Below are 144179 nucleotides of genomic sequence, written 5' to 3'. Positions count from 1 at the left end.
AAATTATAACTGCAATATATATACATATATGTTGACCCAATTATATTAATAGTTAAAACATTTTTTGATGTTCCCCACGTTCCTCTTATCCTATTCAATATCGATTATAAAACTTTTCATTTATCTAACTTTTATTCATTAATTATAAACCATAGTCTATTAAAATAACTATTATATACATTAATAAACCTGTAAACTACAATTAAACTTACAGGAATCTAGTTAATCATAAAATTAAATCAATTGTCACTTTAATTGAACACCCCTAGTGCATTTGATAAATAATTAAAAAAAAATATATGTCAATCAACACAAACATTTATAAAAGTAAAATTATAATGATCATAATCTAACTTCAAAAACAAACCATTTAAACGACAATATCACAAAAACCTTTTTAAATTTCGAATCATTCATCAATACCAGCACTCGAGTTCCCAATCATTAAATAAACCAACGATACTTCAGTAACAAACTCAAAAAAAAATAAAGCACCCACTCACCTCCACTTAGTTAAGTACTCGAATAAACGAGGGCCACGCGCCTGCCATTACCGCCTTAATTAAATACAATATGCCTGTGAGAACCGTGCCGAATCAGCTTTATGATAAAGAGGCGCGTGTGTGGAAACCTTTATATTTTACGGTTTGATTTTTTTTTAATAAAATATTTTTTCTATTGTTAAAATATTGTTTCATGAGTTTTGTTTGAAATTCTTAATTATAACATTATTTTTCTTAATTTATTTTAATTCACAAAATAGTTAATGTTATAAATAAAATTTGATGATATTACGTACCTTTACCAGATGGCATTATATTTGTAAATTCTTACAATTTTTAATCTATATTTTTATAACAAATATTTTTAGTAATGTCTAGTAAAGCGTCTTAATTTTAAAAAAAATACAATAAAATGTGTTCTATTTCGTAAAAAACATCTGATTGACATGATGATTTGCGCCAATTTATAGCCACGTGGTGTATCAATATTGCACTTAAAACTGTTTTTTTTATTATAGTTCTAATTACATTACAAATAAGGTTTACATTGTAAACAAAAATTATTTATTTAAGCTTGTTTATCAGTCGTTCTTATTTCAAAAATTATAAGGAACAAAATACAATTATTATTTTTATAAGTACAAGTATGATGGTTCTTATGGCTAAGAAATAAGGGTCATAATTGAATATTACGTAAGACTTTTGTGTTAAGTATTTATAAGAATGTAGCTATTGTGTGGATAGTTAAATGATGAACGCAGATTTGTTGTTTTTTTTTTCATACTGTGTATACAATATGACTGACTATTTCTCTTGGTGCAAGCCAAAGATTTATAGTTTTGTACTAAATTATAAATACATATTAAAAAATAAATAAATTTGTTGTGTTGTATTATGTATGTTATCTAGATTAAGTTACTGGCGTTTCATATAAGATGGATAAACAGAAAAAGAAAAAATAATAATAGGCATGATGACAGTACTAAAGAATTAAAAAATAAATGATTTTAGAGAAGAAACTATTTTAAAAGGATTCTAAAAATGATCCCACTTTAATATACACATTAAGATTAAGATTTTTAATAAAAAAAGCATAAAATTCTGCAATCGGCCATTTTATTTGAAACACCAATTAGAGCGAATGACGTCACGCCTCTGTATCTGTAACCGTTTCTCTTGAACAGTTGTTGTGTTTACGCGTTTCAAAATTATTTTACATCATTTAATTAGTTGAGTCGTTGATTATTAGCGTTTTTATGAAGAAAATAAAACATCCAAGATCTATCAATGATTGAACAAGGTTTTGTTAAGGCAAATTCCTCTAATTTGCCCAGGATGTTTTGATTTTAGGGGAGTTTCTTGCTTCAAATAAAGACTGCTCATCTGAATTTCGAAATTTGATAACTTCCTTGTAAGTACATTTTTATTTATCTTTACTGTTATCATAGGTTTTTTTTCTGTTAGCTATATAGTATTACTCGCATATGAAGACCCCTAATATTTTTACCAGTAAGAACTTTTAAGACAATATTTTATTTAGCTCCACTAGTACTGAATTTATGAATTTACATTTTTTTTATATAGAATAGGAAGGCGGACGAGCATATGGGCCACCTGATGGTAAGTGGTCACCAAACGCCCTTAGACATTGGTATTGTAAGAAATGTTAACCATCGCTTACATCACCAATGCGCCACCAACCTTGGGAACTAAGATTTTATGTCCCTTGTGCCTGTAATTACACTGGCTCACTCACCCTTTAAACCAGAACACAACAATACCAAGTACTGCTGTTTTGCGGTAGAATATCTGATGAGTGGGTGGTACCTACCCAGACGAGCTTGCACAAAGCTCTACCACCAGTAAAACATACATACATATTAACGAATACTTCTATAAAACTAAATATATCATAAATATATAATAAATCTTTATGAATCTCTGCCTCAATTTGCAATTTCTTCAAAATGTTCTGTAACCATACTTTCTTTTAATTGCTTTACACATTCTCTGGTCGTTCTGCTTCTGTAGATTGTTCTTTGATCTGGTTGGCATTCGAATGTATTTTTATACAGAGGGACCGCACACCACTTGTAAACTATGGAATTCATTTTTAACCTTAAGAAATACGCAATACTTTCTGCCTTTCTTCGTTGAGTATAGACATAATACAACATTTACTGTTGTTTATTGAGGTGTGACGTCACGTGCAGGCGCCATGACACCTGCGGGTGTTTTCGAGCGAAATTCAAAATAGGTAAATGAAAATGCAATTATTTGCGTAAACAGTTAGTTTATTACAGAAATAAAATTATTTTCAGTAATAGTAGACGTGTACCTACATTACAGAAGGTTATTTCAAAATCAGTCATCATATTGGAGCTAAACTGGTCAAGTAATTATCAATCGTCGTAAAAAAAATATTAGTGCAAATTAGTTAGTTGCAACTTTAATATTATACTTTTGTCAGTGTATGTTTAATTAAAAATATATATATACAAAAATTCTCTCAGGCGAGGTACATTCCATAAATAACACCAATAAACATTTTTTTCAGGAGCATCCGAAATAAAACTCAAAAGGCCATAGATGTTTTCAGCAAAAAAATTTGAATATCGTAAAACAGAAGGCACATCCAACGCCCATTCATTTCCAATTTCAAAACGTGGCGAATTTGAAATTTGAATTGAGAATCGTAAAAGGACCGCGCTAGAGACCGTTTACAAAAAATGAAAGCGATTTTATTAATGAAAACGTAACGCTAACGTATTACAATTTATTTAATTTTTTTAGATACATTATTTTTGATAAAGGGGTGGAATCAAAACAAAATATATATTTTTGAAGTTATACCTTGGGAACTATAAAAATCTTATTTTTACAGAAACGTCAGTGCTCATCATGACAAAATTTAATAATATGATACATAATCGTATAGGTATTATTATATATATCATTGTATAAGATATTATAATTTTAATAAGACGCATTAAACCAAGTCCAAAAAATACTAATTCCTTACTCACTGATTGTATGATTGTAATTTTATAAATGAAGGTAGAAAGTTAGTGTTTGTAGTATAAAGCATGCTTAAGAAACATGATAGAACCAATTTTCATAATATCTTCTTCATGTTTTCATATGTATTTTTTGTCTTTATGTAAAATTGTATATTAATAACACTGTGATATTTACTAAAAAGAGCTGAACTATCAGCCAGTTAAAGAACCGATTCGGTTTAATGTAAACATGCTTTTAAATTCCGATCTTTATGGACCTCCAATTTGGCTGATTGACGCTCAGGTTCGATTTTCAAACGGCTCAAAGACTGTTTCGACTGTACGAGGACGTTGCAAATGGGGCGGAAAAGCTGTGACGGAATTGCATTCTATACCTTTTAAGCTTGTGTACATACTGTCTATGGTGACGGATTAACCCTTGTGTACACTGTTCTGGTTATGTAACATTTTGTTTATAAATCTACAGTTCTGAAACAATATTATATATCATGTTCATTCTAAATTTAAATTAAGTGTTTTACAATTATTGCTTTAATTTTTTTTTTAATAGTGGCTTTCGACCAAATTGATATGAGTGAGCCACTATATATAATATATATAGTAGTAGTATATATAGTATAAATTAAAGGTATATAACATATATTATATACAATTCTTAGTGTGTAGTGCGAATGTTGTAATGATGTGTATTAAAATAGATATCGTTCAAAAACTCAGGCCAAATTTAGTTCACCTTAACTATGTAAAGATGTCACCAAAGACAAACATACCACAGATGACAGAGCATAGATTTAATCTGTAACAGCCGAACCCTTTGTCGTGGTGACGTTTGCAGAGACATGCACATTGTTTAGTCAAACTTTGTGTTGTTTCTATATTATGTTTCCTTGCTGTACTCGTGTTGTACCATCGTTAATCTGTTAGCTTATGAGGCTGCAGATAACAAGGTCCTGGGGTCAAACCCCGGGTCGGGCCGATAAAAAATATTAAAAGGTTATATTGAAAATTTCTTTAGGCTGGAGGGTAGAATCGTTTATACTACCGTGTCCAGGAAAGCACGTAAAGCCGTTGGTCCTGCGCCTGAACTCTTTCCGGTCGTGTCTGATGTGTCCATTAGATTATGAAATTGACAGAGTAGAGATTGCACCTGTGTTTGCACACACTTGTGCATTATTATATGTCTCGCACAGTTGATTAGTTTCTTGAGACTAGCCGCTTTTAGAAGCCCATTATCTTTATCTATTCAAGATTTAGCACAAAATTGTTTATTTGTTTTCTTTACTCCTCCTATGATTGATAAGTATAAATTTATCAAAAACTAGTGCCGTTCTGTAAGAACTCACTTCATTACTCATCCATGAAATGTTGACAACCAGCTTATGGTGATATACTATTCTTGTATTTCTGTTATGTTATATTATTATGGTCAATGTCGCATATCACTTTGACATTTCACGACCGTTTTCTGCGATGAGTTTTGAGTTTGTTCTTACAGAATAGCCCCACTGTCTGGAGTGCATAACACAGCCGACCTATTAGCGAATCTCTTGGAATATGGTGTAATTTGAATATGAATATAACACATACACGTATTTGTATATAAATTATCTTTCATTTACAAGAAATAGGAGCAAGTTTTACGTCCAGTTTCTTAAGATTAAGATAACTTTGTAGTTTACATCCGGTCCCCTTCAATCTTTCAATTTAGAATGATTTCAGGAATGTGAACATTAAGTATATCGCCCTAAGTTTTTTATATGTTTGATGGATGCGGTATTTAGGAACAAACGTTTTTTTTTTGCTGTCATGGTTGACTGTCATTTACTATGTGAGCTTAATATTTCTAAAAGTACCAATGTCTCATTTAAAAAAACGGATTGTTAAAAATACATTTATTACCTTGAATTGAAAGCTATGAAAACCGAATTTTAAATTTACCGACAAACAATACAATAGGCTGAAATAATTGTTCTTCGTCAAATATAAAAGAAACAAAAAAACAAAATCGCTGTCTATTTTCTATATTAGTCTACTAAATTTGAAAATTCAAATTGTGAACAAGCGATAGCATCTCACGGGGCCGGACGAACCGTTAATCGTAATTAAGAAACTCCGTTGATTAGCGCTCCTTATAATTACTTAAATTTTACTTGTGACTTTCTTGCTGTTCCCGGAGGCTTGAGGAGTTGGTTGAAATAATATGGATAAGACGTTGGAACATAATATGTCGACAGTTTTATAATCTATCCACGGGTTATAAGCATGATAATTCACGATTATGACACAAAAAGTTTTTCCCTGCAATGCAGAGACCTTCTGGATCTGCTGTTTTTATATAAAATTAGGTACAATATAATAGACTGTCCAGAATTGCTTAGTAAAATCCAACTTAGATTTCCTGCTAGATATCCTCGATCGCCAATAACACTCCTCTGCCCATCCTTGCGAAGAACTGTTCTTGATGCAATGTCACCAATTCCAAGACTGTAAACTCCTAAAGCAGGTGTGTTCTTTTGTCGACATTCAATTAAAAAATTTAGGAAGTATGTAGACAGGTACTTGAAAGATAGATAGTTATGAGTATCACTTGTTGGATATATATATATTTTTTTATATTCTGTTTCTTCCTTTTTATTTAAGCTTCTTTTTTGTATTTATGATCTGGTTTCCATTTTTCATTCGCATGTTGTGTTTACTTTTAATTGATCTCTATACTTAGATAATAAGTTTGGATTTATTGTTTCTTTAAATGTAAAACATTTATAAGTGATTGTAAGTAAACCTAATAAATAAAATAAAAATAAAAATAAAATTCTGCAAGGATTAACTCGAAACCCACCGCACTAATCGGTCGTGAAATGTCAGAGACCATAACAATCAAAACATTTCAAGAAAACACACAAAAATAGTATATCACAATAAGTCGGTTGTCAACATTTCACGAGTGAGTAATGAAGTGAGTTCTTTCTGATGCACTACAGTTTCCTGCGGTGAGTTTCGGGTTGTGCTACTGTTTATTGTTGTTATCGTTAATTTAATAATTAAATAAATATATTCTTTGATGTTGACAGGAACCTTTTATCATTTTGTCTGTATTTGCATAAATTGTACAGATTGTACTGGCGTATTCACACACGGCGATCGGATCCAAAATAAAGTAGAGCTTTTAAAATGGAAACCAGACGATTGATATACCACATATACTACTTTTATTTTGTAAATACGTACTTATATAGATACCAGTGGTTAGAACGCCTGAATCTTATCCGATGATCGTGGGTTCAAACCCGGGCAAGCACCACTGTATTTTCATGTGCTTAATTTGTGATTATAATTCATCTCGTGCTTAACGGTGAAGGAAAACATCGTGAGGAAACCTGCATGTGTCTCATTTCATTGAAATTCTGCCACATGTGTATTCTACCAACCCGCATTGGAGCAGCGTGGTGGAATAAGCTCCACAACCTTCTCCTCAAAAGGGAGAGGAGGCCTTAGCCCAGCAGTGGGACATTAACAGGCTGTTACTATAGATAATTACACCCAGATTAAGGACAAACAGACATGTTCATGCACACAAATGTCTGTCCTGGGTGGGAATCGAACCCACAACCTTCGGCGTGAAAGGCCAATATTTACCAACCACGCCAACCGGCTCGTCGTTATTATTAGGGTGCTGTAGGCTTTGTGCCCTTAGGTACAACCCCCTCATCACATATACTACTACAAAACAGCAATATTTAATATATTTGTTTTCCGGTTTGAAAACTGATCGAGGTAGTAAGACACTAGACATAACATCTTAGTTCCCAAAGTTGGTGGCGCATTGACGAAGTAAGGGTTGTGTAATTTTACTGGTGGTAGAGCTTTGTGCAAGCTCGTCTGGGTAGATACCACCCACTCATCAGATATTCTACCGCAAAACAGCAGTACTTGGTATTGTTGTGTTCCAGTTTGAAGGGTGAGTGAGCCAATGTAATTACAGGCACAAGGGACATAACATCTTAGTTCCCAAGGTTGGTGGCGCATTGGTGATGTAAGCGATGGTTAACTTTTCTTATAATACCAATGTCTATGGGCGTTGGTGACCACTTACCATCAGGTGGCCCATATGCTCTTCCGCCTTCCTATTCTATAAAAAAAATTCTTACACAGCTGCAATGAGCAGCGATGATTTAGCAGGTATCCTATCGCCAGCCTGCCTAATTCTATATATTTTATAGATGGTCCATATCCACACGATTCCATCGTCGTCGGTGTATGATACAACATTTAGTGTTAAGCAGCGCCGGCCAAATTTGCGGGAGACAAGCATCTTAGCTAAAACACGCTCGGGAAGAAAAGTGTTATATTAACATACAATATTTAAAAAAAAAACTATTTAAGAACAGGTAATTTCATTGTATCTAAAAAAAAATAATGAAAAAAAAAATGGTTAGAGTGCCAAGGTGCTCAGAATAACAAATCTTACGCTGACGTCTTCTAACGCTCGAAATGTTACGCCTGATTTTTCATTTAGTCCCGTACCGTATACCGAGCGCTAAAATTTTAATTATATAATCGATTAATAAATGTAAGGTATCCGTAGCTCAAAAAAAATATAATACCATGACCCTGGCGTTATATCTGATAATTGTGTATGTAGTATATAAACGAAATTTAAATATAATCTTCAATCAAAATCGCAATGGTTTAGAGGTAAATGCGATGCAAATGTCGCAGGTTCGATCGAGGTTCTGACCCCTTGAGCTATTGTCATCCCCACCTTTAACACAAGGGGACAAATTCTTCTAACCTATAACGACTACTAAACGTTCCCGATTCAATTCCAATCCAACTTTGATTGTTCTATACTTATTCGGATTAGAACCGAACCGATATGACGTCACATACACCGTTGTGTGGATATCAAACTTAATTGTTTACTTTTATAATAACAGTCGATAATTTAAATAAATAATCATCGAAATGCTTTTTCATATATAATATTATTAACTATTTTAACCTTCTAGCTTGTTATTTATTTATTTTTTTATTAAGGACCATCAGCACTCACCACACTTTTTACATGTAATAAAAAAAACAAACACATTCAACTTACATAAAATGTGTGACTTTTAAAGACGGCCACAACATGCATATTAAGGTACAGTATAAACAGATTATAACAAGCAATATTTTTTATAATACTAAATTACTAAAAATTGTTACCACATTTCTATAAAAGAAAAAAATAATAAAAATAAATAAATAATAATAATTAATAACATTGAAAATAAAGCTGTAAATATTATAATTAACGAGTGCACTAATTCATTTATCACATTAAAAATATATAATAAAATAATTTAAATAAGAATTATGTATAAATATATAAGTGAAATATATTATATTTAGGATTTATGCGCGCAAATGTATCTCATATTGTAACTTAGCTCTACACCTTTGAGATATTCTTCTAAAGAGCATGAATAAACTCTTATACCGCGACCGACTCCGCTTGATATTTGATCATTTAATTTTATTATATTATCTATTTTTAAATTAAATGTATAAAACAGATCAAAATTTATAATCATTTTGGATAGCTATGCGAGCACACTTTACACTAATTGTAATAATATGCGAAACTCTTATTAAAGATTGAAATTGACGTCATAATATTTTTTTTTAATAATAATAATGATGATGTTCTCCAGACCGATTTCGGCTACAGCAGCCAATCGCAAGAGAGAATAGCCTGTACAGGACTTATTATAGTGCACAAGTGTGTGCGCAAACACAAATGCAATCTCATAATCCGATGGGACGGCAATCCGACACGACCGGAAAGAGTTCAGGCGCAGGACCAACAGCTTTACGTGATTTCCTAGGCACGGGAGTGTACACTTCCTATTTCCAGACTGTTACTGAGAATCTTCGACAAAAGAAAGCCTGGGGCTTGAAACTCGCACCTCATATGCGGCCTTATTTCTAGTTAGACCAACGAGGCAGTCTATATATATAATTACAGTTCGATGATATTTGATACTAGGCTATTTATATTTGCATCAATAATTGCATGAGTTTTTTATTCAAACATGATGGAGCTTATAAACGAATTAACTCTGTACACATGTATATATATATAAATTTAAATGATTTGCTTAAAAAGCGTTCCATTTTACAGAAAATCCCACTAAATTTTATTCCATGTATCAAGACGATTCCATCCACACAAACCCCAAACCTCTTAAATGAAGGCGAGTCGTCGAAATAAATAAAGTTGTGTTTGCGAGGGACTCGCTAATTACCTATACGAGATGAGAACAGGCGTCGCCGTGGAAGAGAGATATTCTTATTTAAGATATGCAGAAGCACTGGGCCCATCCCACCGCTGGGCATTGTTAAGTTATGTAAGATTGGTGTTTAAGTGAAAAAGGAGGACGCGGAGTGAGAATCCTCCTAGGAATGCTTAACGGTAGTAAGTGCAAGCGAACTCGTGAAAGGAAATGACTTGGTATTTTGGTGGGTATTCCAACCCGATGCCGGTGAGGCCCTCACATATTTTATGTACAGGAAAAGCGGATGTGCGTTTATCGAAATAAATAAAAAAAAGGTCCGGAGCGTGTATTCCATAAGTCTACTAGTACAACTTTATGTATGATCATGTAGCAGAAATTCATCCAATCTACAGTTTTCTACTCAATGTCTTATTTCATATTTTTTTGACTGCCAACAAAATATTCTCAAAATACTGACATGGGTTTTGAATCTAGAACCAGTGTAGCCAGTAGACCAACGACACAGACAGCCCAATTTCGCTGTAAATATGTCAATAAAAAAGTGAAGAAATGAATATCGGCATTTATCAATAGCATTTCGTCTAAGCCAGCTGTTCCGTGCTCACTCGTATTCCATCTCTTTCGTATCTTTATGAAGACGTTCCCTCACAAAGTTTAATATAGAAGGGTAAAAGATAAAAGATTGCTATCATTTCGTCTTTTAAACTGTATATAAGATTATTCCTTTTTGAGGAATCATCTTAGATTTTCAGGAGTCTTATTTGGAGTTACATCCTCGCTGATATTTGAAATTTAAAAAGGAGTTTTTATATTTATTTGTTTTGGAATTTTGCCTTCAACATTTGCAACATAAAAAAAATTATCAGAAATAATATAAAATACAAAGTATACTACATACATGCTGTTCATAATATTGTCCTGTTGCATTGTACGCTGGCACTGTCCACCAGTTCTTCGGTCATTCATATAAATGAATAATATATATTTGTATCATAACCAAACAATTACTTCAAAGAGTTTCATTATATAAAAACTTTTTCGTGGCCCATTGACAATTTATTATTTTCAATATACATTCGAAAATTGAACATTTCAAATTTGAATATAAATTCCACGCTTTGGAAGCGTTGATCGGGCGCGGGAAGGAAAGGGCGGGAAATAATTAGCCGTCCCACGTTCCGCCCGAGGCTGAGGAAACTCGCTATACAAAGTCAGTGTAGTACTCGCTCGAATTATATCTTATTCAATTTATGTAAATCTAATAATTTTAAGTTAAAATGTTTTATTAATTTTAACATATTTTTTTAGATTAACGGCTTTTGTAAATGTTATTTACGGGGTTAGTCGAATAATTATCTGTCTTCTTCTTTTGAATGTCAAATCAATGATGATAGAAAGAGAAAAATTAGTTTTTAACTAAGTACAGCCTAAGAGAGGCTTAAAAATACTCATCTTTATATTCAATTCATTTTGTATAATGTTTCTTTTTAACTAGAATTTGATTGTCAAGTATGTTTTATATTAATGTAATGAAGTGAGTATAAAAACCGAACGGGCTTACTAATAAACCTTGTTGAGCGACTGTTTGGTTAATCACAGATTTCTCTCTTTCTGTCATCATTGATTTGACATTCGATAGAAGAAGACGGCATTATTTAACTAATTACCCGCAACATTTATAGGTAATTTCGGATGTAATTATTGTTATCTTTTCAGTCATTCAGTATTTAGAACGTGTATGATAGTAGCAGTAATAGCCCTTCAATATCCCATTGTTGGGCAGAATCCTCCTTTCCTCTAATGCGGTTTAGATATACTTTATACATATATATCCCATCCGCCACATGTAGGTTTCCTCACGATATTGAATTATAAATGAAAATACAGTTCCTGGGTTTGTTGTCAAAAAAAGCCGAGATGGCCTAGTGGAAAGAACGCGTGAATCTTAAACGACGATCGTGGGTTCAAACCCGGGCCAGCACCACTAAATTTTCATGTGCTTAAAATTTGTGATTATAATTCATCTCGTGCTTGACTCGTCTGGTTAGGTACTTTTCACACATCAGATATTCGACCAGCTAATAATAAAACTCAGTATTGTTGTGTTCTGGTTGGTAGGGTGAGTGAGCCAGTGTTACAGGCACAAGGGAAATAACATCTTAGTTCCCAAGGTTGATGGCGCATTGGCGATGTAAGCGATGGTTAACATTTCTTACAATGCCAATGTCTATCGGTTTTCTCGACAGTAAAAGACATGATCTCGGGATATGTAACGGTTTAAGCTATCCAATAGACGAACGAGATTTAGTTTAATAGATTTTTATACTTATATTTTTAATACTATTCTTGTAGAACTTCATCGAAATCGAATGTTCTATTCTTCTAGAACTTCATCGAATGTTTTAAGCTACATTATGGGTCCTCAAATTTTCAATCTAGCTGTGTAGTAAGCACCAGGGTTCAAGATATTAATAAATATTTTGAGACATTTTTATTCCTTAATTGAAAAAGTTAAGTTAAATATAGAAATTTAGTTTTTTTATGAAATTAGTTTTTGGACCTTATCATAAATTACTTTATGTTAAACTCAGATTATATTTTTTATTACATTATTTATATATTAATTGCAATCTATATATTACTATGTGAAAATAAATTTCCAGACTATTACAGCTATCCCTTTATGATCCCCAAACGAATTGGTCACGTAACCACTCCATACACATTTACGTCACTTTCAATTTCTCATGTGGCAACACAGAATAACGAAGAAGGGAGTAGCAAAATGGCGTTATTATCTGAGCTAATAAAAATTCAGCGCGCGAAAATTCCCGCGCCGTGATTCGCCGACGCTCCCTTGAGCCCCCTCTCCATTGGTCGGTTGCTGTTTATTCCATTTTCAAATTAACTTTCGCTGTCGCTCGGTTAGCCCTGAATTTATTTATTTCATCCACATTTTATTAGACGCTAGGAAAGTGTTGATTGTATAACAAGCTCCATATTATACGTGGGAGGAATTTAAATATTTCTGTTTGTTAGAAATTTCATTATATTAATGTTTGTTTTGTTTTTAAAACTATATCATAAACAGATACCTCCCTAGAAAACAATTGATAATATAGATTTTTTATCTTGATTTATTGTTATATACAGAGGTACACATATATACAAGCATATATAAATATTTTTCTTAAGGCATGTAAATAGTCGTAACTATAACCGATGGCATGACCTTGTTAGCGGTCATTAATGTATCCTGTTGATGAGCTGCCTGATGGTAAGTGGTCACCTTACGCAGTGGCGCATAGACATTAGCAATTAACAGTATTAGCTGTGTTTGCGCCTTGAGTAGGTGCACTGGCTCACTCACCCTTCAAACCGGTACATACCAATACTAAGTATTGCTGTTTGGTGGTAAAATATCTGATGAGTAGAAGGTACCTCCCCAGACGAGCTTGCACAAAGCTCTATCACCGAGTCAAAATATATATATATTTTGGCTCAGTTACGAGTGTAACTTGGCCTTGGCAATTCATTATGTAAGTTTGGCGTTTTATTGTGAAAGTAAGATAAATAAATCGCTAATAAACTTCTAAACGCTATTATCCAAAACAGATAACAATACAATACAAATATATCTACCCAAAAAAAATATATTTGTCTGTATGTACTTCGGCGTTAAAATAAAACCTCAGATTCACCTTAAAGCCGGTACATTACAGACTAAATTGGAACTCCCCGTGATTCCAGCCTCCATAGGGGGAACTATGTCGAGGTAATTTGGCGAGCGAAGCTGGCAACACCGTTAAACTCGTTTTTTATTACCTAAAGTAAATCTATCTTTTTAACGTGTTTTTTTATTATCAAAATAGAACGTTTGCTAAATTGGAGTTTGTTGTTGATTTAATTGATTTAAAATGTTATATTAATGTTTTTTTCAAATCGATTTAAAAAATCTGTTAATTTGCTTTTTTTATTATTTTTAGTAAAGAACACCTAATTATGTAATTACGCGTCGTATGAGCCCAGTTCCATATCAATATCATTTTTGATACGCGAGATAATCGAGTCAAAAGATATTTCTACACACATACGTACGTGCATACACTCACATAGACACCTCTATAAAAAGGTTGGATTTGGATTCTGGTGACCTTGAAAAATCTGATTTTTGGAATAATTCAAAATTTAAGAAAGAAATTGAATATTTTATAATTCATCTCGTGCACGTGAGGCGAAGGAAAAAATCGTGAGGAAATCTGTAAACACTTATTTACAACAATGAATTTTATTATTTTCGTATCGAAATAGTACTATTTTCATAACAATAGGATAAACAGTGTCCAAGACTATTTATCTGAAATCTGTTTCAATATCAAAATTGTAGTGTATTTAGGGTAATGCGTAGATTGGAACGTTACTTCTGATCCATGATTTAATTTTGACGTATGACGTCCTTTTTTTCTTCTGTGGGCCCCGGCGAAGTGTATATAGTGAGCGCCGTGTTTTGAAAGTCAGCTAGTGTAACGAACGATTATCCCACATATACGATATTCTTCTATCCCACAATACTATCACCCATCTCTTAGCTGGTGTTCTTCAAATGTCTGTAAAAGCCAAGAAGTATCTTTATGAGTATGAGCCTGGATTTCAATCCTTGCTATAATAATAATAATAATAATATTCTGGGACATTATTCACACATGGCCATGTGATCCCAAACTAAGCAAAGTTTGCACTATGGAAACAACAGACAACTGACATACTACATATACTACTTTTCTTTTGTAAATGCATACTTATATAGATAATTACACCCAGACTCAGGACAAATAGACATGTTCATGCACACAAATGTAAACTCTTTTTTTGTCGCTGGAAAAACGTATTACGCGTTTCCCCCACGGGAACAGTGGGGGGTGTATGGGGCTCACCGATGTACGAGGCGCCGAGTGGACGCCTAACGGAATACCCACTAAAAAACCAGCGGTACCCTTTCCGTCATAACAAGGAGCGCCACGGGATCGCTTGCGCATGCTACCACGACGCTCTGACGGGGATGCTCAGCGTGCCTATGCAGGCCTCCCGAGGCCTCTACTGAGAACCCCCCTAGTCCCGGCGACGCCTATTGATGCACACAAATGTCTGTCCTGAGTGGGAATCGAACCTAAAACCTTCGGCGTGAAAGGCAAGTGTCTACCAACCACGCCAACGTCCAAAATTCTATTAATCTTAACACAGTTCACTTATCCTCTAGTCTAAGCTATTGCGAGTACCTACATTTATACTTATATACTAGTGTTTGTTCCGTGGTCGAAATTCGAACACAATCGTCGTTTGAAAATTTTAGGAAAACATTTATATTAATTCGATGCCTCGAACATTTTCATTTCCACTTCCATTTTCAAAAGCTCTATAGCTACCGAACAATGAAAGAAAATCGGTTAAAATATTGAAGAAAATTGTGTTGAGCTGTTTGTCTTTGTCTATTTTCATATATAGGGTACCTGGGTGACCTGGCTTTGCTCAGTTTTAATAATCCTTGCTAATATTATAAATTCGCAAGTTTGCTTACTTTTTTATTTTATTGTTTATAGGCCAGCGTCTGACCGTTGACTTGCCTGATGTTAAGCATCGATACAGCTTAGCATGTAGCACGCTTACCTAGAAGAAACCTAAACAGGTTTCTTACAGGCTTCTTTGGATTTGAAGACACCAGAAGGCGTATCGGTAATAACAGACTAAGGCAAAGTATTCGACAGTTTTGCAGAGCGAACGATAAATGTGGTTTCGAAGTGTTTTGTACCTATGGTGGATGAGTGGGTACCACTAGGTACCTATGGTGTTTTACACTTGTTTATTTGTTACACTTTAATGTCTTAACTACTCAATCGATCATTATGAAATTTTGCATACACGTTTTTAGGGCTTCAGATAAGGACATAGGGTAGCTAACACCTCTCCTCGAGCGGACAAAGCCGAGGGCGGAAACTATTTAGTTATAATTTAGGAAAATTTGCGTGTATTAGCGTAGATATAAATATATTTATAAGCCTTATCTAAATACAAAGTTTGAGTCATTGATAGATCCGTTTCTTAGATACACGAGATGAATATGTATATAAAAAACTTTTTTTTTATGTTAAGTCGAACGGGCAAATGGGCCACCTGATGTTAAGTAGTCACCACCGCCCATAGGCATTGGCGATGTAAGTAGTATTAACCATTCCTTACATCGCCAATCATCTTGGGAACGAAGATGTTATGTCTCTTGTGCCTCTAGTACATTTAATTTAATTATTATAAAGATAAGATATATGTGAGTAGTCAACTGGCATTTCTATATATTTAATTGTTATTAATAAACAAATTCGTTCAATTGACGTGTAAATTATCTAGATTAATTTTGATTTTATTGAAGGGTTTCTGAATTCTTTTGAGGGTGCTAAAAGCATATTGTTATTTGATTTATTTTATTTTAATACGTCCTGTTAAAAATCGGAAAGAGGGGAGCTTAGATAGATTTGCACTTACATAAATCAGACCGAGATAAACTGAGATGCCCAGTGGACAGAACACGTAGAGTTTGATCGAAAGTCACAGGTACAAATCCAAGCGATCCCACAGTTTTTTGGGGTTAAGTTTTTTAATTTCATTACTTATTTTTCCATTAATTATATAACAATGTTGAATATCTTACATAATATTCGAAAAATAACTTTAAGAAAATAATTCTTATTTTTTTAAAGTGAATAATAGTTATTCTAATTGTGAATATATTCTATTAATAGGAAATATATTTAAGTTGTATCTCCTGTTTATTATTATATAAAAATAACATTATGTTCTTTAATATAGTATATTCTCATTAATTTAAAAAAAAAAACCGACATGGCCCAGTGGTAAGAACGCGTGAATCTTAACCGATGATCGTGGGTTCAAGCCCGGGCAAGCACCACTGAATTTTCATGTGCTTAATTTGTGATTATAATTCATCTCGTGCTTTACGGTGAAGGAAAACATCGTGAGGAAACCTGCATGTGTCTAATTTCACTGAAATTCTGCCACATGTGAAATCTACCAACCCGCATTGGAGCAGCGTGGTGGAATAAGCTCCAAACCTTCTCTTCAAAAAGAGGAGAGGAGGCCTTTAGCCCAGCAGTGGGACATTCACAGGCTGTTACGGTTACGGTTACGGTTACAGTAATTAATTTCTACTAAACTGTACTAACTTCAGCAATTATGCTACAGTCTAGACTAATTTCTACTATAAATATTATCGTAGATGAATACTCAAAAACTATAGGGCGATATTTTATTCAAACTTAACCAAAAGATTAACAAAATGCCCATTGATTCCTAGTAAAGAATTCATGACACACTTCTGACAGTATATTCAAACAGTAATTCATCTCTTTCAAAGCTTGGAATTAATCACTGGATAAATCGTACTCGAATCAAGAAACCATTAAACAACCAATCCGTATTTTATACAGCAAAACAATTTGCCGCCTAAACTCAAATGACATTTCAATTTATACTCTACGTCACATGCCACAGAGTACACTCGAAATATTAGGGAATGTATTTTGACAGAACGCCATATTTAATCACCTACAAAGGACCTCGTTGAGTTCAGAGCTACATACACGCATTGAAAACTAACAAAAGAAAAAAAGCAATCTTCTCAGATTGGCATTTGGGGGCCACTGTACAAAAGGGGCCCTTTTGGGGGAATATTGTTAGTACTGATTGAAAAGCATTTTGTCGTCAACATGTTATTCGGTAATTTAGTGTTGCCCGATCGAAATAACTGGGGTTGTAATTGGAAGAGGTTTTAATGCATGTGTCTGATTGATTGCTTTTTGCATGTTTTGAATAACATTACAGATGATTTTTTCTTAGATAGTTACGGTACGGACAGCTCCGTGGTATACACAAGTGAACGACTAATTGTATCTTACAAAATTACTTTTAAAATATATTAAAATTACTAATATTGCAAATCGTAAGTAACAAAATAGTTAATTTTAGTTCATAGCGTTTTAACTTGGACATCTACGGTTCAGAGCGGTATTTATCGTGTGAAATGTTATATGATTAACTCACATATATGAGTATATAGTCCAATATATAAACGGAACATGTCACGAAACAAAAATATGATATTAACTAATTGACAGTTCTATGTTTTTGAGTTATATATTCGTGTACATAATCCATTACGCTTATATCTCTTAAAGTTTTAAAACGTGAGTGCTTTAATGTTCATTGATGTTACAAATTCAAAAAAGTTTAAATATGTGACATAACACATTCTAATTAAGTCTTTAATTATAGATGTAGTGAATAAGAGCAAATCTTAATCCAATAAGTGTCCTTTTCCGAATCAGTAATATTTCTATAAAAACAATAATTACTTTGAAAAGCCGACGGTGTTCAATCTATATGCAAGTGTGTGTGCAATCTATATAAATACATCTAATAACACTTTTTTAATTCTCCACTTATCAATGTCCTAACGATTCCCTGTAATACGGATTGTACTTACTTCAATCGTCAAATTTATTTTACTTTTATTTACTGTAAGCCCTAAAACCTGTCTCGCGTCGAAATGCACGTAAAGCCATCAATCCGGAACTTCGACTCTATCCAGTTATGACAGATTGCCGACAAATCAGTTCATCTGTGTTTGTGGACGAAGCAACATAATAGATAACATGAAAAACAAAATATCACGGAAATAAGATGTAGCTTCTAAGTCCTGAAAAAAAAATCTAAGGCTTAAAATATTTTGTTTCCATCTGGCCAGGATTTACATAGCTATCCGAGGGATTTTCGCCTCCCTCCCCATTATGGGGGACTTAGTTTTATGCACAACGTCACACAACCGAATAAACGAAGTCGTGTGTAGTACGTGGGAATCAGATATTTCAGAACTCTTAGAACGTTATCGGTAGTTATCTACTTCTATTTATTTATTAAGGTTAGTCTTCGCCCGAGGCTTCAGCTGCTTGTAAGAGGAGGAGACGCAGGAGTTAGGTAAAAAAAATAGCGTATGTCCTTCCATGGGTTCAAATGGGTTCAGTTAATGTTAAAAATGATTTACTTATTACCGCAAATCATTTTTTTATTTCGTCGTATTACTGATAAAGGTCATGTTTTGGTAAGTTGAGTCATCAAAACGTCGTCGAGAGATGTGAACAAATAAAACAAAGGCTTATAAAGGATTATAAATGCGAAATTAACGCTCTATGTTTGTTTTCCGTTATTATTAAGCCGCTGCAACAATTGGAATGAAATTTGATATTGAGATAGACAAGGACATATTTTCTTAACATAGGTTTATGAAAATAATAGTAAAAAACATTTCTTAATAAATCTTTTTATATTTACAAAATATCGTGTTGGCAACAAAATGCTCTTGTTCTTGGAGACAATCCTGGGGGAAGAATCACGTCATACTTACCTACCTATACCTGCTTTTTATAAGAAGACATTGTCATCGGAACTGAAGCAACATGTAAAATATCAACTCCATATGTGGTTCTAATTCTTCTTGCAAGATTTCATCTTAACAAACTGACAAACATATTAAATAAAAACATGTTGTTAAAGGAATTGTGAGAAAATATTTGACGCGGCCGAGAAACAAGTAACTGCTTGTAAGAAATATTTCTTTTGGTCTTTATGTAAACTGTTATGTTTTAAAAATTTATAAATACTCTTACTACTCTTAATTATATTAATACAATAATAATAATATATAAGACTGTCTCGTTGGTCTAGTGATTTGATGTAAGGCCGCAAACCCGGAGGTCCTGGGTTCAATTCCCAGATCGGGCCATTAAAAAGTTATTGGGTTTTTCTGTCAGAAAATTCTCAGTAGTAGCCCGGAGTCTGGAAGTTGGAAGTGTGTACACTCCCGTACCTCGGAAAGCACGTAAATCCGTTGGCCCAGCGCCTGAAATTTTTCCGATCGTGTAGGATTGCCGTCCGTCATTATGAGAGTTAGGGAATAGAGAGTGCACCTGTGTTTGCGCACACACTTGTGCACTATAATATCTCCTGCGTAGTTGGCTAACCTCTCTTGAGATTAGCCGTCGTGGCCGAAAACGATATGGAGGACATTATTATTAATAATATATATGTTCATATATTTTTAAAATAAAGTCTCACAGTTTTCACAGTTCATTTTAATAGATAATGTAATCTATAAGCTAGGGGACAATAGATTTGATTAAAAAAAAATCTTTTTTTCCTACAACTTCATTCCTTCAATATTTCACTCGGGAATGCCACGTCGCATTGGACAAGTTTTAATATGAAAAATGGTATTATCATATACCACAATAAACATTCGTATATAAGGAACAAAGCTCATTTGAAACTGAACCCTATTTAATCGAAATACAGATCATTATTAGTTATATTGGATTAACTTTGATGCAAAAGTATTTTGTATTCGGACATTGTTATGTCAATTTATTTGCGTTTGTGTAAACAATTTGAAGGCCTTATGTTAAGGTGGTTAGGTGCTATTTTCGCTTGTGTTTGTTTTCGAATGGTGTTACAGAATAATCTTTCACCTGACTTGCTATGTAACAGAGGAATTGTTTAACATTCGACACGAACACTTTTTTCAATAAATATTAATGAGTTTCAGATCCTATTGGATTATTCGAGTTTGTTTTCCCTTACTTTGATTAATAAAGTTTCGTGACTTTGTTTTTTTTTCAAACGAATATTTTAATATTGAGTTTGATTTTAATGAATAATTAGATGAGTACATATAAAATGTGCTGTTTTAAATATTTTATTAATATAAATAATTAAGATTGACTTTGTTTTATGTTAAAGTAATTTTTTTAAGAAAGCTTATTAACTTTATGACAAAAATGTTATTTTGAAAGTCGACGTACATCATAATGTATCTGTTATGTAAAATAGTTTTTTTTTCAATGATACGTTGACGTATTTATATATTATATTGTTTTAGAAACAATTCAAATTGACATACACACTATTATCTCTTTATTTTTTTAAAAAAAAACATACAATATTGATTTAGCAATACCTAACAAATCAAAATAATAATTTTCCCTCACTGAACCCAAAAGACTTGTATCCAAAGCTTCAATCAAAAATGGCGCGAACGAAAAAAACATTTTTTTTTTCACTCCACTGCGACAAAGGCACAGCCGTCAAATGCCATTGCTCAAATGAGAACGCAGTCATTCGCGAGTGTGGTGAAACGGAAAAATCATCGGATGAAAAAAAATGCCATCACGAAAATAGTCGGATTGAGACGTGTGACTTCATAACTACCAAAAAATTGTATTATAATAATAATTAAAAAAAATCTATTTTACTGTAAACCTTAACACTGGTCTTGCCTTGAAAGCACGTAACGCTATCAATCCGAGGCTTGGTATTTGTATTGTAATAATTTCATATGCAATAATACAGAGTAATGTAAATTTTAACAATAGTTTTTTTTATTTTGTTACGTCTTATTTGTAAAAATACTTACTACACTAAACTTAAGTGACCACTATAATAATATGTATACAAATGTATACAAATATAAAACTAATAAACTATTTTTATAAAAAGGGCAGGCGAAACTTGATGGGAAGTGGTTACCACCGCCTAAGTACTTCGCCACAGTAAGAAATATTAACCATAGATTTTATTGCCAATGCGTCACCAACTTTGGGAAATAATATGTTATGTCCCTTGTACCAGTAATTACAATGTCTCACTCACACAAAAGAATACTAAATTTTGAATATCTGATGAACGAGTGGGTCCTACCCAGATGGGCACAAAGCCTTACCACCAAGTAAATACTACATAAGAAAAAAAATGTACCATTAAAAACAGTCATATACCACGTTTTAGAATATACAAAGATTTATAATAGCATGTGATAGTATTCAATACGATTTATTTCAATCGAGATTTCGTAAATAAAATAATATTTTGTATTTAGAACATCGTATCATAGAGAGAGACAAAGAGAGGGAGAGAGAGACAGAGAGATTCAGATTCAGCTTGAAATAATGTTTATTGATGATTTAAAACAACGATTTTCTTTATTCGTCATTACGCCTAGTTTTTCGTAGATCAAAAGCTTCAGTGATTTTGTAATTGGTGTCTGCGTTGGTGCCGGTTCGAACACAACGTATATAATATATAGAATAGGAAAGCGGACGAGCATATGGACCACCTGATGGTAAGTGGTCACCAACGCCTAAAGACATTGGTATTGTAAGAAATGTCAACCATCGCTTATATAGGCAATGCGCCACCAACCTTGGGAACTAAGATTTTATGTCCCTTGCGCCTGTAATTACACTGGCTCACTCACCCTTCAAACCGGAACACAACATTATCAAGTACTGCTGTTTTGCGGTAGAATATCTGATGAGTGGGTGGTACCTACCCAGACGAGCTTGCACAATGCCCTACGACCAGTACATAGTAGATAATGTATACCTCAAGGTACATTAATTTTTGTAATAAAATACTAATAGGAACAGTCGTAAAACAATTCAGTTATATCACAAAGGAATTCTTCAATATATTTAATTGAAGGACGTATTTGAAGGAAGGAAGAAGGAATTATTATATACAACCAGAACTCAATCTTATTTTTAGTGATACTTATACATGCCACCTGTCCAGGCTGCACGCATGTAGAATAATTTACTTCCTTATGTATTATACTGCAGAACACCTCACCAAAGTTTCATCACAATTGGATTAATAATACAGAACGCGTAGATAACATACAGTTTTATTTATTAAGAACATCATTACGTGTACATAAAAACTAATATTTATTCATTAGCAAAATGATGTTCAAACTAAACCAATATATAAAACAATTCCTTTATCGAAGGTACTTAATAGAAAAGAATTAATAAGAAGTATAAGTCGAACATATACGACCTTTTTTGAAGTTGGCTTAAAATCATTACACTGTCAATGATCTGCCATGAGATCTAAGACGTCGTAGCCGCTGTACTTGTAATTACCCTGGCTTACTTACCCTTTGAACTGCAAACAGTGGCACTTATGCGTTATATCACACGTATGCGTTATTTGCGAATGAATAAATGACACCCACAGAGAAACCAACACTAGGTGTTACTCCCATGAATGCGCGACAAATGAATTAATTGAAATCGAATACCTTTTTCCATTTTTGAAATATAAATAGTTTTTATTTTGGCTTATCTATAGATTTACATGCACACATACACAAACACCTACACACACGCACGCATCCATCCGAGTATAACAGGAACATTTTCTTTTATTTTTTTTTTGTTTTATGTCTATTCTTGTTACTAAAATATATTATTATGTGTTGTCGCAGACTTTCCTCTGGACATCTTGGAGATTTGCTAATCTTACATACAAAGATTGTCGAGCTATTGTTTTATAACAAATAACACACATACATAGACAACAACTTTCAACCAGATATTGGGCTTCATAGAGTATTTTTTATGATGCGAGTACTCGGGTCTTGTGAAATTATATCATATGTCAACGATATCGTATGGGACAAGGTATTTGTCATATAAAAATAGGCAAGCGAACGCTTTGGCCTTCTAATGGTAAGTCGTTACCACCGCCCATAGACATTAGCGCTGTAAGAATAACGAATATATTGTGTCCATTGTGCCTGTATATATATTGCTGTTTTCTAGTGGTTACCTGTATATATACGGTCCATTAATGTGTGCGCAAATTTAAGTGCACTCTCTATTTCCTCACTATCATAATACCATAGCACCGTAATCCAACACAGAGTGGTAATGCCGTATACCCTCAGACTTTTTGAGGGATAGGAGCGTAAACGCTGTTTGGTTTCAAACTCTGAGCTGCTATTAAGGGGGAGGGTTGGAGTTGATTATATTCTATGAGTAATATGCTGACTTATGTGGTATCACGATATAATTATTTATAGCTAGCTACCAATCCCAGCTTCGTCGGGGTAGGAATGGTCTATATATGTAAAAGTTATATATCGTAATACATATAACTATGGGTTTATGTGGCGCACGTCAGAATTGCTTTTTTCCGACATATTATTTTCAATAATCATCTAATTTAAGCAAATTTAAAATTTTAATCAAAATTATACACCCAAACATTCCTCACGAATCACTCCAGTGGTAAAAACCGAATGAAAAATCATTCGGTAGTTTTTAAATTCATCGCTTTCAGACAGACAAACAGACGCTGGGATATGTGATGTGATGAGCGATACATACAATTAATAATAATAAATAATAATAATAATAATCATCATCATATTCAAATCAAAATCAAATTAAATAAAATAAAATAAAATTTGAATCAAATCAAATCAATTCAAATTCATAAATTCCGACTTTGCGTTAGACATTGAAATTATCTTATAACTGTGTATCTGCTATCTCTGGACTTAGTAAAGATGTAACAAGCAGACGAACTGATTGTTGTTCCAAATTCAAAAGTGACATACGTTTGTTTCTTAATTCGGAATATAGGGCGCGGAATCGTTCGGAGAGACACCTTTGAGGTGGTTGTTGATTACCGAGAGCTGGATTAGGGGTCATGGTTGTCACTAAGCTTACCGCTACAATTTTGATTAATTATTTTTCAATATTTTTTTCAACTACGTTATTTAATACAGTAACAGCCTGTTAATGTTCCACTGCTGGGCTAAGGCCTCCTCTCCCTTTTGAGGAGAAGGTTGTGGAGATTATTCCACCACGCTGCTCCAATGCGGATAGGTAGAATACACATGTGGCAGAATTTCAATGAAATTAGACACATGCAGGTTTCCTCACGATGTTTTCCTTCACCGTTAAGTACGAGATGAATTATAACATGATGAATTATACAATTTAAGCACATGAAAATACAGTGGTGCTTGCCCGGGTTTGAACCCACGATCATTGGATAAGATTCACGCGTTCTAACCACTGGGCCATCTCGGCTTACAATTAGAGAATTTATGGATGACAGCACACCTTGGGAATTAAACGATCGCTTCCAGGCTATTTTTACCTGATAACAAAAAAAAGTCCGCTGTGTTTCTTTCGCCGGTTCTTCTCAGGACAGAGTATTTCTTTTCCGAACCGATGGTACTTTCTTATTTGACAATTTATCAATAAGTATAATGCTTCTACGTTGAATAAAGTATTTCGATTTGATTTAATGATACCAAAACTAACTTGGAAGATTTAACTCGTCGTCACATTATATTGTGTTAACGTTACAAATGATTCATTATATCTAACAAATATATTAAATATATAATACTTTAAATAGTTTTTATTTTGTAATAAAATTAATAAATAATAAAGCTAATGAGAAACTATAACAATTGCCTACTGCTTAGGTGCTTTAAAATTAAACAACTTTTAAATACTCGTATGTATTTAACTTTATATATATTAATAATTAATATGACGTAAAAACAAACATTTAATCAAACCTTTAAAACTTAACAAAATAAAAAACGTTTAAAAAAGGTATTCGTATAAAACCTCTTTTTTATGTTGAGATTAAAATATTTAAAAAAAAGTAGAGTCAGCCCTATTACGGAGCGTTGTGATTGGCGCGTCGCGTGCCTCTGGGAAATCAGGCGCGGTTACTCTGTAGCTTGACAAGCAAGCATAGACTATAAACCACAGATTATGATAAAGAGAACATGAAAATTCAATATGTACAGTCTAAAATATAAGCGAAATTATGTAGGTACTATTACAAATATTTTTTAAATTACAATATTATGTGTTTAAGTATATTATGAACCAATACATCAATTACCCTATAATTATGATTTCATATTTAATAATAAATGAACGATAAACGAATGCAATTCCAAATTTAAATTCAGTCTCACTTCGCTGTAAGATTGTATTGCCTGAAGCGAGTTGACGTCATTAAAATTAGTAATGTCGCGATCTTCATTAACATTTCATTAAATTGTTTATTTAAATATTTAAATTTATTTTAGAAGATCACAAAGTAAACTAATATAAAATAATTTATTTAAAAAATTATTATTATAGTTATTTAGTTTTAATTCTAAGATTTTATTTCCGATATTTTGTTATTAATTTATATGTAAACCAAACTAAATATTGACATATTCTGAATAAGTATTATTTTTATTACAAATGGCAGATTAGCTGAATTAAATATCATAAAAGAACCTACCAAAATAAATATGGTCTACATCACAAGAGAACACAATTACATTACAAATAGAATCAAGCTTAGCTTCCATTTACCCTCCAAATCACTATCGAATAGACATCTTAATACACATGTTGAAGATACACAGAATTCTGAACCTTATTATTATTGAAATAAATGTGATAAAGGTCTGATACTTATATCACACAATCACAGAAATGTATGGAATCCAAATGAAAAAGGTGTCAAAGATCGAATTTACGATTCATTATACTTAATCCGAATAAAATCGAGGGAGACCTTTGAATTAACCACGTGAAATTGTACCTTATTATCAAAACGAATAAAGTCGTTTTTAAATTAAATAAGAAAATGACATTCGATTTTCAAAAAAGCATTCCAAGTGCGCATGTAAGTGCCCATTGTGGCGGCAGATGGGCCGTTCGAATTCCGAATCGGAAGGTCGCATGTGATCACAGAGATTATACGCTGTAATACAAATGTATAAAACCTCTTTTCGCGCTGTTTTACAATGGATCCCTTTGACGGTGGCTATTTTTTTAAAAGCATGAAGATCGTCGAGTATTTAAAAAAGTAATTCGTTGTTAAAACCCGCTACAGCGAGGGTGGCGCGTGTAATTAAGTCTATATGAATCAGTTTCCGTGTCAATTAGTGTTTATGAATAAAATTACTACTGGCCGTAATGTTTGGGGTGTGTCTGTTTTTTTTTAAAGTAATGACATTAAGCCCATTACAAGTTAGCGGTAAATAAATGACGTAACGTTGAAATTAATGTCGCAATTAAATGGATGTGTTTTTTATTCTCGTAACGTATTAAATTCATTTATTATCTCATTTGTTACTTTCAGTGATAAATTATACTGTTGTTTTAATTTCGAATATTTAAATAAAGAACTTATAAAAGTAGTGACAAATATGTTTCTGATAATAACTTTTTGACAATCTTATCTTATTATATTTTGGTAACGTCGCCGTTACCAAAAAAAAATGCCTTAAAAAGATAATAAAGTCACTTCACACACACACATGAAAATGTTACTTATCTATAATATAAAACCTCAAACCATAGACAATATAACACAGATAAGATAATCGTAAAGAATTGATCCGTTATAATAAAGCCGGAGCTAGACGACCGCTAATAGGTCGGAATGAATTGAAAATATGTGTTGGGGCCATTAGTGGGGCGCCATTACGCGTCCCGCGGGCGCTCCGGCCTAATGCGGCAAAGACTAAACGATAGAAATACCAAAAACATAACATTTTTAACCACTTCATTAATATCACTAAAATTATTACAATAAAAAGTAAAGGTTCTATAATAATATAAATAATAATGCAAATCGGTCCGTGCGCTCGTAAGCTACTATGTCAAAGACACCAAAAATGGGGGTAAGACCCAAAAATCAAAAAAGGCATAAGTGATGTATATAAAAAACATAAAACCTAAAGATTTAATTTAAATAGAATACAGACTATGACCTAAAATAATTGCTTCATAATCTATGGCGCGCCCGCCCCAATGTTTTGGGTTCGGCCGGGGGTCGGATTTCGCGCCATTTGGCCAACCGGTCGTGTAATAGTCCCGTTAAGAATAACTAACACTGAAATACTTCTTAGATTAAAATACGCTCAACGTGTAGAAGATTTGCAAAATGTTGTATATAAATGTCGTTAATAATAAACTCATTGGTTAGTTATGATCGTACTTTTTTTTAATTAAATGAAGTTATTTAATTAAGCCTAAGAACAAAGTCTTTTTGAAGCGTCACTATTTAAATCAACCGCCGTTTTCGAAAGCAGTCTTTAGCGAGAAAAGTGGTAAGAAACTCGCGTAGTTCTATTTTTGACTAATTGTGACTTAATAAAGATTTGAAATTTGATTTTAAGTTTATTGTATTTTCCGGTATTTTATTTTTTATAAATCATGTATACCCAAAGGGTATTTTGCAGGGGGCCAGCTTCTGATAATGGACAAACGCTGCTTGCCTCGATGATTGCCGTTGAAAATTAAATGTTAGCGAGTAAATGTGTGGTTACAAATACAACAATAAAAAAAATCAAAGAATCTTTAAGAAAAAAATATTGTGATAAATGTTAATAATATTATTAATTATTTAAATTATTCATAAAAATATAATCGAACTTTAGTGTGCGTTGTCGTTTGAAAACTCTAATGTGCCTCTTTAGCCAGCATTGTCTATTTGAATTTAGAATAAGCCCGCTCGAAATTTGAATTGAGATATTTGTTTACGATTCAATGGTTACGGTTTAATTCGACTCGTCGAATTGTAATAAGTTTTGATTTCGAATTTGAGGCTTGGAATCTGATTGATTGGAAATGTATTAAAACGATCAATGAACATTTAATTTGAAAGTAATCTTAAATGAGCTAATTTATAATACAGATGAAAGTATTATATTATTAATAATATAGAAATTTAAAAATTAATACAAATTTGCAACAAAATATAACTTAACACTAAGTTTTTCCTTTTATATAATTACTTAATCAAATGATAAACCATTAATAATAACAAAAATTAACGATATAACTTCATACATCCGGCTAGAAGGACCGAAAACATCAAAGCGGCACATCAAAGGGTATATGTGATATTAAGTCGCGAAGTAATTACTCTTCGGCCAATAGCATAAGAGAGTTTTTGCGAGGGAGGATAATTGGGCGACTAGTGGCGCCCCAGGCGGGGGCTGGCTGGTATGTCTTAGATGTTCTAGAAACAAATGCATTATTAAAAAAAAACCAGAATGATTGTTATATTGTTATTGTTTTATAATGCAATATCACATACATTTAAAAACAGCAAAAAGTTGTTTTCTTATGTATTTAATTAGGTATGTATTTCAACTGCCGGTAAAAAGTAAATACCAGTTCCTCTAAGTAAATAAAAGAAATTGTTAATACACTAGGATACGTCATAAATATACTCAAATGAGTGTATTGTAACCTTTTTCTTATTTTTACACACAGCAAAAACACATAACATTCCGTTTTTTTTTGTAAAAATGTTATTTTATTACACAACTTTAATCGTAACAATTTTATAGTTAGAAAAAAATAAGTCATAAAAAAACAAATCTATTCCCCATCCCATGGTAGACATAAAGAACCACAAGTAAAACCCATATAGGTATTGCTTAAACAACTGCCAAAACATGGCAATTTTATGGACATATCAGATGCGTGGTCTCGCGGGATTGCGATGTGCCTCGCGGGATTCATCCGGGATCGCTCGGGATTGCTAGGGGACAAATCCGGGTACTTAATGACTATAAACACTAGTTAAATGATTGAATACATTTAGGGTGTTGGAAGTACCATTGTTCGTGCCACTTAAATGGAAGTGAGATAGAGATTCATACTACTTTGTTGGAAATTACTTTTTAGTGATGTCTCCTTATGACATGCTTTAATTTTTATATATTTGATGAAGGTAGCCGATGGCGTAATACTTACTCGTAAGCCTTAAGAGATCAAACCCTGGCTAGCCCCACTGAATTTTTGGTTATAGTTGATAATGTGCTTGGCGGTGAAGAAAAACATCCGACACATGCAAGTTTCCTGAAAATAAATGATTAAATACTTATATTATTTTTTAAAAATAATTATTTTATTGAAAAAATAATATAAGTCAATTTAAATAAAAAAATAAAATATATATGTATATTTTTTTCAGCCTTATGCTGTCCACTGCTGGAAAAAAGCCTCCCCCATAGAACGTCAACCGTCCCGATCTTGGGCAGTCCGCATCCATCCCGAACCTGCCACCTTTTTTAAATCATCGGCCCATCTTGTCACAGGGCGTCCTACACTACGTTTACCTAAGCGTGGTCTCCACTCTAACACCTGTCGGCTCCATCGGCCATCAATGCGCCTGGAGACATGACCAGCCCACTTCCACTTCAGCGAGCTAATTCTATGCGCGATGTCGGTGACTTTAGTTCTCTGGCGAATGTCCTCATTTCGGATTCTATCTGCCAGAGAAACCCCAAGCATCGCGCGTTCCATTGCTCGCTGAGCGACCCTAAATTTGTGGACCAGTCCTACGGTAAGTGTCCACGTTTCGGCACCGTAAGTCATTACAGGTAGGACGCACTGATTGAAGACCCTGGTCTTAAGCGACTGTGGGATCGACGATTCAAAAATATGACTTAACCTCCCAAATGCCGCCCAGCCCAAACGTATTCTCCTTTTAGCCTCCTTCTCAAAGCTGTGCCGGCCAAGTTGTATAGTTTGGCCCAGATAGATATATTCCTACACAACTTCAAGTGGAGAGCCATTTACGACCACTGCTCTCGGGGATATATGTCGGTTTGCCATAATTTTGGTCTTTTCAATGTTCATTCCGAGACCTACTTGTCTTGAAGAATCGCTCAGACTGTTTAGCATCTCTTCCAAATCCTGCAGTCTCCGCCATGATGACAATGTCGTCGGCAAATCGCAGATGTGTAATGTATTGGCCATTTATATTAATGCCGCGTCCGTTCCAATCGAGCGTCTTGAAGACGTCCTCCAATGCATTGATAAAGAGTTTCGGTGAGATTACATCTCCCTGTCTTACCCCACGATGCAATTGGATAGGTCTTGTGCTCTGATCTTGTACTTGGACGGTCATGGTTGCGGCTTCGTACAAACACTTCATCACCTGGACATACCGACAGTCAATTAAGCATCTCTGCATGGATTCCAGAACAGCCCAGGTCTCGATGGTATCAAAGGCATTTTCGTAGTCCACAAACGCTAGGCATAGAGGCTGATTATATTCCTCGGTCTTCTGTATTATTTTCCTTAGTGTGTGTATGTGGTCTACGGTATAATTATATAGGTCCTTATTTATAAACGTTGCTTAGCGACTGTTCAGTTTTTCACTGAACAGTCGCTAAGCAACACTGATTTCACTCTTTCTGTCATTACTGTTTTGACATTTAAAGGAAGAAGACAAAACATATTTTAACTAAGTGCTCGCTAAACTACTTTTATAAATAAGGCCGTAAGTGTTCTCGTCTAACATCAAATTGCAATATTAAAACGAAACAAAGTAATGGCGCTTATTAACTATAATCTCATAACCCATTATCCGCACTCGAACACCACACCCTCATGGGGTTACTTGATTTTCCAATTACTCGCCCCATAGACAACAAACCAAATAATGTCTCATAATCTGTTATATTTAGGGCCTGTGCTTAGAAATAATAACAATACTTAAAAATATTATTAGACATCTTTGAATGTAAATTTTTGAGAGTAACGTTTCCTGAAGTATTACCTACATTAGCATAATTTTCTTTCTATTACCAATATAGCCGAGATATAAATGAGACGAGATGGCCTAGTGGTTAGAACGCGTGAATCTTAACCGATGATCGTGGGTTCAAACCCGGGCAAGCACCACTGAATTTTCATGTCCTTAATTTATGATTATAATTCGTCTCGTGCTTGACGGTGAAGGAAAACATCGTGAGGAAACCTGCATGTGTCTAATTTCACTGAAATTCTGCCACATGTGTATTCCACCAACCCGCATTGGAGCAGCGTGGTGGAATAAGCTCCAAACCTTATTCTCAAAAGGGAGAGGAGGCCTTAGCCCAGCAGTGGGACATTAACAGGCTGTTACTGTTACTATATTACTAATATAGAACATTAAATTCAAATTAATTCAAAGAAAACGGTCACCATTGCTTATAATTTGTTATCATATCTAATTTTCCGCTACTTTTGAAATCATAATATGTACTTTGTAATAATAAAATATTATTTGGATTAACACTTTTTAAGAATTTTAAGGCAGAATTATTTATAAATTACTGAAGTATCAATCGCCATAAAAGAAAAAAATATGGAAATAAACTTTAAATTAAAATATAATAATAATAATAATGTCCTCCAGACCGATTTCGGCCACGGTGGCCAATCTCAAGAGAGATTAGCCAACTACGCAGGAGATATTATAGTGCACAGGTGTGTGCACCACTTACAACTTTCAGACTCCAGGCTTCAGGTATCAGTACTACTGAGAGTATTGAGAAAAACTCAATAGCTTTTTATTGGCCCGGCCTGAAATTTGAACCCAGGATCTCCACGGTTGCATCTTACATAAAGCCACTAGACCATCGAGGCAGTCAAATTAAAATATATATACATAGACACAAACGCATGCACAGAATACTCTAACTGTCGAAACAATTATAACACTTCATTAAACTACAATGAAATTGTCAACAAATTGGCAAATACCAAATTACCGGCATCTGCTACCATTTGACATTTCCCAAAGGGTTTGGCGCGGTTTTACATCTGTCAAGCGGCCATCTTTGTGAATAGATAAAATTTGCGATTTTCTAAGCCATTGAATGCAGTTCGGTGAAATTAAGCGCACATGATCCGTTTATTTTAAAAATATTGCCGGCCAGTGTTTTTTTTTAGAATAGAATCCGTTATATTTTTTTCAATAACTTTTATAAGTACTCCGTGCTTCCATTTCATAAGGAATTTCTTTTATGAATGTTTTACTTTAAATATTTACAAGCTTATATTGCTTCCAAGATTTTACTATAAATAATCACGATTATCAAACATAACGACCGAACTTAAGTTTTACAAATAAAAATATTTACGCATTTTTTACTAACAAAATAACCACAAAAAAACAAACGAAAATAAATCTATACAAGTTAAAAATCATAATAATTATTCTTTACACTTAAAAATTATAACAAATATCTGACAATGTTAACAAATAGCACTTAAAACGAACGTCGGTCAGATCTGATCCGTGCACTCCCACACGAGACCAGCGATGCGTGAAATATAGAACATCGACAAAGGAGCTAATAACTCGTATGAAACACCCTTAGCGCACCCTCTCCTGAGCTCCACGAGGTAAGCTAACAGCGGGTATGACGTCAGTAACATTACAGTGATTAAAATTTCTATTAGTACTTACTAGAACATGATAAATTATCTATTAAGGTGGTTTCCCACGGTGCGTGTCGGTCTGTGTATTGTCTTGAGATTCGAAGCCATTTCGTCATTCTAAAATATTGTAGAATATAATACTATTGTAGTTATTGTCGTATACATTGTTTATGGTATGTATAAACTATTTAAAAAAAAATGTAAAGTGAACATTTCGAAGCTATTGACGCTGCGGACGTGTCTGTGATTCCACAGACGATACTGTGATCCCATGATGCGTCGGTGCGGCCTGATCTGCGACCGTCCGTAATATAACCCAGTGAACCTTTAGGTTTTAATAAACGTAAACCTTTAGGTTTTAATCTCATAAATATAATGGACCGATTTTGGTCGCGGTAGCCATTCTGAACAGAAAGTTATCCAGCTGCGTAGTTACTGAGTTTCCGAGGTACCGGAGAATAAATTCTACCAACCTCCAAGCTCAAAAGCCCGAAGTAAGATTAAAATCATTTTTTTATTATCATCCCAAGCTTGCTGTCATATTGATTGAAGTAATTATATTCATTTAATATGTTGTGATAAATATAATTCTCTGGTCTGATGTTATAAGGGCTAATGTCAATACCTATTTCATAATATTTATTTTTTGTAATTACTGTAATTAATGAACTGATCTTGGTTGTGTTATATAATATAAGCCTTTTTGTGTATCATAGTTGGTTAAATGAATGCCGTTTTAAGACAAATAAATGTATTATGTTTTAAATGATTTGGAAAATGGCAAAATGTGGTTTACATTTTACTAAAAAGTGTACTTAAAGCTTTTACTACCAACACTTAATAACCTTCCATTAAAGTAAATCATTAGTAATAATTATTATAAAACTTTTTTTTTATTTAAAATAAATTTATATTATACTTTTATTATTATATCTTTGCTTGAAAATAAATTGTGAAGAAAATCGCTACAGCCTTCCTCAAAGGCCACTCATGAACAGTGGCTATGAAAAATATTATTTATCTATAGTACCATCGGTAATTCCTTTGTCGGGTATAAAGACTATTGTTGGTCATAGACAAGCCAATTTTTTTCGTGGCGTCTGCCATTTTTTTTTGTATTCGATACCGCCTTGAAATTTAACGTTTGTTTTATTTTCGCCGAAGCGAATGAATTTAAGGTATTATTATATGGTTTTTATATATAGTTATTGACATTACATAGTAAAGATTGAAAGATAAGGAATTATTTAGCTCAAAAGTATGTCAGTGAGCATAAAATTTATTAAATCCGGATTTGACGGGCCGGTTGGCGTGGTTGGTAGATACTTGCCTTACCCGCCCATGGTTGTGGATTCGATTCCCACCCAGGACAGATATTTGTGTGCATGAACATGTCTGTTTATCCTGAGTCTGGGTGTAATTATCTATATAAGTATGTATTTACAAAAGAAAAGTGGTATATGTAGTATATCAGTTGTCTGATTTCCATCCTACAAGCTCTACTTACTTTGGGATTAGATGGCCGTGTGTGAATAATGTCCCAGGATATTATTATTATTAATCCTTACAAATGTTATAAATGCGAAAGTGTGTTTGCTTGTTACGCAATAACGTCTTAACTACTGAAATGATTATCATGAAATTTTGCATACACAGCATTGCTCCATTGCATATGGCTCCCTCACACGGGTGAAGCCGCGGAAACAGGTAATACATATATCTCTCGCTAGTTCTTCCCCGTGGAAAGATTTAAGACTCTCTTGCTTGTCTAGTTGCTAACTTGTACGGCTGCGATTTACGAGGTCCAAGGTTTATTTGGGTGGACAGTGATGTTACACTCCCTTTCGAAAAGAATGTAAAACCATTCGTCCTACTTGTATCGAATTGTATCGTTTGCGCACACACTTGTGATCCGTAACATCCCCCTGTGAACGACTTTACGTCCTTCCAAGGTACAGGAATGTACACACTTCCAATTTACAGAATTCGGGCCACTACTGAGTATCTGCGACAGAAAAACCGGGTCTGGCCAATGAAATGACTTTTTATTAGCCAGACCTGAGGTTTGAACCCACTACACCAACAATCGGTGATTAATAAAGGCACCCAGACGAGCTTGCACGAACCCACGAATCATCAAATAAATTATTTTCGGTAATTATAATATTAGCTATTAAGATAAAATAGAAGTTTTAATTAATCCTAACAATATTTCATGTACCAATATCTAGATTTTCGTAATCCGAACTCAAAGCCATGCCTTAATCACGTTACTTTGACGGTTTTCAGATTTCGATTTTTTGCAACCCATTTGCAGCGCGCCACTTTTTAATTCTTTTGACGATGGGCCTGGCACGCGTTCGTGTGTCTAGGGAGTGAGAGGTTTATCGATAAGTATTTTTTAACGGAACTGATTTAATCAATAATATAAAACTTAACAAAAGCCTTTTTGTGTATCATATCATATCGTTGGTTAAATGAATGCCGTTTTAAGACAAATGTATTATGTTTTAAATGATTTGGAAAATGTTAAATGTTATGTATGTTTGTTATCTATATAAATATATAAGCGAAATACCACTCATCATGAGATCCACTAAACTATGCGACTGATTGACTTGAAACATGTTACAGAGACTTCCCCAACGTAGGCGCTCGCGAAGAATGGATTTCACGCAAATCCGATCCAAAATACATTTTTCTTCTTATCTACCCGCACAAAGCGAGGCGATTAGCTAGTATATATAGAAGGCTATGTATAATAACTAGTTTCAGCAGGGTTCGCCCGCGTTTTAGGGGCTAAGTACCCCATGTCCATTTCTATACCCCTAACAGCGTGTATGAAAAATTTCATGATGGTCAGTCGAGTTGTTAAAACTTAAGAATAATGCAGTCACTGTGTTTGTATATAACTTGTTTTATATACTTGAATCGTCCTATTAATGTAGACTCGTAAAAAAGTCACAAAAATCGATCGTGTGCTGACTGATAAAAATACACATATTGAGAGAACTACCAGTTACGCACTTTTCTCAATCCCAAAAGTAAATATATATGTGAGAAAAGGAGACAAAATAAATAGTAAAACCAATTTATAAGAAAAAAAAGTATATTTAATACAATAGTAAGTAATTATACTTATTTCTAAACACTGATTACAATGAATTCGATACATAAAATAATTAAGTTAATTACATAATTAAACAGTAGTAACAGGATAAATACAAAAATACGCTCGCCTGGGTAATTCCCTAATAAACAGTTCAGAGCACCGATAGTGCCGTGTTCAACACTGAACCGCTTCTAAAGGCTTGTCATAAAGACTTGTCATTTGAATCAATTGAACAACCGTGTTATAAGACCGGAACTTGATTAAAAATATTATCTCCCACATGTAAAAACTGCCATACCCACACAGTGTGCGTAACGCGCGTTATTTTACTTATTCGATAGATTTAACTGCGATTGGCTTACGGAATGAAAACAGCGCCGTCTAGTGACAATAATCGGAATTTCAAGTCAACTCTTTTGAATACGTAAAAAACTCACACTAGGCAGACTGATTGCCAAAAATAATTGATACCACACAATAGTTAAACCATTAAGACGGCGACTCATACTCCGTATGATCATTTTTTTTATAGAATAGGAAGGCGGACGAGCATATGGACCACCTGATGGTAAGTGGTCACCAACGCCCATAGACATTGGCATTGTAAGAAATGTTAACCATCGCTTACATCACCAACGCACCACCAACCTTGGGAACTAAGATGTTATGTCCCTTGTGCCTGTAATTACACTGGCTCACTCACCCTTCAAACCGGAACACAACAATACCAAGTACTGCTGTTTTGCGGTAGAATATCTGATGAGTGGGTGGTACCTACCCAGACGAGCTTGCACAAAGCCCTACCACCTATCATATGACTTGCATATCTGATGTTATCGATACATTCATTTCCCATCCCTAGCACCTCACTCGCATCGAGCTCCGAGCCATCATATTTCATTTTTATCATTTTATCCAATCCTTTGCCGAAACCATACTTTTAGAAGGCCCGCTTTTTAATTCGTTTTGCTATGATAACTACGGCTGGCTTTTTATTCGTCGAATATTACTTTTGACTGCTGCACGGCTTCCGTGTAATGTGTATTCGTGGTAAGGCATGTATCATTCGATACTGGTTAAAAATAAGTATTGGATTTTATGCACATAAACTGAAAAGAAACTTTTTTATATGATCTCGTTTGCCGAGATGAACTAGTGGTAAGAACGCGTGAATCTTAACCGATGATTGTGGGTTCAAGCCCGGGCAAGGACCACTGAATTTTCATGTACCAAATTTGTTATTATAATTCATCAAGGAAAACATCGTGAGGAAACCTGCATGAGTTTAATTTCACTAAAATTTTGCCACATGTGTATTCCACCAACCCGCATTAGAGCAGCGTGGTGAAATAAGCTCCAAACCTTCTCCTCAAAAAGGGAGAGGCCTTAGCCCAGCAGTGGGACATTCAAAGGCTGTTACCTAAATTAGAAGTATATTACTTCGAAAGCATCGAATCCCCGAACCGCATTAATAATATTTCTTGATGAAAACGCGTAAATATCAGTTATACAGTCATTACTGGAACGTGTTTTATTTACGGCTCTACGTAACGTTATCGTAACGTATGACGTCACATATTTGTTTTCGTTTGCTTCGCGGCTAATGGCTTAATACTCGTATGCGGGCATAGAGACGAATTTTGTATGTCACTGAGCTTTTAACTGGCGTTAGTTATTGGACGAAACGTGCGTTGTGTTTGTATATTTGTTACATTTGAACCGAGATATATCTTTTAAGACAGTTACGCATATTCTACCGCCAAACATGTTGTTCCTGTTTCAAGCGAGTGAGCCAGTGTAATAAGGGAACAAGGGCCATGACGTCACAGTTTCAAAAGTTAGATTGATAAAACGCCAACGTCTACGAGCGGTGGTGAATAACAATCATGTAGGCCATTTGTCGTATTTGGATGGTACCTACCCAGAACCTGCACTTAGCCCTACCACCACACGAAGTGAGTATTGGTATCAATGTTACATATCGTTTGATTAGCACTTCTGACATTTCATGATTGAGTTTTACGTCAAATTTTGGGTTTATATAGAACTGATCTCGACCGCTGAAAAGATAGACTTGAGTGACAATCAATCATCGTTGGTTCACAATGACTGTGTTGCGCGACTCTTTGTTGTTTGTGAGTTTTTCCCTAATTTCATAGAAAATTATCCATATAATTGGCAAATTAAAAACAAACTGCAGCTGCTTTTTAGAAGAAAATATACATTTTATTTTATTGTACAAAAATAAACATAAGTCGCACTTAGGATATATTTTAATAAATAATACCTTCTAGTTATTTAAATATCTGGTTCCGATAAAACCTACTAACAATAAATCCTACTAAAACAAATTATATATTTTTTTTAGCAAAAACTAAAAGAATAACACATCACAAGCCATTAATGATAAATAATCAAGTTATAAATAAAGTAGAAGAAGAAAAGTACTTAGGATTAATTTTAATAGCGAACTAACTTGGAAACCACAACTTGACAAAATTAAAAGCAAAATTTTGTTTTAAAAAAAATTACTAGACTAGAAGGAAAGTATACGATTTAACCTAATCAAACCGCATTTAGACTATTTAATAGAAATCTGGGGTACAGCTTTTTTACAAGTTTAGAGTTTAGTCTAGTGTTTAGACGTTCTCACATGAACTCAAATCAAACATCAAACATCAAACAAGAATTTACAAAAACAATAAATTGTGCTCAAAACTGCAATTACTTTATTTAAATACTAATATAAAAAAATGGATAAAAATATACACACAGAAATACAATTGAATAAAAAGCAACAATCACAAAGAATATAATTAAGAAACGCTAATGACATAAAACTATCAAAACTGCGTACTATTAACTATGGGAAGAAAAATATTATGTTTGACGGAGCAAAAGTATAAAAAGTTGCAATAAAAAATAAAAATAAAATAAATAATAATAAATACATAAATTCTCACTCACTCATACCACTAGCTCGCTGTACTTAATCCATGTACTTGCGATAAGACCTATCGACAATAATGCAAGGTTTTCACAGATACCCTCTTCGTAACTATATTTTTCTTTCTTGTTTACTAATATGCTTTATAAATGTATTAGATATTCTACCGCAAAACAGCAATACTTGATATTGTTGTGTTCCGGTTTGAAGGGTGAGTGAGCCAGTGTAATTACAGGCACAAGGGACATAAAATCTTAGTTCCTAAGGTTGGTGGTGCATTGGCTATAAGCGATGGTTGACGTTTCTTACAATGCCAATGTCGAAGGGCGTTTGGTGACTTACCATCAGGTGGCCCATATGCTCGTCCACCTTCCTATTCTATAAAAAAAAAAATGTTACTTTGGTATGCCGCTAGCCGATTATTGTAATTACATTATGTTCTCATGTAAGTGAATATTATTCTTAATGAGAAATAAATTTTCTTTAACCCGACCTTCTACCAAACATTACTCCATTAAACTAAAGAAAAAAAATTCTACCAATTTAGCAACGATGTACAATACCAACATTAGCATGTACATTGTAACATAATTGCACACTGCAATGTATCCCCACTATTTAAAAAAATAAAATTCCAAATTCAAAAAGCTTATCAATTAATCAATTATCATACATAATACCTCGATGATTCATGTGTTCGGACGCGCGTATGTTTGTATGTAAATATACTAATATAAAACGTTTTTATCTGTCGATCCTAACGTTATTTGAATAAAAACACAATTAGACACGCGCTGTTTTGATCGCAGCGTGTTTGATTAATTTTATTTAACTGATAATGGGTTATTGTACGATAACTTTGAACTTGGGACAAATTTTTAAATGTTAGTGTTTAATATTAAGATTTTTTTTTTACGTTTGAGGCGTGAAGAGGCTTCTTACGGGCTGACAAGGCGAAGGCGTCTGCAGAATATTCTTCACGACTGTACTGGCCCTCGACGCGTTTGGACTCTACTTCCACTTACCATCAGGTGGAGTAGAGTCATTTGCGCTACCGGCAAATATAAAAAAAATTTGCATTTTATCATTTTGTTTATAGTTTTATAAAATATATATATTGACTTATAGATTGAAATAAATGATTGTTTAATTTATTTCAATTAAAATAAAAAATATATGTCTTATCATTAATACATAGTATATTTTCACACATACAGTATTTTACATCCTATTTTAATTTTTATGTTTACGTAAAACAAGAGGATATAATCGACTGGAGAAAAATATAAGCGACTTCTACCTTAGTTTTATTCAGACAAATTAAAAATGAAAAAAAAAACAACTCAAACTGTAATATACGACTAATATTAATATAAAGTACAATAATCAAATTACTTTCTACATTAATCCTAATGATCCTAATTACATCAAAATGTCTCAATATAATTGACCTCACCTTAGTCAATTAGAGCCTATTCCATGATGTTTAATCAATAACGACGGATTCACCCTAATTTAAACAAATATATTTTATCAAACAAGTGAAGTTCAAAGTGTCCGTGGTCTAACCGCAATACTTGGGGAGTGTAGATTGTAATCAGATGTTCTTGTCCAAAAATTAATCGTTATAAACTCGATTCTCGGAATTTAACTTTACATTAATTCTAATTCAATTACTTGCTTATTTTAATATTACACTTTATTACGTTTTATACGGTAAGTGGTCACCATCGCCGTTGGCACTGTAAGAAATATTGACCATTGCTTACGTCCATGATTGGTAAACAAGATGTTATGTCCCTTGTGCCTGTAGACACTGGCTCACTCAGCCTTCAAACCGTATATTAAGTTTTGCTGTTTAGCGGTAGAATATGTAATGAAGGTTTGGTACACAGACGGGCTTCCTCAAAATCGTATCATTAAGTGAAGGTATGTAAACACAACAAGCATGCTCCTAAATTATAGATTTCCGGTGCTAGAGCTTTCGTCAGAGTCTTTAAGAAAATTGGTAGTAGTAAAAAGTCCTCCAGACCGATTTCTACCACGGTGGCCAATGTCAAGAGATTCGTCAACTGCGCAGGAAATATTATAGTGCACAAGTGTGTGCGCAAACACAGGTGCACTCTCTATTCCCTAACTCTCATAATCCGATGGGACGGCAATCCGACACGACCGGAAAGAGTTCAGGCGCAGGACGAACGGCTTTACGTGCTTTCCGAGGCATGAGAGTGTACACACTTCCAACTGCCAGACTCCGGACTGCAATTAAGAATGTTCGACAGAAAAACTCAATAACTTTTTATTGGCCCGACCTCGGATTTGAACCCAGGACCTCCAGGTCTTACATCATTCAGTCAGTAGTCATTGGTATTATGACAGTATATATACGCATATATTCTGTATATATATATGTAAGAATATTAATCATTATATACAAAGTAAGTAATTAGTGTCAATAGCAAAATGGTTTCCAGGCCGCCTGGCGATGTAAAAGTCAGGTTTGACCCTGACCCCTTGGACTATCATCATCCCCACTCCTAACACACCCCTAATTGGAGGGGTAAAGCGGAATATTAGTAAGCCCTTAAAAAACGGGCTTCGCTATTATTCTTAAAAAATAAAATAATCATTTCAAGCTTACCTCTTAATAAAGTTAATAAATCGTTTTTAGGGCTAGGTATACGCATTTATAATAAAATCCCGCAGTTTATACTCGGTTGCCATTAAGCAGGCTTCAATTAGTTATTAAAATTAATCTTTTTTTTTTTTTTATATTCGCCGGGAGGGCAAATGATTCTACTCCACCTGATGGTAAGTGGTAGTAGAGTCCAAACGCGACGACGGCCAGTACAGACGGGAAAAACGTTCTGCACTAGCCGCCTTCGCCTGGCCGGCCCGCAAGATGCCTCTTCACGCCTCGTTTGAAGGAACCCGGGTAATAATCTTACTAGTAAATTCTATTATTCTGTTTCTGAATTTATATTTGGCAACAATGCATGAAATGAATGATTACTGGATCTCGTGTAGAAACTGAGTGTATGTAACTTATACATTAAAAAAAATATCAACTGACTTTTTGCCGGTTTTTCTTGGTAGAATTCACTTTTCAAACCGGTAAGCAGTAGCGCTTTACGAGTCATAAGAAAGTACTTTTAAATCTTTATTAATAAAAACATTTTGACCTGACTGCTATCGTCTAGCTAAAATTCAGGCTATTGAAAACCTCTCGACAAAAAACCCCCTTAACTTTTATTATGGCTTGATTCGGAGATCGAACCCAGAATTCCTGAAGCTAAGGTCGTAAGCTACCAGTTGTCACAAACCAATACACATACGATTTTTTTTAAATACAACTAGGCATTACACGCTAGTGCCAATGACTTGATCAAATTATTTGAATTTTTTATCTGTGATAGATAAATAATAATTCGTTTTAATCATAGTCATAGATAAGGGGAGGTCGCGATGGACAATTAAACCCTTAGGAAATGGGGTTGTCACATTTAGTTTAATTTTAATTGTGACTTCCGACCATCTGCCGTTGATATATCTTTTAAAAAGTGTTTTTGTCATTTGGTTCAGTGGTTACTTTTGCGTAAGTTGCGGGTTCTCTTCCAGTAGTATTCTTATTGTAGGTGACAGTGAAATGACACTGAGTCACATAAAATACATAACCGTCAAACACATAACCTTCTCATTTTGAAGTCGGATTTAAATTAATACACGTACAGTAATTATAACATGAAATTTTATAATTGTTAAACGAGAGTAACTTCTGAGTTTCTTACCGGTTCTTATCTTTAAAATCTACATTCCGAATGGTAGCTTTATGTTACAATTAATATTGTAAAATGACGATTAAAACGTGTTTGTACTTTGACTTTAACTATATAGAACTATTTACCGATACATCTGTCACATTTGTAACCACTAACCCGCATTTGAGCAGCATGGTGGAATTAAATCCAAAACCTTCCCAAAAAGGACAAAACTTTGCCCAGCAAGAACACTTACAGCCTGTACAACTTACGTACCAATATATAACTTCTTGTCATATAATGTTAATTGTTTTGGGACTCCATACATTATATATATAATTTAGGCGTATGTAGTATATATAATTTATATACTACATACGGCTACGGGTACAGATCAGACAATGATAAATATTGGTGATTTTCTAAAAATTAATTCATATTAGCTTACCGTAAGGAAGTAAGCTCCTGTACCTCGGTAAGCACGTAAAGGTCTTGTGCCTGATATCCACGGTCTGTTCGGATTACCGTTTCATGCAAGTAACGGAATATGAGGTGCTATGTTTGCCAACACTTGTGCACTAAATCTCCTGCGCAATCGACTAGTCTGAGACTAGTCTGAGACTTGACGCCGTGTTCAAAATGAAAACGTTGCTTCGAAATTTAAATTCAAATTTGGAATTGTAATCAAATCATGTCCTAAGAAGTATAAATCTTGACTGTAAGGCTTTGGTAGGTATCATCCACTCATCATATATTCTACAGCCAAACAGCTATACTTAGTATTGTCGTGTTTCGGTTTGAAGGAGTGAACAAGTATAACTACAGGCACAAGGGACATAATCACGTAATATAATAGTTCCCAAGATTGGCAGTGCATTGGCGATGTGTGGAATGGTTAGTATTTTTTGCAAGGTCAATAGCATTTTGTTATAGTATAGGTAGGCGGACGAGCACATGGCCCTGGTTGGTAAGTGGTCACCAACGCCCATAGACATTGGCATTGTACAAAATGTTAACCATCGCTTACATAGCTAATGCGCCACCAACCTTGGGAACTAAGGTGTTATTTCCCTTGTGCCTGTAACAGACTCACTCACGTTTCATATTGAAACACAACAATACCAAGTACTGCTGTTTTGGGGTAGAATATGAGTGGGTGGTACCAGACGAGCTTGCACAAACCCCTACCACCAGTAAAGCCATACATCAAAGTAGCTCATTTGCCAATCAATCAACCTTCTTTAAATTAAAAAAAAACGAAATCTTTTTCATTGATACCTTTGTTCTCTATATTATAATTTCCAAAAAAATATTAGGCCAATAATTATTAATTAAATATTATAATTTTCTTTTACGCATAGATTACACACACAAACATACGAGAAATTCGAAAAGAATTTTATTAAGAAACAATGTGCCCCTAACACATTTTATTTTATTTCGCATGCTTAAGCTTATTATCTAAATACATTTTGATTTGTCTTCCCCTTTGTTGGAAAATAAAATTTATGTCTTACGTATTAAAATATATAATTCTACAAATCTATCATTCCCAAGCCTCTTATATTAAACGCCATGCAACATGACCCGATAGTATTTACCTATTCATTTTTCAAAAAAGGAACTTAACGCCCAAATCGACGCATTAATACGCGACAAAGAGAAAAATAAACGGCTTTGTATGATTCGACAAACATAAATTCATAACTACAAAACATTTATATGTTCTCTGTATTTGAAAATAAGACGCAAAATCGCTTATCTTTTTTAGTTAAGGCATATTAAAGTTTGCGCCGGTAACAGAAGCAGAAAAGAAAAAAAACAGCGCCCTTCTTTTTTTAAAAATTGTAATTCGTAGGTTCAAGTTGCGAATGCGGCGTTCTAATTTCAAAACATCAGTAGATGTCATTGAACACTCCCTCCCGGGTGCGGCAACAGGGAAGTATGTTTTAATATTGACCATTTTATTAATCTATTTAAAAATAAATATTTACATTAGTATTTATCTAGTTTTTAGATATAATCCTGTCTTATTTTATTAAGAATCTTAATAGCAAACAAATATGTATATAATATTATAGCAATCTATAATTTATACATAAACGTAAATAACATTAGTGTTGAAATACAATTGAGCACTATTTGCTGTTAATTGAACCGGTATTGTGCAAACGATACTGGAATTAAATGTGTATGATCAAAATAATTGAGGCAGACAATATTCGACGTCGATTTGATTAAAACCAGCCGGTGAAAAGGCTCTATTCAAACCCAGTTTATTACATTAAATGGATATAAATCTGGTTAATAGATAAACTATAAAGCAGATTATATTAACACATTATATTAGTTCGTATGTATGCATATAATTAGGATTTTTTTTAACGGAAACTTATTAAAAAGTATTTCAAACTCAAAAATATTACACTTATAATTTGTACACGGAGCCAATTTAATTTTTTTTTAATTTATTATTATTCTTAAAAATTTATGATAACTTAAATAAAATTAGAAACTTTCTTGTTGCCGTACTTCTCAAAAGCTTGAAATTGGAATCGAATGTTTTTAAATACAACGCGTCAACGGCGTTCGAATTGTCGTCACTCACACCTCAAATTTCAAAACGTATTAAGATATTACAAAATAAACATTTGCAGTTATCATAATTCTTTTTCCCTAGAATTAAAGTTCATTTTTCTTTAACGTTATTTTATTTTTTAATAGTATATTTTGATTTCTCTTTATATTAATGTGATTTTTATCATCTGCGAACAGAGTTATTTTTTGCTTATTTTATTGAGTTGAAGTGTTTTTTTATATACCCATTGTTCGATAGTTAAAGTATGATATTTTATTTAGTTTAAAATATCTTCGATGACAGGACATTCTTTTTAAATTTAGAACATAAGGCTAAGGTTAAAAATTATGCAGTCATTGCGTATTAATTAAAAAATAATTATCAAAACATTTAAATATTCATAATATTTTCTATAAGAGACATGATAATTACAAATTATAATGTGAACTAGAGACAATTTAATATTTTATTGTTGTAGTTTAAAATAAAACGACGCAAAGGAATTGAAATATTCTACCCTTTTTGAGTTTATGAAAAGTAGTAAAAATAAAACAGCTGTGTTATTATTGATGGTAGAGGCAGATGGGTCACACGATGGCGAATGGGCCACTTGGTAGTAAGGCTTTGTGCAAGCCCGACTGGGGTAATGCTCATCATATATTCTTATTCAACAATCAACAATATTTAGTATTGTTGTGAGTGTGGGTGAGTCATTTTTTACAGTGCCATACTTACCATTAGGTGACTAATTGTCCAGTCTGCCTACCTGTATTATATTAAAATGAAACAAACATATGTCTGGCATCTTCTTTATATTGCGGATGATATAAGAAAATTCAAATTTAATTTATCATTTTACGGTCTTACTTATAATCGTTGCTTTGCTGCTGTTTTGTTAAAAAGCGATTCATCTCTTTCTGTCATTATCGATTTTTAATCTGAAAGAAGAAGACAGTATTGTTTGACTAATCCCCCTCTAAACATCAAACAACAAAAAAGTGTTGTGTAAAGAAAAACAATGTGATAAGCAAATGAATTTCAGCCACCAACACGCATTAGTGCAGCGTGGTGGAAAAAAATCGAAGCCTTCTTCTCCTCAAATAGAGAGGCTTTAGTCGAGCAATGAGCAATTAACAGTGTTACCATACTTTTATATGAATTGTTATATTTATGTAAAACATATATAATCTTAAAGGTTTGAAACCATTCCATGTTACGCAACGGTTCGCTCGATCGCGGCTCAGTAATTGGATTTGACTAATTCCTAGTGAGGACGTACGCTTTACATAAAATAAACATTAGTGAAGCGATCGCCCCCCGGCTTCGAACATACGACCGCACAGAGTGAACCCGAACTAGTTAAAAACTATTTTATAAGACTATTTTAAAAAGTCTTTAGTATTTTTTTATAATGTGATTTGAAATTCAATTTTCGGCTATGACTATATTTTTAAAGTGCGAGAGAGAGCGAAAAATTTTATTTCACACACAGCGTAATAACTAGACAAAGATAACAGATAAATCTTTGTTTAGCTTATAATGTTAAATTAATAAGATACTAATAGAAAATTCAAATAATAATTCTTGTATTGTAACAAGAATTATTATTTGAATTCTATCAAAGAGATATAATTTATTTATTCGATAACCTTAAAACTACGCTAAATACTTTAGAAGCAAATGTTAAAATTTACAATAATAATATATTATTTATATACATAATAAAACAAACACGACATAAGAAGTCATTCAACTGTATAAATACAATAAAATATTTATAATATATATGGTGTGTATATATAGTTATGTATTAATCTCCGGCCGTTTAGAGAATGCGTTTCTGACATATACGTGATCTACTAGACGATGTAACTTTGAATTGGCGAAAAAATAACAATAAAATATTATTATCGTAAACTAAGAAAAATAATCAAAAACTATATCATTGTATCAACTAAAATACGATAAGTTTTAAATGAACAAGATTTTTTTTATTCGTACTGCGACGTTACAATGTTATATCAACTGCTTATTAGATTTTTATCACCAGTCTATATCATCTGACAGACGTCAAAAGCGCTTTCTGACATGAATGTTCGAAATTCAAAAATATTCGTCGCACCCGTATCCAACGCGTTCTTATTACGGCGATCCACTCAACATTATCGCTTCGTTCATAAGGAAGTGAATTTATTGCCTAATTACATCTAGCTGTCCGTATGTAACGATAAGCTAATGCATGAAAAGGCAAAACAACATTATGCAATTCGTGTAACACATATTAATTGTTTTCATGTTAATTATCGAATTAATTACTGAACTTGTTATGGATAGTTTTGTGATTGTGTTGTGACAGAAATATATGACGCCTATTTCGATTTGTCATCAATTATGTCGTAGGTCTATGGGTTGTTGGGTGGTTCAGTCGAAGTATCTTAATATCAACCCGGAGTGTAGAAGTTAGAAGTGTGTTCATTGGTCCTGTGCCTGGACTCTTTCCGGTCGTGTAGGATTGCTGTCCCATCGGATTATGAGAGTGTCTGAATAAAAAGTGCAACTGTGTTAGCGCACACATTTGTGCACTATGATATGTCTTTCATGGTTGGCTATTTTCTCTTGAAATTGGATGCCATGGTCGAAATTGGTTATCATCAAGGATAAAAATCGCTTGAATTTTCATGTGTATCTCTTGAATTTTACAATTATTATAATCAATGTCGCATATCCCCTTCTGTTATTGTATACGATTACTACTACTAACGATTGTTTATTATATATGTAATATATATTTGTGTTTATATAACCGGCGGTAGGTCCTTACACGTCATTTTCTGGTAAATAGGGCGAATATAAAATCAAAAGCAAATACGAACTACTAATAGATTAGAATTGACGAGCCGGTTGGCGTGGTTGGTAGAACACTTGCCTTTCACGCCGAAGGTTGTGGGTTCGATTCCCACCCAGGACAGACATTAGTGTGCATGAACATGAATGTTTGTCCTGAGTCTGGGTATAATTATCTATATAAGTATGTATTTACAAAAAAAAAAAAGTAGTATATCAGTTGTCTGGTTTCCATAGCACAAGCTTTGTACAAGCTTAATTTGGGATCAGATGGCCGTGTGTGAAAAATGTCCCAGGATATTATTATTATTATTATAAAATAGATCGAAACCTCAAAGTCCTGTCACTTTAATTACTATTAACGTCTCGTATTAAAATTATATAAAAGTGTTCCCAAATTATCAGATATTCTAATAAACAGCAATATTTATATTTCTCTGTTCCGTCTTAAAGAGTGAGAGAATGATTAATGGCAGAGGAGTCACGGCACCTTAGACACCATTAGTGACATATTTTTTACTTACAATGTCACTTAGTATCTTTGCTATAAAAAATAGACAGCCTATCGTCCCAAATTCACCCCTCCCATTTCCCCCTTTAAAGTTGAAATATCCAGATCTCCTTTATTAGCGGACACTTACGTTATAAAAATAGTTCTATGTTCAAATTTCAGCTTTCAAGACTCGGTAAAATTGACTGTCTGGTACTGGACGGACTGGTAATTTGTAATTATATAAATAAACATACAAGTTGAATAACATTATTAACATAGTATTCTTGATGTTATAAAATAATAATTAAATTTAATGACGATATCTTAAAATGTGTCGCACTAATGGTATAAACGTGTATTGCGTGCGGCTCATCCGTAAATTAAACTGCATAACAGCTCATATTCATTCCACGTTCGATCATTAAAATTGGGGCGAAAGCCGAAATTATACTGCGCGTGCGCAGGCCCCGAAAATGTGATAATTATCTACATATAGATCTAACCGAGATAGCAATAACGGTCTTCTGTCTGTTTGTATTGTCATGTTTAATATGCTTGTTGTTGTTGAGTAATCATTTTTACTATTATTATTATATATTTTGATTACATAAGAAACATGTTATGTAGGAGATTACATCATCGCTATCTCATTCGGTTTCTACACAGTAACAACGAAACACACAACGAAACAACAGTTTCTCATATCATTACATTGTAATAAATATCAAATTAACAAACTTAATAAAATTGTATTATTCAAATTTAATTCTAGACTTGATATTATAAAACTAATTAAAGTCAATAATTAAATTAAAAGTCAAATTCAACATTAACTTCTTTACATACCGCCTTATATGTAACTACCAACATTTGCAAAATATAAATAATAATTATTGTAATAAGCTGTTTACTTACCGCAATAACACGATTCGATATTCGTCAAAGCAGCTATATCCTATACCAATGGGATTATGAATAAAGGTAAGCAAACCGTAGATATACAAATTGCATGCGATTTTCTAATTGTTCCGCTGTATTACGCACTATAAACAGTTCTTGATTAATACCTTTATTTATAATACGACACTATTCCATTTAACTAGTAACCACATTAATTTAACTTTCTAAGTTCCGATTACAACTTCGCGCTATTTTTCAACGTCCGCCATTTTTGAGTCCATAGTGAAAATATCATAGATTATTCAAGATCTCGAAAAATGATATCGCGTTAATTGATATCGGTGACCAATGATATCGGTGTCAAAGTTGTTTACTTGGGTTTATTCCTGTTGAGGTTGGAATAGGCTGTACAGCTATATCCGATTTAATTTGTCACCTCGTAACTTCTGTTAATTGTATCTTTTGTTAATATCGATTCAACCCGTCAGTTTCTGTAATTATTTTAATGAACTGTTGTCACTTATTAAAATCCCGTGTAGAAATTTTTCTATGCATGTGACATATCTACTATAATATTTAAGAATATTGGTGGTAGGGCTCTGTGCAAGCACAACAGCAGTACTCGGTATTGTTGTGTTCCGGATTAAGGGGAAGCCAGTGTAATTACAGGGACAAGGGACATAACATCTCAGTTCCAAGGTTGGTGGCGCATTGGCGATGTAAGCGATGGTTATCATTTCTTACAATGCTAATGTCTATGGGCGTTGGTGACCACTTACCATGAGGTGGCCTATTTTCTCATCCACCTACCTAGTCTATATAATATAAATATATATATATATATATATATATATATATATATATATATATATATATATATATATATATATATATATATATATATATATTTCTTTTGTACAAATTATTAAATAAAAATGTGTAACTAATCTTGCTTGTACTTCTCTGAATGATCTAAATACCGAAATCGAATCGAATTATAAATGCTATATATTTTTTTATTTTTTTTTCAGCCTTTTGCCGTCCACTGCTGGACGAAAGCGTCCCCCATAGAACGCCAACCATCGCCAAATGCTTTATATTATTATAAATTCGAAAGTGAATTTGTTTATTAATTTGTTTGATACGCTTTCTCGTCTTAATTACTCAACCGATCATCATGAAAATTTGCTTACATATTTTGGGGGTACAGACATAGTATATCGAACACCAGTTCCCTCGCAGACGAATCCACGAGCTAAAATTAGTTTAATATTGATTATATTGATGATTTGAATAATAGAGCATCATAGATTATATATTCCAACCCTACATAATTATAAATAGAAACTTTTATATCAAGATGCAGTATATAAGAAATAAACTACTCACTTTTGACCAAATAGCATTAGAATGATAAGCACTATTGATTTCTCTCTCTGTCATTATTGTTTTGACGTTCGAAAGAAGATGACAGCATTGTTTAACTAATAAATCAAAATTTATAAGTAAAGTCGTTAAATATTTATGTGGTTAACATTTGGACATATATAAGTAGCCATTTAATTACAAACCTTCAAAATGACGATAAAAACACGATAGCCCTCCGGCAAATGTCTGACTTGCAAAATTTATTACCGATTAACATCTGATGGTGTGGTTTGGTTTCGTAAAAGTAATTAAAAAAATGAATGAGTGAGCCACTAAAAAGTGAGCCAATATGTTCATTGTAGACTGATCCATTTAATATTTCAAGAAATAACTTAGAAATCGATTTACTTCGTTTTTAAGTTTTTTTTTTGTATAAAGTAGGTATATATGGATGCTGTAAGAAATATTGACTATTCTTTACATTGCCAATACGCAATGGAAACTAAGATGTTATTTCTCCTCTGCCTGTAGTTACACTGGCTCACTCACACCGAATACAATAATATTATGTATTGCTGCTTTGCGGTAGAATATGTGACGAGTCGGCGGTAGCGTACCGAGATAGACTTGCTCAAAGCATATTCGGCAATTTCTTGACTGCGCGGTTGATACAGTGGCTATTTTATTTGGGTCCTCAGTCTGGAGGTTTGACAATGTTTTCACTCGCAAAATGCTTAAGACCTTCAGCCACTTTCCCGCCGTATCGGATTATGGCGAGAACTACACTGATTTATTAAGCATTTTTAGAACATAGTTATACAAATTATATAAATGTTATTATTGCGTACATTATAAAAAATTATAATGAAGGCAATATCTCCTTTTTCATCGCATGAGCTATGATCTTTAATAGGTAATGCATATAGGCCGTAGCTATAACTTTTTTGTGTTTTTTTTTTTAATTTTGTGTTGTTGTAAGATGTTATGTCCTCGTACATGTAATCAACTGCTCACTCACCCTTCAAACTGGAGCACTCCATGTTTTGCGATAGAATATATTATGATGAGTGGGTAGTACCTACCCAGATGAGCTTGCACAAAACCCTACCACCAGTAAGCTACTAAATTATATGTAAAAATATTTATTTAATTTTAGTTTTCATTGTATTAGGTGACGGACTGGCATGTGGCCACTTGGTGGTAAGTGGTTACCACCGCATTTAGATATTATCGCTGTAAGAAATATTTATTCCACTACACCAGAGCACCATACAGGTAATGAAATTAAAAAACTTAACCCCAAAAAGCTGTGGGATTGCTTGGATTTGTACCTGTGACTTTCGATTAAACTCTACGTGTTCTGTCCACTGGGCATCTCAGTTTATCTCGGTCTGATTTATGTAAGTGCAGATCTATCTAAGCTCCCCTCGGTCCGATTTTTATACACTAGTAAATTACTTCTAGAGAATCTTAATAAAATTAAAATTAAAAATAAACTATAAAATTAGCGATTATTTAGCTATATGTACACTATTCTACCGACCACGAAGCCTGCATATGTATATTAATAAAAACATATAAAGTCACGAGCTTCGACTAGTCTAACATGAATTATGAATCATTAAGTGTTACAAACGCATTAACTATCAACAGTTCTTACAGCTATTTGTGTCCACTTTGTGTTATTAGAACTGCCGTGCTATTACATAAGGGGAAGACGATTTTAAAATTTAAAAAATAACTATAAATATCCAGTTGGCTAGTTAGTGCACAAAAATCTTTTAACTATTTAAAAAAAAATAGAAACTGCGATGCGATGGCGTGCTTGATATTTTTTTCAGCCTATCGCCGTCCACTGCTGGACGAAAGCCCCATACAAACCTCATATAGAACGCCAACCAACCCGTTCTTGGATAGCTCGCATGTATCCCGTACCTGCCACCTTGCCACGGAGCGTCCTATGCTACGTTTGCCTGAGCGTTACACGTGTCGGCTCCATCGGCCATCAAAGTGCCTGGGGATATGACCAGCCCATTCCTTTCAGCTAGCTAATTTTACGCGCCATGTGACTACTTCTCTGGCGAATGTCCTCAATTCGGATTCTATTTGCCAGTGAAACCTCAAGTATCGCGCATTCCATAGCTCTTAACCTTAAACTTGTGGACCAGTCCTAAACGATTCCCAATTTAAATTTGTAGTGTAAGTACCAGCCCATAAATGTAAGGGTATTTAGCAAAGCTTTCATCTCCTATTTAGTGGAAAATCTTAGAGATTGTTCCACCACGCTGCTTCACTTTAGTTTGAATATTGAAAATACATGCGTGACCCAAAACACACTGCTTCACTCGCGGTTGTAATCATCAAAAAATCTAACAAAACTATATTGAATAAGTAAAAATCAATGTAAAGAGAGAAAATAGAGTTATACTTACAGATTAAAAAAATACTCATTTTTATTTCATTCACTCTAAATTAATACCTTTGCGTGATATTTTTGTCTAGTTAAAATTAAAAAATTGCATGATATTGGAACCGTTTTTTTTTATTCATCACAATATATCTAGCAAAGATACAAAATATCAACCTAACCTTAACAGAAAATTCTTATAAACGCGTCGTAAACACGGCATCTGCTCGTTATATTTGCCATCTATTACTGTTATTTTCTTAAATAGTATTCCGTTCGGGCTGGATGAGCAAATTAAACTGCATTTATATGTTACTATCATATTATCTAAGAGATATATATACACATAAATATATGAATACAAACAAATATAAATCGAAAATAAAAATCAATGTAATATTTCCTATAATATATTTTTTTCGAATGTTTATATTAGTTTTATTATAAATATTTTTATATAAATAAATATTATTTATTTTTATTATAATTAAAATAATATATATAAAAAAATATTAAATATAGATTTGCACTTGCTTATTTTTTGACAAAAATCTATCAGTAATAGCATGTGATGAATGATTGGTAAAATACACATGTGACAGAATTTCAGTGAAATTCGACACATGTAGGTTTCCTCGCGATGTTTTACTTCACCGTCAAGCACGAGTTATAATAACAAATTTAGCACATGAAAATTCAGTGATGCTTGCCCGGGCTTGAACCCTCGATCATCGGTTAAGATTCGCGCGTTCTTACTATTAGGCCATCTCGGCTTTCTCGGCCGACTCGGCAAAATCTATCATCGTTTTTAAAATAAACACACTCAGACCTGAGAAAAACCGGCGAAGAAAATCAGCGGGATCTTTATGTAAACGCAATTAATATAATTATAGGTCGCTCAAGGAGGTTACTAAATATTTCTAATCAAAATGGAATGGTGGTTACCTCTTATTTCGCACTAAAATAACATTTCTTCAATTAGGAGCTTTGCAAAAATCATTAAAAGTGAAACAATAACCGCGATTGACAGTACCGATTATTTTCTTCTGAAAAATTGAGTTTTTTCAGTAAATTCATCTCTATAGCTAAAATTAAAAAGCAAAAGTTTATCTAAATAAAAAAATGATCCAAATCTTTAGAACAGTTCCCTAGATACACCGAATATATACATATGTATATATATCGAATAATTTTTCATTTCATATTATGAGATAATAAAAAGTAATTAAGTCGTTATTACATACTATCCAAGATAATCGTGTCAGAGTATATATATTAAACGTTAAAAATAATATTAAAAAAAATAACTTTAATATAAAAAATTGACACGATTAATCTACAAATTAAAACGAACTTTTACTTAGTGGTAGAGCCTAGGGGTAGTAACCAGCCGCTCATTAGACCTACCGCCAAACAGCAATAAGTATCGTTGCGTTCCGGTTTGAATGTCGTGTGACCCGATATAACTACACACACAAGGGATATAGCATCTTCGTTCCCAAGGTTGGTGGGACATTGGCGATGTTAGGATTGGTTAATATATACATCGCCAATATCTATAGTTGATGATGACTTACCATCAGGTGAGCCATTTTCCCGTCTGCCTTCCATTATAAAAAAACGAATGAACTATTTCATATTATTTTAAGTATATGTTATACATAGCTCTTATGTTAAGAAGTAATGTATTTTAAATGTGATTTATATAGAAACGGATCAATACGTTTGAACTTTAATGTATCCCACGAGGAGTCTTTATATCAATCCTTCGAGCCGTCGATCTTAGTTACATAAAAATCTCTCTCAAAGATATTTATTGCTGTTTATGGCTGTTTTAACAATCACTGAGCTCCTCCACTTTTGAGGAAAGGCTTGGAGCTTATACCACCACGTAGCTTCAAGGCGAATTAGTGTAAAAAATTCGATATTTTTCTCAATCGAGCATAAGATAAATTATAAACACAAATTAAGCACATGAAAGTTATGTCATGCCCGTTAAGGTTCCTATTTTAACCACTGGGCCATGGACTCATGTATACGAGTATCTAGACCAAATTTAACAAAGGGGTTGAGTTACACTGTAGTTTAGCAACAGTAAAATGAAAAATTACTCAGTATCACTAACATACAAGAGTCATTAATCCATTTAATTGCTCCACTAACATAATTGTAATCAAACACATCATTAACTTTTATGTTACCAACATCATAAAAAAAATCCTAAGTATGACAGAAAAAACATTTTTATTATCATCACAATAAAGACCATTATCGGATTAATATTTTTCTAAAATTTAATAAAATAATTTATAACATATAATAATTGGCAGCTTTTAAACATTAGTGCTTATCGTCGCAGTTAAAAGGTTTAAATTTGTTTAAATAAAATTCGAGAGTCGTAACGCGAGCGACACGCGTCAAAAATCGATTAACGTATCCATACGCATCTGCCGTTCGAAATTTGAATAATTACATGTTTAAAAAACAAATATAGTTGACAGCGAGCCGACCATTAGCGGCCATTTCGCTTATCTGTCACGTGAATTGACAGCGTAGTATATAGGATATTTCACATTCTAATTACTCTGTAATTAATTGAATATATATTCGTTGTTTCAGACATTACGGAAGTATTATACTTTGAGAATATATCACAATATTTTTTTAATTAAATTGAACATATTTATTCATACAAACTACTATTAAATCTTATAATTGTAATATTGTTCGATATTCTTAATTTTAATGTTTAATTGAATTTCTATTGCAGATTATATGTTTGATTTTTTTTTCTCTCTGCATTGTTCTATTTTTTGTACTGTTTTAAATAAAATAAAACTAGTTTCCACCCCAGACTTCGTCCGTGTGTGGAGGGGGCAGATGTCGGGTACCCTATATGCTCTCTCCTTTATCCCTATAAAACTTATATTAAAACTTATATGTAAAATATCATGATGATCGATTGAGTAGTTAAGACGTGAAAACGTTACAAACAAACAAACAAAGGCTAAAACTATAGTTTACGTATACATGTTAAATGTCTTAAGAAAAAAAATCAGTTTTGTCTGTGGAAGTTACGGTAGTAAATAACTAAAGTCACAAAATATTTTAAAGGAATTCCCAATATTCCTATTTACTCCTCTATTTAAGAATACATCTTATGTTAGGAGAGAGGACGACAATAGCCCACGAGGTCAGTATCGAACCTGCGATGCTCACATCGCTAGACGGCCCGTAAACCTTTATTTTCATTGCGGGTTTCAGTGAAATTAGATACATGCAGGTTTCCTTACGAAGATTCCATTCACCATCAAGCACGAAATAAATTTAAGCACATGAATATTTAGTGGTGCTTACCCGGATTTGAACCCATGATTATCGGTTAAGATTCACGCGTTCTAACCACTGGACCACCTCACCTTTCATAGCGCTATTAACGCTTCAAATTCATTGTTATTTAATTGTTGGAACATTCCTAATTACATAACCTTCGTATGGCTAAAGACGAAGTCATTCTTTTCAAGATTTTGGCAATCCATATTAATTCACCATATCTTTTAAGTAAAAGTTCTCGTTTGTCTGCCCGTACTTATTATTTAAAACATTGTCTAGCTAAGCGCGCAATTTGACTTGGTTTTAGGATTTTAGGAACAAGCCGAGATGGCCCAGTGGTAAGAACGCGTGAATCTTAACCGATGATCGTGGGTTCAAACCCGGGCAAGCACCACTGAATTTTCATGTGCTTAATTTGTGATTATAATTCATCTCGTGCTTTACGGTGAAGGAAAACATCGTGAGGAAACATGTGTCTAATTTCACAAGGCATGTGTCTAATTTCACTGAAATTCTGCCACATGTGAATTCTACCAACCCGCATTGGAGCAGCGTGGTGGAATAAGCTCCAAACCTTCTCCTCAAAAAGAGGAGAGGAGGCCTTTAGCCCAGCAGTGGGACATTCACAGGCTGTTACGGTTACGGTACGGTTAGGATAAGCCCGTCTGAGTAGAGTAGAGTACCACGCAGTCATCAGATATCCTACTGATTATTTGATTTGATGGAGTTGTGAATTAAGAAACAATCAATAAACTACTGATACTAAATGTTTCGTTTTACAGAATGAGTCAGTCAGTCAGTGGGATTAAGGCAAACGGGTATAACTCAGATCCAATGTTTAACAGCGTTACAATTTATGAAATATCACCAATTATACACTGTTAAAGGTGAAAAGCGGTCACCCCTCTTATCAGCAGCTGATCCGTTTGTGTTTTTATGGGTCAGGTACGATGACCGCCTCCTTAGTCTAGTAGCTAGACATAAGGCCGCATCCCAAGGTCCTGGGTTGAAACCCTAGATAGGGTCATTAAGAAATTATTGTACATTTCTGACGAAAATTCTCAGCAGCTCGGAGTCTGAAAACTGTTGTCACTCCCGTACCTCAGAAAGCACATAAAGCCTTTGGTCATATTCCGGTCGGATGTCAGATTACCGTCCATCGGATTATGAGAGTGGGGGAATAGAAAGTGCACATGTATTTGTGCACACACTTGTGCACTATAATATGTTCTGTGCAGATGGCTAATCTCTCTTGAGGTTGGCCGCCGTGACCGAAATGGGTCAGGAGGACATCATCATCACAATTTGGGTATCGAATCTGCAGTATAATTTAGTGTTTTTCTATATCCTTTCTTTATATTAGACCTATCTTAACGCTTATTTACCAGACTGTACGCTAACGAAAAGTTACATATTAAAGTTGATTGAGAATTATGAAAATACCTTAAGCGTTAAAAAAAAATATTAGTATAATTAATGAATTATATAAATATTATATACAGTATTCATTTAATAGTCTATTAACTGTTTAAAATTGTATTTTTTTTCATATTTTATTCATACTTCATCTTTATTTAGGTAATAATAAAATGCAAAAACAATTTCAAAAAATCTAATTTCCCTGCATTTAAAAATATAAATTGATTTAATGTTAACATTAAAATTGGACACGTAAAATGCTTGTACATTTAAAGTGAAAAATCTTACTAAATACAAAACTAAAAACCAATCAGATAACAGGCACATAAAAAAATAAAAAATAACCCGCAAACGTTCCAAATTCAATTCCAATAATGAAGTGACAGTTGAATAACGACAAAAATCCGTCGTGTCGCGTGGCAACACTTGGGGGCACGCGGCAAAACGTTCCAATTTTAATTAAATTAACATTCCGGAACGAACTAACTCGATCTAATGTCCGATAGATGACACTACATACATTTTTACTCGCTGTTCAATTTAAAATCTTGTCCCATTAAATTTAAAGTCAAATTTCCTTCAAATGAAATTGTTCAAGATTACTTGATTAGAATCTTGATATGTGATAAGAATAATGTGCTCTATAATAAGGTTGTAAGGTTGCTTTTACATTGTATTTAGTGGGTGGCGTGCTAATGCTTGTATGCACGGCAGTAATTAGAGGATTGTTGTGATAAACCAATGTAATCTCTATTACCGAACGATAAAATCCAAATTGCTTTATGGCATGGCGTGTTCCGTGACGGCACGTCGTTTGCGCGGCAAAAGTCTGTTTTGTAAGTTTTTACGAGGAGTAATAATCGAATTAATATCGCGAATCGCTTAATTAAATAGATATATTTACAAAAGGGCGATGAGGGCGTTTGATTCATTAACGTATTATTGGCAAGCATTTGTTGTCAAAATGTTTTGATATTAGTTATATCAATACCAAAAGACAAAATTAATTTAAATAAATTTAAGTTAATTATCATTAAGTAATTATTACATCATAAGCACAAAAAACATTATAAAATATGAGATTCATTACATTTCATATTTTTAACGAAGTTTTCATATAATAAGTAAGGAATACTAATATTATAATTGATTGATGACACAAAGGATTTTGATGAAATTAGGTATGAAGCAAGCTTGAACCCCAAGAAAGGTCATAGGCTACCTTAAATCTGCCCCTCCCCTAACACGCGGATGAAACCGCAAGCGAAAATTAGTCTCTTATATGATTATATATCTTATGTAAGAGATAGACTTTAATGAAGATGGCATATAGGCCACGTCGGCCAATATCAAAGACTAAATAACAAGCTTTACACCTGGAAAGTGACGTATTGCTCTCTATCTATGCTCTAACACCTATATAATAGGGATTGCTCCAGTTACTTGACAGCGACCCTTCACCGCTGGATGCTAGGCATCCCACTAATGTACTGCGTCAAGATTACTTCCGCCCACTAGCAGGTTGTGGTCTTCCTCCTGAGCTTTTCCTGGATCACTATACAATGAGAGTTTTCAAAAATCGAGTCCAGTTCAAGGCCGGCGACGTTCAATCGGCAACTCCCCTTATATTGCAGGTGTCCATGGGCGACGGTGAACAGTTACCATGAGATGTTGGCAGTAGAATATGTGCCAAGCGAGTGCTATGTATCAAGACTTGCACAAAGCCCTACCACCAAGCATTCAAGATTTAGCTAAACACCTTTTGCCTCTTAACATTTTAATTGTCTTATTATTATTATATATATTAAATTTGGAAGTGTTTGATTTTTGATTTGAAATCTTTTCATTTTAAATATATGGGACATTATATGAAAATGTAACGATCTCCTCTAAATTTTTCAAATAAAATACAGTTTAAAAATAAAAATTAATAAAGATCTTTCAAAGAAACCACAGCAAAGAGCTGGCACTTACTTAGCCCAAAAGCTGAGTCTAGCGGTGCAGAATGGGAATAGTTCCAGCGTCTTGGGTACAACGCCACAGGACAATCTTTTAGACGGCGTGTTTTTTTTCAGTTTGTTTATAGTTTAGTTTTAAATTTGTATATATATTTTTATTAAATTGGACGACCATATGTGTGGTCACCAACGCCCATAGACAGTGACAATGTAAGAAATGTTAACCATCGCTTACATCGCCAATGCGCCACCAACCTTGGGTCACCTATGTCTCTTGTGCCTGTAATTATACTGGCTTACTCACCCTTCAAACGGGAACACAACAATAACAAGTACTGTTGTCTTCTTATAAGTGAGTGGTACCTACCCAGACGAGCTTGCACAAAGCCCTACCACCAGTAAGATTGTAATTATCTTTATTTATGAACTAAAAATACCTTAACGTAACAGCAACTCAAGGTCCTTCCATGTCTGAGGTATTTATTTCTAAATCAATATCAATTGTCAACCAATAAAGAAATGTAACTCTTCTATATTGAATCAAGAGTTTGGCTTTAAAAGAACGGAGAATATATTGCTTGGTAGAGTGTAAAATGTGGCAATGAAAATGTCCTTGCTATTTTCTTTTATTAGTTCTTACGTCATCGTCGAAACTTTACCCTGTCTTCTTTAAGACCAGTAAGCATTATATAATATATTTACAACCTCAACGAAGCTAATGAGAAAAGAGAAGGAATTATGTTACCTGGAACCTGAGCACTATTTTTTTTAAATTTATTACTTAGCTTTGTGCATCCGTCTAGGTAACGCCCGTTCTTTAACTATACCAACAAATATTGATACAGCGTTGCTGTGTTCTGGTTTGGATGAGTGAGCCAGTACACTCGTGATAACAGGCACAGAAGATTGTCATCTTAATAACAAATATATATTCATATTTTTTACACACAGTCGCTTTTTCCTAAGTTAGGCAATTTAATGTAAAAATAGGTAAAAGCCGACTAATATACATAGTTGTCTATTTTATTTAATTTTAAATAAATGTATAAATATATGATACATACTTTTATAGATAATAAATAATTCTGGGTGACTGCAGCCTCGGAGCGAAAGGCACCGTCACTGCTGATTGTGCCAACGGGCCAGTCACTTTAAGATCTCATAATTATCGTAAAGACGGAATAAGGAATGCCTGGACAAAGGCCCTTACATCAGTGACCCATTTGCATTTCTTACCTTTATAAAAAAAAGTGAAATTAATAAATCAAAACACGTAAGATGTCGATTATTAAATTGGTTAAATTATAACAATTAAATTATAATAAATCTAACCTCAAATATAAATCGTTGTGTTAAACGCTAGCTAATCAGAGCACGTGTAAGCCGACCCTCACTTCCGGGCCGGACGCGGCTGGTGTTGACCGGAAACATTGGTTTGGTATCAACGCGTAGCCCTTTGAAACATCCCTTTATTAAGTTCATAGACCAGATAATCATAGAAGTGGCATCATGATACCAAAGATAACCTGCAACTATTCATTACTTCTTCACTAACAATTTAAAAAGAGAATTGCTAAGAATGGAAAAAAATTTTAGGTAGTCTATGCTTTATTGAAATTTCTACAAAACTTTTTTAATTGATTTAAATTACGAACTTAACAATATTAAAGGACTTCTGTTTTTAAATAGTAACTTGAATGTTTTAAATTATAAAAAGTAGAAGATGTATAAAGTAGAATCAAGTAGAATAAAAAAAGATAGAATCGAACTTAACAATTCACTTTAATACAGTTTTTTAAATGTAATATTTTGTCACAGATAAATAAAAAACTTTTTTTTAATTTGCGTGATGTCTTTATTCGCCGCTTTATCTCAGCATTATTATAATAGTTGTAATTTTAAAGATAGTTCGCTATCAATAACATTAATATTTAGAATCAAGCATTAGGCTAGCAATTATAGAATTACACTGACAATTGGAACACTTTATACAAAATAAGGACTACTTCAACTGGGTTGGCTAGCGTTGGACTTAAAATTCTAACATTTTTGAACTTTTTTACACATTAACGAGACAATTTAATTTTGTTATATATTTTTTTTTAATTTATTATTAAATTAGAAAATAAATATTAGTGTTTATTGCAAATAATAAAAAAAAACATTTACGCAATAATAATGTTGAAACAATAGCACGTTGCAACAAGCACTCCGACCACCGATTCGCTATGTCTATTTACAATATTAGCTAGCTTAGCACAGAATAAATACAAGAAGACATTAAAACATTTCTATTTACAATAATATACAATGTGGAATGACAACGATTTTGTACGTTACATTTAATTCTATAATTTAACTACTCACAACTAAATTATCAATTACAAAATACAATTATGATTCATAATTTGGCATTCGACAGCTATGACACTCACTGCTATGACTAGTCCGCGCCGTTTATTTGTAAAAAATCACGTTCCATTTTTAAAAGTGTCCTTTGGCCGCATCGTTTCGTCGAGCGGCTTCAAGCGGACACTACACTAGACTGGACAGCGGTGCTCTAGACGTGACGGGAGACGATGGAAGCGGTTGGAGCTGTTGTGGCGCTTGAGGGGGAAAGTAGACACCGGTTTCGTTGGAAAACTGAGGGTGAAGCGGCATTGGCGTGTGTGGCATCGCCGTAGGTCTAGACTCGTGGTACAGAATCGGTACCCGCACCAATCTTTGAGCCGCGTGCGCCATATTAGCGGCTTCCAACTCCGCGGCCAATTGCCTCTTCCATTTATTCCTGCGGTTTTGGAACCAGATCTTCACCTGCGTCTCGGTGAGGTGAAGGCTTGCAGCGAGACCGGCGCGTTCGGAGCTGCTGAGGTACCGCTTCATGTCGAAGGTGGATTCCAGTTGGAATACTTGTGAACGAGAGAAAACCGTTCTAGTTTTCTTCTTTCTCTTCCCGAGACTGGAGGTTGGATCCCGTTTTTCGTCTTTGTCGAAGTCATCGCTTTCATCGACGTCAGGATCCGAGTCCTGAACGTCTGGTTGTTGAGGATAGAGCGCAGGGTGGAGGCGTGGAGAGCGGGGGGATGAACGGGAGGGTGACGGCGGGGAAGGGGCGCGGGGTGGACTGCGAGGTCTTGGTGAGCCCCCTGCTGAGCCTTCCTCGTTGTTTATGGAATCCTCTGTAACAATATGTTTGAGTTAGGCCAAGTTCTAATAACATAAGTCTATATCTAAGTCTTATTTAGAGTATTAGTATCTAAGGTAATTCCTTATATACACAATGGCGCTTACATAATAATTATCCTTTGAAGAAAAAGTTTATATTTTTCCGTAAATAAATTATTATACGCTAACGCTTTTTTCAATGAGTCTTTAGAGTCAAATCTTGTCCATTATCATTTACATATATGCAATCGTGAAGCCCAATAATCATTTCATAGCCGTCGTAATAAATATAACCGATTTTGAAATTTCAATAACTGTGTATGCAAAATAAATGAGCATACAATAATAATTTATTAGGAATTAATACTTAAGCACACGTCACATTAAAAAAAAAAGTAAAAGACACCTCTTTGATTACTAAAGTTGCTTAAAGTAAGATACCGAACAACAAATGTCCACCTAAATTCACGAATAACCTTAAATAAGTTTACTATTTAAAAGGTTTCTATTTAAAAAAAAAAACAAATACACATTCATTTCGATTACATTTCCGATCCAATTACAGTTAATAATCTAATCGGGATTTTACGCCATTACGCCCTTGATTAGGTAATTTGGCGGGTATTTCTTGTTGTCCGTTTAATAGACATCGAAGCCATAGAGGAATAATTATAATATAATTAACTATCTGTTTTATTCGGAATTGGATTTATAAAACAAATGAAATATTCTATTTGTTAAATAAATGGAAACCCCTTTAACGTTTGAATGTATTTTTATTGCAAATCTATGCCTATTAATATTGTAACCAATCAGAATTCAAAATAATTGAAGAAAAATGCGCGTATGCAAATTCAAAATTCGAACGAGTCTCGAAGGCGTGAAGTCAAATGTCATCAACGCTGTTGAATGAATCACTACAACCGAATCGGGAACACTCCCGTTACTGTCACTTTATTTTGTTCTCTACAAACAAAAAAATAAGGCATAAATTAGCTTGCTCGAAGTTGGTCACTTTTAGGATCACCGAACAGTATAAAATGACCTCTGTTTTAACGTCTAGACTTCGATGAATTGGTTCAAATAAAATGGTCGGACAGCAGTGATTCGCATTGATTTTAGAAGCCATATCAAGTAATCCTTTGTTACCGTTGGCTTGCTGTTTACACAAACGCTTACTAGTTAAGCAGTTTATGAATACTGAATTGTTTAGTAATTATTTAATAGCTTGTCGAGTTATTTTAAAATTCTAATTTACCTAATTCACCTAATTCGTAATCATTTTTATAATATTCCCTTTTCCGTAGATTATTAATGTAAATGACAAAGTTTTTTAACTACTGCATTAAGTAAAAACACTTTTAAATTAAACCAGTCACATTTCAATTGCAACATAAGTATACAATATACGGATAGAATATCGTTTACAGAGAAAAAATTCTATTTATTTGGAGCGCTCATTCCTGACGGTAGTCAACTTCGATCACCATAAAAAATAAAAGAGGCCAACAAATGCACTCACAGCAATCCGAACAAACCGCATTCGAAAATTAAAAGAACCGCATGCGACATCACCGAACGTTACATAGCTTTTGGTGCGAATCGCGATAAGCGGGTAACCTGCGCGTGCGAGCGAGACGGACGTACGTTTGACAATTCGCCAGTGTTGCTATACGTATAAATGTAGGATGCTAGAAAAGCATTGTTCGGTCGGTTTGGATCGCGTGAAATGGCGCTCGCTTTGTTTTCCCCGGAGATGGGTTTTGGAAAATTAAAGCGAAATGAGCGGGGTTGAGAGAGCAGACGAGATGACGATTGCTTGTTTACCATAAATATAGCCTGCTAACATACAAATGTGAATGTGAGAAATATTCGCTTGTCGTACAGACAATGGGACGCTCGGATGAATTAATGTAGAGTTTGTATACTTCGATTTCAATCGATAGTTCGTGTATGAATCTTTGGAAAATATAATGGAAATAGTTTTGTTTAAGACTTGTTCGTGCGGAAGTTTTGACATGGTTTCGATGTAAAATGAATATCTAAGATAATACTCGTGTGAAATATTAAAAGGAGACGGCGATTGATTTTTATGTTTGTGATAAAAAAAGTGTATCATGGCACACAAACGAAAATTCTTTCGGCGCAATAGTTTACTATTTAAAGCTTAATTAAATCGCAAAGCTTTTGTATCTAAAAAGCAATAGGCATTAAACTCGAATATACCCATTTATTGCTTGTGTGGTGTGTGTGTGCGTGTGTTTACGTGTGTTTGTGTGCGAGTCTGTGCGTGTGTGTGAGCTTACTACATATGCACTTCTTAGCTTTCCCTTAAAAAATCACATTGAGTTTATATAAAATCATGATGCCATATTTTATATCATATATACTTACTATAATTATCATTTATATGTTTATGTGTTACGGTTAAATTTTAAACATTTATAATAATAAATTTAAATCTTATGTTAACAAAAACATTGTTTCATAAGACTCAATACATAATATAAGAAGAATATATAGATTTTAGAATTGCGTTGAGTTTGTATTCATTGATACTGGACATATATAAATTTAATTGTACATAAATACACTAAATATTTAGCTTTCTTCTTTAGCTTCACTAAATATTTAGGTTCTTTTAGCTTATATTATTATATAATAAGAAGTTTTCAACTGTAGGTATATAGTCAATTTAATCCTGTATCATGTAATTTCAAAAGTATATAAGACTTTAATAAATAATATTTGGATTTTCAATGCTGGCGTACTCTTTATTAGTGCTCTGTTACGGTTCCCCAGCACTGCATAGCCCGTTCCGACCATAAGTGGAGAAATTACTATTGCCATATTCAATTGACGCGATGACGGTTTTGAATAATATATGTCGGCAAAAATGTTATCAGAACTTTGGAAGTAAATTAAAATGAATATAAATAGTTAAGTGGAATATATGTGACAAATATAGATGAATCAGGAATTGTTTTTAGATAATATACTAAAGCTATTAGCAAAGTCTATAAATCTATTCTTTTTAATAGAATAAGCGACTGGTTATGTGGTTAGACGCTTATGATGATTATGGTGATCACTGATGTGATAAATATTGTGAGTTTGTTTTTATGACAATTGCTGGTTCAGATTAATCACACACACACCCCATTCATATATATATTTTAATAGTAATAATAATAATGTCCTCCAGACCGATTTCCGCCACGGCGGCCAATCTCAAGAGAGATTAGCCAACTACGCAGGAGATATTATAGTGCACAAGTGTGTGCGCAAACACAGGTGCACTCTCTATTCCCTAACTCTCATAATATAATTTTTATAGTATAGGTTGGCGGACGAACATATGGGCCACCTGATGTGATGTTGGATATCTTCCTATTCTATAAAAAAATTAAGGCAATATTTTGTTTCATGTATTCTATCTGAGCTATACTTTAAAAAATACTGTTAATTGAATTCTGGCTCCGAAATGGTAATCCGAGCCACAAATCACAGTATGTGACAATTGATTACTCGGAAGCCGTAGCGATGCTAATCCTTGTAACGGTGACATCATTCATGGTGTTACCGTGTTCCGTGGTGACTGTATCGTGCGCTGTAATTATTATATTTTTTTTTGCGTTCAGCCGTGACTCTAAAGAGGTTTATTATCAAGCTTTTATATGTTTTGAGTATTTTTTTTTCGTGTACTAATGTAAGTAAAATTACAGGGTGACGTTATAAACATATATTGCTTGACTAAATTTGATTAATCTATTCAAGCATGTTTTTCGTAAATTAGTGTTGTATATTTACCTCTAGGTGGGGTCCTTTCGTGAGGCCTCTGCCAGTACCAAGGGGCTGGAACGAGGCCCCCGTAACGACCAGCTAATGCACTCCATTGTGATATAAGGCCGAGTCTGCAAAAATATTGTGACATTAATTTTTGATATGGTAGATTTTAGAACTATCAACTAAGACACAGCCTTCGTTTATGCTTAAATACAACAATGAATATATATAAAAACTACGCTTATATTTATCGTGGCTAAGATTTAAAGCCGTTATGACGTCCTCCCGACCGATTTAGGCCGCGGCCTCTATTCTCAAAAGAGCCTAGCCAACATATTATCGTACACAAGTATATACGCAAACACAGGGGGACGCTCACTCTCATATTCCAATGGCATGGCAAATTCAACAAGATCGACGAGTGTTCAATGCTATCCGAGGCATGGGAGTGTCAACAGTACGGACTAATACCGAGAATTTCTCAACGGAGTAACCTTTTAATGCCCCGAAAAGGGGTTCGTACCCATTACCTCGGGATACACTACGGGATTTACTACTAGACTATTCTGGCATCTTAACTAAGTTTTCATAAAACTTGTAACGCTCCAAAATTAAATATAGTACTATTTTATCTATGACAACATTTGAAAAAAGAACAGATTCTATTTTTAAACGCAAAATACAGAAAATGTCAAACTGAACTAGCTAAAGTAGAAACGAGTAAGTAATAAATCACTAAAGGAAATTGTTTTTTTCTTTGATATAAATTAACGAGTGACATAAACAAGCCCGCTCGCTTACGGGCCGATCAGATATCGATGTATAACTATCGATTGTTGAGAACAAAGAGGATTGGAGCGCTCTTGGGAGTGTTGGCGATAGTGATGTAATACAACTTGATGGTAAAAAATATCGATAAATTATGTGATGATAATTTGCATGAGTTGAAGAATAGTCATTTGTTGTATCATCAAATATAGTGTACTAAAAGCTGGTTAATTTTATATTAACAATAAAAATTAAAACACAAGGAGGTAAGTTTTTTATGTCCAAAGCGGAGGGGTAATGATGACTTAAGAAAGTTAAAATAAAAATAGCTACTGTACAAATCATGACCACGTGGTACAGCTTAGGATTTTAGCAGCTTGGCTGTTGGGTTTTCAGCAATTCAGATTCTGGTAAGTTTTTTTTTTTTATACTTAATAGGCCAGCGTTTGATCGTTGATCGTTGATCGAACTTGCCTGATTAAGCATCGACACGGTCTATGATGTAGCAAGCTTGCCTAGAAGAAACCTGTTTACTCTGGATTTGAAGACACCAACGTAGTTCTTTGGGCAATCCCCTCTGATTAGATACTGCTAAATAGTAATAAATACTGTTGCGTTTCAGTCGGAAGACTGTTATGTAGTATATCTACAAACACAAGGAACGTAACGTCTTAATTCTCAAGGTCGATGGCGCATTGGCGATGTAAGGAACGGTGAATATTTCTTAAGCCAATGTTCATAGGCAGTTGAGACAACTAACCATCATTTACACAAGTCTAAGTGGTTCAACTGCAAACGGTACATATGTTTAATTACTAATAAGAAATTAATTTAGCGCCTCTTGTTCGCTTCAGTATTCATACTGCGGCTCCGGCCTTGAATATTTCCCCTGTTTAATTTAACAAATTTGAATTGAATTTCAGTTCAATTGAATTTCTATAAGCGGTTTCGATATTCAAAATAATTACTTGATTATCATTTCAACCAGTGTTCGGTTTTTCGGTTTAAGCAAAATTAACGTAATGCGTAAATAAGCAGATAAAAAATACAAAACCATATAATTTTCATTTTATCAACCTTTATATTACATTTAATTGATAAATAAATTATATTACTACTATTACTTATTAAAAAACAAAAAAATATATTTAGAAAATACAAGAGACTTTATTGAGTCTACGAAGTCTACGAGCTACGATAATGCTACGGAATCTACGTCGTAGATATCCCTTTCGTAGTTCGAGTACGAAATGAATAAATTTAATCTAATATTATGGAACATATGTATGAGGCCATGTATATCTTATATAAATTTTAAATTAAAGATGTAACATAAATATTATTTGTCATATTGAATAATATTATGTGTTGCTAAACTTCTTTAAATTACATCTGGTCCCTTCGCTTCAATTTTATATGTAGAATTTAAAATTGGAACTGAAATTTTGTATTTTTATTCATTATTTTATATAAACAGTATTACATAAAACAATTCTTATCTTTGCGTTTATTTCAACTGTATAGCACAATAATATCGAGTAAGTCCCATCACTATCGCGCCATTGTCTCGCTCTGCATCGAACGCCCCATTTGTCGATATTCGAAACAATAACGATTGCGGCCTCACTATTTGTTTATCGACTATATTTTAGTCAGTCATGAAACTAATGGATTATATTTTAGCATGAAGATATGACTGCGACATTTCATTGCATCTTATTTAAATACAAGCTGTACAAATGTTTTATTAAATATAAATATATTATTGCCTTGAATTGGGTTTATATAGTTAAATATCATAAAGGACATACGTTTTTTAGTATAAATAAAAATTAATCATAAATCTATTTAACAGAACTATTAAAACGGTAACCGTTTTTGAATCGATTTTTGTTTTTGTTTTTTAATTAATTAAGAGTATTGAATTGACTATTTGAGTCAATTGAATGCTCTTAATAAATTTAAAAAATCGCTATCGATTTAGTGTTTATTCAATTTAGTTGATAAACTATAATCGCGGTTTGAACGCGGAAATATTTTTAAAAATAATAATCTTACATTAAATAAAGTCGTTTTTAATTGGTCTAAGCTAAGCTGAGCTTGTTTTAATATAATCTGTATAAACAATATGTTATATAACTAAGTTATATATATATTAATGAATAGTAAATATACATTGAATACAATTAAAATTACATTACATAAGAACTTATAAGAGCATTTATATAACGCAGAATTCTATATTTATAACCTATGTTCTTCAAAAGTCATTTTAAGTGTTTGCGTTAAGTCAAAAGTTAAAAATCACGCCAACTAAAACTTTAGCATACAAATGACATTTCAAGAGTATAATTAAGTGTAAATAAAAGATATATTGTTAAAATCAAATCCAAGAACGGAACTCTAGAGTCAATAGCGTACAAAAAAAGAATCGGGACATTACCAATTTGCATCGGTCCCGCATTTAATCCCCGCAGAGAAGTTCCAAACTGAAATTCCATTACTCGATAAAGTACTGCTTCCTTTAAAAGCGGAAAGGAAGAAGCCACGCCGTGATTGGTCGGCTCACCGCGTTCTGATTGGCCGGCTCATGACCCCGCCTCTCTTGAGGGGTATAAAAATCGATGCGCGTCACCCGCTCACTCTTTTTGCCGCGGCGCGTCCGCCCGACACTCTACGCTTGTTACTAATAATGGCGTTTGTACTTTCTTTTATAGCATAAAGTGTTTAGTTGTATCTGTTGTCCGTGCAAGCGACACGGGAGTCTTTTGTTGGTTTTACAGATAGGGAGGTATTCTCGGACGCGTTTAAAAGCTTCTCAGAGATATCTTTTCACTTATTTCCTAGGTTACAGACGACAATACGCCTCGTAACGACCATTCAATGGGTGTCTACAGCTTTCATTGCTTAAATGTCAATAGAATATAACTAGTATTCTTTTATAACGGAACATTTTTATAACAAGGAAAAAATGGAATTACATTTAATTTTAAAGATCATTTTTTAAGTTAAGAATACTGAACTTTTAAATTTGGAAGATTGCTACTGTAGTTAAAACGTATTTCTTTCTAGATTTACTATAAACTAGCATTGACCATTAATAAATAATGGTAAAACCACTAAAGCAGATAACTTTATGTTAATTTGCAGAGTTCTTCATATTTTTTCTGACGAAAAACATCATCATAATTATTATAAACTTACCAAGACCTATTAGTAATATACTGATTTTAATACGAATCCGCCACATTTGTACCCACCAACTAGCATTACAGTAGAGTGGTAGAATGCGCTACAAACCTTCTCCTAAAAATAAGACAAGGTTTTTGGCCAGCCGTGGGAAATTTATAGGCATTTACTTTTAAGTATTCTTATATATTAAATGGACAAACTATAATTAACCTTCATCAAACACTAATTAAGCTAATAAAAACTCATCACACTCAATTCATGCAATGCATGGATTTGAACCTCCGACCAGTTAAGATCGTCTATCTGTATAGCGTTCTTAGTCATTTTTAAATTTAAAAAAAGAATACGCTAACATTAATTCCGCATCTAGAATTTTCGGTTACATCCGTTGAAACTCAGCGCTAAGACTTCATAGATTCCACAATGGGTTTAGACTTTAATGTTTGAAATAGAGATGCATGGAGGCTTTATATTCTTTTGTACGGGACATATATTAAAACCTCTTTGTGTTCTGGAACCTCTTCGTAAGCGTTTCCTTTTTACTCGTGTTGTTAGTGTACAATGAGAGCACTTAGTTTTTTAGTTCTCCACAGTACAGTGGTAAAGCCGTGCCGAGTTAATTCTCTATACTAGCCTTTAATAAAACATTCCGGGAGATTGTTAATGTATTTTTTTTTTTGCTCACGTTAACCTCTCAAATACGAATTAACATATTTTTTTACTTCAAAAAAAAATCTTAAAGCAATTGTGTACAAGTCTGTAAACTGTTTTCGGTTATTTTCTGACATGTTATATATAATTAGACGTTATTATATTGAGTATACATTGTTAAAATTGTATATTTGTATATTATTAATGTTTAAGTATGTTAGTGTCTTACAAAGAGTTAGGTTATAACCCATCGTGATATATTTATATTGATTTCAAATGGCACAAGAACAGACGCCCAAAAACTAGTACTGAATATAACAGCTCCTAAATTTCCCATAGCTAGGCTATCCTCATTTCGTGAACAGCATTGTTGATATCAAAATAGAAATTATAATAAACATTTTGTTTCAAACATTTGTTTGTAGTATATATTAGGATATTCTTAATAGGAAAAGTTGATCTCTTAAAAAGAGTTATCCCTATTTTTACAACTGAAATAAATACTTTATCATTAACTTAGATACAATTATAATATTACATATATTTATAATCTATATAGTAGTAACAGCCTGTTAATGTCCCACTGCTGGGCTAAGGCCTCCTCTCCCTTTTGAGGAGAAGGTTTGGAGCTTATTCTACCACGCTGCTCCAATGCGGGTTGGTAGAATACACATGTGGCATAATTTCAATGAAATTAGACACATGCAGGTTTCCTCACGATGTTTTCCTTCACCGTCAAGCACGAGAAGAATTATAAACACAAATTAAGCACATGATAATTCAGTGGTGCTTGCCCGGGTTTGAACCCACGATCATCGGTTAAGATGCACGCGTTCTAACCACTAGGCCATCTCGGCTTTTTTTGTAATCTATATGAGATATAATAAATAATAACACCAGGCTTTTTTATAATCTATTATATTTATATAGATTAAGTAATATACTTTAATTTTATTATTAATTCCTTAACATAAACTTCATTTTTATTTATTTATTTAAAAAAGGTTTTCTAGCGGATGTTACATAAACTATATCATAATAAATCACGAATTAAAACCAGAACCATTGTAATACACCTATTTGAAACCAAACACTGCATGCATAGTGTTCTTAATTTATTAATTGATGAAATATAAAAACATTTTATATAATATAATATCCTGGGACATTATTCACACACGGGCATCTGATCCCAAACTAAGCAGAACTTGTACTATGGAAACCAGACAACTGATATACTACATATACTAGTTTTCTATTGTAAATACATGCTTATATAGATAATTACATCCAGACTCAGGACAAACAGACATGTTCATGCACACAAATGTCTATCCTTAGTGGGAATCGAACCCATAACCTTCAGCGTGAAAGGCAAGTATCACCTACCACGCCGGGCGGTCAGTAATGTACCAGGAACGTATAAATATTTTTAAAATATTATTACTAAATATTAATTCATATTTACCTGACTTTCAACTAATCCCATATCAGCTTACAGAATATTATCTTAAAAAGGAAAAAAAATGTAGGCATTCAGTAAGAAACAAAAACGGTATCTGAAATTCTCTTAAGGGATAAGAAAGTGGGTTCCTATCCTCTGTATATACTTAGTTGAGATATTTTGGTTTAAGGACATAGGCGGAGCGGACATGAAAATGTTTGTTCATTTGTCAATTATCAGAGTTTAATTTCAATACAAGCTAATTGTCTTCGCACGGGTAGATGTTAAAAATGATGTATTTTGGATAGGATTTGCGTAAAATCCTTTCAGGAACTGTGACAAATTTCAAGACAATCGGGCGGATAGTTTAGGAGATCTCGTGATGAGTGGAATTTCTCTTATAAGTATTTATTATATTTAAAATTGGTTATTTAAGATATGGATGTATATGTGTTTTTTTTATTGATTTTACAATTTATACCACATATACTACAAACCAACTTAATCCCATAACTTGTACCACAATAATCGTTAAGTTATTTATACTTAAGAGGGGCAAGTAACTCACCCTAAAGATACCAAGATTTGGGGTGCAGCATATTTTCTGTTATTAGGTGTTTAAATAAGGGTGTTTATCAAAAGATTCCATTATATTTATGGGGTAAGAAAATACATCCATGCGGGGATTTTAGTATTATATTTTATTTCATAAGTCTATCATATGTAGCTCTACTTTATATATAAGTGGGAATGTGAGCTTAATGTGTGATTCATGGTATTTCAACAAAGGCGACATAAAACATCTTTTAAAGGAAATATAAAAAAAGCTAACAAAGACAATTATATTATGCTTCCATATCAAAACCTCGTAATAACAAAGGATAAACATATATAATATAAATATAATACAACAAAAACTAATTAAAATCTTGCTTACAATAAATATAAAGACAAAGACAATATTTCTGAAACGTAATTAAAAAACATTCAGAATGTTTTTTTTTACAAATCCCTGAAGCTATTCGATCATCTTAAAAGCCTTTAAATATTCGGCTATTTACAAAAAAACTACCCTGCGGCCTGTAAAATATCCATCTTAACATCAATAGCATTTATATTCGAAACTCTTTATAAAGTTAGTCTAAACAAAATCGTCATAAATAAAAAACATAATGACCCTAATCCTTTTAATCAATTTCTTTTTCATCTTAAGTTACGTAATTAGCTGATTTGAAACAACGCTAAAGGACAAGAGTGTAAAGCTTTATAAAAAAAAAAGTTTACGTCAACAATAATGGCGCGAACAATGACAGATTGTTTACAACGCTAAACAAAATGTCCGCCGTCACTGTAGGCGTAATTATGACTTGAGGGTGGAATGAAGACAATTTTCTTTAACTTTAAATGTTTAATTCTTGCCATTTATATTGACGGTGATATAATTAATGATAATTGTTTCTCATTTGTGTTAATTTGCTTTCGTAAATTGTTATAATAATCGGAATTATTTCATTTTAAATTTTTATTAAGTAATTTTTATGTTAAATTTATCAGAATTATTTAATAATGACACTTAAATACTAAAATGAAATTACTTGATTATGTTTTTGTTATGGTTGAGTATAACCCGTCTATTTTAAAATGCTATCATAATCAATATTTTCTACTTCAGAAACAGCATTACACTACGCTACTACTAACACTGGTACTATTGCGGCAAATGAAACACCGAGATTTTTCAAAGAAAATGCCAATGCCAATATGGCAATCGTATCAACAATAAAGTATGATATCCATTATCTCCCTAATTGTAACGTTTAGCAACAAACGTTCCTATATATGTTAAATTTACCACCAGAGAATGCTGTCTGTGTTGCCACATTCGACTATAAAAATATATTAAAAATTTCGAAACGATTATATTATTCAGTTTCTTTATCTGTATGTATATCCTAAATAAAACTAACGAGATGTTGCCAATCTAAATAATCAAGACAAACCGTCAAACCTCCATCAAGTTGTTTACAAGGCCAATTTGTAGTCATGTCGGCCACTGCGTAAACCAACTGCGATTCTACCTAGATAAAAGGTCCGTTTTTACCCCATAAAAGGGGAAACTACTTGTAACCCTTGATTAGATGGGGTAATGATGTTTCATACGGATTAAATGGATGGTATGTTTGTTTTTATACGACGAGGGTTACGGAGATTACGAACTTCTTACACGTCACTTGGAATACCTTGTGTGTGTGTGTGTGTGAGGATTCTGTCGTAAGAGCTTTAGTTTTAACGCATTAAGATATCCAATATGGCAATAATGTATTTTTAAACTGTTTTTTTTAATAGGCAAAAGCAATGACCGATTAGGCTTATTGATAAAAGCGTTTAGTAAGCATTTGATTTTGGTGCAGGATAAATAATAGTTGTATTTATAAACAAAAATAGGTATTTTTTAAAAATAGGAACACGGGACTGATGATGATAAATGGTCACCATCGCCGATAGACATTGGCTCTGTAAAAAATATTAACCATTGCTTACATCGTCAAAGCGCTACCAACATTAGGAACTAAGATGTTATGTCCCTTGTGCCTGCCTACACTGACTCACTCACCCTTCAAACCGGAACACAAAATACTAATCATTGCTGTGATGGTTGAGTATGTGATAAGTGACCCAGACGGTCTTGCACAAAGCCAAAGATAAAGGAACGACGATACATTATTTTAATATTATAATTATTCTTCAAGTTCTGTTATTAATATATGTATAGTATAATAGTTTCTTAGACTATCTTAATAATATTATTCACTTGATCGCACGTAGAAAGGTTTTTTTTTATAGAATAGGAAGGCGGAGCATATGGGCCACCTGATCACCATGTAAGTGGTCACCAACGCCCATAGACATTGCCATTGTAAGTAATGTTAACCATTTCTTACATAGCCAATGCGCCACCAACCTTGGGACTTAGGATTTTATGTCCCTTGTGCCTGTATTTACATGGGCTCACGCACCCTTCAAACCGGAACACAACAATACCAAGTACTGCTGTTTCGCGGTAGAATATCTGATGAGTGGGTGGTACCTACCCAGACGAGCGTGCACAAAGCCCTACAACCAGTTGCCTAAATAGAACATTTTTATCGTAATATATAAAACTTCTAACTAACGCAACGCTTGTCAGTAAGACACCCAGTTGTTTTTCCAAACGTCATCAACAATCGTCGTTATATTTCAGTAAAATTACACAAAACCAATGAATTATACACCAAAACCTTCCTCATAAATCGCTCCGTTCATTGGCGAAAATCGTATGAAAATTTGTTCTGTAGTTTTTGAGTTTATCCTGTTCATACAGACAAACGCGACGGGAGACCCTGTTTCATAAAATGTTGAGATGTGTAGTGTATATGCGCCTTTATAGAAATGTTATATATTAACAAACATTTAATGTGTTAGATACCGTAAACCGTACCGTAACTGTGAACGTCCCACTGCTGGGCTAAAGGCCTCCTCTCCCTTTTTGGGGAGAAGTGAATGTGGCAGAATTTCAGTGAAATTAGACACATGCAGGTTTCCTTCACCGTAAAGCACGAGATAAATTATAATCACAAATTAAGCACATGAAAATTTAGTGGTGGCCCGGGTTCGAACCCACGATCATCGGTTAAGATTCACGCGTTCTTCCCACTGGGCCATCTCGGTTTGCTATATTTATTTGAAACGAAAAATTACTAAATTTAATTAGCATTCGTTATAACGTTATAAGCATTACCGTTATTTGTTCTTAAATTAAAAAAAAAACATCAGCTATTTTATCTGATAATAATTTTTTTATCTGTTACATTTAAAATTTGAACGAAATTTAAAAATCGAATCGAACGCTTTAAATAATTAACCCTCCACTAACTGAGGGGCGATTTGTATGAAGTTAGTTGTAAAGTTGTAGTGGTGTACCATCGGATCATGATCGGACCGACCAACGCGGTCGCCACTCGGCTTAATCTACCAAATCGATCGTGTACGTTTCAATGGGCGAGTTGCTTGAGCGAGTACCGAATACATCCTGTGTATTAAATAATATTAGTCTATTTTAAGTTAATACTAAATTATTATCGTTTTTTTTTCGGTTTTACTTACGTTATTTATCAAAGAATGACGCCATTGTCATCGTTATTATTTCGCGTCCACTAAACAGCACTACTCGATGAAATTTTTACAAACACGATAACAACGCAAATAATTAATAATAATTTTTATTAGAATAATTTTAAATAATAAAATAGATATTGTATAATACACATACATAAGTGAAACATATAACCATTCCTTTTAAATATAGATTCCACAATTAAAACTAATAATATACAACTTCGAATTCCACAGAGTATATAAAAAAGCAAGCATTTTTACGGTTTGTATCGTAAAACAAAAATATTTTTTTAAAGTGTCTACAAATTAACAATATTAAAATATAAATTAGAACTTCTCACTGATATTAATAGTTAAATACCAAAGATTAAATCGGCTAGACGTTTAACTAAGCTTAATCTATCAGTTCGTTCGAGCACAATTAAACAGCTTGTAACTTGAGCAAGCTGAATCGGTTTGCAAGTGTGATCGAAGCGATAGAATACATTAACTTGAATCCAATGAGTTCAATGACCTTTACGCAATATAGTCAATACATAGTTAATTGTAATATTAATTGAAAAAAATTGTAATTCATCTCGTGAAACATAATTCTGTAAGAAGTCACTTCATTGCTCAGCGGGAAATTTGGACAACCGACTTTTAGTGATATACTATTTTGATGCGTGTATTCTTGAAATGGTATGACTATTATGGTCAATGTCGCATATCACGTTCTGACATTTCACGACCGTTTCTGCTCTGAGCTTTGAGTTTGTTTTGACAGAATAATATGGCTGTATGTGTCTATGAAATTCTGACATATGTTTACCTCGAACAGGGTCAGCGCGGTAGCTTCAAACGTTACTTACTTCAGCCCATTATCCAGTAGCGGGACTTTTATGAACAATTATGGTTTACCATGTACAATTCAATGAGAAAACATGATTTTTTTTTTCTTTATATGCTAAATAATCTTCAATCATTATATTTTTATATACTCTGTGGAAAATATATTTAAAAATTATAAAACTATTTATGTTTGTTTTTATCAAAATATATTTTTAATACATGTTGCTATCTTTATAAAGAATTAAAATGTATAGTAATTGATTGATTGTATTTCAATCACCAAATTATATTTAACCGTGATAATGAAGCAGACCAGTTACCGACTCAAAAAATTGTACAATGAGTAATTTTGATAGTTTATTTGCAGTCAAGTAGTCTAAGCGAAGCATATTCGATCATCGTAAGATGCTCTATGACCAGATGATAATACCTAGGTTACAAATTCATCGAGCATTTATACTATATTAGTTTTCGCCCGCGGCTTCGTCCACGTCTTAAGGGGGAGGAGCGGGTATAAGTTAAGCCTATATCCTTCCTTAAGGTTCAAGCTTGCTTCATGCAAAATATTATCAAAATCGGTTCAGTGGTTTAGCCGTGAAAGCGTAACAGACAAAGTTACTTTCGCATTTATAATGTTAGTATAGAATAGATTCATTAATAAGTTATAAAATAATTTCGATATTAAAAATGTAATGAACGTTCTAAATTCGAAATTATTTTTTATTTGTCACTGTGTAAAAATATAAAAAAAAAAATGTCAAACCGAATATCGATTCGAAAGACAAAATTGAGTTTATTTTTGTAATAATCGCTAGTAAAAAATATATTTAATAAACAAACTTTTTTTTTAAGTTAAAATATTTTGTTTTTTTTTTTAATAAGTCTATTATTATTCTAAGATAATTGTATAAACTACACGAAATAACAATATATATAAATACATTAACATCAAACATCGTATCGTAAGGCACAATAGTAACTTTAATATTTTTTTTTTTAACAAAATGTAGAATGTATTATCTTAATATGCCATAAATTGCAAAACTTTTAACCGCTCAATACTAATAGCTTACTTTAATACTTCTTCAAGTAAGCTAAGTTAGTTAAGTAACTCATAGCCGAAACGGCTATGAGTTACTATTTATGTTATTCGCTTAATAGAAGAGAAATATAAATATTGAATATAACATTTAAAGTTGGGAGAGTTATTAGTTAATAATACTATAAACGTGATTATAATTTTTTTTTATTCATAGTGATGTTCTTTGATCGGTTTGGTTACGACGGCCATTCTAAATAAAGACTAAAAAAAACGAACTAGGAGTCTAAACCTACTGTTATTGTAGTATGGTACGGTAACAGTGCTTTCCGAGGCACGGAGCCACTTCAAGACTGGGTTTTACAAAGCCTGATCTGAGGCTTAAACTCAGGACCTGCTAATTTTAGTCGTAACATCTGCACATTGCAATAAACTCTTAAATCGGTCTTCTCTCTCGGACTCGGACGACTTAGCCATTTATAATGACTAATTTGTATATACTTCCTTACTTTAATAAGGGAGATTCTCTGTCGCCTTAGAGAGAGGGGATTTGACAGTCGCTCCGGGTCCCACTTGGCACAGAGGTTGTCCATTGCCGTACAGCGCGGAAATGCGGCCTGCATTATGGGTAGCTTTGCGTCGGGTGGGAATCGGGAGGGACTATTTTAAATGTGACTTAAATAATTAAAAAAAACTCTAAATAAACGTGTCCTCCAATCCTAATTCTTAAATCTAATCTAATCTTATTAAATGACGTCATACCTTCCAGAAACTTCTATAAATCTTGCAGCATTATACTTATCAGAATTAATTCCTATGTCCTCATAACTAATTTACAATTAAAATTTAATATATATATATATTCGATATATATATAACGTACCTTGATAGCATAGCATCGTTCGCGGTGCCGAAATGATTAGCGGCTAATGCTGCTTCCAGAACATTCGATTCCCGTCTAGGTTCAGCGCGATTTAGTATCGAACTGATAGAGAAGCTCGTGTAGGGAGCACTTCCAGTGGCCTTCTCTTCTTTGTCCTTCTTTAAATCATAAAATGGGCTCTTCTGGTCTCTTCTAGATGGGGAGGATGGGATGTCGGGGCTGCTCGCTCCGGATACGACGTTCACTTCGATGTCGTTGTCTTGGGATGAAACTGGGGAATCCATTTTGGAACTCAGCGCATTGTTTTGTCGTAACCTGTAAAATATATTATTTTTTTTACACTGAATTCAAAAAAGGAATGTTATCTGTTTCCCCTAAATTTTTATAAATCAACAATATATTCATTTCTGTAATGATTTATATCTTATTATCAGCGCAATCATTATATATTTATAAGCCATCTCAAATATAACACATATTAAAATATATGGATAAAGATCAAATGTCTGAAATTGCAATGGAACATAGATTAACGAGAGCAATACCGCACATCATCAGATCATCCTCCTTTAGAGGAACCAATAAAGTGGTAGTAACAATTGGAACAGACGGCATATGTAAAGCAATCGAGTATAACGTACACGCTCTATTCCCTCACTCTCATAATCCGATAGGACGGCAATCCGACAGGACAGGAAAGAGTTCAGTCCGGCCTTACATGCTTTTTGGGGCACGGGAGTAGAATTTTCAGACTGCTATTGAGAATTTTCGACAGAAAAACCTAATTATATATTTACAGGCCCGACCTGGGGCTTGAAACGAGGACCTTAGGATCTGCGGCCTTATAACCACTAGACCAACGAGGCAGTTACAACATTGTAGTCATGCCAAGACGCTCACACTTTGTTCGCTAAGTCATGACATTAATCTTATCTCATAAAAATCTTAAACAAACACAAATCCATTAAAAAGCATAATATTTTTAGCAGCTGTTGTTATTTATTCACGGAGAGGGGCTGGATCCTCTTTATATAATCTGTGCCCGTGGGACATCCCTAATAAGCTAAGAACAATAACGCACTTAAGCTACTGAATTATATATTAGTTAAACGTCTCGAGTTAAGATGGCTACCCTTTTTGGTCAATGAGTACACATTACATTATTGTTATATGATCTTTATTTAGAACTATAATTTTATAATAGGGAATTGCACTTCATATAAAACAAAAATATGGAAATCACGCTTGTCACGTGAATAGTCGAAATATAGAGATGACGAAACTGTGAATTTTAGCTACTTTCTCCAAAACGAGCTGCATATTCTGGTATAGGTTTTATATTTATTGTTTTTTTTTTTATTTATTACAAGAAAACCGTCTCATTATTATATATCAATCAATCAATCAATCAACAGCCAATCGTTGTCCACTGCTGAACATAGGCCTCTCCCAAGGTGCGCCAAAGCTCCCTGTCCTCCGCCTTCCGCATCCAGTTGGTGCCCGCCACCTTCTTAAGGTCGTCGGTCCACCTGGCTGGAGGGCGCCCTACGCTGCGCTTGCCGATTCGCGGTCTCCACTCTATATATATATATAGATAGATAATGTCTTCTGACATCTGTCACTGTAGTCGGAGGGGAAGACTCGCCAACTGCACAAGCAAGCAAGCAAGAGATATTATAAGATTGTGCGCAAACACAAATACTATTCCAATAGACGAATGTCTTAACGTGTTTTCCGAGACATGGAAGTATATGCAAATTTCCAGTCTCCCAGCTGGTATTAGGACCTGCGTTTTAAGCTAGCCACTAGGCTAATGAGGTAGTCAAAATTATGTAAAAATAATAATATCGTATATATAGCTTCGATATGGAATACCTAAAAATAAACAAAAAAATGATGCAATTATATATGTACTAAATCAATTTTTATCTGAATCCTATATTTTTTTAATTGAATCAATAGCTTTTTATGATGCCATTATGCAGATTACGTAAGACATTTTTTGAATCGTTATCATCTGTATGCATAGGACCATCAAATATATATACTTTGTATTGCCATATTTAATGTCTAGTGAGTAAGCCAGTAAAATTATAAGCACCAAGGATATAACATCTTAGATCGTATGGTTTTCAGCACATTGATAAGGACTGACTATTATTCCTTACAGAACGATTTTAGGCAAAGATGATACGCTACACAGACTTCCGAAAAAAAAAAGATAACCGAGCCGATTATTTTAACTAAATTCTACACAAACCAGTAAAATAAATCCAACACAAAAACCATAAATCTTAAGTAGAAATTTTAAGACGTATTCAATGCAATGTACAAGAAAACAACTCAAATCTGGGCCATGAAAACTTAAAAAAAAAACCGAAACGAACCGCAAAAAACCAGCATTTTACGATTTACGATTCAATCCGTTAAAAGTCCGGTAAAGGCTTCACACAAATTAATGTAATAGTTGTAATTTAAACAAGGGCGGTAGATTCGAATTTTGATACGTACATCCACAGTAATATTCGTCGAAACACGCTTTTCATTGGGAAAGCGTTCGATTGCCACTTTTGGTATTTTAAACATGTGTATTTGAACGGACATTTCGCTTAAATTGTCGATGTAAAATATATCGTGGATGAAAAATGTTAAATTGAAATACGGAGTTGTGAAATGTTTTCGAATAAGTATGAAACGATTAAAGGATATTACTTTTATTTATATAATTATACATTTGCAACGATGGTTCAGTTGATAGGCCTCGAGATGTTTCAAATCCGAGCAAGCGATTAGTTATTTATTTTTTGTTTAGATACGGAATTTTTCATGAAATTCTGTAGCTTATATAATACAGATTTTCCTTAATACGCGAGGAATTCTATGCCCCTGTGTGGAGAATTCACAAGGTGTTAGTATATAGTAGTAGTAGAAAAGTTGGCGCAAATAGTTTACTTGATGGTGCTTTGTGTAAGCCCTTCAGGGAAGGTAGCTCCCACTCATCACATTTCCTACCGCCAAACAGCAATACTTAAAAGACCTAAAAAGACTACTCGAAATAAAGTATATTTTTAATGTGTCATGATTATTGTTAAATTTAAGAAACAATTCTCTATAGTATATTCTGGTTACTAAGCATTATTTACATTGCCTCAAATAGCTTCAGTTTTCACCCACAAGACCGTAATTGGGATTTAAAGCGGGACATACTGCTAGCTGCTTGCCATCATTCCACATGGTTTGAACAGTTGCTATTTTTAATTTTTATTTGTGTATATTCCAGTTAATATTATTCGAATCGACAAAGATAAATCAGAATTTTTATTATATAAGTGGGTATGGTTCGATTTCCAATAATTTCGTGTAGTTTATGAAAACATCAAGTACCATTGACGATACATTGTTGAAGATAATTTATTTACGTTACAAATGCAACTAGTACCTACCTACACTAGTAGAAATTCGCTGGAGTGCTGTTATCCTGGGTAAACCAGTGGGACTCTATCAGCTGATCTTTAATACTTATACGGTTTGGTAACTTGCTGCATACCCTACATTCCAACCCCGGGTTGGGCAAAATAAAAATGTTATATTTCTGAAACAGTACAGTACAGTAACAGCCTGTGAATGTCCCATTGCTGGGCTAAGGCCTCCTCTCCCTTTTTGAGAAAAAGGTTGGAGCTTATTCCACCACACTGCAATACAAATGTGGCAAAATTCGACACATGCTGGTTCTCTCACGATGTTTTCGTTCACCGTCAAGCACGAGATGAATTATAATAACAAATTTAGGACATGAAAATTCAGTGGTGCTTGCCCGGTTTTAAACCCACGATCACCGGTCACGCGTCGATCACGCGTTCTTACCACTAAGCCATCTCGGTTTCCTGGAAGAAATCACGTAAATCTGTTTGTCCTGCGCCTGAACACTCTGGTAGTGACGGATTGCCGTCCTATCGGATAATTTATTCTCAGTAACTAATTATAGAGTACATAATTGTTTGCACATAGACTTACGCAGTATAATACATATGCACTAATACAAATAGCTGGCCTTTTTTTATAGAATAGGAAGGCGGACGAGCCTATGGGCCACCTGATGGTAAGTCACCAACGCCCATAGACATTGGCATTGTAAGAAATGTTAACTTACATCACCAACCTTGAAAACTAAGATATTATGTCCCTTGTGCCTGAAATTATGGTCATTGAAAATGTTATAATTGTTGTCCGATATAAATTGTCAGCATTGTGCGTTCACAGATTAAGCCGAATCTCTTAATTAGAGATGACTTTACCAAACATTGAAACATTACCAAGTGACAGCCACAGATTATAAATAAGGGATGTTTTATTTCGTTAGTAATATGATATCGTGGTATTTCTAAATTGATACCCAAATATTCGGTGGAGTGTGAAGTATGTAATTGATACTTTTTAAACGATTTTTATCGCGCGATTAAATTTTCAAATCGATTTTTTTTTATAATTTTTAATTATAACCGTTTGATGCTTTTTTAATCTGGTGTCAAAATATTTGATATAAGATTTAATTGAAGCCAGATATTCGATACTTTTGTAATTTAACCGACAACAGACTATTTCTTTTTCATTGTATAAATTATTATTTATGTTCTTTTATAATTTTAAATTATATGTCTATGGTATTATATATTCAAGGTTCTGTATATATATTTATAAATGGTACATTTCACCTCAGTGATCTATAAACTTTATAGATCACTTAACTTCTGCTTCTTTTCTACTTCCCCAGCAGAAAATCAAAACACACGCGTTTAAACTGCAGTATTAAAATTTCACGTATATTTTTTTTTTCAATCACGCCTACATGTGAAGGAAAACACCGTAAGGAAATCTTCACGCACCAACTACATTCATGGTGAGCACCCTCAAATTGCTTAATACAACTGGCTCAGTCCAGAAGTGCCATTTACAGAAAGCTTATTTCTTACAAACGCGAGTTTGATTTCCGCTCATGACAATTTTTGTATGAGTAGAAACGGCTGCTCTGTGTGTTGTAGAAGTCTCTTATGTACTTTATGCTATATAACAATAATAGGTAATTTTCAAGCACGTATTAGTTTATATACAAATAGGAGTGTCCTTTCAAATGTATGAAATGTTGTAAAGTCGGACTAATTAATAAACGTAAAGGCCGTAACTCAACAAGATTGCGTCTTGACAGATGGCCACTTGCCGATAACATCTAACCCGTAACTTTACGACGCTCTAACCCTCGAATGCTAATCGAACTGTCACGTCCTCGCGTCACACCGTTAAACGAGTTGTTATAATAATTAATATATACCCAATAAGGTAACCGAAGTTAATAAAACGCGTGAAATTTAATTTCAGACACCGATTTCGAATCTGAACATGAAATACAAAAATTCTGATAATTTCACGTATATTAAAAAAAAAAAACAACAACGTTATTCTGTAAGAACTCACTTCGTATCTCACTCGTGACAGAAATTAGCAACTTAACGTACTGTGATACGCTTTTTTGATGATTATAAACGTTACAATTAATATAGTCAATATCGCGTCTCACTTTACGATATATCACATTCGTACTGAAAATTTATTGAAATACAATGTAATAAGTAAAACAATACAACTGTAATGTATAAAATTAGATAAGTAAATAAAAAATACAGTACAGTAACCTGTGAATGTCCCCGTGCTGGGCTAAGGCCTCCTCTCCTTTTTTAAGGAGTAGGTTTGGAGCTTATTCCACCACGCTGCTCCAATGCGGGTGGGTGGAATACACATGTGGCAGAATTTCAGTGAAATTAGACACATGCAAGTTTCCTCACGATGTTTTCCTTCACCGTCAAGCACGAAATGAATTATAATCACAAATTTTTAAGCACATGAAAATTCAGTGGTGCTTGCCCGGGTTTGAACCCACGATCATCGGTAAAGATTCACGCGTTCTTACCACTGGGCCATTTCTTCTTTTAAATAAAAAAATAAGAAGTACATTTTAGGCTCTAAGTATGCCAAATTGAAATAAGTCTCTAAGAGCTGCTCCACTCTTAAACAGTACATTAAAATAAATGCGCAATACTAAGGACAGACCGCGAACGGTCCTATAAACATGTGTTATATCACATTGCAATTATTTAATTATTATATATTTTTGTATATTCTTTATTTCACTCCAAAACGATGACTAAAATATGCATAAAAATAAAAAAACTTGCATTGGGCTCAATTATTATCATTGACTATGTTTTTTTTTTTTTAATCACCTTTCTAAATCAATAATGACAACGGTGTAATGGGCGGCCGGAACATCTTAACATAAAGGGTTGAATTAGACTTTGTAATATTTTACGATTTCGCGGGGAACTGTTAAAACTTCATTTAGTAATTAAGCGTGCTGTTACAATGGAATCAACCATTTTATTATCTTTTATCCTTTATTTTAATCTATATTGCTCTTATATTAATATTACATTGTATAAATAATGGCAATTTTTATTAGTGGCCAGTAATTATGTATATTGGAAGGCCTTTGCCTTTAGACAGCATGACAAAGAAACAAACGTGTATATAATATAATAACTTGTAAATCCTACATAAAGCCTGGTGGTAGTTGAAAAGGTACTAAGACTCATCAAATATTCTAGCGCCAAATAGAAATACAATAATCATAATTACATAATATTATAAATATAAAATTCAGTTTTTTTTTGTTACTTAAGTTAAAGATGTTGGTTTTTATTTTTCGTCAATTAGGTTTTTTTTAATGTTAAGTCAGCCTATAATTGATGTATATTTTATTACGATATTGTATATAAGCAATAAGACTATGTGTTATATTTGTAAGAAATGTTAACCATCGCTTACTTACCAACGCTTATAATCAATGCGCCACCAACCTTGGGAACTAAGATGTTATGTCCCTTGTGCCTGTAATTACACTGTCTCACTCACCCTTCAAACCGGAACACAACAATACCAAGTACTGCTGTTTTGCGGTAGAATATCTGATAAGTGGGTGGTATCTACCCAGAGGAGCTTGCAACAAAGCCCTACCTACTATTTCTTAATATACAACATTGGCTAATTAAATATATATATAAAATAAAAAATACTTGGTATTGATGCGTTCCAGTTTGAAAGGTGAGTGAGTCCGTATAACTAAAGGCACAATGGAAATAACATCTTAGTTCCGGAGGCTGTTGACGCATCGGTGTCTAATCACTACTGTCTATAAACAGTTACCGTTGAATTTTTTTTTAAATACAACCTAAATTAAAAACGAAATATCAAATAATATATTCTAATATGTATTTCAGTCGTATCGGAAAATTCGAAATATTGCTTTCTCACTGGCATATCTCAAGTGTTCGACACTGATATTGCAAATAATTTGCCAGCTGCGAAGCCTTAGGCGGAACGTTTCGTGTTTCTACGAATACCGAAACGTATTCTACAAACTTATACCGGACATTCAACGAATCATTATTGTATCAGTAAATGATCGATATTTAATTATTACATTTATATTTTAAGTAAAACATAAATAAAAAATAAACTACTATATTATAATAATTTAAAAATCATTTATAAATAACAATAATATGAAATTCACTCTTATCAAGTCAATTGTAGAAAATTTTAGTATATAATATAAATTAGTTTATAATGTAATTATATTATATACCCAAACCTACTCCGGAAATTTAATGTATATTGGCTTAATAGTTTTTTCAGTTAAGCAATACAAGCAAAACGTCACATCATATATTAAAATAGATTATATTCTTATATATATGTAGTAAGTTAAAATATAATTATTATATAAAGGGATTCCGTCCGGAATCGTTTATATTATTTAACATTTTAAATACTTTAGTTATCATTATCAGCTATCGAGTAATTGTGTAGAGGCCCAGTGGTTAAAACACGTTTATCCCGAAGACTGTTAGTTCAAACCCGGGCCAGGCCACTTTTTATAATGCATTTCATGCTTAACGATGAAACAAAACACGCATCAATGTTTCCAAACCGCATTGAATCAACTTGTTGGAATAAATTCCACTTCATCTAGCTCAGCAGTGGGACACTCACATTCTGTTACTACATCAATCCATCCCTATAAATACCATTAATAATTGTATTTCGAAATTCAAATAAGAGTATACTAATATACTTATAAAAATTAAGAGCCGAGATGGCCTAGTGGTTAGAACGCGTGAATCTTAACCGATGATCGTGGGTGGTGGGCACCCGAGCAAGCACCACTGAATTTTCATGTGCTTAATTTGTATTTATAATTCATCTCGTGCTTGACGGTAAAGGAAGACATCGTAAGGAAACCTGCACGTGTCTAATTTCATTTGAAATTCTGCCACATGTGTATTCTACGAACCCGCAACAGCGTGGTGGAATAAGCTACAAACCTTCTCCTCAAAAAGGAGAAAAGGCCTTAGCCCAGCAGTGGGACATTAACAGGCTGTCACTGTACTGTACTGTACTATAAAAATTACCCCCGAACATAAACTAATCTTTGGCTAATTAAGCAAAGCGATATTAATTAAAATAAGTGTGTTCAAATTAGTTAATAACACGAAAATATAAATTAACATGTGACAGAGTTTAATTGGTAATTAAGGCCTAAGGGATTCTGTGCTATTTACAATTAACAAAAAGAGCAAGTTATATAACGCAAGTTACATATATACATCTAATACCATTACTTTTAAAAAAGCTCATGGATAACTTTTTGTCAGCGAATCCATAATCAAAATCCGTTGTTAGTGCTTTGAGATCCTGTTGTTTTTTGTTTTTTGTTATATTCTTTTCATATTGTGTTAATGAAGAAAGCATAGGTCTATAATTTTTTTATTTTATTTTATGTTGACGCGATACTTTGTGAATGTTACGTACACTTGTAATCGACATACATATCAGGAGTTGTTTTTTTTCTTTGGATGTTATTTATGCCACCGTTTAATACGTATATTTTTAGTGTGCCTACTAAATATATATGTGTATATGTATATATACATATACACATATATATATATATATATATATATATATATATATATATATATATATATATATATATACTTGTTACTGGATAACGTTCGATTGACGACGGTGTGCAAAAGTCAATTTTTTCCTCGAATAGAACGTAAAAAAGAGAAATAAGAATTCCGTCCATGTCGCCGCTTTTATTTTTTAATATGAGGCCCACAAACCTTGGAAACTTCGAGGTCCCTTGTGCCTGTAGTCATATTGGCTCACTCCACGTGTTCTCATAACTAAACCAAATTATCGAAAGTCGTTTTTAATTATTCATACAAACAAACATTACTCAATTTCTACTAACATCAAGCAAATAATGTTAACAGACGAATGTTACAAACTTGTACTAAAACTATAAAGCTGGTGGTAGGTGATAGCTATTTGTTTAATTAAATTGTATAGTTTCTTGTAATATTGAATAATAAATATTGAAACTAACTAGTCCGCGTTTACAGCAATTATCGTTTCTGCTCCAACGCCGTGGACCGAAGCATGATGGTGAATAGCCTATAAAATTTCTCAAGGATAGAGCTATCAAATGCACGAAGATTTTTTCGAACCCGACTAGTAGTTCCAGAGATTAGCGCATTCAAACATTATATTATTATTATTATGAATAATAAGTGTTTATACGCCTTATATATTAAACAAGACTATACTTGTAATATGTTATATAATAGGAGATAATACAAGAGAATGCAACGTTATTACGATAAATTAGTCGTACTTTAGGAATGAACGATAACATACATTCGTTGTCATTCGTGATGTAGTATTGATCAATCCATTCAATTCAATCAATTTATTTTCTTTAAGTTTACTTTGTTACATATAATTTATATGTAACAAAGGTCAGATCGGTAAGATAAAAAGTTATTGAAGGTTTCTCTCCAAAAATTTGCAGTAGCAGCCTGGAGTCTGGAAGTGTATGTCCTGTGCCTCGGAAAACACGTGAAGCCGTTTGCCGCTTGAACTCTTCCAAGTCGTGTATGAATTGCCGTCCCATCAAAATATGAAAACGAGGGAATAGAGAGTGCACTTGTATTTACGCACGCACTTATGCACTATATTATGTCCAGCGCAGTTGGCTAATCTTCTTTGAGATTGGCTACCGTGGTTGCCGTGGATATATATATTTTACACAAGCTTACACTTTTTCTTTCACGTACAATCTTGACCACATGCCTCTTTTATATTAGATATATTGGTTGGCGGTTCCTTCAAGTCATAGAAATAAGTTATATACCCTTACTAGCTAAACCAACGGCTTCCTCCGCGTAGATTTCAGTTTGTGACGAAAATCTTTTAAAAACTTGTATACAGCCCTTCATCTGCAATTTATTTTTCCCTTGATGATAAATAATAAGCTGAAGCTTGCTTTGTAGAAAATTTCATCAAAATTGGTGTAGTGATTCAGCCGTGAAAGCGTAACAAGCAAACAGAGTTACTTTTGCATACTACAGATAATCCTAACTAAACGGGCTCAAGAAGAAGCTTAAGAAGAAGCTCAAGTAATAATGATTATAATCGGATGGATGTTTACTTTTATTTAGCGCGTAAACTCTCTCTTAAACAAATATACTGTTTAACTTAAAATGTTGTTTAGATAAAATTATTTAAAAGCAATGCTTTGCCTTCTTCTTTCGAACGTGAAATCAATGATGATAGAAAGAGATAAGTAACGTCTTACTTATAAACGTTTAGCGAGTGATTAGATAAATAATGCTGTGTCTTCTTCTTTCAAATATCAAATCAATTATGACGGAAAGAGAGAAATCAGTCTAAGCCAAAGAGCTATTAAGCAACGCTTATAAGTAAGGCTCATAATCTTTACATTATATACATACATTTCATAAATATTAACGGCCATACTTATGAGCGATTAGCACTGATATATCTCTTTCTAGCTCATTGATTTAACATTTAAAAGAAGAGGAAAGAATCTTCTTGTATCTTTTAGATACAGGCGTCTTTTCTTAAGGTTATTCTATTAAAATCAATGAACATACTACATATCAAAGTAAGCGCTTAAAGCGATAGATAGTTATAAACATAATATTTGTATTTAACAAATTTAATAAATACACGTATAAAATTTCATGGATTATAATATTTTATATTAACTTAATAAATTATCGCACATACTCATTCATTAGATTCTTATCTTTTAATAAGTAGTTTTAATTTACTTACTGTCTTCTTAGTAGTAATTTTATATTGGTTTTAGTTGCATGTTATATAATACTTAATATATAATAAGGTATGTATGTTATTAACTGCTGGAGGACCAAATAAATAAATTATAATATACATTAAATGCGTTCATATCGTCGGAACATTCAAATAATAAATGTATAATTACGAGATAAGTATAAATTCAATATAAGTATAAATGTTTAATTGACATTGGAATTTGATTATAATATATAAACATTTTGCTTAGAATATAACGGCATTACTTATAAACGTAAGCAATCGGCTGTTTAGTTAAACATTGATATCTTTCAATCATTTTTGATTTAAAATTTGCAAGAAGAAGACACAGCACGTTAATAAGTAAGGCCGTAAATATATATTAAAGTTACATATTTGATATTTAATTTTTAAAATAAATAAATCATTTTATAATACTGACTTTGATCTTTAAGTGTACGTTCAAAATATACCACATAAAATATTAATTGTGTATCTGTCATAATTTAAAATAAGATATCAAATTATAGAAAAATAATATTAATAAATATTTTTTTGATATATTTTTATGAATTCTCAAAACGATTAAAAAAAAAACTTACCTCTCAACCGAAATCAGTTATCCCTCATAATCTCCACTTTTTCAATAAATCAATCCACAACACTAATATCGAAAAAAAAATTTAATCAAAATCCATATCACAAACAGTTCATACCGCGTAATTAAAAAAAAACTACCGTTTTATTTCGACGATGACGTGACAGGTAGGTACCGTAACTAAGGGACATGCGTCGGTGTCTACGGCACCCGTATGACTGGCAGCTACCCTTACAATTTGGGGCGTCACAATACGAAGACCACCCCTCGAAATAACCAACCATCCCCATATAGCCGTCCCTTTCTAATGAAGACATCCCTTTTACGGTAAACCGACCCTTATAATAAGTACGTAAGGGTGTCGAGGGTGCAAAGTGAAATTGTTGAGAAGTAATCGATCGGTAAGAGTAAGTACAGTAATAGTAAGTATCTAACAGAATTAAGGGTTGGTACTTTCGATGTTGTGGACTGGAGGTATGCGGTATTGAAGCTTTATTTCATCTGTAACGGATTTATATATACATATATTTTAAAAACATTCTATTTTTAAATTTGTTTTATTTTTTTCTTTTTATTATTATCATATAATTCGAGTTATTTGAAAGATTAAGAACTCTATAACTGGTTTAGAATAATATTGGCCTTCTGCGTGGCCAGTCTTTTTTATAATAATCTATTTACTTTATTTTTTTTAAATGGTATTAGTTGCCTGTTTTGTAATTAAATTTATAAATATCGTTTTAATATATAAAAACAGCCAGTTACAAGTAACGGATTTATATATATACATATATTTTAAAAACATTCTATTTTTAAATTTGTTTTATTTTTTTCTTCTTATTATTATCATATAATTCGAGTGATTTGAAAGATTAAGAACTCTATAACTGGTTTAGAATAATATTGGCCTTCTGCGTGGCCAGTCTTTTTTTATAATAATCTTTTTTCTTTATTTTTTTTAAATGGTATTAGTTGCCTGTTTTGTAATTAAATTTATAAATATCGTTTTAATATATAAAAACAGCCAGTTACAAAAAGATCTACACTTGGAAAAAATTAAGAAAGTTACAATTATGAATACAAATATTTTATTATATTTATATACATACTTATCGCTTACTTAATAACATCTTAATGCAGTTTCAGTATATCTTTCCCAAACGTGGGCCAATAAAAGTGGGATAGAGATATGTTATTGTTTTATCATTGCAAATGAGATAGACACAGTTCATAACGAAAACAACAAACAAACAAATTTCAATAACAAATACTAGCCAACTGTGCAGTTGTCATTGAAGTGCACAAGTGTGTGCAAGCACAGATGCTCTCTTAATTGCCTCGCTCTCATACGATGGGACGAAATACGACTCAACTGGGTAGAGATGAAATGTAGATCAAATGGCTTTACTTACTTTAAAACAGGATTTTTTTTAACTTGATTTCCCAACTTTGTACTAATTAACTATTTAACGGTGATCTTCACTTGGTGGTAGGGCTTTGGGCAAGCCCATTTGAGTAGGTACCATCCACCCATCAGATATTTCACCGCCAAACAGCAATACTTAGTATTGTTGTGTTTGAAGAGTGAGTCAGCCAGCGTAACTACAGGCACAAGGGACATAACATCTTGGCTCCCAAGGTTGGTAGCGGAGCGATGTAAGGAAACGTTAATATTTCTCACAGTGCCAGTATTTGGTTACCACTTACCATCAGGTGGCCTACTTGTTATTATGCCTTATACAATAAAAGAAAAGGAAGACCGTACAACCTGGGGTATGATCCTGAGACATCACAATATGTAGACATACAAGTGTACCACAATACCAAAATACATATTAGCCGTATAATATTGTAGGCTAATACGTTTCTATGAAAAGTTACTTATAATATTACTTACGAAGACATTGTACTAATGCGATTTATACATATGTACATACATACATACATACATATGTGCATTAATGATACTTTTCATATATAGAGGTAAAATTATGTGGCTTATGTTAATTGAATATATAAGTTATATTCATGGCTAGTCAATTCTACCGCAAAATAGCGATATCTTTGTATTGCTGTGTTCCGGTTTGAAGGGTGAGCCAGCTAATCCTAAGTTCCAAATCTATATATTAGCGAAATACCACTCACCACGATATCTAAACTATCCGCCCGATTGACTTGAAAGTGACAGTTACTTCTTTCTCGACGAAGACGCTCGCTAAGAACAGATTTTACGCAAATCCTTATCCAAAATACAGTTTTCTTATCAACCCGCACGAAGCCGAGACGATTAACTAGTTATATTATAAATACAAAAGTGAATTTGTTTGTTACGCTTACACTTCTTAACAAATTGGCCGATCATCATGAAATTTTTCGTACATGTTATCAGGGATACAGAAAAAAACATAGCATTCCTAATTAATTTTCACACACCCAAAAAGGAAAAAATAGTTTCGACAGATGAATAAGAATTGAGAACGCAGACAAATTTTCCTATCAGTACAGTACGAGTTAACTCAGGTCAGTAGTAAATCATTTCATTATTTACTTAATTCCAAAATGTACATCAACAGTACACTTAATACTTATCATCTTCTTAATATATAAATAATTCTTCTGTACGTGTGTTTGTCACCAAACTCCTCCTAAACGGCTGGGCCTCCTTGCTGGATGGTTTGAAAATATAGTTGGACCCGGTATGAAAAAAATGACTGGATCCGATACTTAAACATATAATGAATGTCAAATTGCTTAGGAATAACCGTAACAGCCTGTGAATGTCCCACTGCTGGGCTAAAGGCCTCCTCTCCTCTTTTTGAGGAGAAGGTTTGGAGCTTATTCAACCACGCTGCTCCAATGCGGGTTGGTAGAATTCACATGTGGCAGAATTTCAGTGAAATTAGACACATGCAGGTTTCCTCACGATGTTTTCCTTCACCGTAAAGCACGAGATGAATTATAATCACAAATTAAGCACATGAAAATTCAGTGGTGCTTGCCCGGGTTTGAACCCACGATCATCGGTTAAGATTCACGCGTTCTTACCACAAGGCCATCTCGGCTTTAGGAATAGTAGAATATAATAAAATATAAATATTTTATGAATTATAATAATTTATTCAAAAACAAAATCGAAGAACATAATCAATAAGTGTATTTATTATTTATTTATTAAGCTGACCCGTGCCAACTTCGTTGGGCACAGCAACCTCGCAAACTTTACCTCGTTATAATAATAGTATTGATTAACAGTACATAAGAACAACATAATTATATTTTAAATATATTATATTTTGTATTAAAATTCTAAGTAAAATCTTTTCACAAATCTAATGAGTACCACAGATTATTTAGACCACGATCACGATATCATGTCAGCTCAAGCTCAACGCTAATTATACCTATAAACCTTCTCCTTAGCCCAGCAGTGGGACATTCACAGGCTGTTACTGGTTACTGGCTATTTATTTCTCTCTGCTCCACTTACCGTTAGACTCTGATATATATTTAAATGTTTCCAATTTCAATTATTTCTATTCCATTATATATAGACTAAAAGTCTGTACATCGTTTATGTTTATTCTGTATTCGTTTTATTTTGCCTTAACTTTTATATAATTCATTATTTACTTAATTCATTGATATTATGGTAGATGATCAATTGAATTGAAACCATGAATCTGATTTAGTGATGAAGTTTACTACCGGACAATGTCTGGGTGTTTCTTCTCGTGCTCGGAATGAAAACATCGTGAGAACTGCATGTGTCTGATTTCACTAAAATTCTTTTACGTGTGTATCCACCAACCTGCATTGGAGCAGCGTGGTGGATTAAGATTTTAATCAAAGAGTCAGAACGGTTCAGCACAACTGTACGACATTCAGAGGCTGTTACAATATAATAGAATAAAAATGTATGCGTTCTGAAATGCTTACAACGGTGAAGGATAGTTTCCAACTCGGAATGAAGCAGCGTGCTGGAATAAACTCCAAGGGTTTTCCTAAGAAGGCGATGTTTTCCTCAGCAGATATTTAAATGCCTTTACTGAAAATTACTGTTTCATTCATTATCAATGAGCTCATATAGTCAAAGTTTAAATCGAAAATCTTTATTCAATATAGAAGCGTGTTAGGTATTTGCTTATTGATAGTCAAAAATCTACCATCTGTTCGGAAATTAAAATTTTTTTACAATGGTAGTTGTATATAATAATAAAATTATGTTATATTTTTCTGGCGGTGATCGTTTCATTCCCATGATGTGTACTTATCTAAAAAGTCATTGGTTTTGTAATATCCTTAGCACACAAACGTGTTAATAAATATTAACGAATCTTTTAAATCTCACAATTGAATATTTTTGAACGTTTTCTGGGATCCTGTTGTAAAAGCGTATACATTCCGCAACTTACCCTGTGTTATTAGGTAATATTAGTATAAGTTTATGCTTGTTCCTAGTGTTAACAGTACGTCACAATCCCTAGAAAATTCTTTTATGTTTTTTTGCGTACATACATAATATTATCAAATATAAGTTGAAATGCAACATTTATTATTTAAATTATTAAACCTTTTGGGCCCAGGTTATAAACTGTAATAGATTTCTTCAGAACAAAAGTCGTATTCATATCGGCTGCATTACGCCGAAGTAGAATGTCATTATTACGTCTATACTTGTACGTGCTTTCCGAAAGTGAGAGCCAACTATTACCAACTTACATACTCCGGGCTTCTGAGAATTCGTGGGCAGAAAAACCGATTAACATTTTATTGGTCCGACCCAGGGCTTGAACCCAGGATTTCGAGTTGTGCAACTAGCTAGGTTTTAAACTAAAGAGACACTTAAGGCACATATTTATACACATTCAATACAAATAACGAATATGTATGTATTATATATAAATTAAATAAAAAATATATGAAGATAATAAATTAAATTTATAAATTAGCCAAAACTTCCTAAATAACGTTCTCACAAACAAACGGATATACGGAAATGTGTCTTCACGAGGCCCCTTAACCATTCACTAATACCCTTTAGCCCTTAGGCGAAATGAAACCTCACCCTTACCAAAAAATACCGACACAAGAAGCTTACAACACATACGGCATCCATTGCGCGTTCTAGTATAAAATACTTAAAACATCTGTCAGGTAAAAGTCGCAATGACTGTTGCCATAGTAATAAAAGCAGATAAATTTAATAATAAAATATATTTATAGTGTGGTAGCCCCGAGCGTTTCCGAGTGTCGGTGCGTATTCGCCCTAATGACTAATTTACTCCTATAATTGCCCTTGTAGGAATCTTTAGGGGCTTTTTATGTCTTCATTGGTTAAGTAGGGACTTCCATAAAAGTTTGGTACTTTTTTCGGCCTTATTACTGCTTTTTATTCAGCGATATACGCTTAATGTGGTTACACATATCAAGAATAGAAACACGCTTGTCTTGTAGATACATAATCACACTTTTTTTTAAGTATACCACAAATTATTAAAGTAAATCCGGAATATTCTACGAATTAACTTCTGAGGAACTCTGGTGTCAAAGCATTTTATTACATGTAATTGGAACATTCAAGAAGTAAAACTTCGTTCAAAACCGTCTTAAGACTCAATCTTTTAAGGTTCCTCCCACGGTGTGTGTTCTGCGGATAATTCACGGGCGACGACCACGGACAGCCACGCACCGCACTAAGACGAAGGTGAGTGTCAGTCTGTGTTGGCTAAGATTCGAAAGAAAAAAAATGGTTTTTCATTCCAAAACGACTAAATTCACGACGCACATGTGTTACCGACCCGCGGCGGAACAGACACACCGCTACGGACTTGCCTGTGCTTCCCACAAACGATAATTTTTACACGGTGCGTCGGTGCGGGCTGGTCTGCATCCGTCCGTTGTATCCCCTCCGATTACTCTTAAAAACACCAATGAATTGTCTTTTTACAAAGTTAAAAAGTGTTAGGAATATTTTTAATTGAACCTATTTGATTAAATCGTAATATTTTAACTGTGAAACAGCTGTGTGAGTACGATTAATAATGGTTGCCATGGTGACCAATGTCATCTGGGCCATTTATCCGTGAGCCTTCTATTGTTTTTTTTTTTGTTTTGTTTTATTAAGGCAAAAATAGTATACACTTAAATGAAATACTAAAACTACTAAAACAAACGCCAATTAGCAGCAACTCTAAATTAATAACACGAATAGAATATTCGGAATATCAGCAAACGTCTGAATGTCATATGTATTTTCTTATACAAAATTGTAATCTCAAGCTCATGTTCAATTAAGCTTTTTAAGTAATCATTTATCAAATTATTGTATGGAAACGTTATACATTATATTAATTGTATTATTTACCAACTCTAATAGAACTCTAGTAGAAATTCCTACTATTATTATAAATGCGAAAGTAACTCTGTCTATTTGTTATGCTTTCACGTCTAAGCCACTGACACTATTTTGATGAAATTTTATACGAAACAAGCTTCATACCGTGGACGCCCGCTCCTAACCCGCAGGCGAAGCCGCGAGCGAAAACTAGTATAAAATAACGTAAATCTTCGAATCGTTATTACCTACAATAAAATATTTTTTACCGACAATATAAGGAGTCAAAATTGACATTCAAAATCTTAAACAAAAATATCTGCTCTCAATAACGCAGGCGATTTTCATAAGAATACTTACTTAATATATAAAAAAATCCTATGTTTTCGAGTCTATTAACACGAATATTATAATGTAGATTCTAAACTGTGGTTCCACATTCTTAAGTCGGTCTTACTAATGAGTTGAATAATGTAAATACTTATAAACGTCCGTTATAAAAATATTAATTATTTGTAATGTTATGTTTAATTGCCAGGTTAGCTGCCGGCAGTTAGCTTACAAGGCTGCAGACTCTGAGGTTTCGTATTTAAAATCCCGTCGTGATTCGACGGGATTTTGCATACTATATAAAATGTTAGTTTTTCTCACGAAAAAATCTCAGTGGTATGAAGTTATTACGAAATTTGCATATGTTTACAATCCCATTATCCCATGCGTCTCAGCTCTCGCCGGCCGATTTAGAATGCCGTCCCTTCACCAGCTGGACACCCTCATCATAAAGGGCTATGTTAACATAAAATGGAGTATGTAAAATAGATAATTTTATTTTTAGTATCCAGTCTTCCTTTCTTCCTATATGGCCTCTTTATTCGCCGGCTAATATATGGGCAATTGTTACATAAAATGTATTTTATTTCGCATACACAACATTTATAGATGGTTTGAATAAATTCAGTCAAAATGAAAAAAATACAAAAACTAATCTTACTTTTTCAAGCTAATAAGAATATTTATTTACAAAGATCCATTAGTAAGCGCCATCTAGTATTGAAAAGTTAAGTAAAAGATAATTTAAAAATGTTTATATAACATAATTATTAGACTATTTAATAGATTTTTTCTTGAGTAAAAGAACAAATACATGTAAATTATTGCGAATATGCTATGGTTCATTATTTGATTATTTTTAACGCCATCTCTTATTGAGCAGCAGTAAAAAGCTATGTGATGTGATATTTGACATATAGTTTACAAAAAATGTAATAGATGGTGCTATAAGAGTACTATACATAGAGAATGTTTTTTTATTAATAATTTCTTATTATTAAAAAACATAACAGGTTTTTTTATTGATTCTAGAACCGCAATTATTTTTTTAAATATTTAAATAAAATTGATATATCAATAAAAAGATCAAATATGAAATGGAAATTAATTATTTTTTTACTAAAATCTCTCCCTTATAATCTTTATTATATATACATATATGTATATGTACATGTGTGTGAATTTTAATATTAAGTTTCATATAATTTGCCTAAGACATCATCAAAACAATCTTTAACGTAGAAAAACAATTATCTCACCAATTAGTTATTTTTATCTCAATAAAGAATTAAACTGAACAATAGAAATATTATATTAATTACAAACAAATTATAAGTATATATATACATTTTGGGATTTGTCAAGATCACCTTTTTTGAAATAAAAATCAATCTTTGTTCAAAATACTTTATTCTCAACAACATTACGTATAAAACAACCTTACTGCATCCGTCGAATGCACATACAGAAGTCACGGATCATTTTTACAACGGAATTATTTATACACGTGTCATTTCTAAGTGAATTCCAAATTTTTTTAACTCTGTTTTATGATTGATAAAGTATATTTTTATTACATGTTATATTTATTTACATAATTCGTATTCAATTCCTATTAAACGAAATTTAATTTGAAGCTTACTTCAATAGAATTTGTAAAGATGACTCAACTTTTATGAGAACCTATTGTTTAATTTTTTTTTAATTATGTGTAGAGCAAGGTGTCTAATATTTTGTGTGCCTCTGTAATAAATGTAATATATAACAGAAATAAAACTAAATATTTGTTGTCATTTTAATAATAACATTATTTGGTAATTTTTTGGGTCTCTATAAACAGTTTATGAGGAACATTGCCTTTAGCCAAACTGACCTTTAATTTTCCTAAAGTGTTACCATTCCTAAATAATCTTGTGTATTGTTTTATTTCAGTATAATTATTCCAATTTATGTTATATTTTAAACTACATTTATATTATAAAGCTTTGAAATATTTTTGTTTGAATTGACGTTATCATCTCAGGAAGTACCAGTCCGATTTAAATAATTATTTTTGTCTATATTTCCTGACGCGGAAAGGCAAGAAGAATTAAGCAATGTGCCATTGTATGAAATAGGCAATATCAAAATTTAACGAGAAAATGCAGTGTATAGGACATTAGGTCCTTTTAAACTAATTTAATAGAAATTGTAGTTTAGAGAATAATACTTAAATTTTGTGCATATCTTATTTAATATTAATTTATGTACATAGTTCAAAAAACAATTATTCAAAAGTTGCTTTATGTAATTCGGTTGGGAGACCTTTTTAAATAAAAAGAATTAACATTTTAAAAATTCAAAAATTTTAAATATTTCTAATGTTTCTTTACTCAAATCAAATTCTATTGAAGTGGACAATTAACATCCTTATAATTAAAGTTAATAATCTTCGAGACCAATCAGAAACATAATTATTATTATAAATAAACGCGTAAAACATTATTAATGTTATGATTGACATTGTCTGTGTAACAAAAGTTGCCGCGTTAATTTATCGTTCTTATATGTAAGAAAAATATATATATATATTTTTTTTTAATTTTAACTGAAAAATGAAAGATAAAATAAATGATAAATAGAATTACGACCTCATGAGTTGTTTAAAATGTTTTTTTTTTTTATTATGAGTATTAAGTCTTTTAATTATTATGTATAATGATAAAATAATAAAGTATCCTTTTAATAATACCTAAAACATCTTTTAAAAAAATATTAAACACAATTAATTTCGATTTTCAAATATGGCTGTGATTACTATTCATGTTATATATAACGTATACAAGGCATGTAATTATATTTAAAGTTAACGAAAATGTTGCCAAAGGTAATCTAGCAATTAGCGTGGCAAATTCCTTCCAAAAGGTCCTAAGAGACTTAATATATTCAATAACAGATATATATATTGTTTAAATTATTTTACTGCTATAAAATACTTGAAATTTTACAGCCTTTCTTAAAGTTAACTTTGTAAAGTACAGCAAGTGTTGCCAAGTAAGGTTAAAAAAATCTCAGCTACGAATGGGCTTAAAATTTAACGGATGGACTTAAAATTTAAAATCATAGTCATATTTAAATATGCTTAATATTATAATTAAAATAAATATCATCACAACGAGAAAACACAATATCATCTACTTACATTGACTAGGTTTTCTTTTTTTTTCTTCATATAACTAACGCAATATTGAATATACGTCGATGCGACATTTGAATTCTTCAACTATTGGTATAGTCCACTTTAATGTTGTTAGTAATTATACAAAGAAATATCTATCTAAGTTTTTTTTTTAATTTGAATATGACTTAAAATGAATCATTATAAAAAGTTTAATTCCTTAAAGATTTTATTTTTTAAAATTCTTTTTTTTTTTTGCAGTATGACATATTTTAAGATAACATTGTATAACACGGTTTGTTTTTAAAACTTTTACCAAAACCGATAGGGGTATAATTAATTTTTTTTATTTTGTAAATATCTAATAAAAAAAGGCGAATAGCTATTCAAGTCTATGCAGTCTGTATTAGCAGTCTTTAAAAGCGGTATTAATAACTGACGACACGTGTACTATAAGAGAGCGCACATTCGAGTTTTTATCGGCTGATAATTTAGTTCTACTTTTATTTTAATAGTTTTAAATATTTTAGTAGAATTTATTCAAAATGTAAATAAGTCTTACAAGACAAAAGGACAAGATTCCATTTAATACAATTAATATGTGTAACTTTATTAATGAAAGAACCGTACAGTTTTTAGTGGTTGTTAGAACCGCTGATGGTTCAAATTCTTCAAGTGCTTGTAAAACCTACGTGAATAAAATATATTTGGATTTGCATACTGTATGACTCAATACTATGTGATTTTACCTATTTGTATCCGGTACTATGCAGTCCTCAACACTTCATATATTAATATACCATTTTTTTATATCTACAGATATAAAAAACATATTTAGTCATAACTGTCAATATTATATATTTTTTTGTGTCTGCGTTTAAATTGGCAAAGTTTTTTTTTTTAATTAAAAATAATGAAATCTTAATACTCCATACACCGGGATAAGCATAAATGTCTTTATGCAAACAAAATAGCAGGCACATATTATTTTTAAAATTTATTAAAATATCAGCCGATAATGTACGGTATTTGCTTATAACATACATCAGGAACAAAAAGGGCAGTATTAAAGCTTGATTTTAGGTTGTTCGAAATATAAAGCTAATATTTTTAAAACTGGACATCTGTATATAGAATAAAAAGCGCAGTCTATGGCTGTAGTGATACTTTATTGTCTATGGGTATAGATTTCATGAATGCAAAATATATTTACATTATAATTTATAAAAAATATGCATTGAAGCTGCCTATATTTAATAACCCCAATTAAAAAGCTGTTATAATTTAAAAATAATTAGGAACAAATCAACTTTTGGCACTAGCATTAGCATTGGAAGCATTTTGTTCTTCATGTATACACTCTAGCTACCATTTACTTTTTTTTTTAAAGATTTGTTCTCAAAAAAGGTTTTATTATAAACTATTTTTTTTTAATTTTGCAAACTTTTATTCCTTGTTGGATTTTTTATACATAATCTGTACCACGGTTCTGTGGCTAAGTAAATCATACATTTTAAGTCTAAAATAACTATATAAGCTATGAGTTATACACTTACAGATAATATATACATAAAATTCGTAATATTCATACGATTATGTTTTTAAAACGAAAATACAACAATTGTAATTATAAATTGAAGGTAACATCGCAGTGAATTTATTTAAGCGAAACTAGGTTTAGAAATTAAAAAAAACAAATTTAAATCATACAAAAGTTGAATCCAACTGTTTTGTTAGTTCTAAAAATTTACATGAGCCTCTATGGATTTTTTTTCCACAAGATATTGCTATGATAATTAATTAAAAAACATTTGTTTTATTTTTTTTAAATAAACATTCATCACGACAAACAAAATTTAAAATTTTCTGATTAAAAATAAAACCAAAAAAAATAACAATGCCAATGGACTGTTAGACATAAGAGGTAGCGTAAAAATCGTACATAAAACTATGTACGGTACTAAACTACTATTTACAAAAATAAACCATTAAAGAAAAAAAATGTACTAAAACAATTTAACTAAAGAGGTACGTTGAGAGCACAACAAATCAAAATGTCTTTTCGATTGCACAACGGAACGCATCACTAACTTGACATTGACAGCCGTCAGTCAATGAGCGAAAACTTTACGCGTCAGACGTCACTTTGACAAGCGCAGGTAACGCGGTTAACACTATACGGTTAATTGAAATGAGGCTAAATTTAAGTAATCGTCAAGCCGTATTATCATCGTGTCGATTTTTATCACCTTTTCGTTTATTTAATTTCTTTTTGATATCTAGTAACATTTGTTCGAATGACATATCGTCGTTTCGACGAATTGGTAGCGCTGCTTGGCCGTGAAATGCGCTCTCAGTGTACTTAGCTTCTAGACCATCTGTTAAAAATAAAATATTGTATGAGTCGCTTTCCTTTTTTATACTAACATAGATACTTTATCAAGAGTACTAGAAGATATTAGGTTATAAAAAGTTGAAGGTCCAAAATCATGTAATAATCCTGGTCCTGTAATTATATTTTCAATATTTTTAAAAACTTACCAAGATCCGCATAGCTCTGCCTGCAGAAAGCTCTGCGGCCTCCGAAGCCTACATCGTACTGTGGGAACGAGCTTGCTGCTTCCACAGCTGACCAAGCATCCCTTGGCCTTTGGAAGGTGACGAAACCGTAACGGGTTCTATAAAACGAAAATCTATTAATCTGTATCACTGAAATTTTTTCATTGATTTAATAGTACAATACGGTTTGTGAAAGTTCGTTTATGGTTTTAATAATTCCAATGACAGGATAAAAGGACAAAGTCAAATAACAACAATAACTTGTCATCTACATAATCTGTGGCATTCATTGTGAATTCGTGAATGACGTTTTGAATGTATACAAACGTGTAGGCGGAACTTTGAAACTTTAGAGAGGACATAAGTAGTTAAATAGAATAATTTTACATTATAAATAAAGTTATATCAATTAAAAATTGTTTGTACTGCTTAATACCCACTCATCAGGACTTATATCGTCAAACATAATTATTTATAATTGTGTTCCAATTATAATGATACATAAGGCCGTTTAAATTAAGATGAATATGGATGGATTTAGATCGCAAAGTTATGGGTGAATGTAAGGAAGGTGAAAATTCATCATCGTGGGAACCGTTTGTCTCTCTGACTTCAAGTTAATAAAAAAACTAATATCTTACCCATCTTCCTTAGAATGTAAGCGGACTTCGCTGACGGGTCCGAACTTAACGAATTGAGCTCTTAGTGCAGTTTTTGTCACGTCCTTTTCTAGCCTTCCTACGAAGACTATACGTCTCTCTTCAACGGGCGTGTTGCTCTCCCTAAAATAAAATATATTTTTCATAAAACAAATATGTTACGCATATAAAATTCATTGATACCTTTCATAAAATACAGATATGATATATCATTAATTGATACTACCTATCACCTACATTTATTTTCAGATGCCATTATTAATATAAAATTTATGGAAGTTCCAAATTAATAATTGTAAGTCAAGTTAAAAAAAATTCTTGATTAAATCGCTGATCTTAAGATAGAAATTGACGTGAGCACTTTGACCATGTTTTTCTCACCTATCTTCTGAGCTATATGAACTTCGATAACTCTTCGCCCTGTACGTATCATCTTTTCTGAACGAACTGCATGATCTTCTAGATTTTGACGACGCCGACGAACTACTTGATGACGATGAACTATAAATTTATATAATCATTTTAACTTACTCATTTAAATATTTTAAACATCATATTAAATCACATGTATTTGTATATTTTGATTTTGGATTCGTTATTCTAAACTTATTAAAACGTTGCAGAATAACAAAGCCACGGGGCATACGCTTCTTTTAAGGTAATCTTGGGAAATTAATAGGGAAAGAAAAAGATTCGTAGGCAATATTTTTCTCCTTATTTCACCCAAATAAAATACGATTTCTTACAAACCTGGATGATGTTGACGATTCGGAACTTTCAGACACAGTTGGCTTTCGTAACGGTGGCGTTAAAGATTTTGCGGGCTTTTTTTCATTATTATTTACATTGTATTGCGGACTCGGCCGTTTCTTAGGAACTGGACTTCTCGATTTATTTTGGTCGACGTGCTTCGACCTTGAACGAGAACGGTTCGATCTGTAGTCTCTTCTGATTGATGGGGATCGTCGTGTGGAGCGATACGGTGACCTCGTCCTTGATCGTCTTTTCCTTCTATAGGGTGAGTCTGACCGTCTGTAGCGGCGGTAACGACCACGAGATCTTGATCTATTACGACTCGGCGAGCGTTTCCTTCTATGACCTCGAGAATGCGATCTGGACCTTCTATATTTAACGTCGTATCGATCTCTAGACCGAGACCTTTTCTCTTTACATTGAGATTGCTCCGTCTGTCGTCTAGTTTCTGTTCTCGGTTTAACAGCTGCGACTCTTTCATCTGACTTGGTCTGTGTAACGTTTTGAATCTTTTTAGGTCGAACTGGACTGCCTTCACTGGACATTGACATATCGCTATCGTTTCTTTTCCTCGGTGAAGCACTTGGCTCTTTTCTAATTACTTTATCAAATATTTTAGCTAAATCAATGAACTCGGAAGTTGAATCAGTTTGAATGTCTATTGTGACATGATCAGGTTTCTTTCTGTTCTTTTCCAAATGAAGTATAACTTTATCTTCTCCATGATCAGCATTGGTATCGTATTCCCTAACGATTGTCGTCTTTGTATATTTGAACACTTCACGTTTCTCTACAGGAGAGTTTAATTTAGATGTTTTGTGGTCTCCATTTGATGTTGAGGCAGACGTTGTCGGAGCTTTTTTCATTACCACATCTTGTATACTAGCAAATAATGAATTGCTTAAGATTTTAGGTTCGACTTGTTTCTCTACACTTTTAAGTGTGGCAGTAATATCTTTGAATCTCTCCTTATCTATTTTAATATCTGAACGATTTTTTTCATCAACAAGGATTCTATGGTTTTTAACAGCATCGAAAACGTTATGCTTTAATACATGATCAGATTTCTTTATTTTGAAATTAATAGTTGCTTTGCTTTCTATTTGTGTTGGCGACTCTGACTTTCGTTTTTTACTCTCAGATACTTTTTCCACTTGTTTCAAAAGTTTTTCTTCCGTATTCGTTCCTATGCTAACTAAAACAATTTCATCGTAATCTTTTGGTTGTTGAATTTTTTCTTCTCTAATTGGAGTCGCTATTGGCACAGGTAAGACTTCTGGAGTCATGCCAACAATTTTCATCATTTCCGCATCACTAATTAATGGTTGTAGTTCCAAATTTTCCACTTTTGGTATTTTGCTCATAACGATATCTTCATCCCTTCTTCTCATTGCTTCAGCTTTTTGCTTTTTATTATTCATTAATATTTTCCTAGAAGCTTCTCTGATAGGATCAAAAATAGTTTTTGAAACTTCAGCATTGGCATGCTCCTTAGGAAGTAAAACATTAGTAGAAGGTCCTTGATGGATCGCAATCTTAAAATCCTTATCAAAATTAAGATTGCCAGGTATGTCCGGAAATATCGCTTCTGGACTAACTTGTGCTGAGCTATTATTTGAACTAACCCCGCGTCTTAACTTATACTCTTGGAGATTCAGCTTTTTCTTTTTTTGCGGTTGTTCAATTTCGCTTACAGCTGGGATATCAACCGTTGCTTTACATTCTTCATCGTTGGTTTTGATTTCGTTCTTTACATCAATTGATAGCGGAACTTGCACATCATGTTTATTACTAAACAAAGCAGTATAAAAATGTTCTGGTTTTGAATTGACTTCTTGTTTAACATTTAAAACGTACTTGTCTACACAACTCACATCTTTATTTTTATTTCTATCTAATGGTTCAACACTTTTAACAATGTTTATATTGGTCGGTAATTTATTCAAACTACTACTACAAGAGCTACTAGTTTTAGGTTTTTCAATGGCCGTATCTTTATGTATGTCCCTAGCATCACAGTTTTTGATTATAACCTCAGATTTATTTTTAATAGTTAACTTAATGCTACCGTTAGAATTTTGACTACAAGGAGTATCACTTGCTTTACAAGCATTTTTCACCATCACAGAACCGTTACTTTTATCCATGCCACTATCGTTTGAAACATTATGGGCGTGTGATATTTTCTTACGATGATTAGAGTTAACCGGCGGCTTAACACTTAGTTTTATACTAGATTTTTTATTGGTTTTAATGTCACTGTCATCACTAGCACGATTGTTTATAATTTTATTTTTCTTAGCATTGCTCGACTCACTTTCATCATCACTGCTAAGATGATACACGACTTTTTTATTCTTACAAGACCTATGCCTGGAGTTTAATATCCTGCTGTTGCTGGATAAAACCTCAGGCTTTAGTAAACTCTGTCCTCCCTTCAGATTAGGAAGACTGTGACGCTTTTTCGACGAGCAATAGTCATGATCAGAGTGAACAGGGCTGGGTGATCTCCTGATCACAGTATTAACCTTCGACGGCATCTGTAATAATTATAAGGTAGGATAACATCCCCTTTAAAAAGACCTGAAAATTACGTAAGTATATTGGTACTTACCAGTATTTGTCGCATTTTCGTTTTGTTAAGTTGAACGCCAGCATCCTGTAATCGCATACCACTTGTCAAGTTTGTGTAGCTTTTAACCTTTGGCTCGTTCACATTGACAATTGGTTCACTATGTTTAATGTTAAGTTTTTCAGTTGCTTCAAACTGTTCCAGAAGTGAATTCAAATTATTAGCTTCCAAAACCGGTATAACAGCATCATTGCAAGATTCAACATCAACAAAATCATCAGTCTCTACTTTTATATCTGGCTCTTTCTTTACAGAAGTTTTTTCTATGCAAAATTCCAAGACATTTGGTGCTGGTATTGGTGTGGAAGTACGCTTTACGTCAGGTATTGCAATAGGAGAAGCAGGATTAACATTGCTAATTATTGAATCAACCGGACGATCAATATCCATATCTTGGGGGTTGAAATCATCTTCATTTTTAACAACTTCTTTTGATCCTGCTTTATCAGTTATAAGGAAACTGTTAACATCTTCTTCTGTTAGAGTACGCGGTAGGTCATCGCTTTTTACACTCGTTCCTGACTTCTCCTTGTCACTTTCAAAAGTAATATCGGACAAATCAAGGTTGAGGTCCTCAAAACTTAAACAAGTTTTTGCATCTATATCCATGCAAATATTATGCATAGGTGAATGAGGAAGCGACACTGAACATGCCTTTTGCGCATTTTTCAGTTTTGTATATGGCATATCTTCCAAAAGGTAACGCTTTAAATCTTCGATATTCGGAAGTACTTCCAAGTCAGATTCATTTATTGAGACTTCTGCTACAGGATCCGCATGTTCATCATCAATTTCTTCAATTTCCTGTTCTTTGACAGCAGTAGAGCTATCAATAACGAAAAATTCATTAACATTAGGAACAGTCTTTGATATCCGAAAATCAGTCTCTTCTGGCAATTTTTCTTTGACAAAAAAGTCATCAACATTCGGAGGCTCTGGTTCGGATTTTGGTTCTTTATTGTCTTTAATGAAATATTCATCGACATCTTTAACAATTGGCTCATCCTTAACCTCCAATATGTGTTTTTCATTATCTTTTATAAAATATTCATCCACATTTGAGACTACAGGTGTATCAAAATTGATTCCTAAGCTATCTTGGCATATAATGTTTGATTGATTATCATGTTTAAGAAGATTTTCATTATGGGTTTTATCTTCTGGTATTAAATATTCACCATCATCCGAATCGTTGGCATCGTCATTTATGCTATAATCTTGTTCTTCATCAGATGAAGCCTCAAGATCCAAATCGGGATCAACAGCGAAAACTTGTATGACATCATAATCATCGCCTTCAACGAGCGAATTTTCTTCCATGTTTTCAGCTTCTAATAAATCCATTTGATCATTGGATTCTGAATTTTTATCGTCTATAGATACTTCTTGAATCTCTATATTTTCATCCTCATCTATACTTGTGTCTTGATTTGATTGAGTTATATTAACCTGAAAATTAACATATTCATTATTTAATGTTAAGAATAATCAATAAACTTACCATATTTAAGATACTTTCTTGTATTTTCTGCGAGTGCATGCAATTTTTGTTACCTTGAGCAATGTTATTATAAACTCACATTTTGATTTTGACTCCACACTCGGTGGCTTTGACTGTGGTTCCAATATTCGCCCTCATTACTCTCATCCTCATATTGACTGGTCTGTTGGTTCTGAGAGTATTCTGGGCTGTTTTGATTACAACTGCTTTCCGATGAAAGTGATTCACTCGTAGAGCGCATTATCTTATGCCCAATAGTTCGGTATGGAGCTTGATGGTACATATTTAATATATGCGACTCCATTTCTACAAAGGTATGAAATATTGTTACAAATAATATAATTAATAGGTTATGAAATACAATATTGTTTAAAAACAATTCATTCAAAAATATGTTTTAATGATATAGACAATAAAAAAACATTGTTATTGAAACTAACTTTGAAGAAAATACTGGCCATTAATAAACAAATAAGAAATGTTAATTTGACACAAAACAGCTGTTTGATAGAAATTAAAAGAAAATACAAAAAAAAAATAAACAAGAAACCTATAACTCATTTTTGGCAACAAGCAAGGATATTTTAAGGTACAATTGTGTTGAATATTATTTACTGACATATTACAACAACATTGAGAAATTCTTGGCAAATAATCTAGACTATGTTAATATTACTTAGTTAATTGTTTCTTATACTTTTCCCTTGTCCTATTGTCCCAACTTTCAAAAATATAGATACATACTTGATAGTACACTAATTAAGGTAAGCATAGGTTTACCTGTACTCATAAAATAAATGTAAATATATTATGTGACACACATACATACATAGAATTTGATGCAATACATAGTAAAACTTTTATCAGAAAAATCTTAATCATAACATGTAGTCTTTGATTTCTTCGTATTCTGCATGAATTGTTCAACTAATTAAAAAAATTATATGTTTTTGTTTGGATGTCTTGAATAAAGGTTTCTGATATAGTACCATCAATGTACAATAGGGGTCACATAAGTTGTGTTGTTTTAACAACTTGGGCAGTGACGACATATAATAAAACATAAAGGGATTTAGTGCAGAATAGATTGTGATAAATATTGGCATAGAAAATTTACTCACATTGTATGTGTCTGAAGTCACAATATTATATTTTTAAAATGTAATCTTCATAAGTATATATTTAACAACCGGGTTATTTTTTTCAGTTCGTTAATTAAATTACTATAAATGTAATTTTAAAATTGGCATATCTTTTGTTATTTATAATATTGATTTATTTATAAATTAACAGCCAAACCATTAATAATCTTATACTGCACATTGAGTAGTGGCAAAAAGTTTCTCTAACACTTATTCAATGTTTTTATTTAATATTAGATAATACAAACGACCCCATTAGCAACTATCAGCTACAATAAACAATTGTAATGACATGATATACAGATTCAAGATAGGACTAAACGACTTGCAACAAATCTGCTTATAGTATACGACTAATTGCAAATAAGAACAAAAAATAAATAAATTAGACGCCTAATACATAAACCTGATGATAATACTAACACCAACTATACACATTGTCATTGTAATAAAAACATTCCTTACACTGCCAATACACCTGGTGGTGTATGGTCCATGGCAACTGAGATGTTATATCCCTTGTGCCTAAAATTATTTATTGAAATAAAACCAATTTCTATACTATAAAAATATGGAGTTAAAATATTCTCTAAATTCAAAAAACATTACAATTTTAAAATAATAATAAATGCAGGTTCTATTACCTTTGCTCCTGTATTTTTAACTCGAAATATTAATAAAATTATGTCAATCATTTGCTGTTATAGAAAGACAAACACACTTATGCACTTATTATGTTATGTTAGTACGGCATTTTAATTATTTTTTACATTTACTATTATAACCTTATAAATATTCAAGTTTCATTTGTATAATTTTTAATTTACATTTCAGTCTACCGTTATGTATTAATTTAATTTAGAATGTCTTTTCCTCTGGGTTGTATTCAATTAAATGTACACACTCAAGTTTGTTTATTTGTTTATTTGTATATTTGTATAAGTTCCCCACAGATTTACTAATATGTTATATTTATTATTGTTTTGGAGTAATTTATTATGATTATACTTAATTTTTGTTGAGAACAATTTTCACAACAGCATTTATAATATTAACTTTGTTTATTTAACATAATGTGTGTGCATTATATTATTTTATTAATCTTAGCAAGAGACTATTTTTTAAAACCAAATTCATTAAATAACAAATTTACGATTCAATCAATCAATTTACAAACAATTTTAAAATTAATCAGTTCATTAAATTGTTATACAAATAACCATCTCAATTTTCACTATTATCTCATATAAACGCGTATAAAATCGGTTATTTCTCTGTTATCAATCAAGGGCCGATAAGTGATACTGTCAAAAGATACGCGTTTAAAATTACATCGAAATGTCAAACTATGAGGAAAAGCTTCGGATCATGTGACACAAACATTATATTCTTGCCAAAAAAACGCCATCCAAATACCACAAGCCGACTACGACTCCCGCACTTACAGTGCATAACGGTTATTTTAACAACACGAAACTCGTGAAAAAAATAACATAAACGTGTTGAGGTTAAGTCCGAAAAGTCATAATAAGTTTTGATGTAATGATTTCAATTACAAATCAAAATGAATAACACTATTTGTTGAGTAATCTAATATTGAAATGATACATTTGAAAGTTGGAACAATTATGTAAAGCAAAATAAACATCAGCAGAATGACATAAAACGCGCGCACTCAATCCTAACCTTGATAACGAAAAAGGTTGATACAAGTTTCTAGTTCAAGGTCTCATGAAAAAATCGAAAAGTCACATGAAGCCGTTACACAAACAAATCTGAAATATCATTGCAACCCGCACTGAAATCTATTTTAAGACAAACAACAGACGAAAAAAGCACTAACCTTAACAACCTCAAGTGACGGCTTTATCCATGTAATATTATTTTGATACAATAACACTATTTACACTATTCACAAGTTTTGGAGCACTAATAGTTATACTTTCATAATACTTTCAGGCACAAAACAGTCCAATATTTTATTAGTTTTTCGTAAAAAAATTAACACTTCATGAAATATCACATGCTACAAACTTCACGCACGACAGCAAACTCTCATTTATGATGTTGCCATCGTTAATATTTTTGACAGGTGCAATAAACACATGGCTGTCATAGAAAAAAATATATTTCAAGTGTAGCTTATTAATAAAAAAATTAAATATTTACTGGTAAAATACCAGGCAATTAAGACTTTACAAACGTATAAATAATAAGTAAAATTTCTGATAAATAGAGAAAATACATCGAATAAGCCATAACATCAAGTTGATAAGCTTTTTACCCGTTCAAAAAAAATTCAATAATGATTGTTAAATTCAAATTTGTTAATGCTGATTTACCTAAAGCTAAAATATTAAATACAAGCATTCTCACATACAGATTTTAGAATAATAATCTGTGGATGCATCACATTCAAAAAAGTGCAATGACCTAATTTTTTTTGCGTAAACAGATATAGCAACAACGGTGAGTTGGTGACGGTGTGATTATTTGGAGTTAATTACGGTATGTGCAAAAAGTAGAACGTAGGTTGTTCAACTTACTACGCAAAGTCACACTGTTACGCAAAAACTTTGATAAAAATATTTTTAAATGATTTTCTGGAATAGCACAAAAGAAGCAATATAAAATTTTTAATACGAACCATTCGATTTTTTATATTACATTTTTAATAGTTTACTAATTTCTAAAATAAATCTAAATGAATATATTAAAACAAATATGATATTCTGCACGTATTCGGTACCTACAATCATTTTACGTATTCTTGATAAAAAATAACAAAAAAAACTATTTTTACAATATTACCACGTGATCCTTTATGTCAAATTATTTAAAAAAAGAAGTGAAAAGGTTATATCCGCACATGTCTTAAAACTTAGCACGCTTTTTTGTTTTTAAAAATCTATTTTTAAGACACCAGAAACCACACCATGAAGTTTCCCATATTTATAGAAAGAAAAAGATTTTAGGCAATGTAGTTTTCACAAGTATTTGCTTTTAAATACTATCAGGCAGTAGCAGTGAAAAAAAAAATAACTATTTTATACAGTGTCATCAAATAATGTACCTTAATAGCAAGTATTATATATTTTGTAGCATGCTATGTTAATATCACAGGTCTGCGAAATTAATTTTTTCAAAAGTTTTTTTTCAAAAACTGTTAATATTTCTTATAAATATTCTAAAAGTAATATAAAACACTAGTCTTATGATACACGTTAAATTTACAAGATTCAGATGATATAGCTTTTTGATTAAAAATGTATAGAGCAAACATTTGATAAAATTAATGAAAATAATTTAAGATTTTTTTGCTAAGTGTATGTCTGTAGCTATTAAATAAAATAACGATAGCACATTTAAACAGAACAATTAATAATATCGTTGTTTTTTTTTTTAAACCTACGTTAGTTTATTTTATTTTATGAGTTTTTGCTTCATCTCTATACAATATCCAACAATAGTCTGCCGTCATAGTAATATCCCAACGACCAGTATACCTTCTTTCCATATCTTTAACATCTTAATCTTAATCTTCATCTTAATCTTAATGGAACAGCTCACCCTGTTCCTCGCTGTAGTCGCCCAGATTTTTAAGGAAATAATCAATGTATGATTTCAAAAAATGAATTTTTAAACCAATGTTACAGCCTAAGTTTTTATAGGCATTTAACATATCCTGGACAATATTTTTATAATCAGGATCTTTTGTATTACATAAAAAACTGTTTCATCAAACCAAGTTTAATATGGAGTGGTGTTAGCAGCACTTTATCGGGGTCTATCAAATTCGGGTTAATGACATTTTTTTGCCCAACTTCTAATTTTGTTCTAGTTTACCAGTCTGATTTTTCCCAATGTAATTATCTTTCTCTGCTATCCAATTCACAAATATAACAAGGGAATTTCGTATAACCTTGCTGCTGGCCAAGAAGTATGCAAATGATTTTCAAGGCTTCGTTACAGACGAAACATCGGTATAAACTATATTGGCGTGGTTTTTAAAATTATATCCTGTCACGTTTGTCAAGCAAAAATAGCTACATTTGTTCAACTAAGTGCAAAAAAATGTGACGTGATACAACACAATAAAGTTAATATTTGCAACATAAAGGTTAACAGCAAAGCGTTTGACATGTTAGACCTGTGTATTCTTTACAATTTTATAAACCTAAAACTTACCTAAGTTAGTACCTTTTAACGGTTAATTTATTAAAATAAATTAAAAACTATAAGCATCGCGTCATGTTGTATACTGACGTAATTTAAAATCATTACAGTGTAACTTTCGAACTTGAAGCAGCCCACGACAAGTCAGAAAGCGTTGGAACGAGTCGTGTGAAATCAGTTCATACACCTTTATATAAAATATATAACTTATCAGTGTACTAATATATAACTACAGGATACATAAGGCTAGCGCTTGTAAATGTAATATTTATATACTTAAGTTATGCGTTGCCATGTTTATTAAATTTCATTATTTAAATAAAATTCAACTTCACTCCAGATGTCTCTTCACTCGAGCCCCGAACGTATGATAAAAATGGCAGACAGCACAGATGTTTTAGAAGTGATCCGCAAAGACCCTTCTTCTGAAATGCCTTCAATGACCATCAATGCGTCTGGGCTACCAGCTGCCCAAAAAAATGAAGACAAAGAAAAAGATAAAGTTATATTATGTCCATGTAAAGGTATAATATATAAAATATTTATATATTACTTTGTTTACTAAATTATTATCGCTAGTTTTATATAATTCTTACATACTCAAATATATCGAAAATCCAGAATGCGTCCTGTACGAGTAGTGTCATGTTATAATGATTTAAAATAGTTTATACATTATTTGGATTTATCCTAAGCTGCCATAGACGCGGAACGTGAACAGAAACATGCTGAAGAATTAAAAAAAAAGTTAAGTGAAAAAGAAATTGAAATGGAGGAAAAAATGCAGGCGAGGCTCAAGAATGAGGTGGAACATTTAAAAGATCGATTTGAATTCATTTTGCAGTAAGAAGTACCTACTATTAGCTCATAGAATTTCTTACATTACAAGCTTTATTTAAACAACAAATTGCTTATTTACCAAATAAAATATTTTTAGGTACTTTTTATGGAAAAAGTTTAAATCTTTTTCCAATGCTGCTCCACTTTTTAATTTTACTGGTGGTAGGGCTTTGTGCAAGCTCGTCTGGTTAGGTTAGCCTCTCGTCAGATATTCTACCGCAAAACAGCCGTACTTGGTATTGTTGTGTATCGGTTTGAAGGGTCAGTGAGCCAGTGTAATTACAGGCACAATAAACATAGCATAATAGTTTCCAAGGTTGGTGACGCATTGGCGATGTAAGCGATGGTTAGCATTTCTTACAATGCCAATGTCTGTGGGCGTTGGTGACCACTTACTATTTGCTCGTTCGCCTACCAGTTAAGAATCAGTAGAAGAATCTACTTAATAACTATCACACGAGTGCTCTAAAAGTCATTTGTTACCTACCTAGTACCTACTTTTAACAAAGCACAAATAATAATTAATAATATAATGAGTCTTTTTCCCTAGAAAGGGACGATTTTTTTTGTGTTCAGAACGCCAAAACATAACTGCGTAACCAATTTAACATTATAATACTTTGTTGGTTATTTTACATGTCCTTGAAAGTAATGAACAAGTGAGGACTTCGTACATGCTAAGGGAAGCACACAGAGAGCGTAAAGAGAAAATATCGGCTCTTCAAACCCAGCTGGAGTGCAAGAACTTGGCTGGTTTGATGTACATCATGTGCTCCGAAAGACGGAAGAGTAGACTTGAAAAAATGAAGTTAACTGAAGGTTATTGGAGATTGTTGCAATACTTACGTTTCATCTTACTTATATTTTAAACTTGCTAACAGTACCGGCTTCGCACGGTTAGAATAAGACTTTACATAAAACATTTGTATCGTAATACGTATTACTCAAATGGTTTATGCGGCGCACGTTAGAAAGCGTCATTTATCGTCATATTTCAACCAGTTTTTAATAAATTATTATTATACAAATAAACCTTTCTCGTGAATCTCTCCATTTATTGGTGAATACCATATAAAAATTCATTCGATAGTTTTTGAGTTTAACGCGTTCAGACAGACAGACGCAGTGTAGGACTGTTTTATAATATGTGGTGAAGCCATTTACTTATTTGGTAGTCTAGTGCTTAGCTTATATTATATGCTAATTCTAGGGCTTTCTTTGATTTATCCGTCAAGTGTAGCTGCTCTGAGATAAATAGCCAGTAACTTAGTCTGGCGTCAAAGTTACATTTTCCTGCCTCGGACAGCACATTCAATTTTGTCACTTCTAATTGTAGAACTATAATAAAAAAATATTATAGTTGTTTATTTTTATGTAAAATAAATTTGTAATTACATTGTTTTTTTTACAGAATATACAAATTACATACAAGGCTTACAGAATATTTTAGCGGAGAGCCAATCTCTCATATTGCGTCTCTCGCGAGGCTACAAAACTGCAGCTAGAGTTGATTACGAATGGCGTGGGAAGATGATGAAAGTTATAAAACATGTATGTAACTACTTAAGTTATATTAATCATGTGTACTTATAATATAAATGCGAAAGAAGTTATGTCTGTTACGCTTTTACGGCTAAACTACTGAAGCGATTTTGTTGAAATTTGGTATGAAGCAAGCTTGAAACCTAAGGAAGAACAGAGGCTTCTATTTTTATAACTTACTCCTGACTTTCTCCCCTTAACAAGCGAGCGTAAACTAGTAATCGATATATTTTATAATAAAAACTATTTATGATAATTTTCAATTTTTAGCTTCATTTTTTATTGATAACGCTAAAGCTTTCAACAATAACCAAACAAATAAACCTAAAACCCTAAAGGTATACAATGTATTATATGCGTAAAGTTTAAAAGTATCCCATTTTGGCTCTACCATGCGATATCATGCTTTCAATATGATCATTGTCATCATCATTGCTAGCTCTGGTCATCCACTACTAGACATAATATGTCTTCTGGGGCTTTTTATTTAACAATAATCACAAACCATTTTTCGTATGTCCCTAAAATGTGGACGTCCCTCTCATAAATGTGTCAATGAGATTATGAACTATAATAGCCTTACTTTTAATTACACGATTAGAATATTTCAATTTACAGAGTCACGTAGGCAAAGCGCCCAATACTGATACTATAAAAATATTGTAATATATAATTAACCAAAAAAACTATTTGGCAGCGGTGGGATTCGAACCCACGCCTCCGAAGAGACTGGTGCCTTAAACCAGCGCCTTAGACCGCTCGGCCACGCTACCCGTGACGATACCTTAAAAAAAATACAACTAGTTCGAAATGTCTTCCCGTCTATTTACGATCTATTTTTAATTGATCCAGATACATCGTAATGATGCGTAATTATACACAAATATGTATACAAATATATATACTGAAACTAGTTACTTTGCAATTTAAAAAAAAGTCATTAATTTCTGTTTCCATTTCTTTCATATATAAAATTTAAAATAGCTTTAAAGCATGTCTTCATATTCCTTTGATATTTACCGCTTTAAAAAGTAACTTCAATATTTTGTTTTTTTTTTTGATAACAAGTTGCTGTGATTACAGATAATTTTGTCACCGTGCGTACTGACAACACAATATGTAGCAAACCACAATATATTATATTTAAGCGTAACTAATGAGGTATCAGAAACAAAATAAAGAATTACGTATCTCAATCCACATATTCAGGTCAGATGACATATAGATAAATATACCTTTATCTAAGTGCTGCGAAATTGAATGAAATTCTTTGAATTACCAGCTTTGGAATTTTCCTTAATCTATTTAATTTAGAGACCAATTAAGTAGCCAAAAATAATGTCACCAATCACCTATAGTACAACCCATCGCAAAATAAAAGAGAAAATGTAATATATTATTATAAAACATATTTAACCAAAATTTCAATTATACAGACATAAATTAAACATAATATATATATATCTTAAACCGTATTTTAAATCGAATCGAATCGAAGAATGAGACAAACGAGTCGATTAAACAATATTTATATGTTGCGTCTGTTTGAACGTGACGCGTTAGGTTTCTCTAATGCCTGAAATGCAAATGAACTTATTTCTTAGTCTTGGCTTACAATAAAGAAACAACACAATGATAAGAAGTTACCAAAACCTTACAAATATTATGTTGCAAAACAAAGTTTTCCTACAAATTTTAAGTCTCAATTTTTTTTTTTTTAAGCTGCTTTCTATAAGTTAATAACTAATTATATATGTATGTATATAATAGATGATTGTACAAAATCAAACAAATATATTGAGGGTAGTTGCTTAAAGTAATTTTTGACTAAATTTTGTACTGAATGTCTAAGAATACCAAACATGTAAAATATATATTATATAATTATTACCAGTTCCAAAATTTCGTAAATAATTTCGTCGGAGGAACTCCAGAAGCAAACCAATTCTTGCTCGATTTACCAGCCTTGCTTAAGATCGATGCACCCATAGAAGATAATCCCCATGAAGATCCATGCGAGGACGAAGAAGTTCCCATTGAAGAAGGTAGATAAATAGAATACAGCTTAAACTATTGATTTTTGTTTATTTAGTTTATAATTATAGATATCGTATCTTGGGCTTAACCGAATGATAATTTAAAAAAAAATACATTATCTTCAAAATAAGTCTAAACAGTAAGTTTTGTTTCTGAGCCAAGTGTTAGTAAATAGTAATCACCACTCATAGATATTGGTGAAATATATTAACCATACTTTATATCGCCAATGCGTCACCAACCTTGGAAACTATTATGCTATGTTTAATGTGCCTGTAGTCACACTGGCTCACTCACCCTTCAAACCGGAACACAACAATACCAAGTACGGCTGTTTGCGGTAGAATATCTGATGAGTGGGTGGTACTACCCAGAAGAGCTTGCACAAAGCCCTACCACCAGTAAAATTCATATATTAAAATAGCTGTTGTTAATTTCTTAGACTTATATCGTTTGTATATTTAGTTCAAGTAAACAAATTATTCTTACCAGAAATCGAACCTAGTAAGCAATGGTGGGAGATGATGGACGATGATAATCGACCGTTTCTCATGTTTGGAGACATGGCTGACCTTAATCCACCGCAACGAAGAGAAGTATTGAAATCCATAAAAGCAGCTAAAACAGCGCCTAAGAAGTGGAAGAATTACGGTATACGAACAGTTAAATATAGATAAATAGAATATTTTATTGTACACCACAAAAAAAAAATATACATAACACAACGATACAACGTGATAAGCATACAACTTTGCTGGCTTTATCGCTATATAGCGATCTCTTCCAGGCAACCAACGGCGCAAGGAATACACGTATGATATGATATAGGATATGAGATAGATAGGTACGTGTAAATACTATTTGTCTTTAATTAGACTTTAATTCGCGAACGCTAAGTATAATTTTTTTTTTATTCAAACAGTTTTTGTACATACATCCAAAGAAACCCTGGCACTTTTAACTAGGAAGACCCGTGTTTTAGCGCTTGTTAAAAAGTTAAAAAACAAAATAATACATTTAATAAAAGAAAACCGGCAGTCATCATGTACAGTCGATCAAAGCTTCTAAGCTACTGATAGCTTTTAATCCACTGCGTCTATAAAAGTTGATAAAAAAGAAATATCTTCAGTAATGTCGTATTTGTTAATTCGCTTGACTATTCGGTGATAATAACGATTGTACACCACAAATATACAGCAATACTTGATATTGTTGTGTTCCGGTTTGAAGGGTGAGTGAGCCAGTGTAATTACAGGCACAAGGGACATAAAATCTTAGTTCCCAAGGTTGGTGGCGCATTGGATATGTAAGCGATGGTTGACATTTCTTACAATGCCAATGTCTAAGAGCGTTGGTGACCACTTACCATCAGGTGGCCCATATGCTCGTCCGCCTTCCTATTCTATAAAAAAAAAAAAAAAAAAAAAAAAAAAAAAAAAAAAAAAAAAAATATTAAAAATCCATATCCAATTATATATATAATTGTGTTACATATATATCAAACTTGGAAATATCAAGTTGTATGCTACTCGTAATTACGATTTGTAGTTGTTGTCGCTACATAGCGATCTCTTCTAGGCTACCAACGGCGTAAGGGATTACTAAGATGTGATGTAATGATGTGATGATGATGATAGATTAAAAAATGGAAGAAATTACTGCTTTTGAAGCAAATGTATATAATAGGCGAAAACTTACACGTTTTTACGGTTTTTGCATTTCAAATTTGTTAAATACATTTTTTATTTAGTTTTCAATGACATGTTCCTGAAATCGAAATGTCCACACTCGGATGTCATCAAGAATGAATATTTGAAGCGAATGCCAACACCCGGCAAGTGGGAGTGCACCCAAACAGAACAGCCTTTTTCGTATGGAGTTAGTAATTTAGTATATTTTTTTTGTTTCATGGCGTTTGGGATACCGATAATTGGAATAGCTGGTTAGTCTGATCTAAAACCGTTACTCTAGTCATACGATAAACTACGAACAGTATATATGTATACTTAAATAAATAAAAAAATAAAAAATATTTACGTTCACACAATTTTATAGATCTTATATATCTATGTGTCTTATGTGTGTGATTAAGATGTTTTATACATATGTAATAAGAAATTTCTCAACTGTATATTTATTATTATTAAGTTGCTTAATTTAAAAAATAACGAGTTACACATTAAAAGTAATAAATAACGTAATACGTTAATGTAATGGCAAACATCAGGCCTTAAAATCCTCGCTATAAAATCATGGCATCAAAACATATTATCTAATAAATGTACTCGAATGAACTTGAGTTTGTTTCTGCAATCGTAGCGTGTGAACGGGGTGCTTGGCTTGGCTTGCATGGGCTTGTAAGCTTGTCGCCGAACCAGGCCAATGTCGGTTTTTAATATATTTGTTTATTTCCAGTCCGAAATCAGCCGACGAGTAACTACCGCTTCTGTTGATATCCGGGGGAACATGGGGTCTATCTTAAAATTGATGTTAGTTTTGAATATTTATTCATAATTCATTTAATATGGTATTGCACAATATATCATTTCGTATTATAAAGTAAAGTCCTGCTGTCGCGTCTGTTTGTCTGCCTTTTTTTCACGCAGTGGAATCCTTCAGAAAGTTACTTAGCTCCCATGGGGGGGGGGAACTGGGTTATGTGGGATTCTTACCCACTAAAACCACTGCGATGGCCATCCTCGGCCGATATAACGCATCCGCGGCCTCTGCCGTGCTCCGCTCGCGCTCAGCGGAGCTCTCCTCCGGGGTCTGTTTGTCTGCCTGTCCTAACGCGATAAACTCAAATACTATTCACCATTGGACATAGTTATTCACGAGGAAGGTTTAAGTGTTTAATTAATTAAGGTCTTATGTAAATGGTCTGAAAGGTGACCGTAACTGTAGAAGAGGATCGGTCTGACCCGGCAAATTATCGGCCAATAGCTATCACCTCAGTACTTTGTAAGGTGATGAAACGGATTTTAAACAACCAACTGATCTATTACCTAGAAGATCACTGTCTAATTAATGATCGTCAGTACGGGTTTCGACCAAAACGGTCCACAGGTGATCTTCTAGCGTACGTAACACACCTCTGGGGTAAAGCTATCGATAAGCATGGAGAATCGTTGGCTGTCAGCCTCGATATCTCCAAGGCTTTCGACAGGGTCTGGCACAGAAGTCTTCTCTCCAAGCTGCCGGCATATGGTCTGCCTGCTCAGCTATGCACCTGGATTGCCAGCTTCCTACACAAACGTAGCCTTCGTGTTTTAGTTGATAGTTGCGCTTCACAATTCTATGTAGTGAATGCTGGGGTCCCCCAGGGATCTGTGCTGTCTCCGACACTCTTTCTTTTGCATATCAATGATATGCTCTCTCTTGGGAACATACATTGCTATGCAGACGATAGTACAGTGCATGGTGGATACCACGGACGCGCAGTGGCTGGGCGGGCGGAAATTGAGGAGAGGCGGAAGGATCTTGTCATTGAACTCGATAGGACATTAGAGCTCATCGCCAAATGGGGCTCTGATAATCTTGTTGAGTTTAATGCCAAGAAAACACAGGTATGCGCTCTCACAGCGAAAAAGTCAGCATTTTCCCCTCTTCCCTCCCTCTGTGGTACTTCGCTGGTGATACAAAGCAAAATCGCCATGCTGGAGATTGACGTTCGCTGTGACCTTAGTCCAAGGGATTACATCGAGGCTGTTATAAAAACAGCTTCACGGAAACTCGGAGTTCTGAACAAGGTGCGGCGTTTTTTCACGCCACAACAACTGCCTGCTGTACAAAACACAGGTCCGGTCTTGCGTGGAATATTGCTCGCAGCTTTGGGATGGCTCCGCTAAGTACCTACTGGAGGCCTTGGACCGGTTGCACCGACGTGCCGTACGCATTATTGGCGACGTAAAGGTCACAAACACCCTTGAACCTTTACAATTGCGTCGTGAGATAGCAGCACTGAGCGCTTTCTATCGACTGTATCACGGCGAGTGCTCTGAGGAATTATTCTCTCTAATTCCTGCTTCCCCCTTCCTTCTTAAGTCCACGCGAGCTGGTTCTCAATGTCACCGCCTAACTGTGACATCAATTCCATCGCGAACAAAGAAATTTGGCAACTCCTTTCTTTGTCGCACTTCCAAAAAATGGAATTCCTTACCAGCTCACGTGTTCCCCTCCTCTTACAACCCGGGTTCCTTCAAACGAGGCGTGAAGAGGCATCTTGCGGGCCGGCAAGGCGAAGGCGGCTAGTGCAGAACGTTTTTCCCGTCTGTACTGGCCGTCGTCGCGTTTGGACTCTACTACCACTTACCATCAAGTGGAGTAGAGTCATTTGCCCTCCCGGCAAATATAAAAAAAAAAAAAAAAAAAAAAAGATGTCGGAAAAAAATTATGCCCACTGAAGTAGTTTTACAATCGAAACAGAGTTATATGTGTAACGTTTTATGTTTATCCTTATTCTACTCGTGCGAACCCTTACGGGTTGCTATTAATAGAATAACTGAATTTAATATATCAATTATAAAATACATGTCTAAAGGTCAAAATTATGGAACCATGTCTAATTTCTCAAAAATGGTATATATTGTCCAATATATTATCAGTTATGTTATGGTATATATACATACATAATCTGCTTATCAATTGGTATCATATTTTTACAAACTGAGTTTTACTTTAGTATACCAAATCCCTTAAGCCTTATATACAAAAAAACTATTCGTTTTGCTTACGGAAACGGCATACGGAATTGTCCATTGAAACACTAGTTCTATTATCTTCTCGTACTTATCCTACTATCCGTTATTGATAGTAATACAACCTTATTACGCTTCGTAAACAATTCTACTGTCCGTAAGCAAAACGATATTTTTTTTAAACAGTGGGCTTAAGAGAATTTATATAGACATAAATAGATCACAGAGACTCCAAAGCACTCTGTACATATGTCTGGCTTGTTATATATTATGGTCCTTATACTATTAAAAATGTATTGCTACACTCAGGATTTTTTGATTAAAAATAAAACTAATACGGATATTATATACTTCCTCAGTACGTCAAATGGAACACCACAAACACATAAAAATACACTGCTCGGAGCAAGAGATTCCATGGAAATAGCATCGACCACAAAATTGGTAACTATTTCCGTCACTTTTTGGAACACTTATCGTTTTCTAATCAATTTATTCGAAATACGTCTATTACTATTTCTTGATACGATTGTATCAAGAAATAGTAATAGACGTATTGCTGCGCCTGAACTCTTCCGGTCGTGTCGGATTGTCCCATTTGATTATGAGAGTTAGGGAATAGAGGGTGCATCTGTGTTTGCGCACACACTTGTGCACTATAATATCTCCTGCGTAGTTGGCTAATATCTCTTGAGATTGGCCGTCGTGGCCGTAATCGGTCTGAAGGACATTGGAGGACATTATTATTATTTTTCTTTTACATAACTATTATTATAATGTAGAAATTAAAAGAGACGTAAGAAGATAATAACCTAAGTTCTCTTTCAGAGGGAAAAGCAAAGACAGACGATCGATCATGGAAAAGTTGTACTGAACATTGGAAACAAAATTGTAAGCGTTCTGGTATTAGATGACTCTCTGCTCCACATCCCGAAAGCTTTCGTTTTTTTGATTGACTCATTTCATAACTGGCAATAATTTCTTGTCTGTTTGGGGGCAAGAGCAAAAGGGCTCTGGTAACATTGTATGTAGAATTTTTCCTAAGATATGATTAAGAACCTTTATGACTTAGAACTTATAAGTAAATAATTCATAGCAATTAGTTAAATAAAGTCGAAGTATATAATCCTCAGAAATATCTACATAAACTTATATATAAGATTATTATATAAACTTATATATAAGATTATTATTCTTTTACTAAGCTTTTTAGAAGCCGAGATGGCCTAGTGGTTAGAACGCGTGAATCTTAACCAATGATCGTGGGTTCAAACCCGGGCAAGCACCACTGAATTATGATGTGCTTAATTTGTGTTTATAATTTATCTCGTACTTGACGGTGAAGGAAAACATCGTGAGAAAACCTGCACGTGTCTAATTTCATTGAAAACCTGCCACATGTGTATTCTACCAACCATCATTGGAGCAGAGTGGTGGAATAAGCTCCAAACCTTCTCCTAAAAAGGGAGAGGAGGCCTTAGCCCAGCAGTGGGAGATTAACAGGCTGTTACTGTAAGCTTTTTAGCGCTTGTTACAATACAATGTACCTCATGAATATTAATAACTTTAATATAGGACTCAATCTTCAATGAAATGTATTCAGAAGTAGGACCAGATCATGAAGAGGTAGAAGAACATGAACCAGTACCGAGGTAGACTTTTGTATCTCATCCTATACGATCTTTTTGGTTTATCGTCCTGTGGAACTGTGAGAGTGAGAGAATAAAGAACGCACTTGTATTTATATTTTACTCCCATTGGTGCACTGTTATTGTTTTTTGTTGGTAAAATCTCCTAATTATTTGACTAATCTCCGTTGAAGGAGAATCTCGTGTACATGCCCGAAATAAATTGGCTAGGAAAATATTATTAATAATATAAGAAATTTATGTTACTTCGAACATTTATTGTTAACTATTTAAAAATACGAAATAATTTGATTTATATCATTAACGGATATTTTCATTTGCACTAGCAGTAGCAATATATATATATATATATATTTTTTTTTAAATTATAATAAGCTGACTGACGTGATGGAAACTTGTCACCACTGACCATAAATATTAGCACTATAAGAAATTTATATCATCCAATATTATCATCACCATCATACATTACTTCGCCAAAGCGTCACCAACTTGGGAACTGAGACGTTTTGCCTGTAGTCAACTCACTGCACACAACACAACAAGCACACTGACCTTTCAAACCGGAGAACAACTTTATTAAGAATTGCTGCAAGTCAGAAGAATATATGTGTGTGTGTGTGTGCGGTACCTAGCCAGACTTCCACTAAGTGTTAAAATGATTGAAATATTAATAGTTGTTACTTTAAACCAGGGAGTCTAAAATAGAAGATGAAGACGTCGGAGATAAATCAATGTCAACTCTAGGGTTAAGTATAACATAATATATTTTCCTGAATCTCTACTGTAAGCTAACAGTACATGGGACGAGAACCGTTTGCCAGACTACTCACCGAACAATCCCCAGCGGTTCCCCTTCCGTCAAGGCGTGAATTAATGGATTCGTTTACGCACACAACCGTAACTCTCCGAATACTGTTCTGAACATGATAAATCTGTACCGTAACCGTAACCGTACCAGCCTGTGAATGTCCCACTGCTGGGCTAAAGGCCTCCTCTCCTCTTTTTGAGGAGAAGGTTTGGAGCTTATTCCACCACGCTGCTCCAATGCGGGTTGGTAGAATTCACATGTGGCAGAATTTCAGTGAAATTAGACACATGCAGGTTTCCTCACGATGTTTTCCTTCACCGTAAAGCACGAGATGAATTATAATCACAAATTAAGCACATGAAAATTCAGTGGTGCTTGCCCGTGTTTGAACCCACGATCATCGGTTAAGATTCACGCGTTCTTACCACAGGGCCATCTCGGCTTTTTTTCTGTACATACATCTGTACATGATAAATATTTAAGCAACTTTATTTCCAACATTCACTCATTGATACTAAATAACGTTAATCTTTTTTTTTAATAGAGCCTGTCTCTAAAAAATACTTTAAAAACTATTTTCCTACTTTTTTTTTATTTTATTAAGCAAAGTTATATCAACAGTACATATATTATAAAAGGTGTTTATTTAAAAAGAATACTAAATCATACAAATTGATGTAAGCTACTCACTTAATTACTCTTAAAAATCCCGATAGCACAATTGGAACACATTTAACAAATCATAAGTCGTGTCAATAATTAATTAATTACTTTTCTTTCTGGCCAGTTTCAAAGTGGCGATTTGAAATTAGTGCACGTCTTTTTTTTTAAATACCTTGTTGTAGAAAGAGCAAGAAATATCGTAATTGTAAAACAAAAAATAAAAAGATTAAGATACATATCATTTGTTTCTACATATGACTTTTCGTATCTTTTGCTTAAAGTTGAATAAATTAAGTATTAAGTTTGTTCTCGGAACAAATTCTTATAAATATCGCACATAAATTTACCAACATAGGCACAGGAGACGATGTTATGAAAAGGTTGTGCAACAAATATCCGGGGTAGTCGCGGAGTTGTTTTTTATTTACCTTCTGTACGATTGGTGAAACGAAGCCCTACTGTAATTAAGCTTAACATGTTTTTTTTATATAAAACCACAGAAGCGTCCATAACGACAGCTTGCAAATAATTTCGCACGTACCAGAGCTTGATCGCAAGATTAATTACGAAAAGGTAAGCTTAATCTACGTGTCTTATAATTAGTAAGTGAATGTCTGTGAATGTCCCACTGCTGGATTAAGGCCTCCTCTCCTTTTTGAGGAGAAGGTTTGGAGCTTATTTCACCACGCTGCTCCGGTGCGGGTTGAAAACACATGTGGCAGAATTTCTGTGAAATTAGATACATGCAGGTTTCCTCATGGTGTTTTCCTTCATCGTCAAACGCGTGATGAATTATAAACAAAAATTGAGCACATGAAAATTCAATGGTGCTTGCCCGGGATGAACTCACGATCATCAATTAAGATTCACGCGTTCTAATCACTGGGCCATTTCGGTGTTTATAATCGGGGACTTATTGTATTTATTAGTTTTATAGATATTGGTGATCTTTTATGAAAGAGTAAATTGGTCACAACACTTGTAAAAAGGAATTATTAAAATCAGTTCACAACCGGTGAAGCTATCGAGCAAAACACAAAAAATTAGGTCGAATCAATTAAATCCTCTCGAAATATAACATAAGTTTATTTTCGTCAATATCAGATTTGTCCAGTGAAGAAATGTCAGAAGTTACAAGTGGACTCGTTCATACGGAGTCTCCCCTCATATATGCGCGCCAGTCCCTTCACACACATCGAACAGACATACGACGAATACGAAGCTTGCTCGCCAGGTGACACACATTTTATTTTACTCCTTTAAAAAAAATTAAGCCATTTGTATCCTTTGGTATTCACCATTCTGCTAAAATACAGATTGGTGTTACTGGCAAAATTTTCAACACCGAGCGCAAGATGAATTATAAACAAAAAATAGCTCCAGAAAATTCAGTGAAGCACGCCAGATTTGAATCTGCAATGTTTACGATAACGTAGCTAGCTTAAAACTAAGATTGCGTCAAGCTCCTTAGATCATGTTGAAATCAATAAAAAGTATATTTATCTATTTAATGATCTAATCAAGAACTTCATATACATCACATATGAGGTTAGCCGTTGGCGTGGTGGGTAGATACTTGCCTTTCCCGCCGAAGGTTGTGGGTTCGATACCCACCCAGGACAGACATTTGTGTGCATGAACATGTCTGTTTGTCCCAAGTTTGGGTGTAATAGAGAAGTATATGTAGTATATTAGTTGTCTGGTTTCTATCGTACAAGCTCTGCTTAGTTTTTGATCAGATGGCCGTGTGTGAATAATGTCCCAGGATATTATTATTTATTATTATTATATGTACATATATATACATTCATAGAATATTAAGCGTCGACGGTTCATTAACTATTAATTTTGTACCGTAAAACAAGATACGATATAAAATACACATAATATGTTCAGTATTTATTATCTGTATAATTGAAGCGCAACTTTTATTTGACACGAACCTGCAGTCCGGCGCCAATGCGGCTCCGACTTTGTTTATGGGAAGCCTTTAGTTATATTTTTTCTTAATCTGTTCCATATAAATTTATCAACTAGCTGTGCTCATGTACTTTTTATACCTTTTATAATGAGTACGGTACATATGTAAACATCAGTAGTTGGCTAAATTAGAAGTCGTGTCGTAAAGATATTTCATTCCTTAATAAATGCAATAAATGTAAGTGTGAACTGAAATAAATACATTCAAATATTACAAATCTCAAGCTTTTTAATTTATTGCCCAGTATAGATTAAAAAACTAAGATAGCGACTTTTTACTTAACCATAGTTTGTGGAGCTTAGACCATATATATACATATAATGTTAAAAGAATCTACAATTTTCATACACTATATCGGCATGACGAATAAATCGATTAGCGGATGAATTGTTACACATTGATTTCTCTCTTCCTATCATCAGCAATTTGACATTAAAAAGAAGAAGACAAAGCTTTGTCTTAAACAACCGCTCAACTTTAAGTAAGATTTAGTTTAATTTAGATATAAATTTGAATTCAGAACAACTGGAAATACTGAAACGTAGAATAGAAGAGAAGAAAAAGAGAGAAAAGGTTGAATTCGACCTGACAGAAGTTAATCCCCTATTATCCTGGACGCCCAGTCTAGATGGAGTAGCTGTGCAGACTTCAGACATATCGATGTCGTTGCCACCTTGCACGTGTCGAGTACCGAGTCCATCACCAGCGTCAAGCACACAACACGTCTTTGCTAGTAAATATATTATTTTTATAATTGGTCTTTAGTCTTTGTACATATATACAGCTATACACTATTAACGTATTAATTAATTAATTTTAGTGAGTACCTCGGCACTCACACCAATTTTTTAAAACTATACGTTTCATTATTGCATGAATTAACTTATTTAATTTACAGTGGCAGATTTGATTCCCGTAAAACAAAAATTGAACAAAATCGAAGCGGAATGTTTCTTTGATGATAATATTGAGTTTAATCGGTTCAAAGTTATTGGACGAGATGAGAGTAGAGACAATACGTAAGCCAATCAATTTTATCTTTAAATTAATTTCCAAAAGGCAAGCCGACTGGCTTGTCATGAAGATGATTACTCAAAATCATTAACATTGATTTACTTATCAAGGTTGGTTAAGTGGTTGTTGGTTAACTGATAACGTGTATGCAAAATTTTATGATTGGTTGAGTAATTAAGACGAACAAACAAACGGAAAAACAAATGAATAAACTCACTTTAGCACATATTTGAAAAATAAAATTAAAATATTTATGTATACTAATAATATAACTCAATTATATACTTGCAGATGTAATAAGGCAACTAAAATAAATTATTTAAAAATAATTGCATACTTAAAATGTTTATGACGTTCCGGTTGGCCACGCCGAAAGTTGTGGGTTCGATTCCCACCCAGGACATACATTTGTGTGCATGAACATGTCTGTTTGTCCTGAGTCTGGATGTAATTATCTATATAAGTATGTATCTACAAAAGAAAGATAGTATATGTAGTATAACGGTTCTCTGATTTCCATAGTACAAGCTTTACTTAGTTTGGGATAAGATGGCCGTGTGTGAATAATGTCCCAGGATATTATTAATATTATTTATCAATTAGCTTTTGTTTTAGATATGATAAGGTTAAGAATTGTACCAGAAACAGATTGCAAGAGATCAAAACCATATTGAAACACCATCCAAGCCTCTACGACATATTTCAAGCAAATATTCGTTGCTGATATACCATTTTAAACGAATTGATAACCAAAAAAACAGCAAAACAATATACGTGAATTTTAAAACTTTTGTATATTTTTATTTCTAAATTAAATAAATAATAGCTAAATTACAAAATATTGAAAAACAGAGATCTTTTTATCCTAAATTTAACAGACTGTAAAATCTAGAAAATATTTGCGCTCTTTTAATCTAAATTTTTTTGCAGAAATTCTCACAATATATATCACATATTTATTTCACTACGTTTTGTATATCATCTTCTACATTTATGAATGCTTTCACTTCATTCGGAGTATCTTGAGTACTCTGAAAACCTTCAGAACTTTTCATATCTGTTATTTCAATTTCTTTAAAAACATCCGATTTAATTTTTTCAACATTAACGCATTGATCCTCGGAGAAGTCTTTTGACGTGACTTCAGTTATACTTGGCTTCGATTTGGCTTGATCTGATACAGGTATTGGAATTCTGGATTCTTCTTTGACTAATCTTCCTTCGGATTCATACGATTTGACCGATAATGGTCTACTTGGTACGTTCACAATCTCAATTAATTTAGGAGAAGGTGGTTCTGGTTCGAAAGGAACTGACAGACTGTTCTGAAGAGCTTCAACTTCTTTACGTCTCGTTTGTTTCCTTTCTAATTGTTTTTGTAACTCTTCTATCCTCTCTTCTTTTAGTTTAAGCAAACTATCCAAATGTTCAACCTGTTTTTTTTACTTTAAATTAATTTTTACAATTATATTTGAAAAAAAATGTGAACATAATATTAACAAAATAATCTTTTCTATCTCATAAAATTATTTATAGATTTCTTTTATATAAGTAACACTTATATATATATATACCTTCTGCCTCAGGACATCTGAGCAATCTTTAGCATCTTTTAGTTCCTCTTTGATTGCAAGATAAGAATCGTGAATAACAACTTTTTTTTGAATAGTTTCTAGTACACCATTGACTCTGGTTTTAATGGGAACGACTAATATGTGTTCTGTAATCAGATTTATATTGAATGAAGAATATTCTCGAACTTTTGAAGTTAAATGATTTGTAGCTAAATTAATTCATTTCGAATATGAAACAACATTTTCATTCATTCAATTTAATTTTGACGTATTCAACATATACCATCGTCTCCACAGGCTTCGTAGTAACTGCCACCGCTGGATAAGTTTTGTTCAGCTTCTTTTAAGCTTTTATTGATATCTTGATCTCTTTGGATTTTGTCCCGAACTAGAAACACAAATAAAATATAATTATTATAGTGTTGCCAGCGATTTCCAACCAATGGTACGCGTACCCCTGGATTTCCGCGTGAAAATTAAATCTAATCTGATTATCGATTAATTATGTTTAATATAATATTACGTTCAAGTTTTAAAGTTCTGAAATTAATAGGCTGGTTTTTAATGTATCAGTACAAAAATCAAATCATTTTTGTCGAAAGACGAGACAGTATGGATATATTTCAAAGTTAAGATTGAGAATAAATAGACCTTAAGAGTAGGTTTGGAGTTATCAGGGGACGGGAACGAGAAGAGCTTGGGAAGAATTGGTGTAAATTATTGTTAGGTAGTAAAAAGTTACTATTCTAGCCAATCGGTTAAATTATTCGAACATAGTTAATAATTTTGTAGACAAAAGTAAATTTCACAACAACAACAAGAGAAGTTCTATTTTTATAATGTTTTATTGTGACCTCACCCATAACAAGCACCCGCTCAATCAGCCCTGGTGCACAATTAGCCAGCTGTGCCATCGTGTTGGTGCACAGATTCAGCTTCAGTTTCTTGAGCACCTTTCTATTTAACGTCATCCAGTTATTCAGTTTCAGCGAGTGACGATTTCTTGGCGGGTAATTGTGCATTTCAACCAGCTTCGGATAGTGTACGCTAAAGATTTCTGCTAGAAGAACTACAGCAAACGTTTTATTACGAATATTTGTTAGAAATAAATATTTATTTAGCTTAATAAGCTGTTATTATATTTAATTAAAAATCTTTAAACACGCTTTCCTATTTTTAGTTAACTTAAATGATCTTGAATTCTACTATTGCTAGATATCCCCAACGTTATTTTACCGTTTTATCGAATATTCTTGTTTTAGAATTTATTAATTTGGTTATATAATACATAAATATATAACTTAAAAATAAACAATAAAAGCGTGATTGCACAACTATTAATATCCATATGTAGATTAAATTTCTCATAATATTTCATTTACTGTAGAAAACTGTAGAATTAATGTGCGCGATTACTTTAAGCGTGATACGTTTTAAGTTTAAAACACCTCTTTTGCATGTATTATAAATAGTGCCTAAGTAAATAATAATATGAATTATACCAGCGTCAGAAAAATCTCTATTAATTTTCCTTGTGGGTCTGGATAACTTGTAGGTGTCTACCCACGCTAAAACTGATTCTATGTCCGTTAGCGGGATAGGTAAATCTAGAGCGGACATTTTTTTTTTAATTTTTACAAATAGTGTATTTATTTAAATTAATATTCAACTCGTTTTGTTTGACAATATAAATTTCGCATCTTTGCCGTGTACGTTATGTCATTTTTGTATTAACGGCCAGGTTATTATTTTATAATAAAATATTCAGGCTTTTTCTTTTACTCGTATTGTACTGATATTCGTATTGTACTTGTAAAATGGAGGGGAGGAGCTCTACAAATTGATATCCAGCTAATCCTATTTTGATGATTTTTTTAATTAGTTCTTAGAAATAAATTACCTTCATCTTAAATAAAATAGGCTCTAAAAAAATAGGCTCTAGTCCTTTAACATGTTAATTTTATTTTTCTTTAAGCGGAAAATATTAATTAAAAAAAATTAACAATAAAATATTATTTAGTATTCTTAGATCACGATAATAAGACTAAATAAATAAATAGATAATTGAACTGTTTCAGGTAATTTTTGATAAAAGCTTAAACAAAAAAAATAACTTTTTATAAATAATTTCAATCGCAGTTCAGCGCGAGCTTGTTTGACAAATCGGTTAATATTATTTATTTCATATCTACCCTCATATGTAAAATATGGAAGAGAATATATGTGAAGATGACAATTTCGTTAATTTGAGCGGTAAAAGTGATTCTGAGGTTATTAAAGAATGTGAACGTACATTACAAAGTATGAGAGAATGTGATAGTGGCCAAACTAGGTGCGCAGAGAAAAATAAGATCGAGAAGAGGACTATAATAGTGATGACGGTTTTAAAACTGTCACAAGAAGGAGTTCTAAACATCTATCAAACGACGTAATACCGAATAGTTCTGAAATATGTATGACTTCTTTTAGTGAACTTCATAAACAAATGGCTATGACTAGACTGTTAAGAAACGAAAATATTATAGGCATTGTGAAAATAAAGTACAAGTCGCCATATAAATTTTTTATTCGATTTAAGTCAAAGCAAGACGCAGATAAACTATTAAATTGTAAAAAAAATTGAAGAATTGAATTACTGCTGCCAAAAGACTTGAAAATAGAGTATCATATCGACTTATTAAAGGAGAAAATTTGGATATGACAGAAAAAGAGCTTCTCGATATTTTGGAATTTGATTGGGTGATTTAATCTGTAAAACGTCTAAAGCGCATAAATGAAAATGGAAAATGGATCGACAATGAAAGTATTAGTCTATTTTAAAAGTACTACTCTTCCGCAAAATGTAATTGCTTATGGTTGCAGAATGCAAGTGTCTCCTTTTGTTTTTCCCATTACCCAATGCTCAGGACGTTGGAAGTTTGGCCATACTTTAAAATTTTGCCCTATAAAGAAAATGATATGTCCTAAATGTGAAAGCTCAAAACATTCAAATTGCGAGACGGTTAATTTAAAGTGTCTCAACTGCATAGGTACTCATTTTGTGTTGGATAAGACTTGTCCATTTTTTCTAAAAGAAAAATAGATAAGGCTGATAATGAATAAATAAAATATTACATATAAGAAAGCATTGCAAGTTTTAGCTGACTTCAATCAATCTGAAAAAGTTAATTATTTTAAAATACGTCAAAATAATGAAATACAAGATTTAATCTAATTATGAATGAAGAAAACCTTATAAATTCGTCTAATCCTCATAATAATAAAATAACAACTACTGATAAGCCCCTTAAGGATAATACTACCCTAGATAGTGATGAAGAAGAAACTGAAAACCTTAGAACACATCCACAAAGAAACAAGTTAAAAAAGCGGTACCAAAGAAAAAGAAGAAAATGAAGGCATATTCAAAATTGAATAAAGACTAAATTAAAATAACTAAAAGCCAGACTAGAATACAGAAGCATCAGGAAATTCAGAGATAAAAATTAAATTTAATAAGTTATTAACTAAGATAAAAACAATTAATTAATCAATATTTTTGAAGAATTTAAGCGATTTTTATACAACAGTTTTATGGAGGGAAAATGTTTTGAAAGTATTTTTAATGTTCTTAATCATGGATAATTCTAAAATATTTAAAATTAATATGCTGCAATGGAACGCTCATAGTCTGAGACCAAAGGTACTTTTTTTCGGTGAAGTTTTATTACAAGACAAAATCCATTTGGTTTTAATTAGTGAATCATAGCTGATAGCAGAGTAATAGAGATTAAAGATTCGGCACTTGAATGTGGCTTCATACCCCTCAATAATGGTTCAGCTACTCGTGTTAAATTGGTAAGTTAAGTGGTTGCAACAATCATCTCCTGATATAACGTTTGTATCATCCGATATAGCAGTTAACGCTGATTGGAATATTATAAACGAAAACTTGGGTAGTGATCACCTTATAATCAAAATAATTTTTGTATTCTAACTACTCTACGTATGAAGCAGATTGATTGGACAAAATATAATGATTCTCTTCAGCAATCATTTTGTAATTTTGATTTAGAGATTTTTAATGACGAAATCCAGTTAATGTATAACTACTTTTTAGAACAAATTTTTAAAGCTATTGAAGTAAGCGTCCTTTTAATTAAAATGCACTGACCCAGAATTAAAGTTTAAGCCTCGTGATTATTGGACCCCATCCTTATCGTTATCTATAGCTCAGCGAAGGTTGGCTCTTAGTCAGTTTCGAAGCAACCCAACTCTGGATAACTTGGATAAATTGGAACAAAAGATAGAAGAAGCTAAGGAGGCAATTCAGAAAGCAAAAAGTGCTAATCGTCACGCATTTTGTAACTCTATTGATGAGACTATATCAAGTACAAAAATATGGCGTCGAATAGGTTGGGTTAAAGGCTTAAAGAGAAATGCTATACGGGTAACTATGGAAAAATAGGAAACTTTATTAAAGTCATTAGCTCCATCGTCGGTAAATAATTCTAGGCCAAATTTCTCATCGTCAAATAACATTCTTGAGTCAGACTTTACATTAGAAGAATTTAAAAATTGTTTTAAGGAAAAAGTCACCTCTCTCGGAGAAGATGAAATAACCTATTCGATGATATACAAATTATCAGGATATGTGTGTATACTGGTGGTAGAGCTTTGTGCAAGCTCGTCTGGGTAGGTACCACCCACTCATCAGATATTCTACCGCAAAACAGCAGTATTTGGTATTGTTGTGTTCCGGTTTGAAGGGTGGGTGAGCCAGTGTAATTACAAGCACAAGGGACATAACATCTTAGTTCCCAAGGTTGGTGGCGCATTGGTGATGTAAGCGATGGTTAAAATTTCTTACAATGCCATTGTCTAAGGGCGTTTGGTGACCACTTACCATCAGGTGGCCCATATGCTCGTCCACCTTCCTATTCTATAAAAAAAAAATGTCCCCAACCAATGGCTCAATATCCGTATTTTATCTATCCCTAAACCTGGCTCTAATAACTATGATTTAAAAAACATTCCAACATTGGCGTACTTCTTAGATTTAGAAAATTGTTAAAAAGTGCTTTAAGTTCTTGAATATAATAGCTGGTTCTAGCTGGTCCTTCATGGGTAATTCATCCTAAGTATCTGCGACGCCTTTATTTGTTTATTATCAGAAGCAGAATGGATTACGCTGGTTTTTTGATAGGAAATTCTTCTAATACACACCTTTCTAAACTTGATAAAATACAAAATCAAGCTCTTAGAATTATAGGTGTTTTTTTAAGAAGCACGCCAATCCATGTTATGGAAAGCAAGATAAGTTTACCACCGTTATATGTTCGACGAGCTTTTTTAGCACATAAATTTGTCCTTCCTTTGCCTCTCTCGAAAGGTTGTTTCAATAGAAATTTTATAAACTCTGAGTACTCTTCAAACTAACAATTATTAGTTAGACAAAAAAAAACTTTTTTAATGCCTATGATGATGTCAAAACACATAACATTCACGCGTCAGATCTATTGGAAATGTTCTCCTTGAAATTTTGGGTTTCACTGATTGGTATTAAAATTCTTATTAAAATTAATCTCGATGATGTTAAAGGTCCAAAAAACAACTATGACATTAATTTTTTGAAACAAACAACTACTTCATATTTAGAACAGGAATATAGAGATTGTTATAGAATTTTTACGGATGGTTCCAAAACTGATAATCTTTTAGGTGTTGCTTTTTATGATCCAAATTTATATTGTAAGGGTTGTTTTAAAAAAATGAGAATGTCTACATAGTGACATTTAAATTGAACCCAGGACCTCCGGGTCTGCGGCCTTACATCAAGCCACTGAACCGAGGTAGACCAACGAGGTAGGTAATAAATATAGAGACCCTAGGGAAGCATTGATAAATAGTGTTAAACTCAACGCTAGGATCAACGCGTATATAATTTAGATTTTTTTTTTTTATAGAATAGGAAGGCGGACGAGCATATGGGCCACCTGATGGTAAGTGGTCACCAACGCTCTTAGACATTGGCATTGTAAGAAATGTCAACCATCGCTTACATATCCAATGCGCCACCAACCTTGGGAACTAAGATTTTATGTCCCTTGTGCCTGTAATTACACTGGCTCACTCACCCTTCAAACCGGAACACAACAATATCAAGTATTGCTGTTTTGCGGTAGAATATCTGATGAGTGGGTGGTACCTACCCAGATGAGCTTGCACAAAGCCCTACCACCAGTAAAACCACCAGAATAACCTAATATTTATTTAAGTTGATTATAAATTTCGTTTCAATGTTATTTAATTTCGTGATATTATTTTTTTTACAACTACCAACATTAAAAATGATTAGACTTTGGTATAAATAGCGATGTATTTCAATGAACGATTATAATTATTGTTGAACTTGAGCTGGGTGATTACTCTGCCTGTTTAAATAAATATTGTTTATAACCACCCAACACTTCTTTCGCTATCCTGGCCCACCTTCTGTTTCAATAGATTTTAGCTATGTCGGTTAAATGTCGGAGTTATACAAAGTGCTTTATCAGATACCACGCTTACAGTGGCTAAAGCAATATGCAGTATGGTGTCTGTTTGTTAATATGTAACGTAATTATAAAACCTATAAGATAAAATTTGATATGTAAAATAGCTAAAGATACGATGGGTTTGACATGCCGCAAGGATAAAAAACCATTAAAAAATGGGAAAAAAATTAATTATTTTCTACTATATCCTTATCTCATATTTTGAATATCACGTTACTATGGAATGAAATGCTACAACCATCTTTGAATGTATAGTCTAGAAGGGGTTAGAATAGTTACTTTTTCATCCTTCTAATTACACAGATAATAAAATAAAATGAAATATACACATATATTTATATACTGTTTGAAGATCAACATATAATAACTTTACGCTTTTTCCTCAATTATATAATTTTTGTTTTGTTTCACTTCATTCACATTACAAGTAAATATATTTTCACACTAATAGCTGTTATCATTGCAGTCAAGTCGGAAACTGGAGATAGCAACTCATGATTTAGCAATAACTCTAAAATTAAAAATGGCGTTAATCTAGCACGTAGATTAAATTGCGAGAAAGTTACTTACTGTATCTATTCCATTATTACTCAAAACTTTCATTATGTTTATTATGTTCATAACTAATTTAATAAATATGAAAGTCAGTTTGTTTGTTACGCTTTCGCGTCTTAACTTCTCAACTGATCAATGAAATTCGACGTATACGTCAAAAAGGACGTAAGGTACCTGACACAGACCCCCCCCCCCCCAGATCACAGACGGGCGAAGCCGCACAACTAATATTAATATAATCTTGAAGCAAATATCTTGAGTATTATTGGGTGAAATTGCATATGAATGTCGGCATGTATCTAAATCGACATCATAACAATCAAAACGTAATCTTAACTGTGAAAACAGTTTTTGTCGTTCGTTGATATAACGCTTTCTATAATCGATTTAAAAGGGTTTTATTACTGTTAACTTACCGCCTTACTTGTCAACGTTGTTAGTGATTGCTTAAACAATGCTATGTCTCATTTTTTCGAATGTCAAATCAATAATGAGAGAAAGAGAAAAATCAATGTTTAACCAAACAGCCGCAACGTTTACAAGTATAGCCGTTACAGTTTTTTTTTTAAAGACGGGCATACATATTTATTCTTTTGCTATAATACTTTTCTTCACAACATCCACGAATGCTTAAGCGTAGCCAAGTAAAGTTTAAATACAAAGAATCGTAACAGTTTACATTGGGTATTTGAGAAATAGGCTTTTTGTTAACGGTACGGTCTTCACCTGTTGAACAGCGTTTTCGTGTAGTATTTTTTATTTATTTAATTATTTTGAACAATTTATACATATCATAAACAATATATACGATTGTAAGTACAATAGTATTATACTGTGTCGTAGCTACTAACGCCCTCCAATTCGACAGCACATTTATTTATTATTTGTTCAATGTAAACAAGAATTTACATTACTATGATCTTTAACTATTTTATATTTTTTAAACTACAATATTGTCAGCAGACAATATATCTTATTATAAAGGTTTTATTATTGTTAACTTACCTAACTTAGTGATTGCTTAAACAATGCTGTGTCTTCTTCTTTCCTATGTCAAATTAATAATAAGAAAAATTCCAGCTCATTCCACCATGCTCTCCGATTTACCCGACACATGCTGGTTTTATTAACCGCAGAGCATAAGATGAATTATAAAAAATCGACAAAAGATGACAAATAAATAGTGCTTCTCCGGATTTGAAGTTTGAACCTTGAGTTAAGAGCGTTTTATACAGTGAACCATGTCGCCTTCTACTCAATAGACAATAAATATAATTATTATTATCTATGTCAAGCTCCTTACAATTACCAACCAACTTTTGTCCTACACAGGTACGTCAGTCCCATAGCGATATATTCGTTTGTCATTTGAGAAAATTGGTTTAGATAGATTGCAGAAATAACTATTTCACTCATTAACACAATTCCGTCAAAACAATTGATGACGTTTTTTGTGAATGACTACTAACATAAGTATTGAAAATTCATTCATTAATTATTCATCAATTGTCGAAATAGTTTTATTGTGTTTTTTTTTTAAATAATCTTCATTTACATGTTTTTGCTTTTTAAATATCTTATGAAAACTCATGCGGAAATGTATGTCAATATGTCAACACACAACAAGTAACCTTTCGTTTGTCTGTCTGTTACTTCGGAAATAAACACTTTCTATATTTATGCCTATTTGCATACACTGGCCAGCAAAAGTTCGTAACATTACAAACGTAAGAAATAACTGATCCATTACAAAATATTTAAAAAATAAATATTTTATATTAAGTAACAATATACATATAATATTGTATTGTATATAATAATTACATTCGAAAGATATAAGTGGGATAAAAAAAATATGGAAAGTTAATATATTGATACTAACGGCCCGACTTCGTGCGGGTGGAATAGGAATTTTATGGTAAAAAAAATCCTGGAACCTAATCGTAGTGCCACCTCCCCAACTCCATCTCAACTATCCAGGAAACCATTAAAATACCCAAAAAAAAATCATCAAATTCAGAGCAGCCGTTTAGGGGGGGCTCAGTGGCGTAATGAAAATATATATTAAAGATTTAAACATTTCGCTCTGAGTGTACGGATGTAAGATGTGCAGTTATGACCAACTTTACAGCATTGAAGAGGAAATGCACTTATCTCGTTTATATACATGTAAATAATAACGACAATCGATTGTGTGATTTAAGAATAACATAATGACGTCACCAGAGATCTATAAGGCTTTCAATTATAGTAGATATTAAATGGAAGCTGAGGGATTATAAATCAAACTGTATTATATTTAGTTAAATCAAGGTAGTGATTACAAGTGTATTTATGAATAAGACTGAGTGACGCAATTGTGAAATGAGCGAACGACAAAGAATTCAAAGGTTTTCAATTATAATTCCATTGTCACATATGACAATTAAAAAAGTAAGTAGCAAATAAAACGAGTATTTTTATAAAAGATTTGAAAAATGCATATATTAACATACATACTGTGCAAATAACAATGGTTATCGAGCTAATGGAACTGGTTATTTAACAGAGAAAACAGAAATTTTCTTTACACAGCAACACATTTAATTGACAAAACCACGAAAGAACCGCGTAAATGATAAATGCCCTAAAATGTTATTATAATTTATAAATATTTATGATTATTATCTTTAGGTTGATCTAACCCCCTCTATTTTTGGATTTGTGTTTCTGTTTTGGTTGGTACCTAGTTTCGCAGACGTACCAGGCAAAGATAATATGCACCTTATACTTTTTTTTTCGCTATAAAAACGCGTTTACGCGTTTCCCCCACTTGAAGTGGGGGGGTATGTGGGACTCGCCGGCGCCGAGCATGTGCCGGAATACCCACTAAAAAACCAGCGGTACCCACACCGCCTTTTTGAGGGGCGTCACAAGATCGCTTGCGCATACTACCGTGACGCCCCGACGGTTGGCCCGCCTCTGCAGGCCTCCAAATCCTAGGGGGTTCTCAGGGTACAAAGACCCCCTAACCCCGGCAACACTTACGGCGGGAGGAGAAGATGCGCATAGCGCCGACGCCTTCTCCCCGATCTTATTCGGCGAAGCGAGTCAGCGGAGGCCCTCTCCTCACGCTTCCACTCCGCTGCCTCCTTCTGCGAAAATGTCATGTCGCAGACAGACCGTCTCCAACCAGCACCTCTCGCTACCAAGCATGGCGTTTATCACACTCGGCAGCGAGAGGTCTTCACCGACTAAGGCCGCCAGGGATAGGCGCTGAGGTCCCCAAGCGGCACACTCCATCAGAGTGTGGCACGCTGTGTCCGAAGGCGCACCACACTCATGGCAGGAGGGTGTCACCTCCCGACTCGCTATCCGGTGCAGGTACTTAACGAAACAACCGTGTCCGGTAAGTACCTGCGTCGGCCTGAATGTGAGTGTGCCGTGACTCCGTTCCACCCAGCGACTCAAGTAGGGGCGGACCGCCTCCACTGTCACTAGGCCTGCCGAGGGGGACCTCAGGTCTTCCTCCCACCTGCGTAGCACAAAACCCTCATCCCGGGAAGGATAGGGGCCCTCAGGAGCCAATCGAATCGGTAATCGGCCCAATCCTGTGGAACGCCGCAGCCTACCCAACGCCGGACAAGTCGCCCATCGCCCCCTTCCCAGAGGACCACTTGGTCCTGGAGGTATGCCCCCAACAGCCTTCTGAGAGAGAAAGGCACCCCGTGGTATCGGAGTGACTCCCTTATAGTCTCGAAGGGAAGACTGTTGAAGGCGTTCGCTACGTCCAGCGATACCGCCAGGACTACATCCCCTCGGGCCACCGCCTCCGTGGTCCATGTCTTTAGGGCGTCCAGGGCGTCAATGGTTGATCGACCCTCCCTGAACCTGTACTGTAAAAAAATTACAAACAAATTTTAAACATAAATTATATTATATTTAGAAATCCTAGTTTATATTGACTCCATTAAGAAACCTTTAGACTGCTCGGTTATGTGAAATTGGCTTAAAATTTAGTTACAAGATGTGCAAACATATTCTTGAAAAACTCAAATAAAAGTTTTAAAAATAAATTTAATCTTTGTTTAAAGTAAATATTTCGTAGCCTCGTCAAAAACATAAAGCAATATTAATAATACAATTCAATATTATAATATTTAGTTATTTCTTGTTAAATTTGAAGTCATTCATCAAAAATCTAGGGGAATAATAAAGGGTATTATAATAATAGGTATACAACTATAATGGGCACGATTTAATTCAAATCTCTAGTTACCTCGCTAAGAATTCATTTAAAATGTTTTTAAAGATAAAACGTTTATTTTTTATTTCTTTTATTCATATTAAACTGCATGTAGATACTTCTCTAATGTTTGACAAAAAACAAACAAACAAACAAAAAGTATCTTAATCTGCAAACATAACATACCACCAAGGAAGGTTAAAAGTTATAAGAGATTACATACTTGGTCGTAAGGCCTTGAGAAAGCTCACCTGGGTAGGTACCACCCACTCATCAGATGTTGTACCACCAAACAGCAGCAAATATTGTTGTGTTGCGATTTCAAGGGTGAGTGAACTAGTTTAACTACAGGCACAAGGGACATAACATCTTAGTTCTCAATGTTGGTAGCACCGTGGCGATCTAAGGAGTTAATATTACTCACATCGCCAATGTCTATGATAGCCACATATCATGAGGGTGACCGTTTACCCGACCGTCTTCCTATACTATAAAAAACTTTATATCTCTTAATATATATTTAAAAAACATTAAATCTATTAATAAATAATATGAACTGTTCGATTTAAAAAAGCGCTTATTAAAAATAATTGCATTTTAGAGGTTCAAATAATATTATCACGTTTTGAAATTAAATTCATAAAAAAAATTGAAAGTAAGTAAGGCAGGACTTTTTCTAGATTCTTACTTTGATTTAAACACGTTTTTAAATTCTAAATAGATATTTAAAACGTGCATAATATCTGAAATTATGTAACTCGATAAGTCGGAAGAGATGTCTAGTTGGGCACCACGGTTCGAGATCACAGGTATTATTTAGAAAGTTTATTTTTATTACACGGTGCTTGTGAGTTAACGCTTGTGAGTTAAATGCAGGTGATTGCAAAAACCCACAACAATATTGAACATTTTTGTTTCATTTATTTGCAATACAATGATGTATATATTT

At 33.1% G+C, this 144179-nt stretch overlaps 4 protein-coding genes and 1 non-coding gene across 7 annotated transcripts; 1 reads left to right on the top strand and 4 right to left on the bottom strand.

The window, feature by feature from the left end:
* Positions 1–61941: 61941 nt before the first annotated feature.
* Positions 61942–92061, bottom strand: LOC126778228 (homeobox protein HMX3-B-like). Its single transcript, XM_050501709.1, has 4 exons — positions 91868–92061; positions 80007–80321; positions 67068–67171; positions 61942–63271 (listed from the first exon to the last, which is right to left on the bottom strand). Exons 2-4 carry the CDS (start codon positions 80288–80290, stop codon positions 62628–62630), a joined length of 1032 nt encoding a protein of 343 aa, XP_050357666.1. The 5' UTR covers positions 80291–80321; positions 91868–92061; the 3' UTR covers positions 61942–62627.
* Positions 92062–102832: 10771 nt separating this feature from the next.
* On the bottom strand, positions 102833–112964 carry LOC126778075 (uncharacterized). 2 transcript variants are annotated; one of them, XM_050501432.1, is made up of 8 exons: positions 112774–112964; positions 109868–110094; positions 108270–109736; positions 105653–108195; positions 105284–105403; positions 104885–105025; positions 104226–104362; positions 102833–104062 (listed from the first exon to the last, which is right to left on the bottom strand). In XM_050501432.1, the coding sequence occupies exons 2-8, from the start codon at positions 110090–110092 to the stop codon at positions 103899–103901; spliced, it is 4797 nt and encodes a 1598-aa protein (XP_050357389.1). In that variant the 5' UTR covers positions 110093–110094; positions 112774–112964; the 3' UTR covers positions 102833–103898. The 2 variants fall into 2 exon arrangements, with proteins under 2 accessions (XP_050357389.1, XP_050357390.1); XM_050501433.1 differs by lacking the exon at positions 112774–112964 and adding an exon at positions 112617–112691.
* Positions 110321–131102, top strand: LOC126778118 (uncharacterized). Of its 2 annotated transcripts, XM_050501515.1 has the most exons (19): positions 110338–110377; positions 115217–115361; positions 115447–115630; positions 115802–115949; positions 116596–116765; positions 117358–117497; positions 119383–119533; positions 120018–120176; positions 121276–121403; positions 121941–122014; positions 124582–124666; positions 125051–125113; positions 125798–125874; positions 126566–126619; positions 127846–127918; positions 128450–128579; positions 129847–130059; positions 130225–130345; positions 130956–131102. In XM_050501515.1, exons 3-19 carry the CDS (start codon positions 115447–115449, stop codon positions 131062–131064), a joined length of 2079 nt encoding a protein of 692 aa, XP_050357472.1. In that variant the 5' UTR covers positions 110338–110377; positions 115217–115361; the 3' UTR covers positions 131065–131102. The 2 variants fall into 2 exon arrangements, with proteins under 2 accessions (XP_050357473.1, XP_050357472.1); XM_050501516.1 differs by lacking the exon at positions 115217–115361 and having other exon boundaries at positions 110321–110377.
* Positions 118180–118261, bottom strand: Trnal-aag (transfer RNA leucine (anticodon AAG)). The gene has a single exon. It is a non-coding gene; the product is annotated as a tRNA-Leu (tRNA).
* A 27-nt stretch (positions 131103–131129) lies between the features above and the next one.
* LOC126778225 (sperm flagellar protein 1-like) lies at positions 131130–133588 on the bottom strand. Its single transcript, XM_050501703.1, has 5 exons — positions 133417–133588; positions 132774–132983; positions 132198–132302; positions 131915–132060; positions 131130–131773 (listed from the first exon to the last, which is right to left on the bottom strand). The coding sequence occupies exons 1-5, from the start codon at positions 133532–133534 to the stop codon at positions 131297–131299; spliced, it is 1056 nt and encodes a 351-aa protein (XP_050357660.1). The 5' UTR covers positions 133535–133588; the 3' UTR covers positions 131130–131296.
* Positions 133589–144179: the final 10591 nt, after the last annotated feature.

The sequence above is a fragment of the Nymphalis io genome, chromosome 25 (genome assembly GCF_905147045.1).
Source record: "Nymphalis io chromosome 25, ilAglIoxx1.1, whole genome shotgun sequence".
NCBI classification, from domain to species: Eukaryota; Metazoa; Arthropoda; class Insecta; order Lepidoptera; family Nymphalidae; genus Nymphalis; species Nymphalis io.
The sequence above is the reverse complement of the archived record's forward strand: the minus strand, read 5'-3'. Positions and strand labels throughout refer to the sequence as shown.

What these genes read in the sequence shown, in the direction of transcription:
- LOC126778228 (XM_050501709.1), bottom strand. Translation starts at nt 80,290, where the DNA reads ATGGATTCCCCAGTTTCATCCCAAGACAACGACATCGAAGTGAACGTC. An exon ending in AACGATGCTATGCTATCAAG is followed by an intron (nt 67,172 to 80,006) that starts GTACGTTATATA and finishes ATATTTTTGCAG; the next exon opens with ACTCGGCCTTATATCACAAT. An exon ending in CGAAAGGACCCCACCTAGAG is followed by an intron (nt 63,272 to 67,067) that starts GTAAATATACAA and finishes ATATTGTTACAG; the next exon opens with AGGATTCCATAAACAACGAG.
- LOC126778075 (XM_050501432.1), bottom strand. Translation starts at nt 110,092, where the DNA reads ATGGAGTCGCATATATTAAATATGTACCATCAAGCTCCATACCGAACT. An exon ending in CGAAAATGCGACAAATACTG is followed by an intron (nt 108,196 to 108,269) that starts GTAAGTACCAAT and finishes TAATTATTACAG; the next exon opens with ATGCCGTCGAAGGTTAATAC. An exon ending in GAATCGTCAACATCATCCAG is followed by an intron (nt 105,404 to 105,652) that starts GTTTGTAAGAAA and finishes ATAAATTTATAG; the next exon opens with TTCATCGTCATCAAGTAGTT.
- LOC126778118 (XM_050501516.1), top strand. Translation starts at nt 115,447, where the DNA reads ATGTCTCTTCACTCGAGCCCCGAACGTATGATAAAAATGGCAGACAGC. An exon ending in TGATGAAAGTTATAAAACAT is followed by an intron (nt 117,498 to 119,382) that starts GTATGTAACTAC and finishes AATTATTACCAG; the next exon opens with TTCCAAAATTTCGTAAATAA. An exon ending in CACACAACACGTCTTTGCTA is followed by an intron (nt 130,060 to 130,224) that starts GTAAATATATTA and finishes TTTAATTTACAG; the next exon opens with TGGCAGATTTGATTCCCGTA.
- LOC126778225 (XM_050501703.1), bottom strand. Translation starts at nt 133,534, where the DNA reads ATGTCCGCTCTAGATTTACCTATCCCGCTAACGGACATAGAATCAGTT. An exon ending in TAGAGATTTTTCTGACGCTG is followed by an intron (nt 132,984 to 133,416) that starts GTATAATTCATA and finishes CGTTTGCTGTAG; the next exon opens with TTCTTCTAGCAGAAATCTTT. An exon ending in CGAAGCCTGTGGAGACGATG is followed by an intron (nt 132,061 to 132,197) that starts GTATATGTTGAA and finishes ATCTGATTACAG; the next exon opens with AACACATATTAGTCGTTCCC.